Raw genomic sequence first — 144,179 nt, 5'->3', positions numbered from 1 at the left:
CTCTGGCCACAGCAGGATACTGACGGCTCTGTCCAGTTTTCAGGTGCTGTCGCTTTCTCCTCAGTCATATTAATTATGGGATAAAAAGCTCTAATCCCCGAGCCTTTGAAGCGCCAGGCCATTTTTCAAGGCTACACTTCGGAGCAGACCTACAGTATCTCTCCTACACACACCAGCACATAGGACACAATGTATACTACTTCAAAATTTAAAAAGATAGCAAATGCTTCTTTCATTCTGCTTTAGAAGCTCGTAGGGCTATGATTTAGTCATTTTTCCCCCTTCCCTCTTTTTTTGCTGATGACGATCTTCATGTGACATTTTATAGCTACTAAAACTCCAAGGATTATAGCTCATTCTTTATCAACGTGATTAAACCTATGCACCATCTAATTTTCTGCCGGGATTACTTTGCTTTGCTGTTAGTCATAAAGCATTTGGTTTCTGTAACATTTTCGAGCTACGACAACAGATAATATCAACATTTAAGTAGGTTTTTTTTAACAGTATCGACTATTTATGCCTCATCTCCCTCATCGCAGGTGGGTGCATGACAGAGTGCAAAACTCACGCTCAAAAAAGCTATGCTATGAACATTTCTCGAAATTTACATTTTTCCACTCATTACCCGTAATCTTCTTCTTACTAATCTTCTCAAAGAATAATCTCTGCATAGCGGAGGAGATATGAGGCTATCTTATTCCTTTTTCCTCTTCTATTAATTTGCTAATACTGTTTGTTATTATGTCTGAAAACACATTCATGCAGATGGAAAGTCCTCTCTTCAGAGATCAAAGTGGAGTCCCTGCTGAACGGTTATACAAGACTGTCACCCCTTTTTTCTTGCAGCAGACTGTGGTCCGGCTCTTTCTCTGTAATCAGATCTCAGGCCTGTGCTTTATAGGAGAAAACAGCCATTGGAGATTGGCAGCCTACAACAGGTTTTATGGCTGTTGTTTCAGGTGGGAGGCAAGTTAGTTGGATGGATGACTGTCAGAGAGATTTTACACTGCCCTCTTGTGCTCTGACACATGCTGTACTCCCTCTCCCCTGTTCACGCTGACTAATTTTTATTGCTGTATGTCCCCGCTGCTGAGACGGCACAGCAGCAAACAACAAAAGAGGCAATGCTGCAGTTAAATATTATGTAAATATCCTTCAAAAATCCCAAGGGAACATGACTTGTTATGAGTGCCTATTTGTTTTTTTGATGTGTGCAGTCATATGGTTCGTCTTTTTTTTTTTTTTTTTTTGGAAGCTGTAGGTTATAAAACATGAGGCATAACCTCTGTGTAAGTGGCATGCATTCCTGGTTTTAATACTCTGCCTGTGTGTGCCGTGAATTCACCTACTTAGCCCTCATACAAAGGGATTAGGGCATATTGCGTTTGCACAACAATTTTAAAGCTCTGCTTACATTTAACAATGCCGCTTGTGTAAGCAATTGATTTTTTTTCCCCTCTGTTGTTATTTGGTCACATGTAAAAAACAAAAAAACAACCCCAAAAGGCTGACCTTTTTCTTCAAAAGGTGTGGATAATTAAAAAAAAAGATGTAAAAAGAAAAATGGGTTTTCATTGTATCCAAAGAAAATAATATTTGGTATAAAAATATAAGCTAGAGAAAGACACTTCTATTAGAACTGATTAAACATGCTAGATATTCCGTGCTGCACTCTTCCAGCTCTGCCACATGTCAAAAGGATAGAGAAGAGGGTGAGGAGGAATAATTGTTTGATCTGTCCTTTTGCCTGTCGCTGCCCTAATCACTCAAGACTGATTCAGAAAATGCAGGCTTGAATGTCAGAGGGCCTCCTGTGGAGAGGTGGAGCATTTCACTGGCTTTGGACAGCCGTTCCCCAGTAATCACCACTCTCAACCTGGCCGGGCACTCCAGCACTCCCCTGATTGAGCACCTCAATCTAACAAGGTGCTATTGCTGCAGCCAGAGATTCAGCCAGGTTTTGACAAACCAGTGGATTGTCCCCCGATCATCATGGGACATTGCTTTTTCGCAGCTCAGCCGTGCATGCTGCAGGCAGCCTCAGTCAGGCGCACCTGCCTGTGAACAGAACACGAGTGCTGTGCGGGAAATTAAAAGGGAGCTTGGAGGTTACTGTGCTTTAAAAAATCTGATAATTCCACACCATTTGAAGGACACATCAGCAGACATCAGCTTGTTTCATGTCATGTTGTGTTCTGGTGTCATTTTGGGGACTATAGCTTACATTTCCCCTGAGATTTGTCACTGCTATCATGCTTCCTTTGACCTTGTTTGAGTCTATGACATTAGGGCCTGCCCTGAGGGAATAAGCATCCCGATCCTAACTAGATAGCAACATGTTTACAATTACCTTTAACCTTTTGTTTTTTACCTCTAGAGACATAACTGATTAGGGTAACAAGCTGTAGTCCTTTTGTCTGCGATCTGTGATATTTTCCTGATTAAAGCTAACTAATGTTAATTAGTTAATTTTCCATGTTCTTAATCTATTATATGTGAATTTGAGAAATGTCTATATTTTTCATTACAATTAACCAGAGCTGAAGATGATCTTTGATATGATATCTTGATAATTTCATTATGTCTGACCACGAGTCCAAAAGTATTCGCTTATCAAAATGAAAAAGGAGCAGGAGCTTTACTCAGCAAACAGCTGGGAAACACACTGTCTCCCTTTTTTGTTTAAAGAGAGAGAGAGTGAGAGAAACTTTCAATTTGATATCAAAATGAATCACAAGGTGATTAATCATTGACTTGTTTCAGCCCTAATGACAACACCGAGTCTTGGACAGTGTTTTCAGTGACATATTCCTGCTTCTCTCAAAATGAATGCAAATAATATTCTATAGACCAGAATAACTACAGGCAGAGTGATATAAAAACGAGCCCTGCCATATAGCAACACCCAGCAGACTGCTACTAAGCACATATACATAACAAAATGTTCCCTACAAAGTGCAAAAATCAGTCAGTTGCTCTCCACACTGAGTGTGTAGCACACCTCATCACTACAACGTGACTAATATTAGCTTCTTGGTTCATAGTAGAAATGGTAATTCATAAAGAATTCATGTATTTTACTTCAACAGTCTTGGGCAGTCCAATGAATATTTATGCAAGTGAACAAGTCTCAAAGCAACATTAGATGTAAAACTTTAAATGACTGGTAACTGACTTCACACTCCCGTGACTTTTGAGTTTCAGCAGTCAAATGAGGTTTTGCCTAAAAAGAAAATCTACCCGGGTCCTGAGAGAGGTCACTGTATTACTCTAGATGAGCACAGAGTAAGAGATCAGCAGGTTCAATTTACATTTAGAGTTTTAGAGTTTTGGTATTTTATTTAAAATGTAAAGGAAGTGGTGGTGGTGGTGGTGGTGGGGGGGGGGGGGGGGGGTTGTTAACACAGGATAAGTGAAATCCATATTTTATAAAAGAAACTCTACAGATTTAAAGCCTGTGCAGTTACAACAGTTTAAGTTGTTCTTCCTGGAAAGAAATCTGTGTCCTTAAACGTTTATTATACAGTCCTGCACATAGTATTTTAATACATCATAACACATCTGTAAAAAAAAAAAAAAGAGTTCATGCTTTTGAACGTTTCAAATGCATTTGGAGTAAGTACTAGCTTTAGGACTTTAGGTAGTGCATTCAGAAATTATGATCAATTGTAGTTTTTATAAAGCTGAATTTAAAGTGTCATAAAAGTCCCCATTCACTGGGAAATAATAGCCCTGTACAGCCTTGTGAGAGGTGAAATTCATTGTTGCCTTGCCTCCAGTTCTTTAACCTCTCATCTGTTTTCAGCTTAATATAATATTGTTGATTTATCTGTGATGTATTCAGAGCTGCGGGCATTTTTTCGGCTCCTATTCTGAAACGAATAGATGGTCTTCAAGGATGTGGACGGGTGTTTCATTATTCTGGTTGCACTTGACTGTGAATTGTGGCAAGAACATGACGGTCACTCTATCAACAGGAATTATGTTCAGTTTCTCTCAGAGACATTTGTCATACAGGACAGGCGGCATTAGAGCAATGAAAGACTCTTAACTCCTGTTAAATCAGCACCTTGGACTTCTTGCTACAGGAGCCGAGGGAACACAGTCACTTGGTCTCCTGCGTTCCTAGTGGCATTTTCAACACAGATCCTCATAACTTGATGTTGAAAAGTTGATTAATAGTACATTTAGCACAACTTACAGCCTTCTTCTCGGTAATAAATTAGGGTCATTAATCAATAAAGAGCACGGCAATTCTAGGAGACAGGGGACATGCTGCTTTCTAATAGAAAGGGAGAAGAGTGACGCTCAGGCCTTTCCCACCATTGACCACCCTGGCTGAGGTGTTCATTGTGCACCTGCCTAAATCCAATTAAATGACATAATTAATGAACATCTTTTTCCAGCAATAAAGGCCTTGTCACTACAAAAATCAATCGGCTTGCAGACTGCGAAACTCAGCTGGTCGCTATCACTTTCTAGATTACATAGATTAAAAGTAAAGTAATATTTTGGATATTTCTCTTCAAGTAGCAGAAGTATTTCTCGCCATAAAAGAATCAGATCGTCCTTATCTTTAGATGTTAAGCTGGAAAGTAAATGTTTTAAAAGGCGTGCTGCTTAGTTGATAGCAGCAGGGATTTGATGGCCGATGCAGATGGTATTGATTAGTAAAGATTGGTCCAACAGTGGACCTGAAAAGAACTTTATTAGAAGACAGGTGAAGTGCTTGAATAGCAGATGAATGGCTCTCAGGTTTGCCTCGCTACCTACCTGCCTTGAGAAAGCACCTTCCCCATCTAATGCTGTCCAGAGCTGTCACATTGCCTCGGCTTCATTCAGCTTGATTAATGATAAGCTGTGGGGCACAGCTAGAAGGTCTAGTCTCAATTATGAAAAAGGCAGTAACTAGTCCATTGTGCTGATGTCTTTATTCCACTGACAGTGCTGAAAAATAGCAATATTTCTAATCAGAGTTTAATCATTTATCACTCATTTATTGGCTTTCTTTGATTTTCAGCCTCATCCATCCAAACTTGATCTATCCTTTAAGCCATGGAGCTATGTGATATACGCCCTTCTCATCCTTTATCAGTCACTCCTGTGCAAGAAGTATTTGTGTAAGTGTAAATTTTTGCTCGCTAATAAGAAATAAAATACTAGAGAGATGGTTTTTGCATTTTGGAAGCATTTGCCAGTTACGATTTCGTATTTAAAATATATTTACCAGAAAAGGAAAGAATCAACTTTCCCTATTTTATCATCAAATTCACAATGCCTAGAGTTTATAGGGGAAGATAAGTGAGTTTAATATGCACTGGAGGGTAAAGAAAATATTCTATTACTGCATGTAGCGCTGAAATTACCCCATAAAGAAACTAATATGGCAATTTGGGGAGCAATTTTTAATATGATTTTTATGATGCACGGTTCTACTTATGGTAATGAAGTTGTCATTGTACTTGTTCACTGCTGCTAATGCAGAGACCATCTTTCAATTTGTACGAATTAGACTAAACTGTTACGAATGAACTTCATTAATGCCGGAATGAGAAAAAACATGTTATTGCATTTCTGGACCAGTGGCTCTGGGATTGTGTGTTTTATATTGTTTTGATCTAATTTTGGAGTTTGAGAGAAAACACTCTCTTAGGTATATAGGACTGCTCTAAAATACAAACAAACAGCAGGGGATCGTTATCCCATTTTCAAATGGATACTAGACCAAAGTCTCATTGAGAAGAGGAATGATGTGGTTTACGATTGCTACAGAACTAACAGTTTATCTGTTCTAATTGTCGTACATTTTGTGTCACATCGACATCAATATGATATAACAAGGTGTCGTTCTCATTATTTCTTAGAAAACTAATTTAATGCGGTAGATTCGTGTCATTTAAAAAAAAAGACCAACATCAAACAAATCCACACCCATTCAGGATCAGCATTCACTTTAGTTATCCATGTGTTATTCTTTTATTGACCAAATAATATCTGGTATGCCAAGAAATTGGTCTATCCGTTTTCAGAAACTTAGTCAGTCAATATGAATCTTAAATGCTTCCTATAAAATATTGCTAGCTGCAGGAAGCAACCAGTGCTTTTGAATTGTTCTCCTCAACACATAAAACATGTAGTCGGTTGATGCTTATCGGACCTTGGCTTAAAAGCTTGAACTAAATAATGGCACTTGTAAAATTATTGCAAGTTTACAAAACCACATTACGCTTCTTCTACTCAGCTAGTGGTAGTATTTTGTAAGTCACTGCAAACTAAAGTCACTGGAAGTAAAAGCGTAAGTAGAATAATTACACCACATTTTGATTAGCATGTCAAAGTCATTATGCAATCACTCTACCCCCCTGTTGCTACCTCTGGACCTGCTGTAGAAATCAAATCCATACATGAAGTAAAAACGCATGACTTTTCAGGAGTCTGTTTTCATATTCATTTTCATTATAAATTATAAAACAGGACTGTCACCTTGTTTTGGACACAGAAATGTTCAATGTTACCAAAAAACAAAACTAAACTAAGTAATCTTACTTTTGTCTGGTGAGTGGAAAAATCAATGTCCAGTGTCAATACCAGGTGGAGTAATTACCTGTTTGTCTTCATTCATTTCAAAGTGAACACTGAGCTTGGCTCAATGAGTACAATCCCTTAATCTTATTCTGTTCGCTGATTGAGAAACCCGGAAACATTCTAATGTGAGTGGACAGATGTTGGGAATCAGGTTTGATTCTTTTAATTACTTTGTTCTTTACAGACACGGTTCTCCGCTGCTTTCATTCACTTTAGCAAATAGATAACAGCAAATATTCTGGCAGACAGCGGTGCAGTTCATTATTTTGTTAGAAAATCAACAATGGATGAAAACTGTTGAGCAGTCATATTTAGCTCTCTGAGTGTTCATCTTTTTACGTCAGTGTAGTCAGCTGGTAAGTTTTTACAGTTTGGCTACAGAAAAAACGAGTTTTGCTTATACTTTCTTCACTCAAATGTTCAGTCTTAAAACGGTGTTGTTTTCTAATTCATCTTTGTTTATCTTTGAGCACTCTGTATCTGATTTGGAGGTGTACTAGGCAATGAAAGTGTCCATTTTTGCATTTTTTGTAAAACACATAGAGTTTTATTGTTGATTTTGTTGTTTTTAAAGTTAAAAAAAAAATATGTAATTCAAGTTTTCTTTTTTGTAAGTTTTCTGTTTGGGCATGTGTTTATCGTGTTTGTATTGGATGTGTTCCTGTGACATCACAGCATCTGCCAGTGCTCTCCAAATAAATCCCTGAGTCTCACAGTTCTACAAGTCTAAGAGAATGTTCTGGATAGATGCTTTAAGGAAAAACAGGCTTCCCAAAACCAAAACCTCAAAATGAACCATGGCGGCAGGAGCATCATGGTTTGGGTCTACATTGGTGCCACCGTGCCTCAGGCTGTATACCTGTGCCATCTGGAAATCAGAATTTTCTTCTTTATCAATGTTGTAGAAATGCTTATCCTGTTCTGTTTATCCTGTTCTGTTTGTTTACTTATTAACATTTTGTTCTACATTGCACACACAATTTAATTGAAAGTAACAAGCTCCACTAAACTGGCCTTGCTTGGTCACTAATAAGTTTTCAACTATTGTCTTCTGTCTGCAGCTTTTTTTTCTACATTTCATCTGTTTTTACATCAACTGACTGCGTTTATCATCTTAAAAGCTAACACTATCAAGGCCAAAGTCAAAATGCTCACTGTTTGAAGACTAAAAGTAAAAAGCTGACTACAGCGGTCATTTTATATTGAAAACTGCCCATTTTTACAGTGTAATTGTTTTTATTTTTTACCAGCTCTTCTAGATAATGTCCAAAGACTAAAAGAAAGATTTTGTTTCTGTCATTTTTATTAGGATGGAGAATTTGTTGTGATATTTGGGTACAACAGTCATACAAATAATGTGTTATTAATATAGTAAAGAGCCACAGTAAAGTAAAGTCTAGAATTCCACCAAAACTCTATAACAAACTTTAAAAACTCCTCTTGATCTAAATCATATTATTCAAAAATACTGACAAATGAAACTAGATGGGAAGTGATTATCGACATCAACGAACAATGTTAAATGTTAAATATTATGAAACATGTTGGCAGGGGTGCTGTGCAAGTGGTTTCATCTCTGGAAGGCACTGGGTTACAGTCAGTTTTCTTCTTACGCTCTTTTCTGACTTCTCTCAGTCTTTATCTGACACTTGTGAAATAAGGGTATTCCAAATTGTCTGTGAATCCTGTGACATCTGCTATTACACATTTCAGAGGGTTGTCTTCGGCGATTTATTTGCAGGTTTGGAAAATGAATTTAACTTCACAGGATTAGAAAGCATAGGATTTATTATATCCATCACCCTAGCAGTGACTGACACTAAGCTGTCTTTCAAGCATCCAAATGATACCCTCAAATTTAATGAAATCTTAAGCCCTGCCAACATATAATTAAAAACGTTGACAGAGAGAAATAAGAATGCAAAGATGTCTCCCAGGACTGTGCAGTGATCTTCAAGCCAATACGCTCACCAAGTACTATTTAATAAACACATAAAATGTTGAATTACAATATGAACGTCTTCATTATTTACTGCCACTTCAATATGTTTGGGGAAGTCTTTATTTCTGCTCTGCTATCGTGAGTTTATATGCTTTTTATCTCTTTTTCCGTCCCTGGGCTGTTTTATATATTAATTGACTATCAGTGTATGAACTCAGCAACTCAAGTGATTTTTGGTCTTTAGCCTAGATTAGAATGTAGATGATATACATGAACTTTGTGAACTCTTAAAGATAAATAAAGTTAACACAATGTGCATCTTTTTGTTTAAAATCTTCTTTTCGTGCTTCTGTCAAAAAATCTAAAGCAGTGGCATTTTCCTGAAAGCCTTCTGCTCCCAGCAGGTGAGGGTGATGACAGGGTCTGGTGGCAGGCCAAGGCCTGGCTGGCATGTGTTATGCCTTCACCCAGTTGCTTCCTGCGCCATCACGAGCATATGGGCGGAGACATTGCTTATCCACTGGCTTTTTACCAACAATCGACCTTTGCCCAAAGACCATACTGGACTGGAAAGTAAATCCATCTTTAAGTGTTTTTGTTTTTTTTGTCATTTAGATATAGTTTAGACCTATCCTTACAACCCCTCTTGCATAACCAAACTGTCAATATGACTTGTGTGTTTTATATATATATGCATAGTTCATATTTTTTAAAGGTTTTTGCCTTTTTTGGCACTCGCTTACGTTAAGCTGTGTGTTTGTGTTGTTCTGAAACTTCAGCAGGTTGTCCAACTTGTGAAATTGCTTTCAGGAAATGATTAATTAGAGTCCTTGAACTTGGACGATGATCATGCAAACAGATCTTTCCGGTCTCTCAATGCCATGTTTTCTCACTTACACTTGCAGTGAGGAAGCAACGATACACCAAAGTTGGCTTGGAGTCTTTGCATGTGTCGCCCAGGATATTTGTTAGGGTTCAAACTGCAAAAACAGCATATGGTGTAGGCATTTATACAGTCTTTACCATACAAGGTGAGACTGTATAAATGCCTACACCATATGCTGTTTTTGCAAAGCCTTTCACCTCTGTGCTATAGCTGATTAAACCCAGATAATAATAGAAGCAAGAAGTGGAAAAACCAACCCCCCAACCCAGAAGCCCTTGCTGGACATGCAGTCTCTCTTACACTTTCAGAAGCTGTCGCTTTGAATCGGCAGAAGGCAGCCAGGCTGAAGATTTCCCACTGACTGGAGAGGAGTCGTTGGCCAGGCTTTCCTTGTCACTGGGAGTTAAGGCAGTCACTGATCCTAATGCTTACACTGTTGTTGCAGCATTCCAATTTTTAATCACTGCATGACTTGTCAGACTTAATGAGGGCAGTCGGGTAAGAATGATCAACATACCAATAATGAGAACATCATAGGTTGACAATAATGCCCCTTTTAAATATATATCCTGGGTGATGAGAAGCCAAAAACAGAAAAGTGAGCTGTAAGCGAAGGTGCAGCACGTTTCCTTCAGGATGATTTGTTGCTAAGGTTACTGCGAACACTGTGGCCATCTTATGCAATCATAGCTCTTTATATCAACGTTGCCAATAAAAACTCTTGGCTCAAGTTTTTTTCCGCAAATTATACAGACGAGAAGAAGAAAACAGCACTGGCATGTCAAATCGGAGCCAAATTCTGACTAGATTTAAAATCTGAGCGTTCAGAAGAAGTGTAGGTTTTGTCTGTCTTGTGGACATCTGTAGAAGTCTTGATACAAACTTTATATCCTGTGTGTGCGCGTGTTCATACACGTCAGCGCATGTATATGTAAAAAAATAATAAAATCCTTGCTAAGGCTGAGTGTGGCTGGCGTGTGTTCTGTCAGAAGTCTCTCCCCTCTTTAATCCTTTGTGTGCAGGAGGGTCAAGAGGCGAGCAGACTCCTACTGTAGTAGCCAGGCGAAACACTGAAGACGAGAGACAGCTCAGCACCTTTATTTGCCTTTAGTCTGTCTTCTCTAACACAGCACTTGGCTTTGAGAAACCTCAAGCTGGCGTTAGAGAGGAAGGTCGAGCTTGGGCAATATTTTAAGGTATCCACGTCAGAGTTAAGGGCACCTTATTAAAGCAGATATGGACAGTTTGTGAGATAATATGCAAATATTCTTTGTCGTTTATTTTAATTTGCAGTTGTAAGAAACCAACGTGAGTCCAGTTTAGAACCTTTAACTTAATGTTCATCAGATCAAAGTTTGTGTGGATATCAAAAATATGTTAGATTTACACTAATAAGAGAAGGAAAAACTGCACTTCTGAAATGATTAATCATTTATGAGAAGAACTGATTTATTTGATATCAATCAAAGTAACTGCAGCATTGTTTTTTTTTAATTAAAGCAGATTACCTACATAGAGTATAATCTGTACAGTATATATATTCATTTACAACGTGTATTTGCTTTTCAAGCATTGGCTGCATGAGGCAAAGGTTAAGCTCTCAGAGAAAGGAATGGCAAACACTAGCAATAACAATAGCAATTTTAGGGGACCCAGTAGGGGTTAAAGGTCAGCCAGGGGCGGCAGTGTGTTGCTGTCTCTTTTATTAATAAACAACATTCATTAAAGCAGGACTGGGGAGCACCCTAACTGAATATTACCACATCTTTCCTTTCCTTTGTGTGATAAGAAGAACCCTGGTGATTCCTCACACAGCTCCAAAGGCTACAGGGGAAATTCTCTCAGAAGCTGCCCCTTCAGCTCGATTCCTCCCCACATTTCCGAAAGCTTTTCATTCGTATCCCCTGGAAACCGCTCCACATTCTTTAAACTCTCCTTCAAGAAAAAAAGAAAAAAAGAAGGAAAAAAATAGGCCCTTACACGTTTTGCTATGCCCTTTGATCACACGTTTATCTTTAAAACAGATGGCTGACCACCGTCCTGTTTATATCAACACACGCTCGTTTGAAAGAGGGGTCCAGAAATTGGGCTTAGCATCTCTTGAAATCCATGAATCTCAAATTATAGAAATAAAGGCTCATCTATTCTCACCAAAGCTGTTATGCTTTAAAGAAAGCTTAACTAGCTCCCATCCCCCATAATATCCATGTCTGCTGCGAAGGGCTTTACTTGCTATTTCCAAGTCAGTTTTCAGTCCTTACAAAAGCAAATCTACTAATGTGATTGCTTTGCAATTACAGTTTCTATAAATCAGAGAATTATATGTACACACAGTGGCAGGACTCAACTACAGTAAACTGCACTGGGTTGCAGTTACTGAAAGGTACAGAGAGTTTTATTAAGCAGTGAACATAAGATGTGAGATGTAATTGTGTCTTAATAATGCAGCAAAGCAAAGAGGAGTGTGAACGTTTCAGATGAGGACCGTATTTAATCTTTCATTCCATATCTATCTGAAGAGTCAAGAATGCTTTGCTAGGAGGATACTGTACATCAAAAGGCTATCAGATGTCCTCCGAGGCTTTCAAGTGAACTGACATGCTCTTTTATGTTCTGTGGTCGTTTATGTTTTCAAAATTGCCTTAGCTCTTGTCAGCACTTGTGTAATTTTTAAATGCTGTTAAAGTTCACGAAGGCTTAACCACATTCAATTAGCAATAGTGGGAGTTTTGACTCCTTGCGTGTTGTTTTGTTGCATTTTAACAACTTTCTGTTTACTTCCATTTTTAGACATCAGCGTCATCAATTAGAAATCTTTTCATTTGAATAATCACAGGTCACTTTGTGAGCTGTTTTTTTTTTCTTTTCCCTCTCTTTTAACTCCTGGAGACTGACACTGCAGTCAGTAACAACAGGTTAGCAACCCCTCATTAGTCGATGAGCCTGATGCATTTATGAGGTCATTTCTGTGGGACAGGAGGTTATGATGATGAATGGTAGCAGACCTCTGCCTAGACACTCTTTTCCCATGTCGCCGTGTGGTTGCTATGGTGGACGTGAGGGCAATTTAAGCGTCAGCGTATCCACCAGGGGGGCGCCCTCTTGGGTAAGTGGCTTTGCGATAGAAAGCTGACGCCTGCCACTGCCATCAAGGTTGTTGTCACTGGCAGCTCTTTAAGCACCGAGTCGCCATGTTAAGAGATGAACGTTGCCGTGAAAGAGTGACGGCAAGGACAAGAATTACAGGGGGATAGGCGACGGGAAATGAGTTCTCAGAATGTTGCTTACATGAGAACATGTAGGAATATTACCTAATCAGTCAAATCCTCCCAAGCTGACACCTCTTGTGAGACACTCGATGATACCCCACTGAACTCCTGTGCCCCCCACCCGTGGCTCAGCCCTGAGGGAGCCCCCAAGAGAGAATCTGTGGTTTGGAGGTTCGGCTTGACAGACATTCTCAAAATTACTCTAATGGTTTTGCATACAGTGCAGTATCTATCTACCGGGGGCACTTTACCCTCAATTAAAAGTGTACCGATGAAGCTGCATATTTTGCATTTTGTAACAATGTACGTGTTAAACTGAAGGTGATCTTAATAGGATTTTCTGCGGTTGGGAACCAGAGATTAGGAGCTTTATATTGCAGAGCTTGGGTATCTGAACAGGAGAGTGTTTTAATCTGAAATGGATTAAAAACGCCAGACTGAAAAGTTAAAGGACAACACATCAAAAAGAAATGCCCATTACCTCTCCGTTTTTAAAAGGTGTGAGTTAGCACATTACATGTTAATATCTGCTCCAGCTCGCAGTGTACATGTGCTGGATTGGCCACTAAGCTTTTCCTTTTTTTCACCTCATTTCTCTCTACTGAAGCTCGGGATTCAGAACCACAATCACTACTCATTCTTATTTTTTATCATTTTATTGGCGATAGAAGCTCTTTCTGAAAGTTTATCTCGTTATGTTTTAATCATTTTGAACGATTTTCTTACTATTATGATAAAGAAACTTTAACTTTCCCATAGAGATACATGCACACAGCATACATGCTCGGGTTTTGTGCTAACGACTGACCAGAAAACACAATTGGAAGGCGCAGGGATGTGGTCTACCTACAGCTGTTAAATATATAATCCATCTGTAATCAAATTTGACAGTTAATCAAGTGAGGCATTTGTAATGCAGACGTTTGGACAGACATAACTAACTCCATCAGCGTTTGCATAATAAATGTATGATTTTAATGATGTTTCTATTAAGCATCCCCGCTCACTTTACAAATGATTTGAGGTGTCTGCTGTTTATTTGTTTTTCAGGGAGCTATAGATTGTTGCTAGGAGCAATAATTATGATGGGGTGAGAAGTGGAGGGGGTCAGCGGAGAAGGAATTTAAAGGAGAAAAAAAATGTAATTACTTATAGCTTGGATGATTTTATTTCTAATGATATTCACTGGTTTTGCATGACAACTGCCAAAACCCATTGGAGAGTAACATAGAGCAAAAGAGTCTTTTTTGATAGCAGACAAAGGGGACTATCATTTACAGAAAGAGGGTTTCACCAAACCAAGAGGGGAGAGGGTGCAAGTGACACATCAACAAAACGTAGTGGGCTTCCTGTATGGGGTCCTGACAAGAACAAAGCCTGGGACATGTGTTCCATCTCTTCAAGCTGAAAGAGAGAAGATCCAGCCTGTAAAGTGCCAATTGTTCCTCCTACGTCTGCATCTGAGTGTGTATGACTGAAAACAAATTCGGCCCCTGTGTGTGTTTTAATGTGAATATGCATTTTGTGTGAATGTGCACACGCTTATGGGCGAGTGTGTGTTTTTGTGTATATTATACGTATATTACAGCATGTGCAGTTTTTATCCATTTGTCCCTGTATGTGTTTGTAATTGTACTTACATATATTACAATAGGCCGTCATGATTCTTCAACAAATTTTTATTTACCAAGTTACAACAACAGAGCGCAATCGCCTAATAAGAAGTTTGGTCAAGACAACCTTGAGGTCACATTAACCTAGTGGGTGTGTTTACTTTAAGCAAAACTGTGATCTTTTTCTAGATCTAACCATGTCATGTTGGTGCCTAAACATAATAACGCATCAAGCGCAAACAAAATGAAGTAGAGTGCAATTTGAAACAACAGCCAGAAGAAAAACTATTTAAAAAAACAAATAAAACAAAGAAATTTTGTCTCGTTTTTGTTCTTTGGTTGTGGCTGGGGTTTCATTGGCAGTGATGCCAAAGGACACCTTGTACATACGTCTAATATATCAGCAGCTTCAACAAAGTAGCAGTAAATCACTGACGTTACAATATTATACAGCGAGACTTATACGCAGTATAAGAAAAATTATAAATGTTACATAAGAGACAAGATTTCGCCGTAATGCCACTTAAATGCACATAACAAATTCTGTAATTTAACATAGTTCTAGGAGGCAAAGCATGAGTTACAGTAATGGAATGGCTATTTGTTACTGAAAGTCACTGCAACATTAAACAAATGCCTCCTTTTACATGTCTATGATGTAGCAGAGGAAGTTGTTAACAAGAGTGTAAGTTTAAGAGAATGACAGTGATTGATATGTTGATCTTGGTAATAAAAAAACATTTATATATCATTTATTCTCTACGGGCTTAAAAGACATTTTTCATATCGCATACATACTACATTTTGATTTAGATATTAAGGCAGATTTTCCTTTCTTTTCCATATTGTGGCCTTTAAACCTATTTTTGCAGCAAAATTGAGATACAATAAGTTATCTTTGAAACAGTCCTCGGAAACCATAAACTTTCACATCAAAAAATTATTATTATTATATTTTAACGGGAAACTTCACAGATTAATAAGACAGAAAGGCAAGCGCACACATTTTTTTCTCCAGTTTAGTCTCTCTACTGTGGCATTCTCAAACCATTAGATTCCAAGTATCTCTCTAGAGTTGACGTTACATCTTCTTGTGTTTATCTAAAGGATTAAATTCTTAGTGTATCTACACAGCCCTTCCAGACATGGATCACAGACTATTACACACTCATTCTTCCAGATGGATGTTCCTGTATGTGCCTGAATAGGAGCAGTGCCACAAAAGGTTGGCCAATTTAATTACGTGTGCGCACAATTGTCCCCTCCTTTCAAGGCCCAACACCTAATCATGATACTGGATGTGCGTCTTCATTTCCACTGTGTCTCCCTTGCTTTCCAGGAGGGTCAAGGGCTTCACCGGTTAACCGCTTTGACGAGGTACCCTATATTGTCTCTTGCCTGGGAGAAAGAACCCTTCGTCTCGTTTCAGTGTCAAACTTTAACCTTTCTCAACTTTAATTACACTAAGTAAGTTTGGAGTGTGCCACGGTGCTGTCTGGCCAACTCAGCTCCATCCCACCGTTGATGGGAAGCCTGCATGTGTGCCGCGGCCCCCGCTGCCACTGACACACTGATGCTACACAGCACTGACGCTGATGCTGATGCTTGCTTTGGCCTGCTTCCTGACCATGCAAACACAGCCACCCCTGAAAATCTGCTAGTGTCCATCGGAGCTGTGTTCAAATAGCATTTAGTAGATTTCCGCAATGTTTATTTTCAGCTCAACAAAACCGTATAATATGTTTGTCCACATCGTGGGACGCCACTTTGTTTAATGTGCGGATGCTTAATATTCATAGATGTATATTTAATGCTAGAGACCTTGCGAAAGCACTTAGATACAACACAAGTGCTTAATTAAAGTCACACTTTAGCCATCCTGAAATATGGGAAGACTTAATTCCTTCACCTTTTATAATGCGTATCTGCACTGTGCCAAAAACACCATTTGGTATTTCTGTTTGTGTGTGTTTTTGTGTGTGTGTTAGAGGGGGAGAGAAGGGGAGAGAAGGGGAGCTGGTGAGATGAAGAGAGGCAGAGCTTGGGCATGTTTGCTCATTACTCATTCCTCTGCAGGGGTGAAATGGCTGTTTTTTTCCTGTTATGTTGTCAAAACTTCCCACTTTGGTAATAAAGCAGATTTTCTCAGGGAAGTTCGATTGCACATTAAGAAAAATACATGTATGTATTTAGCTGTGTTCCTTTTAGTTCGAGTAACATGATCTGCATCTGCGTGTGAAACTGCCCATTCATCACTGGACTACCATTGAGAAACTATTCTAAGCAAGTAATCTATAACCTTGTGAAATGACTGAATTGACCCAGAAGAAAGAGCAAGTGTTCAAGAAGCAGTTTAATAAGAAGCTCAGTGAAATACAGGGCAACGTATGAAAAACCAGTATAATCGCCTTGCTTGCACTTTGCCCTTATTTTTAACACACATGTTGAGTGCTTGACTCAGACGGTTCGATCGATTCGCAGGTTGTCGATTGTGCCACTCACATGTGCACCCTTATGATAATAGGCCCTTTTAGAGTCATCTGATTCTGATGATGAATTGGACTTCCATAGTAAGCCAAAAAGGAGTTACTGTGGTAACCGCATGGCTTGTCAATCACTTGCAATCAGCCTTTTCTCTCTGTTCATTGCTTGATGCGTCAAGATTAGGACCTTCTCTGTGGGGGGTTTCAAAACACTCAGAGGAAATGAAGAACCATGTGGAAGTTCTGCGGCTGATGTTTGGAAACTTTTGCAGAATGTGACCCTTCGGCTTTGGCTTGCCTGCAGTCGAGAAGAACTGAAAACTTGACTTTGTGGTGACGTGGCAGTACCTTGCGCCAATTAGTACCGCAAGCACAGACAGAGAAATCTTTTTTCCTTGTAGCTAAAACAAAATCTGTTTTCAAAAATACAACTGTGCTCTAATGTTTTGTTTTAAACCTCTACAGTGTGTTCATCAGCCAAAGAGACAGCATGTGTTTCTGACCATGGGCTTATAATGAAATGCCCACCTTAAGAATAGAAGGCCATTTAAATGCTAATGCTTTGCGTGTATAAAGGTGAGGTAAGGGTATGAAAATGTCCCACTGTAAGCTTGTCTTTGAAGATAATCACACAATATTTAACGCAAACTATTAGAAGCTGTTTTCAATAAGACAAAAACAACACTACGTCTTAGGTAAGTTTGTTTTCCTGTATTGTGGTTTTTGTAGAATAACTGCGGGCTTAAGCAACTGCATGCTTTTTAAATTAGGTAACATTTTACCATAGCACACTGGCAGCAGTTAAACATTTAGGGGAAGTGCAACTAATTCGCTGGGCAGGACTATGAACTGTGGCATTACATTGTGGAAGAAAAGGGGAAAAGCCATATAACAGAAGCACAGAGGCTCTAAAGATCTTAATTCCCCATTAGTTCCTTATTCTCTTCAGTGACAAAGACAGGGTCCTTTCAGTCTTGTGTTCCCTTGCATACCAAAGTCATTCAACAGAGGAGACCTTTAGCAAGAGCAATGCTCTATTCAAGCCATGTTAATTACAATTTTAAACCATTATTTGTTTCAACACCTGGTTAACCTATTCAGACCTGTTTAAATCCTCTTTATTATCCCAGGTGTGATGGGAAGGCACTAAGGAGTGAAAGGTTCCTGTGTGTATGAGGAACATAATCAAGCCAGCACTACATAGTCTTGAATAGCTTTTAGGATAAGATCAGATGTTACACACTCCAGTCCTCAAGTAAAATGGTGCTAGGTGGATTATGTCTGAAAAGAGGATTTTGTCAAGCATGTGTCCTCAACTTTTCTTTTTTGGCAGTAAAGCATCATGAATAGCGTACTGCTTCTTCAGCAGCTGTATTAGAGCTAGAAAACTCAATGGAAGGCTTAAAAGCAATTGGCTTTGTTGTACATTTCTGTGCATATATTTGTGTTGCAGTTAGAGGCTTTCGGACTGAGAGGCCATGCTGCGTCATGAGGATGGATGGCGTTTCTACTAGAGGACGTGGTCACAGAAAGGTCTCATCTTCTAAGCTCCTTTTCTTTCTCCAGCTCTCACCTACTTTGAAGTTGTAGTTAGTAGTTACACCATAGTCCTCTGTCCATTATGATGTCATTAACAAGGCTTTACACAGGAACTTGACCCCTGTGGTGTCTTTGTTGCCATGGCCACTCGTGGCTTACCTGTCTTAGGTACTTGTTTGAGGATGATCCTATTTCAATAGGAAATATCAACAGAGTGGCATAATGGGACAACATGATGAAAATGGGTAAAAGGAGAATATTACACCGTCATGAGAGCTTTTTATTCTGACTTCACTCAATGCCTTTTTCTAATTTCCTGGTCCACCACCTACATCCACAATGGCTAGAGGCTGTTTGTATACACCACCTACTGTGTGGTTCAAATATAGTGCAGACTTCAATATAGTAAAGGATAGCCACACCAAGTTCTGATTAACGAATTAACACCCTCTAATAACCCTTCACCATCCTCCCTTAAACGGATTAAGTCTCCTCTCTAACACTTTCTTTTGCTCAAAATTTAATTAAGATTTAGATTTGGTTAGAACATGCCAGGACAGATTCACACTGCATTCATGATGTACTTAAATTAAGGAGCAAAGCATCTTAAGCTGCTTCACCAATAATTAGACTATCTCCTTTTGTAAATGGTATCTAATTATGCATTATCCCTTTGTAATTCAATTTCTTTGTAATTTACAGCATGGATACTGAGACCATCTATTTGTGTTTTAAAGGTCATCTTCCCTCAGTTTATTTGGACTCATATTGAGTGCGAACCTTTTAAATGCACACTTTATTTTATAGATCTCTAATAGAGCTGCAGTTCATCTACAGCACAGGTCCAATTAGGTGCCATTTTAACCCTCAGCCATCGTTGAGAAAACACTCTCAGTTAGAAAAGAGTCAACGGCTACTTCAGAACAGATAGAGCAAATAAAGCTTCATGGCAAGTGTTTACCTACATGACGGGTTACCAAACAGTATATTTCTTTCTTTTATGTCTATGTTGACATTTGGCCTCCTGAGGTTGTTGCCCATTTATTTGTATAGTGATGTAAAACAACAGAATGTCCTGCCCAGTGTTAATTTACTCAAAGCAGGAGGGGATTCTGGCCTGGCCACTGACCATTACACAGTAGGACAGGGGTGTCCAGCTGACTGTCCTTTTAATCGACAACAGCAGGCCTAAGGAATTTAACAGCATGGGATTCTCCTTTTTTTTTCCTCCAGCAAATAACGTTTATGGAAGATTTACGAGTTACCGGAATTGTCTGGGCATTCCTTCCTTTCAGAAGATTCAATTAGCAGCTGTGAACATCTCGCTTAAAGTGGGTGATAAGACAATTGAAACAGTCACCTAATTATTTTATCCCTGTGCAGTGGAAAGCCTCCCCCGTGCTGGAATCCCTGGCCTTGGCTTGATGACATGAAGTAAATGGGTTAAAGCAGCAGGGGTGGCAAAATAGGTGGCTCTCCCGTAGATGTGTTCCCAACATCTAGCACCTTTAAAGTGAATCAAGGATCTGCAGGATTGCCAATCTATTTGATAAGAAAATATAGGCAGCAAGGTGAATCAAATTACCTGCTTTATATGCACATTTATGAGTAGGTTGCACCTTGTAAGGTCAGACACTATACAGGATTTACTTGCGTATTCCCCATAGTAATGGCTGTTGAGAGCAGGCCAAAGGATGCAAACTGTGATAAAGAATTGATTGATTCCTATTTCAACTATCAGCCCATATGGAAGTTTCAAAAGCTTTACTTTACCCCAAGCTGGCTAAGAAATACTTCGACTGAGAAGTCATGTGAACAATGCAGAATAGTAGCAGGAGGCCACAAGCATGAAGTCTGTCCTGCAGCCAGGTTTTCCCCCCTTGTTTGTAAATTAGCTGTGAGTAATGGATTCTGGGAAACTGCCCTGCTGCACGGTTGCTCCCTCACTGCCCGTCCCACCCTTGCTTCCCTGTCGGGATTGCCTTCCCAAATCTGTCCTGATGTTCCTAGTCTGTCAGGAGCCGCCCCAGGGGGCTGTGCGATAGCCCGCATGGCCTACCCCCTTCCCGTCTCTGGGTCCAAGCCAACTGAACCGTGTAAGTCCCTGCCATTGCAAACACGGTGACCCCAAATGGGATTGACATATCGCAGACCGTGGACGCTAGGCCACCAGTCCGGTGACATCAGTTTCTACTGGTGGTAAGAAAACGAGCAGCATGATGTGATCACGTATCCAGTTTGAGGGTGTTTACTTTGATAATTACATAGAGAATGTCACTTCTGCAAGTATACAAGAAAAATCTAGGCTAGGGTCTTTGGATGATGTGTAAACAACAGTTTAGCTAAAAGAAATGCCTTTAAATTCACTGTGAGTGAAATCTGCACTGTATGGAAATCAAAGAACATGCTCAATTTCCTCATTTCCTCTGTACTGCTACACTTATCCTTAAAGCCTTGGCTATGACTATCACATGGGTCCCCAAGCGCACATTAGAGAGCCTAGGGGGTCCCTAAGTGTCACCCATGAAATCAGGATGTTAGGGTATGAAAAACAGGGGAGGGACCGCTAGTAATTCTCATTATTGTTAAATGTTCATCGTCCCTGGTGTTGACTTTGCCTTAGTCTGGCTCCACTGCCAAGAAACAACATGAGTACTACACCCGCAGTCTGTTGTAACTGATACAGATATGGGGAAAATCTTCTTAAGTTTAAGTGTGACCCTAAATTAATTACAGCTATATCTGGCAATTAGTTGTGCAAATTTTCCTCACCACATCCTGCTGTAAAATTGTCAAAAAAAGAGAGAGAAATAAAATCAACTCTTGTGAAAGATTAATAATGTTATGGTGATAAATCCTATGTTTTCTAATTCTAATTCCAAAGGTCAGTATCAACTTGTCAGCAATTAATGTAAAGAAGGAACTGCAGCGCAGCCACATCATTAACACTGTGACCCTGTAAAATCCATTCTGCAGCTTTGATTGGCAGAGAGAAAAGAACTTCTCAATGGCAGATTTTTGACTTCCATAATGGCTTAATGTCTGCGTTTGACAGAGATATTGGGGAAAGAAGAGTGACTCTTTGCGCTTTGGCGTGGCCCAGAGGCTTTTTCTGTCACAGCTGATGACAGTAACTTTCTCCATGCAGATTAAATTGGTGTTTACAGATTTGCCCTGGGTGTACATTTTTCCCCCTGCTGGGCTCCACTGGCTGATGATGAGTCGCAGATGAGACCAACCGTTTTCGACACTGATGCTTATGCTTCCATCACACAGAGCTTGTAGTGGCTTACCAAGCGTACAGCACTGTACTGCCACACAGTGCTTTCCGCTCTGGCACAAATGGTACAGTATTACCAGCTATTTACATTTGCAGAAAATGTGAGTGCTGCTGCTGTTGCGTCTGTCATGCTGTACTTGCTGCATGCCAGAACTGCCTGGCCAAGGAAGATGAAACGCTGCTGAGAAAATTAAACATCATCAGTCATGATGTTGACTGTAGACTCGAACCAAAGGTCCCATAGAGTTACAATAGATATCAGTGACTTCCCAGTGCTGTTTTACTTCTGGAGTTTTCACAGCTGGTCAGTAAGAATGTGCTCAAAGTTTAAAGACACAGTGGGTTGTTTTCACAGATGCCTTTTTTTTTCTTGGGACCCCACTTCAAAAAGGAAAGCAACTCGCTTTATGGGGGGTAAAGTTCGGGCTTCATACTCATGGAAAACTAAACAGATATACATACAGATTTCCACTATAATGTTGATTACTGGTGCATGGATGTATACATATGTTGTTTGCAGGAGCAGCGTGAAATGCATAGAGCGGCATGGCACGTGATCATATAGAATAATAAGTATTTGATTACTGAGGCATATTCAAAAGCATGGAATAAACAGCTGTGTAGTCACATGGCCTTCCACTGTATGAAACACTAAAAGTGATAAGCTATTGTTCCAATAGCAACATGCAAAATATTAAGTAGTTTGCTACATGCAATTTGCATTGATTAAACTTTAAAGGTACAATTGTGGGGGAGGGTATGGTGATTGCTTCAAGTGTTTGATACAGAGTATTTACTCTGAGGGGCACTTTGTTAGTACTAATTAACTGCAGTAAAGGAAAAAAGAATCAATGAAGAGAATAGTTTTGACTACCCTGGTCATAACAGAAAGGCTTAATCACCATAAAGTACCCACTCCTGTTACAAATCGCCATATTTCATTTTATATTTTGGTTGTCATGCGCCACTCGTGTGTTTTCTTTGAAAAACAAAACAAAAGCATATGAGTGACACTGGTGAATATTGGCATTTGTGTGCACTTATTAAACCGGTTATTTTTTTATAGATATGATTAACACTTCTTAAAACTTTTAAACCATCGCCAAAAAGTGTCAACGGCCGAGCAGAGAATATACAGAGCAGCACCTATGTGTGTATTCATTTCAGGTTGTAAACAGTAGCCTCTGAGCACTGGGTTGTTATCGAGTTGTGGCCCCCGGCGTAGGATTGATCCACTTCAGTCCAGCAGCAGGGGGGCGGGAGCTCTGGAGGGGCTCAGCAGGGCTCCAAATCAATAAGGTTAATAGATGTGGGGGCCACGCAGTCAGAGGTGTGCAGCCTGGCATTTTCGGTGCCAATGAGGAAAATTCCTGATGACGAGGTGTCTCTTTTGGAGCCTGCATTAATGTCAGTCTGATTACCTGGAGCAAGGATGTCAGATACGGTGGAGGCTTGTTCCTCGGCCATTAACCGGAATTAGCTTTACAAGGAGACCCTTCAGATTGGAGACTTTAACTTGCCACCTCTTCATCCGCTGTCCATTGAGAACAAATTGCCAACCCCTCCCTCTTTTCCTGCTGACTCTATTCTTTCACGCTGATTTCTATAATGCCAACAGTTTCATAATCACTTGATGAGTAATTTCCTCTCATTTGGGATTGGGAGAGAGAGAGAGAGGTTTCATTTAGAAGTTTCTTCCCCCCCTCCTGGTCTCATTTTTATGGTATTTCTCACATCACGTTTTTCTTAAGAGCATAATTGAACAAGAGGAGAGGGTTGAAGGGGGAAGAAGAAAAAAATGATTGCGCAGTGCAAAAATTAAACGTTAAAAAGAGTCACGACAAAAATTGAAGGTGGTTGAAATCTTGTTTAACTGACAAAATGGAAATTAAAGCTTTCTGTTAAAAGATTCACTCTTCCACATTTGCTGCCGGACCTGGCTATCGCTCTCAGAGTCTAAATTGAATTTCCTCATATTATTTATTTTCGAGGACAATAATCTAACAGTTCACAGTGAGTCTTTTGTACATTTTCCTCACACAGAAAGTTTGTGCTTAGCTTTCCCACACTGTGATATCCACTAGACTATTAAGATTTCTGAATAGGGCCCTTCAGTTTCTCTCAGACGTACAGCAGAGTTTGAATGGCAAAATGCAAATGAAGTACTTGCTGATCCATTCTCTCAGTACCTGGTTGATGTCTATATAGAAAGCCAAGCATCTGAGTGCATGTCTCTCTGTGTGTGGATGAGGATATACAGACAGAGGTGAGGCTGGCCAGCAGCACACCTGCAATTAGCCATGCACCTGCATCATCTGAATTAAAGTGCATGAGCAGAAGTCATGCTGGCTTCACTACCCTCAGCCCCCCTAAACAAAACACTGAAGTCATTTGCAATAAAAGAATCAGTTGTCTCTCTCTCGCCCCCTCCCTCTTTCAAAAGGACCCTTTGCATAGGAAATCAGTTGTCTGTCCCTTCATGGACATCATGCCGTGTGGGCTCCCATGGAAATGAGTTTTGGCATTGTTGTGCCGAGGCACCCCCCCCTCTAATAAATTGAGGAGGATTAAGGGAGAAGAATGTAATAAAGGATAGTCATTTCATCATGACAGCCATTTTTAGAGGGGGTTGGGGCAGCCAGAGATTTAAAGGATAATCAGCCTCGGGTTTATTTCCATAACATGCATTACAATCTGCTTCTTTGAACTTTGCTGCCACTTAGGTTACTAGATTTGTAAGAGGAAAAAGAGAAAAAAAAAAGCACTATTATCAAATGTTTAGTGTTGGAGGGTTGAGTGACATATTAGAGACATCTGAGTGAGTTATTAAACCGTTATGGCTCTTGGAGATTATTATGCATTAATCTAAGTACTTTGAAGTGTGTGCGTGTGTGTGTGCGCGCGTGCTTCAAGAGTGGAATTATAAGCATACATCTCCTAAACTAAGGCTGTAAATGATATTTAAGAGTCTTGCATCTTCTCACTTTCAAATTTATTTCCCTGACTTCTTATTTATATGCAAAGAAATGTCTTGTTCAAATAAAATAAACCTCAAGTGGTTAAAATATTTACTTTAGTCTGATCACACTGCCAAGTTCTACTTCTACACGAGTATTAGTTTTCATTGATCATGAAGTCAGTGTCCACCCAGCCCCTGCTAACTGTTTGTTTAGTCTCTGTATTTGATTGGAAACACTTCAGAAATGGTGACCAGCAGCAGGTGAAGGGTGCCTGAGCTTTGATGTCTGTGCTCCTTATTGATCCCATGCATATTCTAAAAATCAAAGAAGGCATCAAAGGCATAGCTAAACTCTTTAAGACTCTGCACACACCAAAAGGGGCACCAATGACAGCGTGAACAAGCAAAGCAGGTGGTGGCTGCTGGTTGGAGCACTCACACCTCCAACTCCCGTCACAGCCCAGACAGACCGCTCAGGGCTTCTATTTTAATGCTGGACAGCAGTGTGGCTCCCACTTTGACTGGCACGTATGTCTCATTAGAGGACAGAGAGGCAGCTTGAATAAATCTAAAGCTCAAAAGAATAACCAAAACCACTGCAGAGGACAAATTACTCGAATATAACATTTGCTGCTATAAGTGAATAGAGATACTTGACAGTTAAGTATTACAAAAACGTAAAACAAATCTGAATTTATAAAATATGGTGTGTTTTTATCAGCAGCAAATTCTCTAGATTTTTCTCTAAACAGTAGCAGTGAAACTCTGGAAATCTTAGTAGTCCATCATTCTTAAGCAAAAACGATGCAACATGTGCTGCCAAATTTCATAAACGTAATAAGGCTAGTGGGCTGTAATTACCAGGAATGTCACTAAAACAAGCAATAGCTACGACAGGTAGCATGTGTACAGTGAAGAAAAAAGATACTTAGATAGTAATTTGTATTAAAGATTATTATCAGATTAGAGACTCATTTGCAACAGTATTGATGGCAACAGTGCCGTCTTCACCTTATCTAGTTTACCCAAAACTTCCTACAGCCATCCCCTCGATAGCAGCTAAACACATGAACAGCAGCACAACAAACTTGACAAAGCATCTTAAAAAGTGACACTCTGTTCTGTACAAAGATTTTCCTGTATACCTTCTGTTTCAGCAATATCTAAGTATTAAACAGTTGTTGTAAATATTAAGCTGGCCGGTACACATGTTAACGTTAGCCCCATGTATCTATTTTGCAATTACCCACATTAGCTGTCTTTTAAGTTATCATTAAGATAGTGGCTAGCAGCTATGGCTAATAAGTAAACAATAACATTAATGTTTGAGCTAGAAAAGATTAGTCTTGCCTGTCAGTAACGTTAATAGATAGTTCTATTTCAACAGGATATCAAAACTGTTTTTGTTGAAAAAGTATTAGGTTCATTATAAAGTGGTAGATTGAAGGTGAGAAAAGTTACGGCGACGAGCTGGAGTCAGGTCAAGACCCCGATGAGGACGACGGGCATGCAGTTGAGCGTCCCTGAGACGGTTTCTGACAGTTTGTGCAGAAATTGTTTGGTTGTGCAAACCAATTGTTCCAGCAGCTGTCTGGGTGGCTGGTCTCAGACGATCTTGGAGGTGAACCTGCTGGATGTGGAGGTCCTTTTGTTGTGGGCAGTCTGAGGTACACCTGTGCACTACTCATGATGTCAGATCAGCATCCTGATGTGGCACACCTGTGAGGTGGGATGGATTATCTCAATATGGCAGATGTGCCCACTACCACACATTTGGACTGATTTGGGACCACTGTTTGGGAGGGATGGTTATATTGTGTATCTGGAATGAATTTTAGGTCTCTACGTCCATCCCATGGGGAATGGGAGCAAAAACAAAAGTGTTGCGTTTATATTTTTGTTCAGTGTATATAAGAAGAGTTGGCCAGATCTAATTTTGTGGCTACCAATCTCTCTGACAGCAGACGATACACAGAGCAATCACCTCAACAGTCAATGGCTCCACTATTGGCAGAATTGATGACAGTAACGCAACAAGGTGGAGGCTGCAATCGGAGAATCTCTGTGACACTCCAAGATAAATCCACAGTCCTTCAACCTCCAGCTCCCCCTCTGATGTATGCCTGTCCTCTGCTCTCCTTGGGTGCACATGGGAGTTATTTGAGCCTTTCTGGGACCAGCGGGAAACAACGCTGCCACACCAGCTCACTGTTGGATTACCCTCATTGCGTGAGTCTTTGGCCTCTTTCCTCTTGTGACGACACAGGGTCGAGTTTACGAGAGACTGATTTAACTCATTCACCGCAGTCCACTGCCACTAGCCACATGCCTGCCAGCCCAGTGATTCTAATACAACACTAAGTGGTCCTGAAATGAGGAGACAAAATGCCTCTTTGACTCAGTTCACAAAAGATTTTTTTTTAGGGGTGATGATGGTTTGATTTTATGCCCACCACTCTCTGGGGAGTTAATCCTAAAGAAATATAGCTCAGAGCACTATATGTAGCTCCTGTAGTTCCATGTTTTAGAATTTGTGATAATTTGCTTACCTCCATAGTAGACCTGACTGTGCTCTGGTGCCTCGTGGTGCCTTTTAAAGCTAAATCTCAAGTGACAAATATTAAAGGTCAGAAAATGGGTTAATGGTTATTTTCAAAGCAACCCCCCCCAAATATTTCCATGTCTAGCCTTGTTGCAGGTAATGATTTATTTAATGATTTTCTACAATTTATAAAAATGTTGGTTATACTTGGTCAAATAAGTAAGACATGACCAGTGTTGAACAGCTTTTTTCCCCATTTACATGAGATTACTTAAACATGAAACCCAACAACAGGATCGGTACTGCAATGGGCAAGCAATCAAGCAACAAAGAGCACCTTGAGCACCCCAAGAAAACCACTAAAATATTGTTTTTTTTAATAGTTAAATCAAGACACAAACATGTTTTCTTTCTCCCACAGCTATCAAAAGGGGGTGTTTTATATCCGTCTCTCAGTTTGGGTTGTTTATTTGCTACCCGAGCCTTGATGGAGAGCACTCTACATGATTATCAGTTCAAACTTTACTTGTGAAAACGTTGTGTAGTGCCATTTTTTTTCCAACTGAGAAAAATATGCAAGTGCATGACACACCATCGACTTTGTCATCCTAATGAATGAATATTAAGGCTGCTTCATTTGACCTTAAGAGTTTCAAGTTTCTACTGGAAGTCAGTCGAGTTAGAAAATATATTCTGATTATAATTTGATTGTCTAGAAATAAGTTCCAAATACAGAAACGTGCATCTGAAAATCATAACACTAAACTTTTTTTTAAACAAAACCTCTTCTTGCTGATTGTACATAGGTTGAGATGACTGATCTTTCTCGTTTTAAGGGGTGGAAGCTCAAGAAAGAAAAAAAAAGGAAAAAGCTTATCCTGCCTTTTCTCAAGAGACTTAACACTAATACATACAATGAACCTACTGACCCTTGAAAGCCCTCTTTTTAGTCATTGTAAGGATGTCATGTTTTTATTGGCTTTGTTTTTTAAGTGCTGTAAGTAGTCCGTACAGCAAAACGTCTAACAGAGGCATCCCACTGACGTCCCAAGGGACACAACATGAGTAATGCTCTCACATTTACAGGGCAAACAAGGGATACACTTTGCAATGGGGGTTCTAATTGTGCCATTTTGAACAGAAAGTTGCAGACGTCTTCATTCCAATACTTTTTCTTTCCCTTTTGTCAGTATGAATTTCTGGTGGAGATTTGGTGGAGATTTACAGCAAAAATTATCACTGACTCATTGGGAACAAGTGAACATCATCTGTAGCTGCAGTCGGATGTTTCCTCTGCTTTGGTGTTTCTGATCCGTGTCATGTAATTAAAACCCAAATAATGCCAAGTTAACTCCTTTACAAGGAGGATGAGCATTAACTTGAAGTTTTCGGGCAAAAAACCTAAATAAATCATAGAAAAAAACTTTCTAATGAGCTATGAATTGCAATTGTGTTTGACATAAAACGTGCAGTTTTCAACATATTTGTATTTCTTGACATATTTCCTCCACAGTGTTCCAGCTCAGGGCAATGAGAATGTTTAGAAATGGTGTGAAAAAGTCCACTGCTTGTGGCCAAAAGAATGAACTATGGCAGACTGGAGATTGTGAATAGCCCTTTTACAGGTCACAGAATCCTTTCAGCCCACTGACATTGTTATTATCTGACCGTCATAGATGGGCCTAATTAATATTCTAATCATATGCCTCCGGAACATTGTAAGCAAAATTATCCGCTGAGTACCATTTGCTTATTCAGTTAGTTGTTGACTCTGTTGGTGAGAAACCACCACTTTGGGAAAAGTGAACATTGTGTAAAGGCTGACTTAAACTCAAAATCTATATTATTTCACTGGTGTGTTTATGGAATGACACAAAGTCAATCAAAAGTAAGAATATCTAAATTTAGGAGGAAACTTTGGGCTTGTTAGTTTAGCAAGCATAAAGATTCTTTGAGTCTTGATTTGGGGATCTTGTTAACAACCACTGGCTTTTTATTGGGGCGGCATGCAGCAGCAATATGTCTTACTTCTTCAAATTTAATTGACAGAAATCCTTCGAACTCTTATTATCATAATTCACTCATGATAACTGTCTTGCAAGTCTTCAAACTCTTGCAAGTACCCAGATAATACAACAGCCCCTTTGGAGCATTCCACCTTTGTATTGATGCCCAATATTGGAACTGTATTTTAATAGTTTCTGAAGTGCCTACAAAACGCCATGCTGCAAATCTCCATCATTATTGCTCCCCGTCTTCTCTGTGGGGAGTTAGCAGAGTTATGGAGTGTTGTGACGAAAGAGACCTGAAGTCGACAGACATCTTTCCAGGACGCACAGTCTCGCTATGGAGTGCCATCAGATGGGAAAGTGAACAGACTGAAATGCTAATTTCCACACAATGATAAATCTGCGGTATGAAATTGTCGGTACAGAGCTCTCGCCCCGAGGCTGTGCGTTATTGCTTTATTCTATTAGTCAGTTATTACCAGCAATCACAGTCAACCCCCACTGCCCCACACACAAAGGCGCTTTTACATTACATTTATCAGGCGTTGTACAAACGTTGAAAACATATGACGGCAGCCCTGAGAGCTGTGTTTCCTCTGGGGCTGGGGGCCTCTGTAGAGGGAATGGAGCTCCAGCTGGCCCATAGTGCATCTGTTCACTGGGCTGGCCGGCAGTGACACCATGAGGGCCACTTGCAATCTTCTCCATCAAGCTCTCGCACATCCTCCTAAAAACGGCACTTGTTAGTTTTTATTTGTGTACATTTAAGGATCTCTTGAAAGCGACGACGTTTAAGGCTCAGAGTCAAGTTTTCAAAGTGAAGTGTGAATGCTTCTGACAAATATAAGTTTCTGCTAATGCATCTGTGACAGCCACCTGACTCTGCACTTCTAATTCTGGTACTTCTTCACCCAGATGTTCAGCCACATGCCCTCTCTTGAAGTCCTCATATGGGAGCAGCAGCCTGAGGCTGTTTGCATCACTATCTGTAGAGTAATTACCATACTGTTTTATATAATGCCAAGGCAATAATAGGGTGATAACATGCAATTAAGTAGTGTTCTCTGATTTGGACATAGACAATCTTTCCTCTCTGCAGCCCTGAAGATAAAGTGCCCATCTCAAAATGTCAGATTGCAGCGGCTTAATCTGATTATTTTCAATTAATATTCATGTCTCTATCCTGGGATTGTTGCCGCTATCGACAGTGATAAATTGAGATAAATTCGAAGCCAAGAAACTCAATTTGGCTGAATTTAACCGGCTATACTTTTTTGCCACTCACTCCCTTCCTGGTTTTGCTCCATCTGTCATGCAAGATGAAGGAAATATTCCAGACCTGATTTTTTTTTAGCATTAGGAAAGTCTTGAAAGGAGCAAGATACCCATTAAAGGGTGATATGATTGTGTCATGTCATTTCCCCACTTTGCAAATTTCCTCTGAGTGCTGTTGGAAGGTAGCAGGCATCTGCGGATGGCAGCTACCAGGGGGATTGGTGTTTATAGCATTGCCCAGGAGAGTATTGCCTGGGACCTGAGAGATGGTGGCTTACAATTTTAGCCACTCTATACAGATGATTTTGTAAGTGCCACTGAGTAAAACCAATACAACAGCACTGTCAAAAATGTTAGGTTTCTATGTTTTCAGTAAAAATTTACATTTGTTACAAAGACAGCTAATTTTTATAGAAAGAGAGACCTGAGCTGCTGTGGTGAGCAGGCTGCTCAAATGGGCAGGCAGATCCGTCACATTTGAGCAGATTCTTCCATCTAGCCTGAGGGAGCGTGGTGCTCACCGTTTGAAGATTAAAACATCCACTGTCATTTCCTGCTCCAGTGGTTGCTTTACCAAGAAGACTAGAGATATGAATTGTATTTTCCACCCCCTTCAGAGCTGATTATCGAGAGCCAGGCCTTTCAGTGGCCTCCATGTTTCATGGTGGTCTCAGGAACAAGCCACCAAAGAGGCGGAATTGGAGGGGTGCAGATCAGCTGTGTGTTGTATTTGTGTAAGCCATTGTTCCAACCAAATACAAAAAGGTGAAGCATGGCTAAATCCTTTCTACTTGCTTGTGCGGTTCTTGTGTGTTTGTGCGCACAGCCGCGTCCATGTGCCTCCCTTCACATGCATATGTCTGTGTCTGTTTTTATGTGTGTTGGTCTATTGGTGAGTCTCTGAATGTGGTTGTTGGTGTGTTTAGACCCTCCATTTAATCTTCCCCTTAGCCCATCAGTACGTTGTCAGCAGCACATCCAGTAGAGAGAAAGGCCGGGGATAGGACTAGGTACCATAGTGGGGGGCTCTAATAGAGCCATCAGTCAAGTGCCTGTCCAGCCGACCATACTACGGGGCGTTAGCGTTAATGCTGAGGCGCACGGCGTAAGCGCTGAGGAGCAGGGCTGTTTGTCAAAGGGCATCCAATGTGAAGGAAGTTGTTAGTTAAGTGTGTTTGCCCTGTCACATAGCTGTACGACTATCCCACTGGAACACCTTTCTGTGGCAGCTTTGGTTTGCTGTCAGAAAGGCCAGAAGGTGGAGGGTATGCTAGCTACACTTTAATGTGTACATTTTCTGGTTTATTATTTATTTTTGGCCAGAGTTCACATCTAGTGTGTTTATGGAAGTATGTATGAGTGGATGGATGACTGTTCAACCATGTGTTTGTATATAACATACGCACACTTCTCTAATGTACATTTTATCCAGACTGTGAGTGCGTTTTAAAAAGTTATTATTGCTATTGTTGTTTAAAAAGAAGTTAATTACTCCCTTACTTAAGTAGCCATTTAACTAATAGGAAGCATTTTAATAATAATAGCTTTTTGTCAAAGAAAAAAAAGATTTGAGGATGTGTCTTTAGCTCTGTGAACTATGATGGGCTTTTTTTAAAAATTGTTTTATGGTAATTTATAGCAGGGGCGGAGCGGGGGGGTGGCTTACGGGGCTTAAGCCCGGGTTGTTTTGTCAGAAGCCCGGGGTATTTTGGAGTGTAATTTTTTCATAGTTAGATGCCTGGCTGACAACTGTATAAAACAAAAAGTACACACAATATTCGAAGCACATAGTGCACACTGTGGGAATTTACGACTGTGCATGAATCCCCCCCTGATATTGGTATGATCCAAGCTCAGGCACTAAGCGACTGAGCGAGGGGGCGGGGGGAGCTGCTGCCCGTGAGTGCGCTGTTGGAGAGACGGAGCCAGCCATACTAAGGAGAGCTTAAGTTTGAGCAGGTACCAAAGCAAATCATTCGTACCGTACAAATAATGTAAATATGACGGTGCATCACGAAAGATTGATATCAAACTGATCACTTGACCAATATTATTTTACTTGCTCTTCAAGTGAATCAACAAATGGCGAAATGAAAAGCCGAACAAATGCTATTTTTTAGAGAGTCTTAGCTTACGTGTGTTTATTTCATATTTTCAGTTCTTACCCTCCCCGACTAATTCGGTTTCAGTTATGTACTGAAATATAAGAATGGACATTAGAGGCTTCTTTCAAAGAAAAAAACTCTGGTAAATGTTATTTTATATATTATGCTTTGTATGTTGTTCAGTATATTTCTATGCAAAACAAGAGGGATTTCACTACACAGCAGTATATTCACATTTGTAACCAGATATTTACATACACTTTAGGGAGAAAACATAAAACATTTTTACTGTACAACATCAATTTAGAGTAAACTTTTGTTTTAGATAAATATTGAAATATATTTTGAATTAGTTAAATGTCAGAATAAAGAGAGACAGAGCTGTCTATTTTTTATCACTTTCATTAAATTTAGGAGTACATGTACACTAAGTTTATTGTTAATTAATAAGAAAACTCCAGACGATTCCATTCTGAGCTGAAGAAGCTTCTGATAGGTTAGTAGAGTCCATGTGAGTAAATTGGTGGCACAGCTGTGGATGCATATAAGGCAAAACACAGAGCCTGTTTCTTTGACATGGGAAAATCAAGAGATGTCAACCAAAACACCAGGAAAAGAATCGTGGAGCTCCATAAGTGTGGCTCAATTTTGAATACAATTTGGTGCCATTTGCAATTAAAAAACACAGACAGTTTCTCTCTTTACTCTTAAAGTTAACAAATATGTTTTTATATTTATCAATCTAAAAAAATAAACATTTAGTCTGATTTGATGTTACAATTAAAAAAGTGTTTGTGTTTTGATCTGAAGAGTTTGTAAATATCTGGTTTCAACTGTATATTTGATGATTGTCAGCACAAAGAGGGAGAGAGAGGAACAGAGAGGGAGAGAGGAGAATGAGGACAGAACAGAGATGAACAAGAGCAGGTGAGACACACATGTTAGTCAAATGGTTGCTTACTAAAAGTATCACTGTATCATAGGTACTCATGTATCTCGTACCTAGTGTTTCTTTTTAGGTTTGCTATTTTTCAAATTCTATATTTATTAAGTTCTGCAGGCTTGTTTGCACAACAAGGCTAAATAATTATATAAACTTTTCTCAATCTAAATATTGTACTTTGGTAGAATTAAATAAATAAGTGTAGTGCAGGTCTATGATGATTTTTAGTGCTACTATCATCTAGTTCTGATTGTGGTTATGTCTTGGTTAAGTCCTCAGTAATCCTGCTTTTGAACTGTTGTAGTCCTGTTTTAATTCTGGATCAGTTCTGGGTCTGGTTGAATTGGGGTTTAGTCCCTGTGTCTTGATACAGCCCCGACTTCGTTCTGTCTTGCTGCTCAATTAAAAAACTAGTTTGTGTCCTGCATGTGTGATATATATATTTCCCTATATGAAGTCATTCTTTTTTGAACAAAACTCAAAACAGAGCCTATTAATCTTTCAGTCATTTCTACACCCCCCCCTCAAAAAAAAAAAAAAAATCCCACATGCATACTACCCTTTAGGGCTAAGCCCCGGGTGTTTCAAATGTCTGGCTCCTCCTCTGATTTATAGACCAACCATTTAATCTTATTCAATAAGGACTGACCAGCAGTCTATAAGTTAGCACAATTTCATGCTCTTCCATTTATTTTTTCCAGGTTTTTCAAAGACTCCAAACACTGCAGTCTCATTTATGCTGATGTTTGATACTTTGGGGAAATGTGCATTGAGAATATTAACATTTGAAGGAACTATGAAAACATTGCTCAGCACTTTTTTGATGAGCTTTAATATCATGTTACAAGACTTAATTAATAATCTCAAATGGTCATTACCAGAAGCTCTAATCATAATCAAGGCTGTAGCAGATATTCTTCTGCTGTTGTCTGTCTATAGTAGCATGAGAGCTATTTTAAGGTTGGCTGGAAATGCGTGTGTGTTTTTGTGTACGTGTGCAAGCCACTCCCTGTGTGACCTTCTGGAGTGTGAGAGGAGCCACAGTAAGTCACACCCTGACTCTGCATGGAGCAACAGCCAGCACTGCCCACTCTCCATCACAAGATCAGCATATCGCTCCACTTCTGCTGCATCACAGATCATCTTTCAACACATTTTTTTTTTTTTATTCCTGTGTGCCATTTTAACCCTGAACTGTCCTACAAATACTTCTTTTCCTGTTTATATGATTAGCACACAGTCTTGTCAAATAAGGTGATGAGAGAACAGAAGTGAGATTGTTTTGGAGCTACTGCTTCTCTGCAATATAGGTTTTCGTTATGTGAAACCATACTGAAGCATTATGTTTCACATTGAAATGTGTTTAATGTATTTCTATAACATACAGATACATATATGCCAGCTAATTAGCATTGTTTCTGAAAAAAAAGTCTCACCTGAGCAAGCCATATGTTTTTTCCGACAGACTTTGCAGAAAATACTTGTAAAATATGGTTCATCTTGACGCTTCTTTGAGAGGAGAATGTTGCCTCGGGTCGAGATTGAAATAGCTCAGCTGTTTCCAATACAACAGCTCTGTTTTAGCAAAAACAGAAGTCGAGATTTAAAGATAGCACATGTTGGAGCATATAGATCTTATGTTCACATGGGACTTGCTGCTTGTTTAGAGACTCTCTGATCAAAGCCACCCCTCCTGAGAATGGCTTTATTAGATTTCACACCTTCCCCCTAGGAGTCGGGGGAAAACACAAAGCATACTTTTCTACATCAATAAATATTCATTTTCCTCTGAGATTGATCCCTTTTCGAGTTTTTTTTCCTCTTTTTTTATTAAATTGCAGCACATTAGGGTTTATCAAGGCAGCGTAATGGCTATTTTGACACAAATAATCAAATCCTACAATCTTTTCAAGCCTTGTAAAAATCATCCCGCATGTTCTGACCCATCAAAACGAAAAGAAAGAAAAACAAACCGCTACCTTCGTCTTGATGAACTGCATTCTCATCAGCATAATGACAGAGGAGGAAAAGCAATGCCATCTTTTAATTGGCTGGGATTAAGTTTGGATTGAGAAGACTTTTTGGTTGAATGAGATCTGGGCATGCTGCCAAATGAATAGAAAATGGTGTTCTCTTCCTCTCGACTGGTCATGGCACTCCCTCGTCATTAGGAGGAAGTGCATGTGAGCCTTTCCAGATTTGATTTTAATAATGCCAACGTCTTCATTTTGCCTCCCAGCCTCCTTAAATGGTAAGTTTGGGGGTAAATGCAATTCTGGCTCGCCTTTCTCCGTTTAGGATCTGCGATAAAAACACGTCGCGGTTCGTTTGATTGCCTGCTCGAGAAGTATCAAGCATATAGCAGGACTGTTTGAAAGCAATACTCTAGAATTGAGGAATTGTATTGGCTTTCGTGAAAGAGTTTAGCTTCACTGAAGGGTGTTAGAATGGGGTGAACCTATTGCTTTTGGGTTTTATGCTTAGTTTTTAACAAGTGATAATGTCCAGATCTGAAAAATTAAGCTCACGCTGAAGTGGCAAAAACTGCAGTTCCTCAAATTGCCACTTGAGGTTTGTTCCAAAACCAAATAAATGCCTGCACATGCCTACTGTGTAACGTGCAAATGTATAGTCATAAATAAAGATGTTTAAAGACTGGTTTGGCTAACTTAATTCTTGTGTAAAAACTGTACTAGTTGGTGACTTTGTTTTAGGTCATCTGTTTAATAAATTTAAAACATTTAAATTGCATTATTAAAGGCATGTTTGCTCTGAGTAAAAAAGCAGCTGCCTGCTACGTGTCAATGCAGCTAATAAGAGACACAAAACAAGACCTCCCATTGTGTTTGTGTTGTTGGTGCTGTTTGGAGAATTTTTTTAATGCAATTACCTCACAAAATGGCTTAGACTGAATTCACTCGGCCTTTAATGTGTTCATTTCTCAGTCATTTTGAATGTACTAATGTCACACATTGTAGAACTGAATTATGAATCTGCTGCTTTGCGTAGAAAAAAAAAAGAAACTTCTTAAGTGCCACTGCAGGTTTCGGTCAAACAGATCACATCTATTCAGCACGGCTCTTAGCCAATGAAATCACATTATGCAAATATCCTGAGAAAGCAACATGGTCTGCTGTGCTTTCCAGCAACAAATTAAAAAGTTGATCATTGCTGTGAATAATCAGCTTTTGTATATGAACAGCTACTAACAATTGGCTTGCTTGGCTCATGCTAATGGCTAATCGAAGCTCAACAAACTTACCTCGTAACGATTGGTTACTGTTGCTATAACGATTCCACGAGCAAAAATACTGCTCCAAAAGCCAAGAACAAGCACTTAACCAATGCATTCATGTGAATACGAAGCTGCTCATCTAGAATTCTTTGATCCAGTTTTAGTGAGTAAAATTCCATTTTATTCTTTTATTAGCGCATGTGTTTCTGATGCACATATAAAGTCCTTCCATGAAACTTATTTACCCAGTTGGATAGAACCCCAGTGTCATACGTGGTTGTGGTACAATACTGATGTCCTTTCCACATAGAATATCGGTCGTTCAAACAATCTCTCACAAAATGAGAAGTATATCAAATTATTGCAAAGAAGAAAATAAATGCATTTGTCTGCAACTAACATGGTTGGTGCATGATTGTGAACAGACATCGAAACAATGTCTTCTCCGTGTACACCAATTAGTTTCAGAAAAAGAAGATCAACAATTTCAAGCTAATTATAGTTTTTGACATCTGCATATGGTTTTACTTGTGGGATGATACACCTAAATCTTTGGACACTTCAGACTGCAATAATCCATTCTGTCTGCGAGATTCATGTCATAAACTGCAGAATACTACCGTGCACAAAGGAAGACGATTAACTCAGTAGGCTATGTGATACTTTCTAAAGGTGTGAGGTTCCGACTTTTTCGTTTTATTTTAATCTACTGTATAAAGAGACAGTAGAAAACACTCACTGAACACAAGCTTTCTCTTGCTAGAAAGTCTGACGAGGACGTCTAGTCTGTGTTTCAACCTTGACTAGACATTGGGAAAAGGCCGCCAGCTGATGGTTACTCAATGTCTAAACATTCACTTTAGAATGTAAAAAATGTTCAGGGGTCAGGTTGAAATCAAGGCTGTTTACATAGTCTACTGTTTACCTATACACATATTCTGTTACATTACATCAGCTGTAATTATGCAATGGTCCCTGTGGCCAATTACGCTACAGTATTATATATATCTTATTTATGGCCACATGATTACCAGAGTGTTTGACAGATAGTGCCACTATGTCCCCGTTTCACCATTTCAAGTGCTGGCATTGTCAGCATACAAACAAACAGGCAGAGTGCTGTTTCCTGCTCTTCCCAAATGAACCATCTGGCCTGGGAGCCAGCTAAAGCCAGAGGTTAGAGCTCCATTTCCCTCCCTTCTCGCCACATCACCATGACAACGGATATAGAAATCACACTGTCTCCTGGGAAGAAAGCCTGGGTGACACCACACAGTGGCACTTTTGTGGTACATGAAGAGAGCAGGGTTCATTTAGGTGAGCCGGTCAAGGATGAGTATTCAGTCCTCTGAAGAGGAAAGATCAGGGTGGACAGAGAGGGAGGGGGGGGGGAAAAGAGGCCTTGGTCAAAAAGCTGTGATGCAGCTCCAACCACTGAATACTCCAGCCAGAAAGAGAAAGGTGACCAATCCATTTATTCTGAAAATAGCCAGCAAGTTTATCAAGAGCCAGGGCCTGTCCGCAGGTCTTTAAAAAACACAAAGTCTTCTCTTTTTTAAAAAATATTTACCGGCAATTTGAAAAGTAACTCACATTAGACCGTGCCAAAATATCTATTTGGCTTTTGGTCACAGAATTCTCTAACTTGTATAAAAGGGTTATACAAGACATGAGAGGCCTCTGCTGGCTGCTGAGGTCCTAACATCTGTCGCATTAGTGGGAAACAAACCACATCCTACACAAGGGACTGTGACATAAGAGGCATTTGGAGGAAGCAGCTACTGTAAAATAAGCAGAACAGCAGCATCTGAAATCCGAGCAGCTGTGTATAGTGTGACTTCAGAAGGCTTATTAAAATTCAATGCACACTCCGTTTGATGGATTAAATCTAAGAACTGAAAAGTCTTCTTCCTTTCTGTGTTTAAGAGCATGTGTCTAAATCCGTTCAATAAAACAGTCAAAGGCTTCACATTGTTCGCTGAACAATAAAAATCGATACCATTAAACACTTCTTTAAGAAACCCTTAAGTGTTTCCCGAGAGGCCTTGTCAGTTTCAATGTATCGTATCTTTTTACAGTCTTGTCAATAAAACATTTGGAGGATCTTAAATTCTTCATTACATCTCAGAGGCAGAGGTCTCCACACGTCTTTTTTCCCTATAGTTTTGAAGATTCGGGTAACTGATAGATCAATAGACAATACTCTTAAGAGGAGTGAGCATACCTTTCATGCAGCAGTAACTTGTTTCTTCCTGCGCCCCAGCTGTCTGGGGCATCTGTCCAATCAGAAGATCCCATAAGAAAAGCCTGACGGAATACAAGCCTCATCATTCGCTTCCTGAATGCATTCCAATTCCTTCACAGGCATATAAGCAATTTTTACAGTAGTTAAGCAGAGGTGGAACTGCTTCACATAATCTTGCTTAGACGGTCTCCACTGTCAGCCCAGTGACAAATCATGTTAAATCCCAGGCTGAGCTCAAGCACACAGTGGAATAAGCTTTTCTGTAGCAATAAACACCCGGGTACGGACAGCGCAAACACTTCTGTGATCAGTGTTATCCATCCTCTGAGTACAGCAAAGCATCCTCTACCCTGCAAGTCACAGCTTGTGGTAATGGATGTTTAATTTGTGTCTGTTTTCCATGGGCTCCTGTTTTTTTCTTCCTTTTAATGTGAATAAACTATAATTCAGAGGTAAAACAGCATGCTGTGACAGAGCTGTGTTGACCGTGAATTGGTGACGTATTCGTTTATGATTATCAGGGTTTTGTTTGGTGCCCGAGGGTGTCAAAAAGTCAGTTAACTAGGTCAGTTAACTATTAACCAAGTTGGGTTATTTAACCTTTTTTTCTCCCCCTCTTTCTTTTACCATCTGAACCATTGGTGTCCATGCCTAACTTGACACTAACTTGACTCTGTGGAGCAGCTTTAATTGCTTAACCTTAAGCTGACCATGACAAAGTAGCCTTTTCAAAGTAGCCAACAGGCTTACTTCCACTACAAATAGCAATGCTGTGGTGAAAATAGCATTTAAATCCAGAAAACACACACAAATACGCGAAACACAAAAACAGTATTAGGGCGACCAGACACACAAAAGAGCACATGAATTTTACAACCAATGGAGAGTCAAATTTTTTAAACTAAATGCCTGACTAGTCATCTTTTTTTTTTATTTGCATTGTTTAGCTCAAAGTTATGGCACTTTAAACTGTATTTAAATGCAGTCCCCTTTTCTTTAAGCAATTGCCCATCTACTGATAAAGAATATCTATAAAATGTCAGGAAACAAAATCTCCAAATTCCAAAGAAAATCAATTTATAATGATATAACAAAGTAAAAGGCATGAAATTTTGCCCTTTGAGACACTAGAAGGAGAAAATGAACTTTTTACCCTCACTGTTTGTGGTATTAATGCTGTGTGTACCCACAAACCTGTTTTCCCCCACTTCTGATACTGACTCTTGACTCTCTTGGACTTGAGGCCCTCTGAAGACTGTGGCATGTGGCATGCATCCCAGCCCCTGCCTCATCACCCTTACTCCTCTCCCACCCGCCCCCTTTACCCCATCCTGTTTTGAGCTTCATCAAAGCAGAAGTAGCTCAAGGATTGCTAATGCTTTAGATGGTAGCACTAGTCCTAACAACCCTGAGGTTGAGGAATTCTTTGCAGCAGACTAAGGTCATTTTTTTCTCCATTCTCTCCCCCCTTCTCTCCCTCACTTTCTCTCTCCATCTAACCCCCTCTCTCCCCCAAAATGCTTTTCTCTATTAATCAGAGCTCACAGCTCAAACTGGTCTTCAACTTCCTCCCCAATCCTTGCTAAGCCTGTCATTTCTGGCTATTATTTACTTTAATGGGCTTTGGCTGATCCCTGGCGAAGCCTTGGATCTGAGAATAATGCGGCTGAGGGTAGCAGACCCAGACGCAAGTGCGGGGCTGCCTGTAGATTAGCTATGGCAGATGGGCTTTACAGGGGCTTCCTGTGAGCAGGAGTGTTGATTGAGAGGGCATAATGAGAGAGGTGGTGTCCTCACAATGGACCCAGCCACCTCGCTGCACCTCTTGGGTCCAAACAACCCCACCGCCCACCCTCCCATTCTCCAAGCCCCTCAGCACTCTCCCGCTCCTCACCCTCCCATCTCTCTCTCTCTCTCTCTCTCTCTCTCTTCTGTGCGGAAGTCGGAGTGCAGAAACAAGCACAAAAGCAACTGTAAATAACCATGAATGTTAATCCAGCATTAATTGGTTCCCTCTTAAACTGGGTGTGCACTTTCACAGGCTGGGGCTCCTCCGCAGGTCATTAAAGGCATAGACCCCTTCTCATTGTTTACTTAACAAGCTTTTTTAAAATATATTTCAACAGACAGACTAATAAAATTGACCATGGCGACAGTATCAAGATGAACTCACTTGATCGTGTTTTGTCTGAAAGAGAAACAGTAAAATCCAAACTATGAAGCGGGTAAAAATGATCCTGTACCCCTCACACCCACACACAAGCAAACAATTGTCTACTTTTAACACTTTCTCCTCACTCTAAAGTAAATTTCCTTTTTAAAAAAAAAAAACAAACTGCAATGTTGTTGCTGTTGTCCCTTACTTGGTCTGTCACATGTTTCTCTACACACTCTGCAGTGTTGACACTGGGCCCTGGGCCACACTAGGGCAAACACTCTGCAAATGAAGTGTGGAAAACCCCACAGTAGTCTCGGGGTCAAGTTTGTGTACAAGAGTTAAAATTTTGTTCCGCGCAACTCTCTCTGTCTACAAGCTCTGGAAGTTTCCACACAAGGGCCACTACACAATCCACAGACTCCAATTATCCCCTTCCTCTGAGCGCTTTAAGCAAGTTTTTCTAAACTCCTTTCACTTTGCTCTTGTCAAGCAATGAAAGAAAAACTAACCACCATGTCAAGAGAACTCAGCTGCCTAGCAACAGGGCCACAGTTTAATTCTGATTTGCTTCAGGTTTTGAGTAATGGGAATTGACAATGTTAAGCCAGTCACAAGTGTTGTTTGTCACCTCTGAAATGCAAACAAAAATGCATTGTTTTTCCAAAGTATTGAGCATGATTGATGTTTAGAGACCACAATGGTGTCGTTCATTTCTCCCTTGTGTTTTTGCCAGGATTGATGTCATATCTTTTCATGGCAAGTTAAAGGTTTTGAAGGGCCATGAAAACGCACAGCTTTTCATCTCGCAGCAGACGGCAGCACGGCGCATGCATTCCTATAACTGGTGAACTTTAATGATTCTATTCAGCCTCTGTTCATCTCACCCAGAAATAATTTAATAAGAAACTTTGGCCTTTAGAAGTCTCTGTGTCCTGTCACAATAGTCAGTGGACAGACAAAAGACAGCCTGAATACAACAAAGAAAAAGTCCTGAATATGAAAGCCTTTGATACTCTTCATCTGTTTGTTCTTTGACTTTTTATGGGTTTTTAAAAAAATAATTGTTATTATGCTAGACCTTGATACTGATATATTTTGATGCGTGGCTTTACACTTTTTAGAGGTCACTTTCAGACTTCAAGACTGAGCATATGCTAATATAGAAATTCATGAATAGGGTAACTAAAATCTACATTCAAGTAAAAAAAAAAACTGCCATTTAAATGATAAAATATACTCACCTATAGCCACTCTAAAGTTAGATTTTTAACGCCTTTATTTTTATTGGTCAGTTTATAAAAATAAAGGCGTTTTAAACTCTGCATTTCTCGTGTAATTTACTCTATTTATGATAATCTTCTTTGTCCTACACACAAGCTTTTTTTTTTCCTCTCTTCAGATCACTGTGCGTGTTTGTATGATTTGGAAGATGGTAATTTCTTCTGCTCCAAGGAGCATTTTTCAAAGGCACAAATGACACAATAAGAAAGCCATCCATCACAAAGGAAAATTAGTGTAGAAATAAATGGCAGCCCTTGCCTCTCCCTCTTCTGTGTCCCGTGTGAAGCTCGGATGAATATTGAGGCAGACAGCAGAGAATAGTCAACAATAACCTCAGTGACATCAAAGGCCCAGACAGTGGTACTGAGGAAGCCCACAGAGGGCCAAAGACAAAATAAACAGTGGCTATGTCAAAGCCCACATTTCTCCAGCTAGAACTCCCCCTTCAGACGCGTTACTGTTGCAGGTCTTCAGAGTGAATCCAGCATCCATGCTGTTGTGTTTATAGTGCCATCTGCAATAGATTCTAAAGCTTTATCTTCGCTGCAAATAAATTTCTCCCACCCAGGGTTAACACTGGCCTCAGTGATAACAACGCATCTTATTCTCACCAGCCAAAAGAGACTTCATTTTCTTAATTGTGGAAAACCCCACTGTTCACTTTGTGCGTCTTGCATTCATTGCCATTTCAAAGCACCATTCAATATATGGAAAGCAATCTCTCACCAGCATTTAGAGTCTCCATTATATGGAGTTTAATTCATATCGTATGAAGTGACAGTGAAATCTATGTCAGCGCAGAAGTCATGCATATGGCACATGTAATATCAGAAGCCCGCAACATGACTGCTTTTTTACATTCCTATTCCTCCTGGCATCATCACGAGGCAAGGTTGCATACTTAACATATAGCTGATTTGATCAACATTGGCAATTTGGTTAAAGATTTTGGAGGGTATAATTTAACAAGGCAATTAAAAATAATCTGTCAAAATGATGAAATATTACAAGGTTTTTATCACTTAAACAAAAAAGGGAATGTATATGCCAGCGCCAGTCATAACACATGGAGAGGAGTCTCGGGCTCATCTCGTTTTGAAAGTCGCTCATTTATAATCATCAACATGCTGAAATAATCAAGAACTACACCACCACAACAAATAGTGCTTGGTGTGAAAAACATATCTGATGTCTCTCAGGTTCTGACATTGTCTGAAATGTCTTCCTGCATCCATAACGAATGGCTTTTAGCACTCATGCCATCTGTCCTTAATGAGTCCATTTTCTCTCCGAGCCATTTCCATACTGTATTGTGCATTGCCTTACATGCATTTGCATAATTGTTCAAAGATTTTGTGCCAAAATAGATATCCATGCTGGGAGTGAATGTGAGAGGATGAAGCCGGAGAAGAAAAGACGGGGAGAGAAAGAAGGCAGAGTGAAGATGTTTGTGAAATAATGTGCAAGGAAAATCCATTTTTCCTTCTAAGCCCCACAGTAACCTAATCAGGAGTTGCTTTATCTGCTAATCCACATTTAAACTTTAACCTGTAGGGGGGCTCTTTGTGTTAGTTAATGTAAGCATAAAAGCAGAGGCCGGCCTGAATGACTAATCAGATCTATCATACATTGTAAGACTAAATAGCTTTTCCAAAAGGAAATCAGAATTAGCGTGACTTCCATCTAAAGAGAATCAGGGTAAACTTTAAATGAAACAATGGCCATATAACAAAATGGTGGAGTGGAATAAATTACTGTTCAAAAGGCAACTTCTTAATCAGCTCAGCTGTCTAAGCCAGACAGAAACGGCAAAGTTGGGTCATTTGGTAAATAAAGGCGTGGAAGGGCAAAACCTCAAGACGCAGATAGGCAGCTACTAATGAAGCCGAAGTTCGAATGGAGTGGAAGGACAGGCATATAAACAGGAACAAATGCTGGCAATTTAATAAAAAGTAATTTGAGGGAAATCTTTAAAGGCCCACAGGACACGCTGCAGCTAAGATGATAAATGACAGTCGTGACAGATGACATATTAGCCTTTTAATATTTCAGTATATAAAGAGAATTAAGAGTTTGAGCTCAAAGCAGGACGCAAATGAGATCATCCAACAACAATGGTTAATTCATTGCAGTATTTTACAAGCATCAGCTGCTGACGTGAGCTTGCCATTACCCAGACACGCCAGCTAAGCAGAAGAGGTGTTTTGGTGCTTTAAACACATTTTCTACATAAAATCATTGCTGAAAAAGAAATAAAAGTACATAAAGTTGTTGAAATTCTCCCAATCTACATAAACTATGAATATTGATAAAGGCGCTGAAACAATGCATTATTTACCATGACATAAAGACTCCTCACTGGATTCTGAAGTCAATTACCTGTCACAACTGCTACACGTTAAATGGTGCAACTCACATGAGAGATCGAGAGAAATGGTGATATTTTTCCCCTTCTTTTCACAGCATTAAACATCTGTTGACAGAGTTCATGTTTACTCCTGTGGGACTAGCACTTAAATTTGTTTTCACTCACTCTTACGTTACCCTGTGTCAAGGCACCGAATCCATGTATGTGGCATCGCAGTCACATACGGAGTCCCACGAATAATGTGCGTAACATTCAAATGAATATAATGATGCAGAGTATCTGACTCAGTACAGATTATAAAAGGCTATTTTTCTACTTTATTATTCTTTTGGAACAGGCTGTGCTGTGCTGTTTGTATATGTGTAAGAGTCGGACTAGCAATGCTCCCCAATTACAATAATTTTTCTGCTTTTATCGACCATTAACATTAAAATACTGTTCTTGGACTCAAAGCAGAGAGGGAGGATTGAAAGAAAAAATAGCGTGTCATTCCCACTTATCAATGTATCTAACTATATAATTTTCCCTCCATTAGAGACCAGGAAGTGCATCTGTATCAGCATTATCATATCCAACTGTAAAGCAGTTCCTGATGTATTTGAATCCTCTCTTGAAAAAATAAAAAAAAATCACAGTAATTATGAGCAGTGAGATTCATCTTACAGAAAACCCTTTAAACTTGTGTGGATTTTATTTATTTATTTTATAAATCATAAGCCTTTAAGTCTTTTAGTAAAGAATGAGGTTCTTTTTGAGGGATTTACACATAAAAGCACTGTTTTCGTTTTATAAAGCACATAAGCACAAAATGCTCTTATGCAAAGCTTGTTAACATATAGGTGCATGGACAATCCAAACAGTAGCATAGGTAATTAGCTCACTGTATGAGAGACGCTGAAAGCTGGGGGATGCACTCAAGGTGATTATCATTTTAATTTTAATAAAGGTAGCTGCTCCCATGGTAGGTGTGTGTACAGTCTATTTATGAACCCTAAATGCTCCTAGGATACTACATACGAGCGGGCCACTGGAAGATTGTGCTGTGGTCTCTGTGCAGGAAACTATGCATTTTAGCTTCCAAGGGTCTAAGCACACAGAGGGGCTACGTGTCCTCTTTTCCACTTGTGCTGTTATTGTCTTGTTTCAGCCAACATCCCAAAGCTCTTTTGTAGGATCTAACTCCATCTAGTGGTCCTGTGTGCCATCTTCAGCACATGCACAACTTTAAACCGGATTCAACTCACAGCTACAGCATAGGCACATTACTCCAACTCCTAATTTAGATCCTTAATCAGAAGGAATTTCAAATATAGTCATTCGACCTCGGGGGACATTCAGGGACTTTTCCAGTTTCCTGTTCTTAGTATCTTCATTTCGTTTGTGTTATAATACAAACCCAATTCCAAAAAAGTTAGGATACTGTAATAATACTGTTGGATGTGCATATGTTTCAAACCATATATTTAAGTGAAAAAAACTTGCCAAGGCAAGATATCAACCAAGTGTATGGCTGATTTAAATGTGATGGCAGCAACAAGTTTTAAAATAAAAAGCTCCATGTTTATCTCCGTCTTGAATCATGTCTTCATTCCAACACTTAGGCGACTAATTGTCATACTTTGGAGTAAATCTTTTTCCATCCTTATTTAGTGTAGCAGGCGCTTTTATGGCATTGTTATTTCATTATGTACTAAATGATTCCAGTGGGTGACGGGTCTGGACTGCAGGCAGGCCAGTTTAATACACCAGCTGTCCTCCTTCAGGAGTATGTTGCTTGGAATACGATTTGGTATCGTGTTAAAATAAGCAAAGCATTCTCTGGAAATAATATTATCTGGTTGCCAGGATGTTGCTCTAAAAACTGCATGTAGATAGTTTAGCATTAGTGGTGCCCTCACATTAATGGCAAACTGGTAAAACATACCATGTGCACCATATGATCACAAATGCTGGCTTTTGAACTGTGCACTGATGACAAGGTAGATTGCACTTTCCCCTAGGTGTCTGTAGGCAGGATACCAATATCAAGAATAAACAATATAAGACTATCAAACTTAATTCAAAAGACCCAAAAAAATCTTTGAACTTTGCTTCAGTTCATCTTGAATAAGCCAGGGCCCCTAAAAACACTGGATCTTATTTATGCATGTTTTCTTTCTATGGTAAAGCTTTCATTTGAATTCATATGTGAATGCACTGACAAAGCATGTTTCCTGACCCGGTGCACCGATGTCCAACATTTTGCAGTCTGTTTTTCACATATTATGCCCATTCAGTATTGGTCTTGTCTCCTGAGCACAGAGACTGATAATATCCACAGTGGATGATGAACGCTCCAAATTCTTTGCACTTTTATACTAAAAAAAACATGTCATTCATAAATTGTCTGGCTGTGTGCTGTAGACTTTCAAGCTTTACTTTTGAAGGTCTCAGCTCAACTGAGATGCTCTTTTTGTTCCAAATTACATAACTAATTATATAACCTAATTAGATGTGTTGTGTCCTCCAGATGTGTTTGTTAGTGTTACATAACTTTTCTAGTGTTTTGATGCCCCTGCTGCAACTTTTGGAAACATGTTGCTTGCAAATTTAAACGATACAGTATAATTATATGTCCTTGTAAAATAAAGAATAAAACATCTTTGTACTTAAATATGGGGTTTAAATCACTTGTACGTCATCACATTCAATTTTTTTCCCCCTTCTTTAAATTTTGCACAGCATCCAAACTTTTCTTGGAAACCAGGTTGTAAGATGGGGTACTGTGGCAATGTCTCTAAAGGACCGGTCTGCCAGAGGCTGGGGGTAATAAAACACTCAGAGCCTAATAATAAAAGAAGCCATCTCAAGGGACATGTAATCTTTGCACATCCTCTAAAGCTCATTATAACCATAATACCACAATAAAGTTGTCTCTGTCATATTAATGTTACCACTTTTTTTTTTTTTTTTAGAATTCTAATGAAGTTGTCCGGTCCATTTTCATTTAGCAGATTACGATATATAAAGAAACAATAAGGGAGGCCGAGGCTTTGCGACTGTAATCACGCAATTTACAACCACTCTCAGGACTTATATGACAGGCCAATTTCCACACTTATTAAGCCTCTGACACACTCGAAATAATCGTATTAGCGTTTTTTTTTTCTGAAATTAGCCCAATTTCTGGCAGACATTCTTGAATTGACGTAATAGACTCTTATACATAACTTGTGATGTCTCTATTGCTGCTCAGCACCAGGCAGGGGGTGGAAAGGATGGTCCTTACTCAGAGCTATCAGTCAAATCCTGCTCTCTGCCTGGCCCTCTATAAACCAAACTTTAGATTCCTTTATAAAATTTTCTAATCAAGGATGGGGGGCTAAATGATTTCATTTGCTTTGCAAAGAAAGATATGGCATGCTTTACCGTCCCTAGCAGTTCCCTGTAGTTAGGGTCAGAAGCGAGTTACGATCTCTACTGCAGCCAACTTCCCCATTTGTTTTTCGCCTACTATGTTTAACATGGCTGACATTTTGCCTCTGTGCCACTGGTAAACACTGCCAAAGTAGCAAGCACGAAACTTGCGGTGTCATAATTCACGACCACAAAATGAGGCCTCTCACCGCGAGTGGTGGAAAGAAGAAACACAAGGCACAGTGCTCATCGCCCCCCTCCAGTGAGGAATGCACACACTGCAAACCGGTTTCTTGTTGGGGTATGCCACATCCTGGTACTTTTATCTTTAACCCCTGACCCACAGCACATCTGGAAACATAGTTGGAGTCGAACATAAGGAAGTTTTCTTTTCTCTTTGCTTGGAGTACTCAGAGCTTTTTTTTAAAGTATTTCTGCAAAACAGTAGACACAGCTTTCTCCGAGCAGAGATGTTTAATGGCTGCACTAGCTATGAACTCTGGGATATCGACTATTTGGGCAGTCAAGTAAGTGAGTATGGGACACTGAAATGGTTTGAAAACGCTATTCTTCTTCTTGGCTGGGTGGTTTCAAGACTTGGAAGTAGATAAACATCTCAGCTGGAGGTAGACTGCTTTGATCTTCGAGGATGATGATCTGGACATCGAAGTCGAGCCAATGCAAACATTTTCGTGTGGGATATTTTGAAGTAACACACAGAGGCACATTTTTTTCTCTTTGGATCAACTGTTTCCAATCAGCTCGTTATTGGTTCTTCTAATCCTTTTTAGGCAATATAGGGTGGAGCATTTTCATCTTTCTTGCCGAGTGTTTAGTGGTTTGTTGGAGGTGGACTTTGTGCATGTGCTAAAATGAGTAACAGGGATATTGTCAGTCTTGTGATAAATCGTCACATCGTGGTACTGATTGGGCCACTTTTGACAGCATGAGTCAGTCAGAGGGCGTCTCGGCGACACAAGTGACCTTCTTTGAATGAAGATGGCAATCAATGGAAAACAATTAGTCGTGCAAGTGCAGGTATTTAGGTGCTGTTTGTTACCTGAACCGAGAAGTTATGTTAGTCAGTGCAAGGGGGTGAAATTATTTGTTCATCACTTTCACTATTGAGACCCGTCATGAGGTTATGGATATGAAAATCACAGTGATTTAGTGGTCATTAAAATGTGTTCAGAATTTGCAAATTAATCATGATTCATCTCATAAACAATGACACACTGCTCTCTTCTGGAAAAGCTGCTTTTATAAGGTAATAGTATCAATATTGGCTCAGTCGGATCAATACCAAAATTTGCAGTATCACACAGAATTGGTCCTGACCATTTAGTATCGCTGACATTTACTGGAGTACCTCCACCACCTTCCTCTCTTGTTCCAGCTGTTTTTCACCCACAGCTGTTTCATGATTCTTTATAGGGGCTATTTTAGAGATAACACTAGATGTCTCAGTAACACTAGGAAAGAAATTAAAAGTGTTGACCGAAGCGATAAATAGGGATTCTTAGCTAGTCTATGTCTAACTCAGAGGACGTGATCCAAAGCTGAAATCTCAAAAAGACTGACTTTACACTGATCTTTCTTTTAGTCGTTGTTAGAGGATTATCTCTGAGGTAATCTTCATCTTCATCCCTCACAAGCTTAAACAATTATTTCATTTCTTCTCTATTTTTCTACCAGTTAATGTTGCACAACTTTGAATGGCACTGGCCTGAAAAAAAGGAAAGAAAGAAAGAAAAAAGAAGAAAAAAACAAGCTTTTGTTGTAAAATAAATAAATGTATTTAATGAGATATGAAATGCTTATAAATGTCTTCTGACTCCACGCTTAATTGCAGCTTGTCACCCTAAAGCACTCACTGATATATTGCGCACGCACACAGAGAGCAAAGCATTTTGTTTTCAGTCTATGACTTTTATATTACATCTGTGTTTTGTGCCAGAGTTTTCAAATGCCACTAAAGCCTGCTCAGTAATTTTAATGTATAATGATGTCTATCACTGGAAGTTTATAGGTAGGCTTTGTGACACCAAATCACGCCCAAATCATGCCCAGGGATGTATTTTTGCACAAAAAAGAAAGAAGAAAAAAATCAAGTAAAGCACCAACATAACAGCTTCTCTTCTTTGACAAAAGTTATATGAGCAAGGCAATCGCTGCCAACATTTACATCAAAATTCACCAATAAAGTCAGTGTGCTGTAAAAACGGGCTATATTTTTACATCTGTGGCCCTTGCTGAGCGAGGCTGCACAGGGAAGACCATTTCACACATCTTACTACCCTGTGGTTTTCCTGGCTTACAGTCTCAAGAGTCCATGTTCTCCACATTTTCCTGTATGCTCTGCCTCGTTAACTCTTACTCAGACCTACTAGTGTGAAAAGACATTTTTGCTCCGTTGTTCTTGATTGTTATCGGCCCAACTTTGTTTCCCAATTTTCTTTTTTCAGAAAAAAGAAGTTAAAGAAGCCTGCACCGTCTTCGCCAGCTTATACACATGAACTTGTATGATTTATGAGAAGGAAGAAAAGACAGTGGTATCTCGGGGTTAAGCTGGAAAGCTTCTGGAAGGCGTTTGAATGCAACACTGCATGTTTTAGCTGTCGAGTATTTAGAATAAAAACAAAAAAGACAGCTGCTGTAGTCTGACCTCAATCTTTGTGCAGATAAGACAAAGTGCAAAAAACAAACAGAAGCGAGTAATTGAGAGAAAATGAGATTGAATGTGGCAGAAATAAAACGACGACAGAAGTTCTGACTTCATAGAAACACTTTCTTTCACACTTCTATCAGCGCCAACACATCAGCAGCAATCAGAGGCTGGTTCAGCAGGCCAGATGAGAAATCCAGTAAAGAGTCTGGGAGGCAACAGATTAGAGGAGGTCACATCATGCTAATGAGAGTCATTACTATCACATGATAGCCAAATAAACTAATTGCCAGCTTATTTACGAAAGAGAATGTCCTAAATCAAAAGGTTAATTACATCTGAGACAGAGTCCTTCACTGGAAATTGACCTTTAGATGTTGTTTTTTTGTTTTTTTTACCCTTTTTCTCATTGCATTCCTATTTTCTCTTTTCTGTGCAAGAGACAAAAGGCCACATCCAGATTGAGTTGCCTGCTTGTTTTTTGATAAGCTTCAGGCACAGACCCTTGCCTGCTACTTTTTGTGTTTTCCCAGGAAGTGCCTGGCTGCATAATTAGCAAACATCATCAGACAAGACGTGGTGCCACCAAGGACTTTATTTTTCCTGAAGTTTCTGCGCCCCGAAGCTTTCCCCCAGCCACCAAAGAATGTTTGTTCTTCTTGAAATTAGATGGGTTTAATTGCTGTGGAACAACAGCAAAAACACCCAGCCCCCTCCAAACACAAACACACGCACACACGCACACACTCACATAAAAAGTCTAAGATCAGGCGGGCTAATTATGCTAATAGCCAATTGTTCAGCCATGGTGATATGTTTACTGAGGGAGTTGATGTGTTTCCTTTTGCTTTGTCATAAGCAGCCTGTCTACGAGTCCTCTGTGAGATCGCTGCACCTGAAGGCAAGAGGATTGTGCCCTCATCCATCCTGCCTAACCCATTACCCTTGGACAGGGAAGAAGATAAATATTGTTGCAGATGCGTAACTTTCTGCAAATGAGATTTTTCAAGCCAGATTTATCAAGCCTTGGCGGGGTGTTTAAGGCTCCAAAACTTGGCCCTCGGCATGATAAAATGGCAGCACATGTTTCTGAATCACCCACCACAGTGTTATTGCCAAAGGGTTATGATGATATAGTCAACTGTTTTTTTTCCCTGTTGTGCATCATAGCCTTTGAGGTTCTCATATTGTGTTTTCTCAAAGCCTAAGACCTTAAAAATTCTGGATGAAGAATATTATTTATCTTTATTTTTTTTGCAAAAGTGTTGCTTCTTCCTGCTTTTATGATGCCATATTTCTAGTTTATAGCGTGCAATGATTGAAGGTCTTAACGTAATGAATTTTCTACCTTCTTATCTCCTGTAAGATATTCATTCCTGGTTACATAGTTCATTAAAAGAAAACATGAGCAGGATTTGAAATTTCATTTAGCTTCTGCAGGTTGTCAAAAGAAAGCATGCTGCTCCTCCATTTTTTAAAGAAAGAAGGGGTACATATTCTTGCATGAGCAGGTATTTTCCTCTGCTCTAAATCATCTCCCTTCATTACCAGATATCCACATTTTAAAAAGGATTCATAGTATGTGGGCTCACATACATACATACATCCCAAAAAAATACAAAAAAATAAAATAGAAATCATAGATTCTGCAGTAAAAGTTGTGTATCTGAACCTGTTGCTGCTGAGTCTTGTTTTTAATGACCCTCGGCGGAGCATCCCACAGCGAGGTGCCATATTTATGTTGGCAATATAGGCGAAAGAATTAGGAACATAAAACTCAGCGGCCACACAAAAACTCTCAAGGACTGCCGTTTTGTGTGGCTGGCTTTATTTATGCAACTTTTTCTTACGTTCAAAACAATATTTCCTTTCTCGCAACGCTTTGTGGCTGTGACGTCTCAGTGAAATTTACGACCTGAAAGTATTTATTTACGATCGCCTTCGCTGAATAATGCTCGCGTTTTGTTTTACCCATTTTTCTCCCGACAGTCTCTCGTTTGTTTTTTCAGTCCACTGGTAGGAACTCAGTCCCACAAAACTACACGGACAGTGTGCTCAACATGGCATGGCTCCTGCAGGCCAGCATTGCCCAGAAGACACAATAAGTTGAAAAACATACAGTACTTACAGAGTTCTACTATGAGACTCATGCAAGACTCTCTTTTTATATATTTGAGTAGAAATGAGGGCAGTTTTTGTTTTTTTTTATAAAAGGCTTCTTGGTCTTTGTAGAAGTAAAGGTCAACAAGCTACAGACTTACAATGTTATGGGTGAGTGGTGGTTGTTACAGCAGGTGTTGAAACCTCCCAACAAAAACCATATGTCATATTTATTTTTTAATGGGTAGAGGTGCTTGTAAATTCCACCAACCTGCAGCACATGTCTATATTGCCTGTGCAGAATTAGAGAAAGAAGAAACACAATATAAGGAAGGTTAAAATGTATTGAACTTCATAGGTGGGCTCGGGGGGTGGGGGGGGGGGGGGGGGGGGGGTCTAAAAGCTTACCTCATGTCCTCTCCCTCATCTACACCCCCTCCTCCAGGGGGAGCTCTAATCTATCAAAGCAGGAGGTTGCTTGTAAAATAAACACAAGCTGAAACCTCAGGCTGAAGACTTTACCTGCCCTTTGAGCCAGGAAACGAACCGACAGTGAGGCTGGTTTTGTTTCTTTTCCCATCTTCACTGTTGGTGGGTCTGGACCAATAACATAAAACATCATCAATATCTGAAATTAAATAACTTTTTTTATGCTTACTGCAGACAGCAAGGACAGATGCTCAATTAAAGGGCGATGCGGTGTCTCCATAAAGGTGACCTTTGACACTGCATTTCCACTCCAAATCAACACTCTCCTCACACATTCCTCTCAAGCCAACAGGGAGCCTGGAGTTTCTGCAAATGAACGATCTGTCAGGAGGCTGTTTATATCCCATCTCCCACTCCTTTATTTAACACTCTCGCATTAAAAGGGAAGAGCTTTTTAATTAGCTATGGACTCTCCTATTTTAATCAACTCACAAGCGGAGTCCAGCTGCGACAGCCTTGACAGGCGAAGACTGGTGACGTTCCAACTGCTGACTGCCCCCCACACCCACGACAAAAAAAAAAAAAAAAGCGAGAGAGACGAGACCAGTAAATTTGTAATCTCGAGTGGAAAACTGTTTAGAGAGATAGATGAGTAGTAACAGCCTGTCCCTTCAAGGCTAGATGAGTTACTGCAGAAACTTCTGAGCTTTGTAAAGTATTTGAATATATACATGTTGTCCTTCTGCTGTCTGCATAGGAATGCGAAGGTCACCTGAACTAGAAACAAGGAAAGACTGTGATAACTTCTATATAATGAATTCAACTCTCGCTTACTCTCAGTCTCATCACATATTGCACATTACAGTGCATTAAAGCCATTACAAAGATTTGATTATACCGGACTTCATGCCAGAATGTGCATAATGAAGTGCACTTGGCACATTAATCGTCTTGCTTCATCAACATCATTTGCGTTATCATCCTTCAGTTCAGCCACTGACTTCTACCGAGCTGTCTTTTATCCCTGGAGTGGCTTTAAGCTCTTAACTGAAATCACAACAACACTGAAAGTGTAACTGAGGGTCTTGTTTCCACCATTTGATGTGGCTGCCAGGCAGCCAGTGGGATACTTTGAATTTAATTTCCTCCATTCAAGATGCAGCTTTTATTTACATGACAAGACTGAACAGATTGCACCGACCTTGGAAGAGATAAATGAAAGAAGGCAAAAAAATAAATAAAAAAAAATAATTAGAGCTGATATCTGCCAAACAATGTAATGCAATTAAAACGGAGAGAGCTGTTGCGTACATAATGTTAGTCCACTCACTTTAACCATCAGTGACTTTCTGATCTTTTATTACACATAGGAGAGTAGCCCACTGTTAGACTATGATGTGCAATCTGCTCGCCTCTCATATTGTCATGGAAATGCATTAGCTTAGGAGATGGGTCCCTCCGCAGTGCTCTCAGTGGACGGCACTCATTAAACTAATTACACATTGAACCTAAACTGGGTGGAGTGTAATGAGGTATGTGATATTCACAAGGAACTTATGCCACTGGGAACATGTCAATAGAAATTTATGATGCCACCATTCCACACCTGCCTGATACTCACAATCAGTGAAAACATAATAGCTTCTGGAATCTATTGGAGTAATTGGAAATTTGGAGTATCTGGAGTGCTAGAGGGGAGAATGGACTGAGTCATTTAGAATCCATAAGCTTATAGATTCTCTCTGTAAAAGCTGCAAACACAATGAGGATCATACTTTCAAAATATTACAACCAGCTGCCTAATTTTGTCCATGTTCCCCTGGTGCTGCACAAACAGCTCTAATCTATCAAAGTGCACAAAGTGTATGAACATAGGACCTCAAGGGGTGTTCTGTGATGTCTGGATGTTGGTAGTGGATACTTTGGATCTTGTAGGTTGCTAGGTGGGACTTCTGTTTCTGCATGTTTGGTTGCACTGTGCTGTTGATCAGATTGTGATCTGGGGAGGTTGGAGGGCAGTTCAGTGGGTTCCCTATGTGTAGGGAAACTTTTTTACACTGTGCAAAAATGAGTTTGCACGCAAAGTCGTTGTCAAATTCATGTCACATTTGTGTGCACCTGCCAATATTTGTATGTTAGTGAATCAGATTCATTCCAAATCCATGGCTTGTGTTTGCTGCCTGCATATCATCTGCCATGTATTATTGGCCAGCATCACTAACATGTGAATTATACTTCTGCATCAGATCTGTCTTTGAACTTACGCCATAACCAGAATCTCAATTTAACCCCACGCTAACCTGACATGCACCTCCCAATAAATGTAACTACACTACCACAACAGCTTTAATGGTGTGCAAGGTTGTGGTGTAAGGATAAAAGGAGTTTCTATGTAAGTTAAGACAGAGATTTCCCACAGAAGTTTAAATCGAGTTTTAGACAAAAAAGCAGGAGAAAGTTTGACGGAAGAAAATTCATTAATAATGTCTAAATACGAAGTCATTTCACTTATGGTGTTTGAGAAAACTGTAAATAATTATAAAAAGGCAATAACATAATAATATATATCATTATTATTAGTAGTATTAGTAGCAGTAGCGGTATTAGAAGTATTAGTAGTAATTACAGTACAGCACGTATTCTAACACAGCCAGATATTCATAATTTGCTCGTACGAATGGTCTGACGCACGTCTAAGTTTGTTCTGAAAGAATGAAATACAAAAATATTGGTGAAACAATCATTAGTTTCTGAAACATTTGTACGCATGGTTTATGTGCTGATTTGTAGATATGTGTTGTTTGTAAATAAATCCAATGGCTTGGCCTTGTTGCTGGCTTCTTCACATCATTGCTGAGCTCTGATCAGGGACTATGCTGATGACGTGTGCTTGGCGTGTAACATTGCTTGGATGGTTGGTACATGTCAAAGTAAGGTACACTTGGCAGATGTAATGCTAGGACCTAGGTTTTCCAGAAGAACTTTGCATTGTAAGCAGATAAATGTTCTTCACCTCAACAGTCAGTATATGAATATTGTCATATGACACTATTTGTATTGCAAGTTTTTACACTTAACTAAGATTTTTAATTAACAGACCAGAGGATTGATTAGTTGTGTTCAACAGAACAAACCGTACCATCTACACCCAAGTATCGTTAGTAACCTAATCAAAAGTCAAGTGAAAACATCAGTAGGATATAAAATTTGACCCTACTTTCTATCATGTGGATGTTTTTTCTTTACTCTTAAGAGAAATGTATTTCCTTCAGTGGGATGTGATGCTTCAAAAGGATTTCAAACAGTTCTGCAGCAGGACAACTTATATGTATTCTCTTTGGTTGATCTGAACTAAAAACACTGGGCCTGGAAACTAACCACCCGCACATTTCCCTGTAGGATGTTAGTATAAAGTCATTTCCCTGATGTTCTCACAGAGACTAAGGGCAGGAGCTCCTTGTTTCTGGTATCCAGAAAAATTGTGCAGTAGCTTCTATCACTATGCCAGTATCAAGTTACTTCAAAAACTATTAAATGTATGTATTATATTATGTATTATATAACCCTTGTAACCATTAAACACTATCATCACTGCTCTAGGCATTTTTCCATGTGTTGGACTTGCACATGTGTTTCCCACACTCACCGAAATGGCAGCTAAGCTTCCTTTATAATCTTATGACCCCTCAACTCCTCCTATGAGCTCTATTTTAATCTCACTTTGTTTAATATCGGTTTGCTCAATTTCTATTAATATAAAGTTCTATAAAGTTGGAAATAAATTCTAACTTGTTTATTTTTTCACACCGTAAGGCCGCAGCTGGGATTTAAACAAGCTAAATGCAGTCAAATTGATTGGGCGGCGTTTCATAACACAGATGCACAATGGCCAAGTCAGTCACCTGATATTAACCCAATTGAGCATGCATTTCACTTGACTAAACTTCGGACAGAAAGGCCCACAAAGAAACAGCAATTTTCAGTTTTTAAATCTGTCCAATTACTTTTGAGCACGTGAGATGAAGGGATCGTGTTAAAAAGGCTCTCGTTTCTCACATTTCTATACAATTTTTTTGTTCAACCCACTGAATTAATGCTGAAAGTCTGCACTTTAACTGCATTTGAGACGTTTTATCCAAAACTCATTGTGGTAATGTACACAACCAAAATTAGAAAAAAAAGTTTTCTCCTTCCAAATATTTATGGACCTAACTGTAAATCTTTAATCTAATGACATGTAATACTCTGTCATGTAATACTTTGTCCTGTCAACAAAATATAACGTTAACATTATAAATAAAAGATATGTCAGTGATATGACATTTTATAAGATTTTATAAGGTAGTTTAAGTACATGGGATAATCATTTTATTTTTATTTTTTACAGTGGTCTCAAATTGGGCATTAAGAATAATGTAATTTTACCATTAGTGGAACTGACCACTATATTTCCAGTACCATAGCATCCCTATTATCTGTCAACTCACAAAGTGAACGACTACTCTGTTATGTAGTTGGACACACTGATGCCAAAAGACCAAACTGTCCAGCTGCACTAAATTCTTTATCCAAGGACCACAGTGTGTCTCAATGTCTTTCGTGGTTCAGTAAATTTAAACTGCTTCATGAAAGGTTTAAAAACTAAACATTATTCTCTTTGCTAGAGTCTTTACCATTCCTCTCTGTGTGTTAGTTCATGTGTGTGAGGATGGCTGAAAAACTGAGGAAAGCATTTAATTCTCTGCTCACTCCATGCAACCTTCTAAGAAGCACAAAGAATTAATTCATTGATACGTTTATACGCTGCTAATATATCTGCACTGTTATTTTTATTACATCTCACACTGAGGAAACGGTATCGCATTTCGTTTGGCAGGACTGTTTGTTAAAATGTTTTATTTCATTACAAACTATCTAATTCTCTGGCTTAAGTTCTAAGCCACCCCGCTTGCTTTTGTTCCTCTTATTTTTCCCCCCTTCTTTTCTTTCCTCCTCACTTCACTAAACGTACCCAGACTGGCTGTGATGGTGTGTGCTGGAAGTTTTCCATGCATCATAATTGTTTCGCTAATTTGCTATGCTAATTGAGTAATTAATTCAGGAACAGGAGATTAGAAGGGGGCAAAAATACAGAAAATAAATAAACAAGTAAAGCGTTGAGTGTTACCGCCGGGGCTACTGTTTTGTTCTGACATTAGGGATGCAAACTGACTCAAATACTCCAGCATGTTTGCTTCCTTTGCCCAAGGCTAGCTGGTTGATGTGCTTGGTGTGCAGGCACAGAGTTAGCATCTCCAACTTCTCACCATGGAACTCACACATATTCATCCGCTAACTGCATGCTTCGACACGTCAATTGAACTCCAATGGTGTGGTCAAACTTAATAGTCGTCATTGTGTACACATCTAAGATTTAATTGCCGTTTCATTGCTGACACCTTAAACTGAACACATAAAGGAGGTCATTTGAGTGTCACAGTAATTTCAAGATTTCACATTTGCGTAGAAATTTCATGAAGCGGAAAGATGGAAGGTAGCTTACTGGGTGTGACGAACAGACGGGAGGAAACTCTTTTTCTCATTCTATGGGAAAAAAACACGCAGACCCTGCATGCTGGTATCTAACAACAGTGGAAGAGAGATAGGGCTAAAAACAACAACAGCAATAAAGTCAAAGAGTGTTAAAATATCAGTGAGAAGAGTCTCGTTGCAGCGTATCTCTTGTGGAAACATGTGAAGGTGTCCTTGGTTCAGACAAGCAGCATACCTGCTACTCTAGGTAAACATTCTGGCCCACAGGCTCTTGTGTGTTCTGTCTTTGCTAATTTATTGTGCTACTGATCCAATAAGAAAAAAAGTTAATATTATTTAAGGTAAACTGCAAAATAAACTGCATCTGGAACCCTTTTAAACCAGCGCAAAGGCTCAAAAATATCTTTAATGTTGAATTCTGGTTCTCCATCAATAAAATGACCTTTCACTTCAAGGCTTTTGTGCAATTGATACAGCAAACCACAAGATGGCACCCATACAGTTCCCAATTTAACCCATCGGGCTCATACTGAATAAAATATTTGTGATTTCCACACTTTGGATAAAGGTTATCATTCCCTCCAAAACATAAAATGCCCCTTACCTTTCATTTTATGCTTTCAGAGTAGTAAATAAAAATTGTAAAAAAAAAAAAAAAAGATTTACTTGAGTTAAATGTTTATGTCTCAACGTTTCTTTCACTAAATTTAAATATTCTTTAATAACCATAACACACAGCCATACTGTATTGAGTAAAAATGACTGGGTATACCGAAGTAACCCCAGAAAGCCTGTTTCTAGACAGGAGACCTAATTACAGTATATTAATGAGAAGGAGGAAAGAAAAAACATCTCAGACCAGTATAGGCATTAAAATAAGCTTTCATTCAGCAGTTCATTTATGTCTCCACTATGTGGCAGAGTGGAGACGTGAAAAAGACTTTTATATGGTAAATAAATAAAAAGGCATAGAAGTGCTTCATTTCCCGTTCATCAAATCCAAAAGGGCTGAGCAATTAAAACCAAAGATGTCCAGACAGAAATCACACAAGTTATATTTCTGTTACAGTAGCAAAAATGCTATAAGATTGTGGAAAATTACAAATCCTATCAGTGGAAAAGAGTACAACAAAGTGCCAGATGTGCCTGGAAGTGATCTGGTGCCCTACTAACCACACGTCAAACAGTAGAGCTGCTCGTACTATTTGCGTCGGTCAGCTGCAGTGTACAAGCTCTGTGCGGTTATCGTGCCTTGGTTACAGACAGCCTGCTTGGTGATGGCTCTGTCTGTTGTCTTAATGGATGCACAGCTTCAGAGGCAGAGTATTGTATGTGCCTGATTTTGAAAGCCTTCAGATGACGTTAGCAAAGTTTTATTCATTACTCAGTCAGAACAGCTGGCTTCCCTGGTGCTATATTTATGGTACAGAAGTCATTGCAAACATGCTGAACTGCAAAAGTGCCTGATAGGGTGTTTTTTTGTTTCATTAAATTTACCAGACATATGATAAAATAACTGCGAAAATAGCTGAATGATGTAAGCTGAGACATTAACTCTCATTGATTTAGTCAGCATATTAAAACAGAACTTATTCACTAGATAGGACGGCCTTGTGGAAAACATGTGTTTATAAAAAAAGAGGTTTGTAAACCGAGTCATGGCGTTGCAGAGGAATCCAAGAAATTTAAATTCCTTCCATTCCAATACCTTATTTCTTCAGTTTCACTCTCCCTCGCTTCCTTCTTGTTTGACCTCTTTATTGTTTTTGGACTCACTGCTTCAGTGCCTTATTTGTTTTATTCTCTCCTTCCTATAGGCTCCATTTCTTAATCCCTTCCTTCCTCAATTTCTATCTTAAGCCCTAAATTCCTTTTTTCATGAATACTTTTATTCCTAACTTCCTTTAGCCCTCAGTCCTTAATTTTCCAAGAGTTCGTTTAAGTCTGGAACATATGAAACTCTACCCTGTCTATATAAAGGCCTCATGATCATTTTATTAATCTCACCAATAGACTTCTTTTATTTACAGAGTCAGATTCTTGTTATTTAACTCCTGTTTGCCATTATCGTGACTGGTCCAAGGCACACTACAAGATAATGTGTGTGGCTGTCTGTGGTGACCCTCCTCATTTTTTCCACAGGCCAGTGCCTGTGATCCCTAAAATGAATCACTAACATGTCTGGCGTATTAGTGTTTCTATTTTGTAATATCTTGTATCTTTAGGCAATTATGGGAGAGTATTTTCACAAGATTACTGTGTGTGACTCAAAAGATATGGATAAAAATAATGAATTCGGCTGTAGCTTAATACTAAAAAAAATGATAACAACAACTCTAAAACAGCGCCATTAAAAACAAAACTTACAAAGTGCTTTGACAGACAAACTGGTACTTGCTGTTGACAGTACTCAGAAAGCAAATAACACACAAAATTTAAACAACTAGTAGAGTAGATGGAAAAATGGTAAATGCAAAATCCATCCATTTCCTTTGGCATATGCGGTTCAGGGTGGTGTTGGCCTGGGGGCTATCCTAGCCATCATAAGTTGTGAAGCTGGTGCATTCTGGACAAGTCGCCAGTCTATCGCAGTGCTAATACCAAGAAAAACAATCATTAAGACTCACATTCTTACTTACAGCCAATTACAGTCATCAGTTTATTTAATGTGAAGGCCTTTGAGCTGAGGGAGGAATCCCACATACAAAGAGAGAATTCATGCAGACACAGGCAACAGTGCTAACAGTGGTTAACATTGTTACCTTACAGCAAGAAGGTCCTGAGTTCTGCGCCACCATCTGGTTGCAGCATTTCTGTGTGGTGTTCACTTGTGTTTACGTGGGTTCTCTTTGGGTACTCCAGCTCCTCAACAGTCCAAAGACATGCAGTTAGTTATGCTAGGTTAACTGGTGTCTGTCTATTTTGTGCTAGCCCTGCGTCAGACTGGTTACCTGTCCTCTCACCTTGTGATAGCTTGGATAGGTTCCAGTAGCCCCGTAATCATGATAAGGGTAAGCGGAAGATGATAGATGGATGGATAAAAAAATACACCATAAAAATGTCTACAAAGTGTGAAATAGCAGGAAGGGTTATCTGATGATCTAATGGTGCACATCGGTTTGCGTGGAGTCAACAATACTGCTATGTAGCATGGACAAAGACCTCTAACTGATCAGTAAAATATGTAAATGCAGTAAAAATTATACGATATTTCTATTAAAACCAGTACGATGCTAAACTGCAGCTTCTGAACTAGCCAGAGGTGAGAACGTGACCTAAAGTTAAAATAGTAAATCCTAGAGAAAGTGAGCGTGTGACTGACTTTTTGCAGGTCAGAGTTTAAGAGCTCTGGTTGAATTCTGGACATTTCCTTTGTTTGAGCTGTATTGCACAATCACCATGAGAAACAAGCCTGGGAAACTTCTTCCAACTAAGCCAACTTTACCATGGGGGAAACGGTTCCTCCTGAATGGATAACATATGTTCTTTACTTAATGCAGACATCATTACAAGAAAATGTATATGATGGTTGTTAGCGGGAATATGTGAAGATGTCCCTCAAAAGTCACTTGAAGTGAGCGTTTCCTTAAAGTAAATTGCCCTAGGGAGCGTAGCTGGTGCTATATGCAACATGAAACAGACACACACTAAAGGAAATGACAAATTAGAAGAAGAATAACACGTTATTTTAAGTGTCTACATCTGGAGATTGTTTTTCCTGCTCTGGAATAAGTGAATATGGTCATAAGGGCCGATACAATCCTGTTTGCAAATCCTTTTCACCCAAATTGACTTGACGACCCATGTTTCAATCCAACAGATATCCTCACAGCAAAAACAGGTCATGAATAAAAACTTGGCATTAGACGGGTGTGACACGTAAAAATAACAGAGGGATGAATCATTTCAACAAAACTCGACTCCTTGTGTGAACATGTTGCTCTAAATCCATCCCTCTGAGAAATTAAAAACTAAGAAATCACAATGCATGTCAAACAAAAAAGAAAATGGCTTTCTACCTTAAGGAAACCACCTGCATGAGTGAATCATCTCATAGTTCATTTAAATTCTGTTCCAGGCTTGTCACACACGTACAATAAGTAGAATCAGTCAGTGGTTAATTCACATACCTAATTCGGTCACACTCCAGACAGAAAACAATGCCAGAAAAAAAAATCATTTACAGAGTAATCACCAGCCTTACTTTCCATGTTCTGCCTTGTTATGGCTTTAAACGGGTCTGAGTCATTGCAAGCAATCATGGTTTGCGCTGTTGTCCTTTTTCTAATGTAATTAAACGGGCGATAAGACAAAAGGCTAATGAGCAGCGGCTGTTGTGAGGGAGGTCAGCTGCAAATTAAACCCTGATATTTGGAAAAAGTTCTTTTTTTTAAAGTATGCATGTCTGAAAGAGAGATGTCGGGTAGAGGTGTGTGCATGATCTGAGCAGCAGGGCAGACACACTTAGGATTGATGTACCAGGGTATCATGTTCATGTCTATATGGCCCTTTTAATCTAATGAAAAATGAGAAGTGTGCTGTAACTTTGTTAAGAAGTGGGTAACACAGCCAGGGGAAATGGAAATAGGGCCAGGTTTGCAGGCCTCCTGCACATTCAGTGTAAGAGCTAACCTGATTTTCAGTGCCGTCGCTCAGAGACCAATATCTGCCTGTATCAACCAAAGCCCATCAGGAGGGATTGAATAAACATGATGGACAGTTTTCTGAGGACCTATTAACTGTCCTGTCTGTTTAACAATAGGATGCACGTCCATCCTATTGACTTTTCCATCAAATTGAGGGATTCAGTCTCCAAAGGTGTGACCCTCACTCACTCCTTTCCACTTACCCTTACGATATGAAATAGATGCTGTTCAATTTATTACAGAAAATATTAGGAAGATGGGAAGTTTGAAAATGAGATGAATGTTTTCCTCCACGTGTGACAAAGATCCACATGATATCCATCTGCGGTTGGGCCCAAACCAAGTAAAAGGCAAGAGGCTCGTGTGGAAACTCAACTTTAATCAATCAGTATTACTGCCATTGGTAAGTAATGCTTTTCAAATAACCAGCACGACTGAAGGAGTTTAGCCTCTGGAATAAAGACAGATTCAACTATTTTCTCAGCATGAGTGGTACATTTCACCTGTCAGTGAAGGATTAGATGTGCGAGGGTGTATATTTATTTGCTGTGCAGAAGATGAGTCCAAGTATATATCCTGAGCAAACTCAGCACATCATTTCAAAAAATGAATGCAATAATTAATCTTTTTTTTGCAGAAAAAAAATGAATTGAAGTAGTGCATTTCACTTCCAATACTTCAGTCCTGCCATATCCCCTTATTAATCTTTATTAAAGAAAACAGACTCTCTTAGAACACAGAGTACAGTTTCCTGTGTGTGATGCAGTGATGCAGTTAAATGCTAAATGACTGAGAAAGGAAATGTTTACATTAAACATTATTATGCATACAATTAAATCATCTGATTGCATGTGAAACAAATCAGGTTTACCGTAAGCCTTCATACACCATGAAAGAAGCTCATATATATGGTAATAATTCCACTTAAGGATCAGGACTGCAGAAGTCTGGTAGCAGATATTGACATTCCAGGTATTAAATTCATTAACTAAACTGAAAACAATTGAACCATCTATTTTAATATATCAAAATCCACTTATGCAACTAAGATAGCTGATATATATGTGTGGGCATCTGTGTTAATATTAACAGTTTCTAAGTTGACTTTCCCAGACATTTATAGACATTTAACACGTGTTGCTGAGATCATAAAGTTTAGTATCTCAAAAACCAACAGGGTCTATCCTCATCCCAAGTAATACACAGGTGTAAAAGGAGTACATTTAAGATCAAGCGATATTGTCTTTATGTGTTTGCAATAAATCCTCTGAAAATATCATATATAAACTGATCCACACATTATGTTCAGTTTTTTCCTGATGCTCTGAAAAAACATTGAGTTACAACTGAAAAATATTTTCTCTAATCCAGTAATTTACCAGCTATTGATTAATAATCATCAACAACTGCATGAAATTATGGGAAAGGGATGTTGAAGCTAGGTTCAACAAAAGAGTTGATGATCAGTGAGTAGCGGGGTGACTTCTTGTCGAGAAAGAGCACTGATGTTTACTTTGAGAGTATAGAGAAGGTCAGAAGGAATATTGCACTGTGGCTTTCTCAAGGTAGAGAAAGCATGTGATAGGGTGCCAAGAGAGAAACTGGAGTACAGAATGGAAAAATCAAGAGTGGCAGAGAAGTATGTGAGGTTGGTGCAGGGCATGAATGAGGACAGCGAAACAGTGGTGAGGTGTGCGGTACGAATACTTCTTGTTTGCAATTCCAACTGACAGGCAGCAGTCTCCGTGGACTGTTTCGAAGGCAAAGTTAGAGGGTGAAATGGTTGGAAAAAGGAAAACCACAGGGAAAATTCATGAGTCTAGTGAAGGAAGACGTGCAGAGGGTTGGTGTGACCAAAGAGGCTAAGACAGGGTGAGATGGAGGAAGATGGTCCATTGTTGACTCATAAAAAAAACCTAATCGAGGATTTAAATACTCACTTGTCTCACCAAAAGATCAAAACGCTGCAATTTACTACGAGCTGATACAGAGAAAATGTTAAATCTTTGCTTCTAAGTATCTTAACTAATTTCATATGAGTCTATTTTCACTTGCCTGTGCACATTCACTCACATGTGTATCTGAGGAGAGGACAGGATAGGCTGCATACATGGTGTTGATGTGGACAGCTTCCAACAACAGCCGTGTGTCCACTTATCCAATTCCTCCCATCCACTCCTCAGTGATTAATTAGGAAAGTGAGGGGAATTAGTCTATCAGCAGGCTGAGGGAGAGGATGAAAATATTTACAGAGCTCCCAGGAAGGGGATTTCATTAGGACGTGCCTCGTGGTGAGTCGCCTCCTCTCTGTTCATGCCGACACAGAGAGGGAGTACATTGAAACTTGACCCTGTGTGTCCAAGTGCTCGGTAACTGTGTTAAATGCCACAATGACAAATACAATTACTCAGTTACTTACAAGTTTATGTCGACAGACATAACAATATCAAACAGAGTGCACACAGTAAAAATGCTAACTGAACTCCTTCAGAACATAAATGACTAAACCACTCTACAAAAAGCTTAAAATATTAAAAACACTAAAGCATGAAACCACTGAGACAGAACGACTAAAGCTTCAGGAGGCACATTAACCAGTCCCTCCTCTCAAGGGAAAAAAAACCCATCCACCCACACAGTCTGGGGAAATTGGTAAGCCTCATCCATTTGGCTGATGTTTCTTACTTTACTGTATGTTGATTGGAGTCAGATATCCCACTGATGTCTTATTTCCTCAAGCTCTTCTGCTTATATCCACTCCACTGACCTCAGAAACACACAGCACAATCACCACTGTGGCAGCTAAATGCCTCCGATTATCATGGAGGAGGAAAACGTGCATTTAGAAGTCTTAGACTTTGGTCCAAGAAAACAATGGCCTAAAATACTACTGCAAACATATTTTTTAAAATGCTTTAGCATCTATGGTTATTAGTTACCCTTGGTTTAAAATATTTATTTAGATAACATTCTAGTTTGATTGTCTGGTATTCAATAAAGCCAGTCAGTGAGGCATTGGGGCTTAATGAGATATTCAATGTGAAACACTAAAACTGCAGGAAAGTTACAATTTATCTATTAAACACTTGCACTGTACCGTAAAATAAAAAGTTATTACAACAGTTGTCTTCATTTTCCTGCATTTATATTCGTTTGGTAAAGTCGGTTGCCTTGAATTACTTCTTATTTTGGGTGGGGTGCTTTTTGCCTATTATTAAAAAAATAATAATAATAAAATAAAATAAATAAAATACTGGATCATTTTTGGCTCCAGTTGGGGGATTCCCTGGCTTACCCTTTAAGGCCTACCATAGAACCAAGTCCGCCAGGGCTTATGTTATATTTTTACATGCTGTGGAGCCATTTTTGGGAGCATTTCAAGTTGATATACATCAATACAACCATTATAGCCCAAACTTTAATAATATGTCTGCATTAAGTGCATAGTAATTACATAAATTGCAAAAATGTGCAATAAACTACAAAAAAATTGAAAATAGTTTTTGTTTTTTTAACATATATTTCTAGTTAGAGAAATTTAAGAGGCTTATCCCTCAAAACTGTAAATACAAAAAAGTTGCACAAACTAGTTTCCCACCACAGGAAATTTATTTTAAGTGTCTTCATAGTTTTATTTTTGAAATACACCAATTTCTATATACTGCAGGAAAAACGAAAATAAATATTGTAATGCAAATTTGCAAAAACAAATCAGCATATGCATCAAAATAAACTATTTCCAGCAGTGCAATCTTAGTTCTAAGCATCCCAGAAACGACACAGAAAGTCATAAAGTCAAACATAATTTTTAAAAACACCAGTATAGGCTCATAAGGCCCTGATGGTAAAAAACTGCATTTCTGCAAAATGACGTCACTTCCGGTTTCGGGCAGGTCATGGCGGACATGCGATGGCTCACGCTGATGTCTATTCCAACGTAGGAAGTGTTACAAACAGCTGATCGGATCGGCAAAGCGTGTTTCTGGAATATTATGTTTTTGTTGCTGCAAGCGCTTTTTATGCAGTTTTTGCAAAGCTATATGTGGAAGGAAACTGTGACCTAGGACAAGCTGATGGCATAAGATGTAAGTACAACTCCTCCGGTTTCATATGCAAAAAAAATTATTGCGCTAGCTTACGTGGTTGCAGTGCTACCAGGATTTAAAAATAGTTACGCAAAACGGAGCGTGCCCGCGCCCACCGGCTTTAAAGGGTTAAATCCCAAAATTCTGAGCTAGTTATTCACAGAGGGAAGGTAATTTACTCTGTTATGCTCAGCAGTATGTTCTTTAAACTTAAACAACAGATGATTTCACACATGCACTGCAGCCCTGAATCTTTGGAGACTTTACTCCAGCTCCCCCAGGGCTCATGCATGAATTGTGCAGGTAAGTCACAAGCAAGTGAATGGGCATGGCGTAGTCTGCCTCAGTATGCTCCACAAAGGGAGCGACTCCCACGACTAAACCAAACAGAATAATTCCAGTGCGACATGTGAGAAAAATGCAAATTCACAAAACATCCTTGTCTCACTAGTAAGTAATCTGGAACAGTGTTTGGGGGTGAGACATATAAAAACACAGCAAGATTGTTATCTGGCATGCCACTAGATTAATTATTCAATAGCAATTAGAAAATGCCTCTTTTTTTCATGAAGATATTTCATTAAACACTAAAGTTTATGCAGTTAAGTGCTTCTAATCAATGTATATCTTGTGGATTGCAGTAGCAATTTGGTTTGTTAGTCATGCATCATAGTAGAGTTTTTGTTGGCCAAAAAGTAGAGCTGTCAACAGAAATGCCAAAAATATGATGGAGGTCACTTAGAAACAGAGTCTCCAGGGAATAGTGCATGCACACAAAGAGAGCAAGCACTCACAAGTTTATGTCGGGCACAAATGTTGATCACATTTAATTAACCAAATGTTAGTATTGCTCTTTAGAAAATAGCTGTGCACCATCATCAGCTTTATAAAGCATTAGCAACACTGGCCTTTAAAAACTTGTGTCCTCTGTGTCCAACTTCTGGTAAACTCAACATAATTCTCCAGGACATTATACTCACATTCCACGTTCTTCTATACTAGGAAATGAGTCACAATATGGCAGCTAACAATGTTCCCATTTCCAGATATTTATGTCTCTACATCCGGACGCCATAGAACCAACAGGAAAGAAGACTAAATTAAAAAACCTGTATGAGCTCCTCCTTTCCTTGGACTATGTGTTGATTGCAAGACCTCGGTGCCATCCGATGACTGGCACTCCTTTAAAACACAGTCAAGACAAACTCCCTAAGTGATTCCACCTCAGCAGAAAAAAGCAGCCAGACAAGCCGTTTAAAACTTGCAAAACAAAAAGGTCAGCAGACACACCAGGGACTAGCTAGACTTTAGACATTTTCTCACAAAATATATATATATGATATTTTCTAGTGTGCCTGTTATCTGCGCACTGGAGGGATGGAGAGATGAATGGAACAAAGTTCTTGACCTGTTGTTTACTTTAGGTCAAATGAACCCAGCGTCCCAGAGTGCGCAGCAGACTTGCAGGAATAGGATGACGAACAGAGATGACGAAAAATGCGAGTGAAGGCTATTTAGAGTCGGGTTTTCAGATTTTAAGCTGTTGTCGGTATAAAGTGTTACTGGTACAGCTGAGCTAAGAGCAATATTACAGCTAAACAGTATGTTCTCATAAAAGGTTATTGCTTCCATTAACTGAGTCATGGCTCTTATGGCGCACGAGGGATAACGATGTGAAGAGAAAATATACCAGTAACAATTGTATAGAGTTTGTCAAAGTACGAAAAGCAAAGAATAAAGTGGGCTCGTAATGTCATGTTATTGCTTTCTGGATGTATGTTTGTGATTTTTTAATACTTCCCATCACCTCTCTTCCCACCTTCTAGCTACTGTTTGCCCAAAGGACAGTCCATCATTGGATGATCTTAACAGACTTCCACGCTCATGAGCACTTTATCTAGAACACCATATGGATACTGGGGAGACTGTTGCCTTGATTTCAAAACAACTTTAGACCTCAGCATCGACTCACACAATGCTGGAAACCTTCTCTTTATTTCTGACATGTTTGCATCTTGTTTGTCGACTGTACATTCATGCCACAAATTCATTGTACCCAAAGGTCTTTTAATGAATTCAGATCTTCTGGTTTACTCGTGGTTCACACAGGCATCATTCAAACCATGAGACCCAAAGCATGTCAAGACAATATTACGCAAACCGTACCTTGGACTGGTGGTCCTTCATCTCATGCTATGAATGCCAAATTCTGACCCTACCATCTGATACCTCAGCCCAAACTGAGATTCAGACCACGATTTTCCAGTTTTCAACTGTCCAACTCTGATTGGCCTGTGCACCCTCAGGTTCTGGTTCTTGGCTGACCTCGAGAGGAATACAGTCAATTTAATTAAATCAACATTTAGACCTTATCTCATAGCAATATGTTTGTTTGTTTTTTTAAGCAGCTGAGGTCTGTGCAATCTCCTTAGTAATCTTATCATCTTATAGTCCTGCAGTGGCATCAACAATAATAGATATCAGCACTGCTGGGTTGACGAGTGGCGTTAACATCTACTCCTTAAAATAGTGATTTTCGCCCTTTGTAATGCATACTGTGTTGCTCAAACACACAAAGAAAAAAAGCAATAAATATATATTATATATGTAAAGATTATGTGATGACTCTGTATTTCATGTTTGTAAATCCAGCTATCACAACCACCTAAATGATTTCAGACTGGTTGCCTGTGTTGAAACTGCTTGAAAACTGGTGAAGTCAGAAATGTTGAGAAAAACCAAGCATGGTTTCGACCTCCTGCAGTTTACTAACAGGCCACATAGGAGCAGAAAATGCCAAAGAAACCTTGTTTAACCTAATTGTTAAACAATTGGAAGGAAACGCTTCTTATGCTTGATTCCTGTATTCCAGCACTTACACAATGCTGGAATTCAACACAATTCAGCCTTGTATTTTTGTCAGCAGACGTTTAGAACAATTGGACCTGAATACAAATCTTGTGTCCTGTAAGAGGACTCAAAGAGTCGAGATAAACTGAGTTCTGTCGGCTCAAGTCGCTTCTCAACTGGCTCCCCCACAAGGATGTATGCTCTCGCCCTTGTTATTTATCCTGTACACCAATACATGTCAGAGCAGGTATGAAAACAGAGCCATTTTAAAGTAAGCAGATGACTCTATTATTGTTAGGTGGCTTCAGGACAATGAGACCATCCTCGCACTGTGAAGCTGTGTGGCATTAAAGGGCACCAGCATCATTCATGCTAGAGGCAACCTTCTGAGTTCATTGATTTTTTTTATTTTAATCACACTTTAATGAAGTCCCTTTTTTCACTGTTTTCACTTTCGTTTATGTCATTACTTGGTTATGGTTTGGTCACAAACTCACATCTACCTGCAGGTGCACATAAAGCAACCTGAACCTGAACCACAGTGAGTTACCGCTTATGGTCACTCACTCACTAGAAATACTGGTTTCTTGCTGTGCGATGATGGAACGAACATACACACGAACACACACACCTGTGGCACAAATGTCAGTTATATGCAGAAATAATGAGATTAAACGGTCCTAAGTGTCACATTTGCACTGTCCTACTGATGGGGCTTTTTTATATCATGTGGTAAGCATTGTGAAAGCGTAAATGTTTTACCCAAACCATTTCATTTTCATAAATATGTCCAAGTAGTTTTAATGCACAACTCTGACAGTGAGTGAAAATGAAACTGAAGTTTACAAAATAAAATATAAAACAATCTAAAATATGGTTCCACGTAGAAATCAAACATCACGTCTCACGTTTGGGTGCATTTCTGTTTGTTTGTTTTTCCTTTTTTTGTTGTTGTTGTTAGTGGTCACTTGACATTTCAAAGCAGTAGCGTCTCGAACGTATTTAATAAATTACCAATGGGGGAGAAAAAAAGCAGCTCTCAGCAGCGGGATACTCTTTAGCCTCGCAACTGAGGACCCTTGCAAGTGTGACACGGTGATTGCAACACAAAATACTTTGTTTGAAATATAACCATTTGGAAGGAGAATATTCAAATGTCATTATATAATCGAATACTTTAGAAAATTGGATGTTTGATTATGGAAAAACAGAATCAACACTATCAGCGGTTGCTTGTCTCCCATGTGGTTGGGAATGGAAAGCTGAGCTCCACCAGAACAGTTGTTTGACAGCACTGCTGGGGAGATATAAGAGTATCCACCTAAAATCCCACACTGTGTGCTGAAAACTAAGAACAGGTGTTTGGCGTAGCGCTCTGTTGCAGTTTGAACTCCTTCATATTTCAGATACACTTTACAGAATCTGCTTTATGTACACGTGTAGTTTGTTCCCTTGCCATGTGATGTTTGGGTTGACTCATCCACAAAAATCCAAAATTCACAGTTCTTTGCTTTTAAATACCTTAAACACTGCTCAAAATGTCTGCTCACATATTTATTCGACACAGTCGTTGAAGCCTGAGCTCTTTCGTCAAAACATCACATACGAGTCTGTTTGTTACTACAGCGATGAGGACTTGACAAAAACATTACAAGCATGGTTTGAGTCACCCTCTTCCTGGAGGACGGGGGTGTTTATACGGTCGGAAGAGCCCCAAGGCTGTTGACTCAGTTGAGCCCAAAACTCCCAACAGCTACAGAGAGTACAGTATGGCCCAGCGGGTGGGGGGGTCAGGGGAAAAGTGGACACAAGATAAGATACTTCACCTTCCTATTCACACACGATAGGCTCTTACAAAAGCTGGATGACTAATATATATTTTTTAATTATCATATTTTTATACATTTTATACATATTCTGTTTTTATATTATTATATTGTTTTGCATGTAATTTGGATTTTACTCTCTTTTGGTTAATGACTCTTTTACAAGAATGAGAAAGACAATTCAAAGCTGTTAACATGCTGTTTACATAAGGAAAGCCTGCTAGGGATAAGAACAGGTTCCAGACCCCTAGTGCGCCAATGCGCTTGTGAAACTTCTCTGACCCGTGCACACACAATCACATGCATAAACACAAAAGACGCACAGAAACCCTGTGTTTTCAACACACACACACACGCTCAATGAACTTAACACGAGCAGCCTAAAAGTAAGCAACATAGCCTCAGAGGGACACACGCCGCAGAACTTTATTCAGTTTAGATTTAGGTGACATAAGAATACCCAAAGTGAGTTTATGCACAGACACACTGACAGCACACGCAGCCAAGTAAAAAGCATAAAGGAACATGGAGACAAATGTATATGTTTACGCTCTTACAATTTGTGTCTGAGATGCCTAAATGGAATAAAAAAATCACTTTAATAAACACAAACAAACCTTTAGAGCAAGATACTCACTTCCTCGCTCGAAGGCAACGGTGCATTATCCTCGATTGAGCTATAAAGCTCCTTTGGCTGAACAGATACTACTTTAAGAAAGTAGAACATGTCTGCATTACAGCTCACTGTTTTATTGAATTCAAATGTCATCCAACTGATAAATCTCAACAGACCAGAGGGAACTATTAATGCATTTTTAACCTCCATAGATCTAATAAAGAGCCCAAAATATTCATGGGAGAGGTTACACTCAAGGAGTACCAGCAAGCCTCCCTCGGTGCGCACCCCTTCAGTATTTTCCCATCCATCCCTGCATAGATGCAAAACGGCAACCTTGGGGAGACCCGACCTAAACAATGTGACTCTCAGAGGCCTTTTTAAAAGCCTTCCCACCACTTTCCCTCCAATCTCTCAGATGCTTCCTGTTTGTGTAAAAGATTTGTTGCTTTTTACATATCTGTTCTTTTGCTCCAATTTAGAGGAGTGTGCGGGCCATACAATTTTACAGATCCAAGGTCAACCACTGAGTCACTGATTTCCATGATGTTTTAAAGGAATTAAAACTTAGGGTTAGTGGTAAAACCGTGGCAGATACAGGTTGTATATGTATTCCTGACTCTTCATACCACCTTAAAAGTATATTGTAATGTGACAAAACACACTTTGTGCACTGTTACTCGTAATCCCTGTACACGCCCCTCCCTTCATCCTCCTACACAGCTTCTAAGTCAGACTCATGCGGGCAACAGCACTAACAAGGCAGGTCCATCGAGTGTGAGAGATGCAGTAAATATTTTCTGAGCCTTGACTGCCCCAGAGGGATGGTGCTGGCGCTGTCCTTGACACTTACGCAGCACACTGACAAAATAAAAAGCTTGTTAAAGTCACACTGGACAGGCCCCTCTTGGCCCATCAGGGGTGATGTATGTAGTGCTGGATGTTTAGGACTGTCAGGAGCTCAGACGTTAGTTATGAACAGATGGATGTTTCTTATATCTATACAAAGCATAAGAGTGCCAAGCCTCCATTAGATAAAATATATGCCATGCATGTGTTTTGATGGAGTCCACCACCATTCCTGTGATATCGTACTAAGTTAAGCTCACTAAGCTCCCACTCATGAACATTATTCTTTTTAATACTATAACCAAGGCAATATTCTAAATGTAACCACCTACATTAACTAGATGCGTAATTAAACTGCCCTCTATATCTTCTTTAATAAATACCACCAAAAGTTAAATGGAAAGGTACTCCAAAAAAATATTGCTGTCCAAGAATGTATCCACTCAGAGAGATAAATATCCCAACGATTACATAATGTTCTGCATACCACAGTTTGGGGACATTAAGATGGTACAAGTGGGAGGGTTCTGTAGCCAACTGATACAAAAGAGATTTATGATGTGAATTCAGAGTTCATTTTTGGCATCTAAGCTCTGACCTCGGCTCTGCCAGCATCCACCAAGTTCAGCAAAACATGGATCGGAAAGAACAAAAAATAAACTTTCTTCACCTCTGAAGGGAAAATTGGTCTGCATGTTAATGAGAGTGTGGGGAGTGAGTTGGAGGGCGGGGCGGGGTGGGCTGCTTTTAACCATGTAAAGCACTTTGTGCTACATTTCTGTATGAAAAGTGCTTTATAAATAAAGATTGATTGAGTGATTGATGTCGTGTTTAAACTGCTTTAAAAGCAGTTTAAAAGTAGATTTTGCAAAGTAAAAGCAGATACAACTATCAGAGCAGACAGTACATAGATACAAGATGAAGTCAGCGGCTGAATAATAAAACCAGAAATTAATGCAGACATCCTGACCGAAGTGTAGCTGAAATGTGTGTAACTGGTGGGCTTGTTTTGTGGCCAATTCATCCAACCAAACATTAGACTTTTAACTGTTCAGTGCACACTTACTTAGGCTTACAGAGAAGCATGCACTGCAGCATGAAATCATCCAGGAATAACATCAAAAAAAGGAAAATATGGTGCAATACCACTTCAGCCGCACTCACATTCCAATATAAGCATCCACAATGCAACATGTATCCTCATGCCAAACAATAATAACCAGGCAAAAAAGAAGAATTGAAGCCAAGGACACTCGATATATAGTGAATGAAAGACAGCAGTAACAAAAGCCAAGATATAAGCCACAAGCATACCTGTCAAAGACCAACTCAACACCAAGCAGATATCAAGCAGCAAGCTCTTACTTTGACAGAGGAAGCAGTGATCTTAGCAGGCTTTTTGAAGAGTCACAGCAGCTTCCACGCCAAGATTTGAAGATCATGTGGAATATGGCTTAGCTTAGAAATGCCTTAATAGCTAAAAAGAAAAGTAGCAGCATGCATTTTGGTGGATTTGGGGGCAGAATGAGCATCACTGCTTGACACTATTGGTGGTTGAAATGGTCTTATTATTTGAAGACAATGCTTTCAATGTAAGTCATAGAAGTGGTTTTTAGTGCAGCGGTTCTCTACATTATTTTGTAACCTGATATCAACTTATAATTATTGCCCAGCTAGAATTTGTTGCTGTTTTACATGTCTTTACATTTGAGTCAGAGAACAGCTGTTTTTCTATTACATGATAATAATAATTCCCAGTGGATAAACCAAAGTTGCCTTAAAAAGTAAAGTACAACTTCTCACGTGTCAGAGGGGTGTCTAACATTATTTGCTGTTTAGCATTGAAGCGTTTGCTGGGGGAGGGGGGAAAGCTGCCATTAGTGATATTAGTTCCACCTGTGATTCTCATACTGTGAGGGGTCTAAATGTCCAGAGAAACGCTGAGAAACACGTCTCTGGGCATTTTTTGATTACGAGTCTTAAGGGAATGGTGGGGAAGTGAGTTTCACAACAATATCTAAAGCAATGGTACAGTATGGAACTGTTTAAAACAAAGGGGAAAATGTGGTTGGGCTTATTAAGACAACATGTCCATCAAATCCCAAACATAAAGAGAACTGCTTCACTCTGCACATATTGTTTTAATAGAGAATATTTTTTTTGTGTTATTTAAAAAAAGATATTTTGGGGTAAAGTTTGGATACAAACTTATGAGGAACATGTGTGAAAAGAAACATGTAGTTCTTGTTCTGCATATATTTCTTTTGATCACATTAACCTGGCTCCGTGTCGGCAGAGAGTCTGCAGATGGAAACTAGCCCAAGGCTATAATCTGGCATATTTACATTTGTTAAAATGTTCATTAATATGTATTGCCCCTCTTTCTAAAAATAAATAAATAAATAAATAAGTTAAACATGCAATAGGTTCTCTCAGAGATTGGCTTTGATAGAAACACGCAGCACGAACCTGTCAAAAGCTGATACTTTGTTTTGGAAATTTTAGATATTTATACACATCTAGAAGCTACAAATAGGCAAATTAAAAGGAAATCTTGAACTCTTGAGTCAGGTTATAGCGGTGGCGGTTTAGTTCCATTAGTGAGGGACCAGTGCAAATTAATCCAAACTTAAGATGCTTCCTGGACTTCCATAATGGCAACCCATCTACACTACAAGCCTTTGGAATTGACCACATTCATATTTTAACACAAACAGGTGACAGAGGAACCTTTTACAAAGGAAAGTTTTCTGGATAATCTACAGGCCACTAAATACTCTGTTCTAACTGGCAACTTTTCTTTTTTATAGACCTTCATGTTGTCTGTAATTGATGCTGCTGTGTGTGTCTTGCCTGATTTGGACTAAATTTGGTGAATCCTTTTGGGCTTGGTGTTTATATCCTTTTTTTTTAGGTTTTATTGGTGGAATATTCGAACCCTCACCCTTGTGGGAAGCTTTCTATTGGTGAAACACAGCAAGAACAGATCTGGTTTGCTCATGGCACCTCAAGTAGAAGTGATTTTGAATCCAGGAACTGCTGCAACTCAGCAGTTGAAGTCAATAAAAACTTTGTTCTGAGTAATAATTTTTATCCTGTGCTCACACATTTTCTATCCTTGTGGGAGAAGCCTTTTCCAGGTTCCCCAGAGTAACTTGGAATTACTGAATGGTTTAATAATCATGTGGCTTTCAGGTTTTCAGCCCATGTTAACACTTACTTGGCCCAATGTGTTGGACGTGGATCTCCATTAACATCTTTAAAACACCAAATGAGGGAACAGATTTTAAAATAATGTTTTTCCATCCCTCCAGTACATTTCCAGAGAACATTTAGAATCAATCCCAAGATGCATTTAAGCTGTTCTGCCGGTATGTGGTGGTTCATTTTCTTGCTAAGACACTTTATGCTGTTAATTTTTTTTCTCTCCAGTTTGTCACCCGTGTTCATTTTACAGCTCGAGCTCAACTTCAGAACTCACACAGTATTGTCTTTCTTCAGCAGGTGGCTGTGTGCTGGTTTGGCATTTTACCGCCTGTGTTGCTGTGGTGTAAAAAGTCTATTTCCCCGCAGTGGTCTGCTACCAGTAATTACCTCAGACATCAATTTATTCTACTACAGCTTAAGTGCTAACACGGCTAATCTTGTTAGAGTGATGTGATTAGCAGGAACATCGCCCAAGATCACACCTCCAGGGTATGAGCAGTTGAGATGAAGCCTTGGCCTCTTTCTGGCCTCATCCAGCCACAACTGATGAATTATTCTGTATAAAAAAAAAAGAAAAAATGGATTTACTTGGATTTTATGATAGTTGCATGGGTTCATAAAAGTTGCACAACTATAACTTGGATTAAACATTGATGCATTTATTGAGTGCATTAAAGAGGACACTGTCAGAATATGTAATTTTACCTTTTTAATGCACCAACTTCAATTAAATAAACTCTATTCTTTCTATAAAAAGAAAACAAAAAAAGCTTTAGGAACATTAACTATGTCATTTCCCTTCTAATCTTTTGCATATCTCTGTTTTAAGATCACCAACATCTGGTTCTGCTTGTACCCAAGGAGTGTAAATCATTGTTGTAGTATGGGGTGTTGCAACAACATCCTGTCCCCACTGAGAATTATTTGCTTTGTGGAAAATACATGTAGTGATTCTGCACTCTCTGCTCACTTCCTGAGAGGGCTCAAGGGTCAGATATAGACAAGATAATTCTTGTAGCAGCGAGGACCGTAAGGACGAAGGGATACCATACAGATGCTCAGTGCTGTGACAGGATACGCAATAAGATAACATTCGCCTAATGGATGGTTCTTATCATTTGCAGTAATTGAAGACATAATGGAGCTTGATCATAATCCCCTGGAGGTGTAAATGGCTCTGTTGCTGAGCAAAGTGAGTTACTCTCCTCCACAACCTGCCCTTCCTGAAAAATGACAGGTATAAAAAGCGAAGAGCTATTTGCTGCACGTCACGTATTTTCAAAACGTTTTCCAGACCTTTGTACCTGCTGCCTTTTGACCCCCGGTGACCTTTGAAGAACCGCCTGCCATAAAAACCTCAGCAAATGTGATCATTCTCAAATGACCAGGTCACACCTGAGTGAGCAAAAGTCACCAAACAGGACTTCCACTTAGCCCAAAGTGTTTGCTTTTCCTTTCTTTCCTTGTTTGTCTTTAGCCCAGGCGACGGCTTTCTTCAACAGCCGCCACTGAAACTGAGGGGATTTGCAGGATGGCTGCCACGCCACCTCATCTATGACTTATCCATGTCAGCGACATTTGCAATAGGTTGCAGCAGAGAGGCGAGGATGTGACCTGCTTCTCAACACCTGTCAGACCTTGAGAAAGAATAGGGGGAGACGAATAACAACCAAGCTGTGTCTGACGGTTCTGTGCAATCCCTAAAAATAGAAATTCCTTCTTAATGCAGCTGGATTACACAAGCGCGCAGACGAGTTCTTTCCTTTTCGTGCCTGAGTTGGGTTTTTCCTTCTTTTCTTTTTGATCACACATGAACTGTTTTAGTGGTTTAATAAGTCACTTTCATCAAACTTACAGCTTCAATAGAGACAGTTTGGCCAAGGGGGAGTTGTAAGCTCTGAGGTATGCATGCACATAGATTTACACAATGCCGAGAAAAGGTCCATATGTTTTAAAAAAAAGCGTGGCAAATGAGTGACAGATGAATCGCATACTGAAATGCAGGAAACGCTTTGAGGAACCCTAGCAAGAAGTGGGGAAAAAATAACAGTGTCCCAACTCTCAGGCTCCACCCAACTGATCTCCCCCGACATACACACACTTTTTTGAGCCCGTGTTGCATAGTGATTCAAGGGGATTCTTGTGGCAGCTATTAATAAAGTGTGTTGACAGGCTCAGTCATAATCAGACCCTGGCCGTTCCTTTCATGCTGTGCAGAGGACGAGGGACGGTGGGACTGTCATTGGATGAGAGCTGACATAAGTGGAAGGAGAGAGGTGGCCAAAATATTGAAGTAAGACTTAAACAAAGTGCTGTCTGTGATTATGAGCATGATTTTGCATAGTCAATTAAAATGCAGAGCCAAATTGAACACCCTTAAAGGATTATGCAACAGGGCTAGATTTGGAATGTTAATCATCTCAAACTGTCAGAAGTAGTCAATTTCATAAGACAGAAAAAAGTTGATGATTAAAAGCAGACATTAAGGGAGAGGAGGGGAGATAGTGCTTGAGGTGCAAGGGGGAAAGTAGAGAGGAGGAGGAGAGAGAGGAGGAGAGGAGAGGTGCTATTGTGTAAGAGCTCATGTGTGGTTGTTTGTGTATCTGCAGAGTCTGTTGGCCAGAGTGAAAGATGGGTCAAGACAATCTGTAGCTGACTGGCTCCAGTGTAACTCATTCATCACTGTAGAGTGTGTGTTTGTGTGTGTCAGAGAGAGAGAGAGAGAGAGTAGTGGTGGGGTGAGGAGGGGGTTGTGTGTCAGACGGTGTTCCTCCTCGTCCTGCTCCAGCGGTTAAGTTAAATCAGAAGCAGTCAGTGACACGCTGCGGTGGTCTCTCTATCTCTCAGCCCGTCCTGCTCTGAAAGCATCAACAGCCTCCTGGTTCAGCACTGCAGGTAAGCACTGACACTGCCTCGCTTTCAGGAAGGATTCTCACCAACTTTCATCTTTGCTTTCATTGATGAACGTTAGCATTTTAGGGATAAGTTAGAGAAACTGTTTTCTGCTGATTCTTGGTGCAGTTTGAAAAACTTTTTTTCATTTACTAAAATGACTAATATTACTTTTTGTTTGTTTACTCTGTCTATGAAATTCTTCTGTGTTTAAAACCCTTAAACTAACTACAGTAAATCTGCGGTAGGAATGAGAAGAATTCAGAACCTAGTCATGCCATCTATACAAACCCAGGTCTTATATCTCCATAGAAAATTGGATCCACTTCCTGATAAACAGTATCTCCGTGCTCTTTGAAAATCCTCGCTTATGAAGAATTTAATCACAAAAAAAACACGTGAAAAGGTGAAGGAAAAGCAAACCAGGGGTAAAAAGAACTGATGGAATTTAATTTATAGTTGTGTGAGTGAAGGCGACAAAATTCATACTATTGAAGTAATAATGAGGAAAGAAGAAGTTAAGGGACAAAATAAAGTGCTGCAGACTTCTCAGAGTAAAAGTTGCTGTCAAAGTTTTTAGGAGTTTCATTCCCCCCTCTCGTGTTTCCATATTCAAGAGACTTGTTGTTCTCAGGTTATACGAGGTTTTCTTTTTTTAACAGAATTACCAAAACAATTGGAAAAAAATAAAAGATAGCAGGATTTACAGTCTCCTAGGTTATTGTAATTCAAAGTCGTAGTACAAGAAATGATTGGAAGCCTCTCAGGCACAGGTTTGTGTTGTTTGATTGTGTACGTCACATGAAAGCGCAGTTCTATAAACAGAAAGATGCAGACATAACTTCTGGAGCCAATATTTCCATTAGCTGCTATGGAAGCCCGTTTCCGCCACTAAAAAAAAAAAAAAAAGGATCCATAACTCAAAATTTCGAGTTATTTTCTCGAAATTTCGAGTTATTATCTCGAAATTTCGACATATTAACTCAAAATTTTGAGAAAAGCAACTCGAAATTTCGAGTTAGCGCTGCCAATCAGTAATCTACGTGAATGACGTCATTTCCATGTTACCCGGAAGCTGAAGCCCTCAGCTACAAATGCTACAGCTAAGCTACCGGTATTACATCCAGTCGTGAATGCACAGATTGCTGAGTGTTTTCAGCCTGGCTTCACAAATGATGAAATCCCTGTGTTATTAGCTGAATCACATGGTGTTACTATCAGCAAACATACTTTAATTTGTTGGGATCCGTTTTTGAGTGCGCGGTCCTGCGCCATATGCTTCCGGGTAACAAGAAAGCGACCTCATTCACGTATATTTTTGATTGGCAGAGCTAACTCGAAATTTTGAGAAAATAACTCGAAATTTCGAGTTATGGATACTAGCTTTTTTTTTTTTTTTTAGTGGCGGAAACGGGCTTCCATAAGCTGCCCAGCTGCAAGCCATAAGTCAAGTCTTTGATTAGTTCATGGACACTGTCACAATGTCATACACACATGTATTATTAATTTAAACCCTTTGATGTTTTTCTATTTCTGGATTCATGTTAAAATGAGAGCTTTACTGTATCACTTTTTTAATGCAGTGGCAGATTCTTCAGCAGTTTAGGGAGGTTGCCTCACTTCAAGAAGCTCATGATTTAAAGCAACACCATGCAAGCTGAGACGGAGGAGGAAGTGAGTTGTAGGAGGCTACGGCTGAGATGCACTATGCAATTAGACACCATTGTTGTTCACCTTCAGGGAAAGGAGGAAATTTAAGGTTCAGGTCTTGTTGTTGGTTAATTAACTCATGCTGAATTTGTATTTCTTTAACACCTTTAGAGATGCAGGATGCACAAAAGTCAGAGGCACCCATTGTTGCAGAGCATCCTGTTGACCAAACAGGGCTGAAACAGGAAGGTGGGGTGAAGTGGCCTGTTTCCAGTAAGATGAACCTCACTTTGTAATAGGCTGATATAAATCATTAACTCGATCAGCCACTGATTTTAGTGGTTTTCTCTTTGAACAGCCAGATGGTGGTGCTCATGTCCGAGCAGCTGGGTTCTCAAGCTAAGGGTAGCCTCAGATAGCTCAGTTGATGGGAACTTTCTCGCTGTCCCAACTTAGACAATCCTATTATTCTAAACTAAAAGTGATTTAATTTGTCCTTGTTTTAGTTTTTGTAAATAAATCCCCTGTTCCCAGAACGATTCCACTTTTAAATGCCCCAAAATAGGACTCAAATGTTGCTACTATAATGTCACTCAGGATTCAGCCACAGAGATCTGGAGGGCAGAAATGTCCCCAAACTTCCTCCTAACCCTGATTTTATCATTCAGTGTAAGCAGCTTTGTTTGCAAACAACTCTGGGCCTTTGCAGCCTTTTTGTCTTGTCTCAGAGGATGCAGCTTGCGCACGGACTTTGTGAAGGGGCTGTTTGCCTTCCTGTCTGTGGTCACCCAGGGTTTATAGCTGCCATTCAGTAATGTGCCATCTCACTCAAGCTATAGCTCACTGGACAAAGCCACCCTAAATAGCCTTCTTCTAAGTCACTTTCTTTCTGTGCCACCTTATCTTTATTATAGATATTCAGCACATGGAGCCTTGTTTGTATTAACTCAACACACGTTCCCTTACTATCTTCATCTCCCTCATGGAAAAACACTGGCGTTGCACTGCACTAATAATAGTAAAAGAGTGTCCATTTTCTCTCCTATTTCCATTTCTGGCAATCAAAAATCTTCTGAGCATCAAGAGATTTCCTTTAATCGTTTAAAAATCCCCAAACTGTGAAACCGATATTCATTTTAATGCTCTTGTTTGCATGGTTTGATATTACAGTCACCCACCGTTATAAACATTAAGAAGCAAAACACCCGCACTTTGAATCCGAGCTTCGACATCTGTGTCGGTGCTTTATCCTACCTGTTACACTGGGGCCTGTGCAGGAAACTCGCAGAGATATTCCATTATTCTGCTGCCCTTGGCATCCACACATCTTCCACACTCGATAAATCCCACATCTGCAGCAGATAGGGTCGTTGCTTTAGTGCACGCAGGGTTTTTTTTTTCTTATTTCGTTTTTTTCAAAGAATTCACCTACTGAAATCTGCTGAAAAATTAGGATCTTTTTATTATTCTCAGATAAAACAGTTGTGCTGCTGGAGCTCAGACTCTGAGCTCAGTAGATGTGAAGGTAAAGTGTCTGCAATAGGTTGATTCGAGTAGCTTAAACTCCAATGAGATCGTGACAGGAGCACATGGCTACTTTTTAAAAAAAAATAAATCTAAATGTATAGAAACACCCTGGCTGAAATATCAGTAGTGTTTCTGTCAAAATGCGCTGTGTCCCTGCTGAGTCAGCAGTGAGACGTAAAGAGTAAAATCCTAATGCTAGCATGCCATCTTGTGGCAAAATCCTGCTCCGTTTACTCAGACTGGTAATCCAGGGAATTCCATTTCTGTCGTGACAGCTGTATAATAATAAAAGGTTAACTTCTCATTCCCAAAAGAAATCATAAATCAGTTAAACAGTTGTTCATTATCTTCAAATTGTATTTGCCTACTTATGATCTCTAAAGACAGAGTTATGTTTTCTTTGGCATCAGATTGGATTTACTGTAACCACAAATATTTCTTGTTTTTTGTGCAAGTTTGGGTAATCTCTTCAGCTATATTGTCATATAAATGAGGCTTATGCTAATATTATTACATCAGCTCCACTAATGACACCCACAAAGCTATTCTATTAAACATAAAGATGCTCAGCAAAGGAGAGAATTTGTTTTTTATATTCCCATTTCACTCTAAGCTTGTGCAAATCAAGCATGAAAAAAAAGAGAAAAAGAAAAAAATAGCCCCGAGGCCAATTTTCCGCAGCACGCAGGTTTGATTTTCTCACAGAGCAAAGTTTCCACAGAGCTGAATCCCTGCTGTCCTGTTTGTTTAGGTGTGTGCTGATTAGAAGTTCTCATGCTGTGTACAATGTATCTCGGCGCGCCGAGGGTTTAAAACGTGACATGTCTTTTACGGTGACTGGAGCCTCGAACCTCTCCTCTCCTCCCCTGCTCCCTCAGCGCTTTAGTGTTTAATGGCGTTGTTATCCAAGCTCGCGCTTTGCCATGCGGCCTTCATTAACTCAGGTCATAACACGAGGCATAAATGTTCTCCTTCCGGGTGCTGACAGTCCAACCCAGATGGACCGAGCATTTGATAAACACTGTACAGTTTTACTGTTGCCCTTCATTAGCCGAGGGACGATTATAAGGCGAAGGCAGAATGCAGGCTGTCTGAATAATGACGTTTTTAAAGGGCATTTTTGGAATATTGAATAACATGCAACATCTGTTTTTCATGGCTTCTTACTTTACAGAAATAACATAAAGCGTCAGGATGGCTTTAATGTGCAGGTCTTTAATGAGCTGGTGTAGAGTGAGCATTTTCATGGGTGCTCGTGTGGATTAGCGTTTATGGGCCGTGCCAGCAGTAATGATGGCTCCTCTACTGGGCTGCCTGTGACATTTTCTTTTTTTGTGTGTGTGTTTCTTTTATAGGACTCGCTGAAGCCCTCTCCCAAGGCCTGTATCAGTCACCACAGACCAACCCTGCCTACAGGGACCCTCCATTTGGGATTTGGTGCTCAAAATGCAAAATCTAACGACAGAAACAACAGACGGTTTAGAACTGGCATGTGGTATGTCTGGACACCATGAAATAATTTTCACCCTGGTACCCATCGTCTATGGCTGTATTTTTGTCATCGGCATTGTCGGAAACAGCATGGTGGTGGCTGTCATCTACTGCTATATGAAGCTTAAGACGGTGGCTAACATTTTCGTCCTGAATCTTGCCGTGTCTGACCTCACGTTTCTCATCACTCTACCAATGTGGGCCACCTACACCGCCACAGGCTATAGTTGGCCCTTTGGAGGATTCCTGTGCAAGGCCAGTGCAGGGCTGGTGATTTTTAACATCTACACCAGCATCTTCTTCCTCACAGCGCTCAGCCTAGACCGTTACCTGGCTATTGTGCATCCAATGCGATCGAGGCGCTTCCGCACCGTGGTGTATGCGCGTCTCACCTGTGTGGTGATCTGGCTTTTTGCCTTCGTGCTCAGTGTGCCCACAGCGGTGATCAGGGATCTCCACGACATCTCACACTCTAACACTACAGTGTGCGGCATTCTGCACCCGACTGAAGAAAATGAAATGTGGTTGAAAGAGCTCCGCCTCGCCATCAGCCTCATGAAGATCCTGCTGGGCTTCCTGGTGCCCTTTGTCATCATCCTCACTTGTTATTGCCTTATTGGGCAGGCGCTGCTGGGGGCCACGCACATACAGAAGAGCTCTCGTTCGCGGGACGACGAGGTACTGCGCATGCTCGCAGCAGCTGTCTTGGCCTTTTTCTTGTGCTGGGCGCCACACCAGGTATTCCACTTCATGGAGGTGCTCACCCAACTGAAACTTGTGAACAACTGCTCCATCGTGGAACTCATTGACACCGCCATACCCTTCACCATATGCATTGCCTACTTCAATAGCTGCGTGAACCCTATCGTGTACAGCTTCGTGGGGCACAACTTTCGCAAAAACTTACTCCATCTGCTGCGTTGCTCCCGAGGTGCAGTTCCCGGGCCTCACCCGAGCATTAGCTCCAAGATGAGTGCACTCTCTTTTCGCGCCACAGAGGCACTGAGCCTTGCAGTCAAAAGTAATGCCTCCTCTGACGTGAAGTAAAGGGGGGGGGGGGGGGGGGAAGGGGGGGGGGGGGAGAGAGAAACAGGGTACAGTTGACCTCTCCTCACTCTTTCAGTTTGAGGTCAAAGACCTGGGGATGGAGACATTCCATTCTTTTTTTTTCTCCATGCCCAACTGTATTACCCAGCACTGAAACATCCACAATGATTGTAATGTTGTGCACATGTTCCTCTGTAGTTGCAGAATATTTATTCATATACCATTCCATGTCACGTAGCATGCTGGCAAATTTTCCCATCTAACCCTGTGAAATGAATGAGAGTGTCACAAAAAAGCCATATTAATATAGTATGGCTCTGCAAGAAAATATTATACAGAATTACTGAACACTTATCCCATTATTTATAAAAAGATATGCATGTTCTGCAAAATTATGTCAGCATTGTGCCTCGATGATACAGTGCAGTACTATAGTGTCTAGTGAAAACTATCCTTTGCTCTCAGCAGGTCGTTCACTAGTTGGAACAATGCTAAAAAAAAGTGCTAAGCCACTCATGAATGCTCTGCCAGTGGCAACATACATGAAATAATTGGAAATGTATTGCAAAATGTCATGTAAATGTATATTTGCAGCATATCTGACTTCAGTAACTATTTTCCGTATGTTATATAGTATAGTCAGACTATGTCCTCTTTGTGAAAATGTATATTTGTTTGCATATCAACACTGAAATGCTACCAAGTCTGGGAGTGACATGCTATCAAAAATGGAGTGCCATGTAAATAATCCAGGCTGGGAGATCATTGTCAGTGTCTTTGGTGGTTGTCTTTGTGGTATTTAAACTTGACAGGTGTGTTTTTTTTATACCGTGTAGGTGTACATTTTGTGAATACGAAAATATAATTAAAAAGAAATAAAATACAGTCCAAGGTGGATCTTATTTTTTAATAGCTGAGTGTAAAAAGAGACAAATCATCCTGATTAGTCGTGAAAGCAAGTCACACATTACAAAAAACACTTCTGATAACTGTGACTTATCCAAATCAAATGACCTTGGTTTAAAAATGCCTCAAACACGTCTTGAATCTATTAATCATTGACAGTACATCATGTAGGCTCTCGTTTTTCCACGTAACACCTAAAAAAAACCAGCGACACAGCAAAGGACGTATGACACATCTTTGCGTAAAAGACTCAGATTGGTGGATGTATGGCAAGCTGCGAGGTATAAGTGTCGTACACAAGGAAAGCCAGCTTCATTGCCAACATGAAGGTCCTCCTGTTTTTTGGATTGGTGGCTTTTGCCCTCGCTGACGTTACTCGCTTTGAGGGGTAAATTTACACTTTTGTTTTAAAAAAAGGACTGCATTCCTGTAAACTACAGCATGTGATGACACTAAAAATATAATGACGCAGTTCTAATAATAGAAGTACTATATAAGCCTGCGTTCCCTAAGTTTGTGGCTTATGCAAAGGGTATTACTGTGTTCCAAAGAAACTGCTGAGGAGTGAAGGCAAAGTGTTTGTGGATGCTATTTTATAATGTTGATTTCTCTCACCCCCCTTTTTTAAACAGTGATAAAGTTCTGCGTCTGAAGCCTGTCCTTAATGAACATGTGAAAGTCATTAGGGAACTGGCTAACAGTGTTCAGGTACCCATCTGCTTTCACACATACAGGCACACACATATGTTTCATTGCTCAAGTGTTTGACTTTGCTGCCATCTGCAGCTCGACTTTTGGACCCCAGAAAATGCTGAGCAGGTGACTGTGGGCATGAGCGTGGACATCCGTGTGCCTGCCCAGTACCTGGACATGGTGTTCACCGTCCTGCAGCAGAGCGGCATGCAGCTAGAGTAGGTCGCTAGACAAACAATTAAACTAAAGGATATTTATCTGGATATTTTGTGCCCCAGATTTACATTCTTCACGCAATGCTGTGACACTTTTTAATTAAATCCTATTCAGGGTCTTTATTGATGATGTTCAGGAGGCTGTTGATCGCCAGATTGAAAACAAGGGTTCTCCCAGAGCCCACAGCTACACCAAGTACAACACCTGGAGCGATGTAAGAGTCGAAACCCTTAAGAGCGCCGATCTCAATTCTGATTTTCTTTTCTGGTTTTCATTAATTTCTTACCATATTTGTCCTGTTTATTTTAGATTGAGTCATGGATGAACTCAATGGCTACTGCCAATTCTGATATGATCAGCAAGGAGGTGATTGGAAACACCTATGAGGGACGTCCCATGGTAGTTCTCAAGGTAGGCTTACCCAAATAAATATTAAAGAATTTAGTCAAAGGAGCTTGCAAAGAAAAGCATCTGGACTTCTTTAAGTTGCTTGAAGACGTTTCACCTCTCATCCGAGAAGCTTCTTCAGTTCTAAGGTCAAATGGTGGAGAGTCCCAGATTTAAACCTAGTGGGAGTATCCCCCCAAAGAGGGACAAAAGGACCCCCTGATGATCCTCTACCTAATCGCATGAGCCAAGGTGTGAAAACAGGTGTGGGTCACAATCAGCCAGGGTTTCGGGTGAGCTCATTGTGAAACCTGGACCCATCCTATCATGTGATTTCCTGAGGTCAGATGGCCCAGGATGTGAGTGGGCGTTAAGGCGTCTGGGAAGGGATCTCAAAACTGGATTAGAAATGGCAGACAGTTGGTGTCGTAAACCACCGCCTCTTTTCAAAGATGGTCGCTCACAGTGGACGTAAATGGCTTCTTTCACTTCTCTTTCAAACCATCTGTCCTCACTGCCAAAATGTGAACACTGGCATCCTCTTTCCAAGCTCCTTAGACTATGATGACCTGGATGACTGAGAACCTTCACAGACATTAAAGAATTTATTTTTTAATTTATATTATAACTACATGCAACAATTGTTTTGTGATTACATTTAACAACCACAGATTGGTAAGAAGTCTGGTTCCACCAAGCCTGCCATCTTCATGGACTGTGGATTCCACGCCAGAGAGTGGATCTCTCATGCTTTCTGTCAGTGGTTTGTCAATGAGGTAAGGAAGATGCCAGGATGACCGAGGCAAGCACCTACAAATAAGGAATATAACTGATTACAGCACAAATTTTTTTGCAATCTTCCTCAGGCTGTGACCGCCTATGGTAGTGATTCTCAGATGACTAGCCTGCTCGACCAGATGGATGTCTTTATTCTGCCCGTCTTCAACGTCGATGGTTACGTGTTCACCCACACAAACGTACGTTACAATCCATTTAAAGTTAAGTTGTTTGCCTTAGTTAAAAGAAGACATCCTTGTGCTATATCTCGAAGAATGCATTTAATGCACATCTGTATGCATTTTGGGAACTTTAGAACAGGATGTGGAGAAAAACTCGCTCCAGGAACGCTGGATCCAGCTGCCTTGGGACTGATCCAAACAGAAACTTCAATGCTGGCTGGTGCAGTAAGTATGACATATGAACAGTTAAATCTTAGACTGATAAAAGAAAAATTGGGGTAATTTGCAATTGCATTGGTTATTTTTAAATGTCAGTTAATAGGCATTCCATAAAAAGCTAAATTTATTTAAAAAAAAAATACAAAAAACTTCAGCAAAAATATCAGGTTTAAGGACAGGACATAGAACTGTACCGGTATTTTTTTTTTATATAGATTTTCCATGTATTTTAATCTGGCAAGTCAATAATATGTTTAGTTACAGTTTGGCTGCTTGGTAACATTTTTAGTTTGTAATTTATTATGTCATTTTATTTAACAATTTTAAAAAGAAAAAGAAAACTTTTATACATGGTTTTCTATGTGATTGCAGCCACTGGAGCTTCCACCAACCCCTGCAGCGAAACTTACTGTGGCACCGCTCCTGAATCTGAAATTGAATCCAAGAATCTTGCTGACTTCATCCGCAAAAATAAATCCATCATCAAGGCCTACATCACTATCCACTCCTATTCTCAGATGCTGCTCTTCCCCTACTCCTACACCTATGAGTTAGCTGCAGACCATGACGAGCTGGTAAGTCACTGTTATCTGCCTTAGCATTGCAGTGAGTGTACAAAACCTACCTCTGAGTCAGGCTATGTATAATTATGAATTCGGTTCATTCAAATAATGATCTGTATGTGTGATATACATGAATACGAGCAAATAAAAAGTTTTACAATAGATCATATAATATAAACATATATAACTCTACCCACCCCATTACCGTGTTACTCTTATCTAAGGGCCACACTTAGCTGCAGCAAATCATTTACTCCCTGCTTACATGGCTCATTCTCATGGCTCTTTTACCTCTCACTGGGGTGTCCGTGGTGCTGCACAGTTAACACTCACACCCCTGCTCCAGCTCTCACACTAACTGAGGCAGATCACACGTCTCTGCCTCTCTATTACTCACTTGTAATTTAGACTGTCTTCTGACACTTTACAGAACAAAAGAACTCCAGGGATCTGTCATAACTCATCAGTCTGGCCAGAAATATCATTTCCTGCTTGTGCGTTTCTCTGGGGGTTTCATTTCCTCTTGCAACTCGCTGATGCTTTTACTGCTTTCTATAATATCACTAAAAATGTTACTGGAAACCCGCAGGGTGAAAAGCATGTATTTATAACGTGTAACAGCTGTATTTTAAAGGTGGTGTCATTTGTGTGCGTGCTTTGTTTGGTTTAAAGTGACAAATTTTACATTAAAAAGTTCTCCAAATTCAAGCATTTCCAGGCAATGACACACCTTTGCTCAGTCTGATATACTCAGATACTGTGTTGATATATATATATATGTATATAGTTTAAACCTTATAATTAATTCACTCTATAACACATTTGACTTTTGTTTGTATTTTGTATTGTAGATGGCAGTTGCTAAGGGAGCTTCTTCTGCTCTGCGTAGCCTGTATGGCACAGTCTACACCAGCGGCCCCGGTGCTCCAACTATCTGTAAGTACAGCAAATAGTCACACTTTATTGTGGGAAGATTGCATATTCAGTGATAGCTTGATAACCTATTTCCACCTCTGTCATTATGCATTATGGTGTGTTCTCAGCGCACCCATCTCCATTGAGAAATGTGGCCTCTTGAAACCACAAAAGGCAATCATGAGCCACAGCTATTTCAAGCAAGGGATTCTTTTTTTTGCCCCCCCTCAAGTAAAATGTGTATGAAAACACATGTAGACTGTCCCAGGTTGTCAGAATGTCACCATCTCAGTGATTTCCCTCACTCTCTCCTCATCTGCCCTTAGACCCCGCTGCTGGAGGCTCTGATGACTGGGCCTATGACCTGGGAGTGAAATATTCCTACACCTTCGAGTTGCGTGACGAGGGTCAATATGGCTTCCTGCTGCCCGAGTCTCAGATCAAGCCCACATGCGAGGAGACCATGCTGGCCGTCAAGTACATTGCGGCCCACGTGCAGAAGAACCTCTATTAAAATGCGGAACTGCCAGGACCCCTGCCAACTCGGCTCCTCTGTACCAGCCCCCAGCCCCTCCAACCTCTCAGCCATCTCCTGCCCGTATCCATGGATACAGGGCACCACCCGCCATGTTTCCTCACTGTGCTTGACAGAATGTCAAGATGAGTGCAAACAATAAAATCAATGATCCATCCCCACACGCTGAATCAATTTTTTTATGTGTATACGATAATATTGTGTCTGGTACACAGAGGCTTTACTGCGTACGAACAACAGCAATAATAACACTTTCACTTTAGGGCTCATCATCTGCTGCAATGAATGCAAATTAAGAGGGAAACATTTTAGAAACATATACCACAACCTTTAAGAAAAAATATTGTGTAATGTAACCATAATGAAACCATAATGTAACTGCGCCAAACACCAAATGTTCTTATAGTTTCTATAAAGTGTCTATAAAGGAGACATTTAAGAAAACAAAAGAAAGAGCCACAAATTTATTGCACCCCTTTGGATCACAGTGATCCCTCTTGTTCAGATGGCACTGCTCCAGTAGCAGCGCTTAGGTGGGCGTGGGTATCTGTTGTTAGGGATTTTCTAAACAAGGGCACAGTATGTGACAAGCAAAGAGCACTTCTTGGCAGCATCTCCATTCTGCCAAGCATCTGCCTCGGTGGAGAAAATAAGGGAGCCAAAGACCAGCGGGAAATTTTACTTCACATTCACATTTCTGGGGTAAAATTGGAAAAGTAAATTTCACTGACTGGTTTTCACGCGTCACAATGCAGGGGAAAAAGTTTTATATTCAAATAAAAGCAGTGTATTGACCCTCATCCCACTGATATATATAATAAGTGGGATGTACTATATTTTTTTTCATTGTTCCAATTTTTTATGACTTTGTGAGTCAGCTTGTTTGTAATATTGTCATTTCAGTGATTTCTATTTCTCCTTTGATTAGTGCTTTTTAAAAATGCAAATGTCCATGCAGTTTGGTATGGGCCTAAATTAAAAAGGCACTCTTTCAGTGATTTAAAAGAAGAAATTTCAACATCGTATGAAGGCTCAAGGCCAGACCAAGGACACACTGGGGAGATTATGCCTCTGTGCTGGATAGTTACACGTTTATTTCAATGATAACACAAATGATTTTTACTTTAAATTACTGAAAATTAACAGACAAAAGATGATAAACAGGCTTTTACATAATAATGTTTAGATTTCTGTTTTACAAATATGCAAATTAACTGTAACATTTTCAAAAATAATAATAGTCATCTTTTTTCTTTAGATTAATTAATAAAATAACACTTTAAGAAGATTATATTTGCTTTTTGCACTAAATTATTCTTGAGCTACTTAGGCAACAGTCCATTGCATGCATGTTAAACAGGTTGGTAAGATTGTGGTCAATATTGCCATTTGTATGCTTTTAATTCTGCCACTTGATGTCATTATTTTGATTTAAATGTAAGACAGTAAAATGACATTGCTTAATTATGACACTCCTCTTAAAGTACACTACTTGAGCTAAAAATAATTCACTGTTGTGTAATACAATAAGAGCACTGAATGACCTCCTAAACTACGGTTTGATAAATGCCTTGCTATACGCTCTTCAATCCACAAGGTGGCGACAAAGTGCCAAATGTTTACTACAGGACATCTTGTTCCTGGACGCATTACATCTTCGCCGTCTTTCATTTGTCACTATAACTAAAGATGACAGGACTCAGGGGAGATACCCGGCAGCTGTTTGAAAGGTCAGAGCTGTAGAATTATGTCCTGAGAGTGCAACGTTATCTCTGACTCAAAGAATTTTTCCCCCTTTACTTTTTCAGAGTTGTGAAATTTCCGTAACGTTAGGAGGAGGAAGCAATGCACAATATTTTCAATAATTGCAATTTTTCTTCATCTGTAGGCTGTAAACCTGTTCAAAGCGGTGTTGCTTGAGGTGCTGCTGTGTAGCGGTGGAGCATGTCAACAGCAGGTGGGTGTGTTGGGGGCTGTCACGTGACGCCGGTCTGGCTGCTGTCATCTTGGTATTTAAACCACCTCTGTATATTTAGTCGGTCCTTTTCGCCACGCAAGGCTTCTGCAAAGTCCAGGCTACAGAGTAGCTGCGACTTATTCGTCAGTCATGGCTGGTAGGTAACATTTTAACACTCTCAGCGTCGATAGTAAAAAATTCTTGTTAATTTTTTGTTTTTTTTTCTCTAAAGTTTTAAAAGTAGCAAATGGCGCGAACTTTGGTGACATTAAATGACATTATGTAGCTAATATAGTCTTTTGTCACTGTTCTCTTTGTTTTTGGGTAGTTGTGTTCCCTTGTTGAATAAGAAGTTTAGTATTCTTAAAGTGGTTACAGTCTTACTTTACATAATTAACTTGTATTTGTCACAGTGACCAGCTACCGGTGTGACATAATTACAGTGTTACTACTTTTTATAACTGTGTTCCATTTTGTCATGTATATATTAGGAAACTGCCAAAAGTAGGTGCAGTGGACACAGTGCGATAAAATCATTTCACAGGGTACCTTTTTAGACTACTTTACTATCATTGGACCTTAGTTTGAGACCTACTACACTACTCTGTGTCCTAAGTCGCCATAATTTATTTTTAATTTGTGGTATAAGCTTACTGGGAACCGTCCCCCTGACTCAAAATGAAATGACCCTGCTGCCTGGACGGTGACTTCACTGTACCTTGGGTTGTTGCAGAGCTAATTCTCATCTTTTATGTGTTTTTTAGTGTTACATTCATATTGCAGAAGGGTTTTTACCAATTGAAAAGGGGGCGTAAGAGAAAGGAGGTGTGGCACTGTGAAAAGGCAGTGAGACAGAACAAATTTTCCTGGCAAGCTGTGGTATTTGGAACCATTGTTCTCCAACTGGCCCAAACTTATAGAAACTCTGGGCTGCTAGCATGTCAGACATACTCTATCTATTGTGATCTCCTTGCCCATTATTGGTATCTTACTGCCAGAGGGTTAGCGCATAGGCCAAATGGGATTGGTGTTGGCCTAACTGCTAGTCACAGAACTATCCCAGCTGCCATGCTGATTTCGTCATCTCAGTTTATATGTCCTCTCACAGGCAAGCCGTTGTTCCCAAGACTTGACTTGGCAGATTTTCCTCCCAGGAGCCTGAGGTGGTGGTACAGAGTAGATGCCACACTGCAAATAAAAATCACCTTAATGAGACATTTAAACCTTTATGGGGTACTTTGTGAGAAAACTTTTAGTGAGGTTAGATTGTGTTGCTCATTCAAAAACACTTGAAATAATCAACATATGAATTATTTGGATCATTCATGCTTTAGAGAATCCACACAGAAACGCATCACCTAAAAGGCAAGAGGCTACAACTGCAGTGTAATGTTGTTGGTGTGTGTTTCATATTCCTGCAGTAAACTTTAAAAATACATGCAATGCAGTTACACTGGAGGAAAATATCTACCTATCCATCTTTCCACTTCTTCAATTCATAGTCACAGGAAGCTGGAGCCCATCCCACCTGTCTTAGGTGGCGAGGTCACCAATCTGTCGAAGGGCTTGGGGGGAAAATAGACTAGCATCTTTCCATCATTTGGTCATTCACAGAAGAGTTATGGAAATTTTTTAAATGGGATGAATTCATTGACTAACACATCCATCCATCAATTTTCTTCCCTTATCTATGGAAGATGTCCAAGCAGAGAAGCCCAGACCTCCCTCTACCTATCGAAGGGAACACCACGGTGTTCCCATGACACACCCCAATCTCTTGGGCGTGCCATGGGTCTACCTCCTAGTAGGACATTCCTGGAACACCTTACCCAGGAGGCATCCTTGTCAAATGTGCGAATTACCTCAGCTGGCACCTTTGGATGTGCAGGAGTAGTGGCTCTACTCTGAGCCGCTCACAAATGAGTGCACTCTTCAGCGTGTGGACTGTGTGGGGCAGCCCCACACTGCGAAAACGGAGGCTTTCGAAAAATATGACACATTTAAGTCATATGATGCAGTTATGTGACCAATTCAACTAAGACAACTAACCAATTCAACCACTTCATAACATTTAGAACAGAATCTGACTAACACACGAGTTTGAGAGCATTCTTAAATTGTATGTACTATATTAAGAAGCAACTTTAAGTTAAGCAACTCAGGGTGCGCCCAATCTCTTCTCATATTGGAAGCGAAGCAGGGTTGGGCGTGGTTAGTACTTGGGTGGGAGCAACCTTTAACCAATTTAATTCAGTTTTCTTTCTTTACAGATCAGGCATTTGTGACATTGGCTACCAATGACAACTATGCTCGGGGAGCAATGGTTTTGGGCAAATCCCTCCGTAAGCACAATACAACCAAGAAGCTGGTGGCACTCATTGGTCCACAAGTATCAGAGCCTAGCCAGTAAGAAACTTTACCTACATTCACTTTTTCTCACTCATACACATTACTGTTCCTGTGAACTCTTGTTTTCCACATGGGTGGTTGACAGTGATTCATTTCATAGTATTGTAAATCATTAGGTCTGTGCTGAAGAGGATCTACGATGAGGTGAGGGTGGTGGATGTGCTAGACAGTGGCGACACTGCACACCTGGCCATGATGAAGAGACCCGAACTGGGCGTCACCTTCACCAAACTCCACTGTTGGACCCTCACACATTACTCCAAATGTGTTTTCATGGATGCAGACACTATGGTGAGGCTAACAGGTCATTTTGCTTCAGCACAAAGAAAATGAAGATGCTGCACATCACTGGTGTGTATAAACATGTGCTTTGTTTGTGCATCTCAGGTTCTTTCAAATATAGATGAGTTGTTTGATAGAGAGGAACTGTCAGCTGCTCCTGACCCTGGCTGGCCCGATTGCTTTAACTCTGGCGTTTTTGTTTTTCGTCCTTCTGTGGAGACTCATGGCAAACTGCTTCAGTATTGTACAGAACATGGCAGCTTTGACGGTAAGCTGCTGTAAAATGCCGGGATGCATTTTATAAAATGTCTATTAAAGGGCTATTATAGCATTTTCAGGAATGCACTTGGTTCTATGCAATGACTAATGACATGTAACAGGTTTATTATTGAGATTCAGGGTTGCAATGAGTGAAAATTTATGTTTTACTCTACTTTTCATGTTATTGGCAATGATATAGCAAGGGAGGAACTTCTGCCCTTTTAAATTCCTTTTTTTTTTGAGTCAAACATGGTTTTGGAAACGCTCTTGGTAACATGATGTTTAACTGGACTTGTTTATCTTTTGCTCTAAGTAAGGTCTTTATCAAGCTCGGTGCCTGGAAACAAGGCTCGCCTGTAAGAGACTTTCGAGCTCTGCTGAGTTATTCTCAGGGGCTCACCGGGGTGGGGTGAAGGTTAAATTTGAGAGGCCCTGTTTTGCACAGAGCACCAGTTGACATTAAGCAACACTTTTCCATGGAGCGTACTGTTGCTGAATTGTGGTCAAAGCTATGCCGGCCATATCAGGTTCAGTGAAGGGCTAGAATCATCATCAATCCGTAGTTTCATGGTGCTCCTCAAGAATTTTTTTTTAATATTACATAATCTAAATGGGAAAAAATGAACACTTGCATTTTAGAAAGTAGCTGAGTAACTGAGTCTGACATATTGTAGCTATCCAAAGAGAGTCTGGTGGACATCAGACCAAGTTGCCTATTTGCTTTTGAATTTATTTTTAATTAAATTTGTGCCATGTAACTTAAAAATAATTTCAAGTTGTTGTCCACTTATTAGATTTTCTTCCAGAAGACCACGTGATAGTCTAAAGTGGCAAAAAGAGTTTCTCAGTTCATCTAAGACCATGCAGCTAAGGCGACAGCTACGTCACATGACCAAAATAATGTCATGTGCATGCTGGAAACCCATCGTATATTTCTGATTGCCAAGTCTTTGTTTTGGGGAGACTAGTGTAGCTCATAGAAATCTAGGCCAAGACTTTCTTATCTGTGGCGTTTACATTGTTCAAAAATAACGATGGATTTTTAAAAGCAAATAAATAACTTAATCATTGTCAGATGACGGGAGATACTTTTGAGTTGTACAGGAAATTTAATCCTTCATTTCCTCTTCACTGGGGCTGTTTACCTAAATGTAGCCAAAGCCTGCCAACTGGGCAGTACTGGTTAGACCAGGGGTGTCAAACATATGACTGGGCAAAGACTCCAATCCGGCCCACTGCATGTCTTTGGAAAATGTGAAAGTGGGCATAAACTTCAGATGTTAACTATATTGTCTCAAGTTTTATAGCTTTTCTTATCTTCACACTATATTATAAAAAAATGAAATTGCAAAAATGTTTCTATTTTTTTCACGATCTACCTTATTATCTGTTTTATTTAAGTAAGAATGAGTTAACAAAAACCTTTTTGTTTAATAATTACAACAGAGTCCAGGCAATGATCTACCAGAACTTGTATTTATTTCTCATAATTTAAACCCAAAGTGTTGTGCTGAGAAATTTCTTTAATGTCTTTATTATATAGAAAAACTGACATGTATCGTTAAAACTGCACTTCTTATGTTAAGATATTTCAGGGATTAAATATGAAGTTACACTTCTTTACACTGACAGAGAGAGACGCTTCACTGGTCATGCGTTGAGGTGACAGTTGTTGTGATTTGGCACTTTATAGATAAAATTGAATGTAACTGAATTGGTTTGGCCAATTAAAGTGGGTCACAATTTAAAAGGAGTTTGAACTCCCTGGTTTGGACTATAAATATCTTCTGACACCAAAAAATCGAATGTATTGTGATGAAATCTCAATTAAGTGCTTAAGTGAAGAACAGTATTTATTATGTATCTGATATGCCGAGAAAAAGCTTTTGATTTCATTTAGCTGTCAGTCCTGCTGATAGAAGGGCCGGACTCTAGACAAAATCATTACTCGGGCTGCTCTGACCTCAAAAATTCCAACAAAGAAAACAGTTGTGGAGTAAACAAAAGACGAAAGGGGTTTATAGTTAGGCTCAGAAGTGCCAAACTATGTACTTGTTAGTGTCACTGAATCTGTTTCCCTTGTGATGCTGTGAGACAGATTCCATCAGGGATGGGGGGTGCCACTGGAAAAACCAATTAGTTTGCTTAATATGGGCCACTGCTTTCAAGTGCCGACTCATTCTGTCACAACAATCTTTCACATCATGATTTCAACCACAAACAAAAGACATTTTCTTATTTCTTTATGAGAAAGAGTCCCTTTGGAAGCTGAAACTCATTTATCCCTTAGTGTCTTTTTGTGGATAATTTTAGAGTCCCTGTTTCAGTGTGATGCCACTATCTAAATGCTTGATGGCATGCTAATAAGTAAAGCTGTCTTATTTATAGACATGGATGGTCTTTTCATGTGCACTGGGGCATGAGGTGAAGCCGCTTTGACCTTCAGCATTTCAGTTCTGCTGTCCTGCAAGGAATGCATGATATACACATGTACGCCTCTCTACCCCGCAGAACATGAAAGATGTATTGGAAAAGAAAAATTGCAGAGGAGGAAAGAAAGTAAGTGACTGAACCCAGAGGCTCTATCTCTGCATCTGTGGCTCCAGTGTTATCTGCTGCCAAAACAAACTGGCACCGGTTAGATGCACATTCTTCCTGTGTTCTGCTCATCCCCTCAAAATGAAGATACTCAGCTCCATATTAAGTTTTGAACTCTCCAGTGGAGGCTGTGGGTTCAGACAAACGCCAGCTATGTGTGTTATTTTAAACCGAAGCCACAGACTTTACAGTCCTATGCTTTTTTAGGAGAGACATGTGAAAGTTTTGTTAACAGCCAACATCTCGTCCTGTGTCAGTGTCATTTCAGTGACTCATTCACAGATTCACTGAACTTTTATCACATTTTGGGGGGGCTGTCATTTATTTAAGGCTCGGGTCTGGTCTAGTTGTCTACCTGTCACCCACCTCACATAACATCAAATAGATCCCTGCCTCCCAAACTTTTATAAGTTGTGTATTTATGTAAGTTGCTGCTGTGAGAAGGGGCTGCCCCAGTTCTAAAGCAGCCAAACTTGAGGGAGGGCAAATGGCTGTAACAGCCCTCCAATTGAACTCCAGGACCTGAGGCAACTCAGACGCAAACTTGCAGTCCATTTACTTAAAACCCAGAGGCCAGTGTTAATTCACGTACCAGCACAGTGAGAGACAAAAGTCTTTAAACCTCTTTGTCTGTTTGTATTATTTAAAGTTGGCTGGTCATGAATGGAGTAGGGTAAAGTTTGGAAATATTCAATGTAATTGCAGAGGCAGCACCTCAATTTTTTCTACTGACACCAACATTATCCTTTGATTAGGATTTTTTTGTTTTGCCTTTTAATCTGAAAAAAATAAAAAGGATTATTTACAAATAAAATGTTTTATGCAATAAAAATAAACGTAATGACAATAATATCCCTCCCCCTCATGCCACAAAAAAAGAAAAGAAAAAACAGCTTTGACCCATCTGGGAATGAACATGAGAGTTCAGGGGGGTGTCCTGTGGTATCTGGCACCAGACTTTGGCAGCAGATCCTTTGGGTCCTGTGGATTTCAGGGTGTAGCCTCCTTTGAATGGGCTTGTTCAGGCTCATCCCATAGATGGTGATTGGATTGGGATCTGCAAAGTTTGGAGGCCTGGTTAATGCTGTGGGCTCTTTGTTTTTTGAACTGTTTCCCGAAGCATTTTTGCAATGTCGTGCCTCTAATGAGACAATCAACACTGTTCACATTAACTTTGGTGGGTTTAATGTTGTGGCTGCTAAACACATGCCCCAACCTGTGTGCACCCACTGAGGTAAAGCACTACCTGCAGTTTCTAGAAAATCAGATCTACTTTTTTCAGGTAGCAGTGGGAACATGAGATCCAGTTGTGTGTCCTAAACATGTGAGAACATTTCTTTAAATGCTTGTCTGGGCTTATATCTCAGCAGATGAGCTGAGGTGAAAACTAATGTGGTTTGTCACAGGTGTGCCTTTCATTCGTCTCACTCTTTCAGTGAAGACATTCAGCCAACAAACAAAACCTGACCAGAAACATTTTTAAAGCCAAGTTTGCTGTTATGTGACCATATCAGAGATTTTCACAGCATGCAAATGCCACCAAGGCAAATTACTTCAAGACAAACATTTTTACAAGAAATTACAAAACTGTTAATAAATTTTAAAACCTGAGGCTTGTTTTGTTTTCATGACTGATGTTATTAAAAAGTCAGCGCTGGAAAAGACACTGTACACTATTTGCAAATCCACTTGTCTTGAAAAGATGTTACAATGTTTGAACTACACAGCAGCTGGTCCTCAGAGCCTAATTAAATCAGATTCAGTTATTTCATTATTGTAATTTTGTTATTCTAGCAAATTGTTAATCACTGAAAAATATGCTTAAACTATAGTTTATTTAGGTTTTTTATTTATGTGACTATTAGTTTTATCTATACAAGACACATCTCCTGGATGCACTGGTACTCATCTTCAGTGATGTATCCTGGGGTCATCAGGTGTTTCTGGTCTCACAACATCATACACCCTCGCCCAGGCGACCCAGCCGGGGGTGATCAGGCCCCGACTTGCGTACCAGTAGCTACCCACGGATCAGCACTCTTAATCCACAGCCACCTTGTGGCTTTCTTTGCCGCTTTGCTCACAGCCTGGGTGGCCGTCTTCTTGGCTGTCCCAGCCACACCCAGCTGGCCTAGGACTTCGCAGAGTGATCGTCCTCCAAAGCCTCTAGAACCCACTTCTATGGGCTCATAGAAAGTCTTCTAGCCCCTTCCCCTGCACTCCTGCACTAGTTCCTGGTACTTTGCACGTTTCCTTTCATTGGCCTCCTCGATCCGCTCTTCCCAGGGCACTGTGAGTTCCGGCATGATCAGCTGTTTTGAGACCTCAGAAATAATGATCATGTCTGGCCGGAGGGATGTTTTTGCAATGTGCTGTGGGAACCTTAGCTGTTTACCCAGGTCCCAGCTCCTCATTTGCCTTCTGAATGGCAGCAGAGTATTTCAGGCTGGAGTCAAAGAGTTTCCCCAAGCTCTTAACTGGTTGTTCCGTTAATGGTCCCTGAGATTGAGAACCGGAAACTTGTCCATCACCTTCCCCTTCTTCAGTACCATAGATCTTGACTTGGAAGGTTTAAAACTCATCCTTGCCCATGAGATGAGTATCTCAAGTCCTTGCAAGATCCACCTGGAACTGATGATGTTGTGATGGTGAGGTCATCCATATAGGCTCTAATAGGGGGCTGACGAACACCTGACCTTGTTAGCGGCCCTCTGCACTCCACCTCAGCAGCCTTTACCACCATGTTCATTGGAAGGGCAAAGAGCGTAACTGAGATGGTATAGCCTGTTATTATACCTTTCCTGAAGCAGTGCCAGCCTGAAGTAACTGACCCAGAAGTGACCCTAAGCCTGAAGTTGGCGTATAGTCCAGGATCAGGTCCTTAATCTTGCTGGGGACATGGTAGAGGTGTAAAGCATGCTCAACCATTTTGTGTGGGATAGACCCATAGGCATTAGTCAGGTCCAGCCACAATACGGCTAGGTCACCTCTGTTCTCGTGGGCTTCTCTTATAAGGTGCGTAACTACGCCAGTGTGCTCTAGGCAACCAGGAACTCCTGGGATCCCCCCCTTCTGAACTGATGGATCAATATAATTGTTTCTAAGGAGAAACTCGGTCAATCTCCGGGAGACAATGCTAAAAAACACCTTCCCCTCCACGCTCAATAGTGAGATGCTCCGAAACTGGTTTATGTTTTTAGAGTCCTCCTCTTTGGGAACCCAGACTCCCTCTGCGCACCTCCATTGATCAGCAACTCTCCCTTTCCGCCATATCACCTTTAAGATCTTCCACAGGTGACGAAGCAGCTCTGGGCAGCGCTTATAGACAAGGTAGGGTACGCCACTGGGACCTGGAGAAGATGCTGAGTGGGCTGCTTTGATGACCTCACACACCTCCTTCAAACTTGGCTCCGTCAACTTAAACTCTACTGATGGTGGGGCAAGGTTGATGAGAGCTTCGTTGGGTCCCAAGTCTTGTTCCCTCAGTGGGTCACTCATGGTCTCATGAAGGAAGTTATTCACCTCCTCTGCTGAGCACTCCAACCGCCCGCTTCGCTTAACCCCAAGCAATTGTTTTGAAAAGCGAAAGGGATCAGCAATAAAAGCTGCATGTTTCCTGGCTCTCGCTCTTCCCCGCCTCCTGTGCCATTCTGCTCTACGGAGGGTAATCAGCTTCTTCCGCAAGATGTTTTGCAGTTCCTCTAAAGCTTGCTTATCCTCCGCATTGGTGTTCTTGAACTGCTTCTTAAGGCTCCTAAGCTCCTGGCGCAGTCAATGAATCTTCATGGCCCTGCGGTTCATGGTATAAGGGGTCTTGTTACACTTCTCGGTCAGGGCGAACCTTTCTGAGGCATAGCTGACTATGATGGTGGTCATTGTTTTAAGCCTGCTGTCAGCATCTCTTTTGGCTACAGCTTGTATGATGTTGGAGAGATCCTCATCAAACTTCTGCCACTTGCTCCAACTGCTGGCTTAATCCGCTGTTGTGGAACTACACTGCTTGGATTGGAAGACTCTGGTGTGTGGAGGGACTGGGCTCTGTGAGGTGCCTCCTGGCCAGACTCCTCCTGCATCTCACCAGGTTCAGGACCTGTGCGTTGCACCTCACTTTCCCACTCCAAACATTACATTCTGGCTTGATGGACCTTTAGGCCACGCTGGTTCTTACACGCCTTGCCGCAGATGCATGTCTTACTCATAGTCCTTTCCGTTGCGTTGGTCATTAACCTTGAGTTCGTCCAATTGGAGATCTCATTCTCCCCCCCTGTCAGGATCTCCCGGGGGTATCTCTCTTTAGGGCTTTATATGTATGTTTCTAGAGATTTGCCTTGTTATTCTACCTCATTTGGAAAGCATCAACTGCTGTTGTTTTTAAATGTGCCATATAAAGCGACTCGACTTATCATACTGTCACACTTACCTTCGTATTTCTCTGTTGCAGGAGGAGACCAAGGGATTTTGAATGGCTTCTTTAGCAACTGGGCAACAGCTGACATATCAAAACATCTCCCTTTCATTTACAATCTCAGCAGCATAGCCATCTACACTTACCTCCCAGCATTTAAACAGTAAGTGTCTGCTAAGCACACTTAAACTCATGGAGTAATTATGAAATGCTTAAAGTCACAGGTGCGGTTTAAAAAAATTATGTGACCAAACTCTATAAGATACTATATTTACCTGCTACCCTGGGAAATTCATATTACGCAACAGCAGTCTGTCCATGTGACTAAAATTTTGTGTCTTGGATACAAAGCCAAGATGTAAGTAGATACCTGGTCACATGAATGCGTATTCACATCGTGACATGACATCAGGTTACGGGTGAGATGAGCAGCGAGATTCCAGCAGCACAGTTAGAGTGTCGCCCCAGCAGGCCCTCAGCTCTGGGTTGGATGCCCACTCTGAGCTCAGAGCAGCTGATACCCACTCCTGAAATAGAGCACTTTATTTAAAGACCTTTTAATGTTTGCCTCCAGGACTGGTCATTGTGTGCTGTGTCTAAAGCTACCCTCTCATCCTCATTGCATCTCTGTGTCTTCACCTCTGGTCTCATCAGCAGGCTTTTTTTTGGTTTGGCATTTCCTGGCATCCATCAGGAGGACAGGGAAGATAAACATGTCTTTAGTTGTTTGTAGTTGTCAGCAATAACGCTTAGAGGTCTGACAAACACAGCAAAACATACCCGACAGTGTCGGGTTCAGGTTTATTTGTGTACTTGAGCAGATTGCCAGTGCTACAAAGACATCTAAGCTTGTCAGAACTGGGGTGGATCAATATATTTCTCATTCTTATTTCTCCAAAAGGATTTTGTTTCATTCATGCTAACCCAGCTTTTAAACACAGACACCCAAAAATGTTTCCTGGAGCATTAAAATTTATATTAGTGTCCAGTTCATAATTATGACCAATTAAAAACACAACAATTTAATAATATGTTTTTTGACACTAACATACAGGGTTTCTCCTAAAACATTTTGTTAAGGTTCAAAATTGAGGAGGGAGAGTACAAACCACCCTTGGTCCAGAAGCTCTTGGTCCAACAATGATTTTAATGAACACACGTGTGGGAAGACACTCTGTACGCAGACAGCCAGTAGTCCTCGACTTAATCAAAGCATGAACAGATATTTTATAGCATCAGGGTTTGATTTACTGACGCCCCTTCATGCGTCACAGGTACATTTTATACATAGATCAGATCAACACCACAATGACTTTTCACCTAGAAAATCATCTTCTATTTTCATGGGTGGTACTTTCCGTTCTTGTCTTAAAGTGAATTGTTCCTCTTTTACCGAGACATGACTAATCTCTCCTCTAAATAAATCTAACTCATGTGTGTGTATGTGTTGACCTCACATGCTCTTTCTCAATTCACCTGTTGCACTTCTGACCTTTCACTAGACCAGAAGCTTACTGAGACTATGTGTATGTCTTCTACTAAATAAATGTTTTAACCAAGAACCTCTACTAAAACCTTAATATAAAATGATCTGATATATAAGTGTTTTGTAAGCATGTATTGCAATTCCTTCTATGGCTCCAAGTCACTTGCACAATAGATTGTCCGAACATCGCGCCGAACAAAGCTTCCGACCCCCAATTAATTGACCGAGCTCCAACTCTTTAATAAGCACAGATATGCATTGTGTATAAAATAGTCATAACTGCTTAAGGCCTTCTTAAAGCTATCTGTTACATTGTTAAAGCCTCGTCTTAGCCTGCTGCTCAAAATAACTTCCTGCTTCTGCAAACTCTCTGCAAGCCTGTTTCCTGTCAGCCTGTGACTTTTAGCTTTTCTGAAAGACACACACTGTTCAACCCCTGAATGCAATATAAACTCCAGATTATATTATTAATGCAATGGTAATGATGACAATTATTTAACAATAGCAGTAAAATAATTTCCCTGCTCCACAATTTCTAAAACTTTTTTTATTTAAGCATATTCTATACTATTTATGTCTATGAATACAAATGTCTTTATTGCTACAATTTGATATTAAAAACTAGCTTCATTAAAAAAAGCTTCATTTAGTAAATCGAACCATAACCACACTACATCTACAGTACATCCTCTCATTTACTGTAATACTGGTTTCAGATATGGTGGAAATGCCAAGGTGGTCCATTTCCTGGGGAAGACCAAACCATGGGATTACACATTTGATCCCAAAACCAAACAGATTTCAGGGAGTGAGCAGGATGCTGCCACACACCCTACTTTCCTTCTCAACTGGTGGACCCTATACTCGGGTGATGTGGTCCCCATGCTGCATGAGGAGTATGGAGAACAGCCCTTCCACTCAGGATGTGTGGAGGTAAGTCGACATTTTAATTGAACCTGCACTATTTGCGACTTCTCATCAGGTATTATCTTTAAAACAGAGCTGTTTCCTTATTTTCTGTATAGTTACAAAGGCGGATAGTTCATAAGAAAAAGACATACTTTTGTTGCTATATATTTCTAAAGGGGTCACCATAGATTTTACACCACATAGTCTGACAACCATTTGATGAACCCCTGAGGCTGGGTGTGTATGTCCTCCCTGTCTTGAACCTAAGATCGTTTGCAACGAATGCACAAAACTACAACCATGGAGTCACTGGATAATTCATAACAAATGGCTAAAATAGCAAGGTCAGCATATGTGTAAGTAATCCCTGAGAGCCAAAAGTTGAGGCTTCAGACTACTCGAAATGCTCTCAGATGTGAGCAAGAGGATCTATCCCTAATATAGTCATCTCAGACATACAGTCCCTCCCACCTGCTGATCTTTTTCAGATCCTTTGCCTGCATGGGGAAGCCAATCTCAACAGATTTAACTTAAGGGAGCTAAAAGATCCTCTTTCAGACAGTTTATGAGCTGAAACGCTCCAGTATAAATTTATAGCCATTATTTTGAACTTTGAATGATGCAAAGCTATTTAAACCTCTTTTCTGTCTTCTTATTCATCTCACAAAGTTCCAGCACAGTGAAACTGTCACTTTTGAGAGTGAACAGGTATGGAGACAAAGATTTGTTTTGTTTTTTATAGCTCAGCAGTGATTAAGCATCCGTTGGCGCCTGGTTTATTGCTGTTGCTGCCCTTCCTCTAAAATCAGAGCTTTCGCGTGTTTGCCTGCTGCCATTAATTTGGAAAGGCTAAGTGTGGCAGTTTGCCGCTTCCAAAAAGCAAAAAAAGGAAAAACAGCATGTTGTGTGCAGTCTGCGTGTCTTGTCATTTATTCATTTCCCTGCTGTTATGTTCCATATTCCTTCAGGGCGAGAGCAGGTCTTCGCACGCGCACGCACAGGCATCCCAATCCCAGCAGATGTCCTCAGAAGAACGGAAGCAGAAATGGGAGCAAGGTCAGGCAGACTACTTGGGAATGGACTCATTTGACAATATCCAGAGAAAGCTTGATACTTTTCTCAAATAAAGAAGGATTGGCACGGGATATTTTTAAAAGAGCACTTGCGTTCTACTTGTTGCCAAGAAAATACTGCCGAAAAAATCAGATTGCAGTTTTTCTTCCTACCTTTATTTCAACTATAAATGAGCCAAGTCCCTCTTTCCACCAGCACTACCAACTCCATACTCCAAAGACAGCCCAATTTAAGTGGGGGGAAGTAATGTGAAATTTTATGAGCGGTTTTAATTCTCTCTGCAAGATTATTATCATTCAGTTTACCCTGACACTCATATATGTTCTTCTACAGTGTGAAAAAAGGTTTATAACCGAAGTGTGCTTGTTTAAAGGTGAATATTAAAATCTTTTTTTTTCTCATGTTTATGCTTCTTTTGTAAAAAAAAACAAACAAAAAAAAGGAGATGGCAACAAGAGATCAACTGGGCCATTTGTATCGGTGTGGTTAAGATGTGTAGTCACTGACATTGTCATTTTTCAGTTTATTCTTTCCTTTTTTACTCTGCAGTAACCTGACAGTCTTCTTAATATTTTCTTTTCTCAAAAGAATTAATTCTATTGTTTTTGAATTAGAAGTCTCTGTTTTACACGGATATGAAGATATGTTTACAGCACTTCTCAAGGCCGTAGTATGGTCAGTGAGCCATGCACACTAGATCTTTAGTGCCTTAATGCCTTGCTCTCTCTACTGCTGTCATCCTATGTTATCTCACTCTTGACCAGCAGCTTTTTTAGTAGATGAAACAGGTTTGTAATTTTACCACATTATACTTGACCTGGATGTTGGCTGAAAATCTTTTATCTGGAAACAATAAAACATCCTTACAAGCTGTGGAGTTGCTCAGGTGCTTTTTTTTCTTGTTGGAATTTATATTATCTTTATATTATCCTAGGAAATGGGAGCTATTTATTAAAATGTGCAAACGTAAATGCAGATACAGTAAATTTTTTCTTCTTCTGTTATCCTCCACCAGTTTCCTCAGATTTTTTTAAGGACACACTGCACAGCATGCTCAGATTTGCCTTTTTTGCCAAAGGCTACTTGGGAATGATCTTGTTTATGCAAAAATGCTATTTCATATCTGTTAAACTCTTATCTTTGACATTCTTCATAGATCCAACTACAGAAATGTTAATAAAGGATTTGTTTTTATGGGGTGGCTGTAGCGCAGGTCACCTACTAATCTGAAGGTTGGTGGTTTAATCTCCGTCTGCTCCAGGCTGCATGCTAAATATCCTTGGGCAACATACTAACCCCAAGTTGCTGAAAGTGTGTGGATGAGAGATAAAAAGCACTTAAACCGAAACTTAGAAAAGAGTGCTTGTGCAAGTGGGTGAATGGGGCAAGTTGTGTAAAGTGCTTTGAGTACTTATACATGCATACTTCTATGATAAGTTGTCTCTTAGTTGTAGAGACATCACTGCCTCATCCTTTGAGTTAGGTGCCGTTTCCATTCTTGAATGAAAAAAATTCCCCCGAAAATAGTCCAGTGCAAGGCTGCCCCCCCTTTTTGTGCATATTGTGCCATGCTAAATGAGAATATACCTAGGCTTCAAAGTGTGCTTGCTCATTAATGTGTAATGATAAACGAGTCTTTTTATATACCTTTTATATAAGCGAGGGAGAAATCTCTTCAAAGCAAATCTGCTTTATGTCAAGAAACTTCCCTCCGTGTTACTTCCGGTTCCGTCTCAATCCCGATGATAGCCAGTGTCCTGTTTTTAGAAACGGAACATTGACATGTAAAATATTAACGTAAAGCATAAAAAAACACACCTCATGGTGACTTTGCAGTGAGAGCTTACTCCTGATACATAATGGCTGGACAGTGCTTAAGTCGGGGGCTTGTTCGTGGATCTCGGCCCGAAGTTGGTTCGAGCGACACTTAACAGCTTGCCACACGACACCACACGGTATAATGGTTACTTAGCGACGTCGGTTAGCCGAAAACACGATTTTAACCTGCAACCGGATGCTTTGCGGCTACTTTTGCGGTTACACATTACAATAGGGGACTTCCCTATCCCGTGGCTTGTCGCTGCAGTGATACAGGGGGCGTGCCGCCCGCCCGTGGTGACGGCTGTAAAGCGGACCGCTACGCCAGGAAAGCAAACACACCATTCCGACAAGATGGCCTCGCTGCCCGCGCTCCGAGCGGTACTCCTGGTGGCTCTTTCGGTTTTCCTCACGGTGGTGCTGGGTTTTGGACTCCCTGCTCTGCTGAACGCGTTCATGAGGATGCTGGGGTTGCCAGAGACGAGCGTCACCGAGTGCATAGTTGCATTGTACGCAGTTTTTGTGCTGTACGTGGCGACGCCTCGAATTCCAAGAGGACTGGTGGAGGTAATGTCACAACAAACACGGGGATTAATCGCTGGTTTGCATTTTATCAGGCAAAACATTGAAATGGAACACAGATGTCAGTGAAACGTTGTAAAATGCAAAATTAAGGCTTGTAACTCGCAGAAAATCCTTTACAAGATACGCTACAGTAATGTGGGGTGGGCAATATAAGTTTGTTTATACTGTAACAAACTGTACAGAGAGTTTGCGTTCACTTGGAAATATGCCTGTTTTTGTAAGCATTTTTTCTCTAATTTGCATATAATGTTAATTGTGTGTTTTGGGGGAAACTGTACTGTACCCATCTCTGTAGGTGAAAGGGAAAGCCGTGCTTATTACAGGCTGTGACACTGGATTTGGTTACGCTCTCGCCAAACATCTGCACAAACTTGGCTTTACAGTCTTTGCCGGATGTCTTCTCAAGGTAAGGATGTTGCTCATCGAGTCTGCATTTTTCCCTGATTTGCAAACAGGAAGTGAGCAAAACGTTTTCCAAAAAATCTCCCATTCCAAGGAAGATGTGCTATCGATTGCACAGCTTAGCTGGAAATCAAGAACAACATGGCCACAAATCCCACCCACATGAAAATCAGAATGATCATTCCCTACCTATGTCCTTCGGGAGACCTGTTTTCACACTGTAAATACACCTTGAAACGTGCTTTTAAGATAAGATATCCTAAGCTTATCTCAAAAGCTGTAAAAGCGGCTGTTTCACAGCAACAGATGTCGGCAAATTCAGCCTTTGAAAAAAAATGGGCGCTTCTTTAGTTGTGACCTCTGAACTTTTGTGGGAGGAGTAAAATAATAATAATAATAATAAACCATCCACAGAGCATTGTTTTACATGTGTGGCACAAAGTGATTTACTTAAGGAACAAACGAGCAGATGATAACATCAAGCACAAGAATGATAAGCATAACAGTACAGTGTAAAATGTCAGCAACAGCATGTTAGCGTTCTAGTAGAAAATTAAAAACAGATCAGTAATGGGCTCTTCAATAAATGTCTGAACAGGGGATTTAAGACTCTGCTGACCTTTATTTTTGCTTAAGGATCTCATTTCATACCTTCAGGGCTCTTTGCCACGTTTAGTTTTCACTTGTGCCTAACAAACAGATAATAATTCTTTGAGCTGGCAGTAACCCAGGCAACAGTAACCCAGATATTCACTTGTCACAACCAAGGTATGCAGAAGAGCATCTCTGCTTGTATAGTTTGTCATACCTTGAAACAGATGGGCTGCAGCAGCAGAAAGCCAAACCAGGTACCACTCCTGCCCGCCAAGAACTGGAAAAAACATTTATACTGAAGGCACAAAAAGGTTTTGATGCTCTTGCTCTTGTTAAAAGCACTGAAGCTGATTGAACTGAGACCTCTTATGCCGAGGCCGTGAGTTTAACTAATGTCCCCGCTTACAGGATAAAGGTGGAGACGGTGCAAAGGAGCTTGAGGAACTTCATTCAGATCGAATGAAGGTCGTGCAGCTGGACGTGTGCAATGAAGAGCAGGTCAACAAGGCAGTGGACCACTTCAGGGAGATCCTGGGTGAATCTGAAGCGGGTAGGTCGCTCGGTAATCAAATAGATCCCACATAAAAGAAGTCGACTTTACTCATACATTTCATTCTCTCTGACTTTCTCCTGCCCAGTTCTCTGGGCTGTAGTGAATAATGCTGGTGTGTCAACGTTTGGAGAGGTCGAATTTACCTCCATGGACACCTACAAGCACGTGTCAGAGGTCAACTTGTGGGGCACCATCAGGGTTACTAAAGCTGTTTTGCCGTTAATCCGCAGGGCGAAGGGTAAGCTGCATTTTGTTCCCTCCACTCTGTGACATATAAACAGGAATCAGTTACACAGTGTCCAAAATAACGGCGCCGAAGTGCAAAAATTTGAAAGATACATCCGCCTTTGAGTGAGCTGTGAAGAGTTATAACAATTCAAACAAGGCTGGAAGTGAAAGAACATATTAACACATTATATAACCTTTGTTATATAAACCCTTCAATGCTGATAAGCATATTTGCACTGAACATTCCTGAAAGTGGTTTCAAGTATTAAGATCCACAATTATAAATGAATATATAAAAACATTACTATAAAATAGGAATAAATTATGTTTTGAAGTAAAGCAAAAAAAACAGTGTTATCAAAGTTGTGCTGAAGAAAAAAGAAAAGTTTGCAGACGCTAACAGAACAGCAGCTCTGTTAACAAGTGTGTTATGAGTGACTGTTCAACAGTGAGAGGCCGTTATTTGCTGAGCTAAGCAAATAGCCAAGAAATGTTCCTAAAGACATCTGAACTCTGGACCTGCAAGCCTAGCAGCTTTAAAAGTGCACTAAAGGCTCTTAATTCACTTTTGAATTATGATGCATTTATTTGGAGAATCTAAAATCTGTCCCCTTGTATCTCTTGACCACAGGCCGTGTCGTGAACGTGGCCAGCATGTATGGAAGGATGGGCAACATCATGAGGTCACCGTACTGCATTTCCAAATACGCCGTGGAAGCCTTTTCTGACTGCCTCCGCTACGAGATGAAAGCGTGGGGCGTAAAAGTGTCCGTAATCGAACCGGGCAACTTTATTGTGGCCACTGGCATCTTGACCCGCGACATCGTGGCTACCACGGCCAATAAGCTGTGGAGCGAGGCGCCCTCGGAGGTGAAGGAGGATTATGGGAAGACCCACTTCGAGCAGAACATGGCTCTGATGCGCTCTTACTGCAGCAGCGGGCAGAAGGATACGGTCTCCGTGCTGGATGACATTACCGATGCCATCATGTCCAAGCGTCCTCACACGCGCTACAGCCCCATGGAGCCGCACTGGTGGATCAGAATGCAGGTGATGACCCACCTGCCGGGTGCCATATCTGACCTCCTTTACTTCTAGAAGAGAAGCTGTTCCTGTGTTTAGCTCACCCTGAGAATCAGATAGCTGAAGAATATCACACTAAGTAGCAGTTACACAGATCTACAGACTAAGTGGGGTTCCTGCCATTTGGCCCTCAGCACTTGAAATCATCTAATGATCAATCAAGCCTTAACAATATATATATATATATATATAAAAAAGGTTTTGTAAATTGTAAGTAAATTATTGCACTTTGCTTTTCATGTGTCTGGCAAGAAGCATAACTTTATCTATACAGATATTCTCTGTTGAGTAGTAACTACTTTGTGTTTGGTATCAGCAGAGCCAAAATCTACTCATAGCTATAAGCGCTGCATCCTTATCCCGTGCTGTGGTAAAAATCTTTTAAAAAAAAAAAGTTTCTCCTTCTAGCTCTAAATATTTTTTCCCAAAGCCTTGTAACGTTTTTCCTTATGGGAATCTTGTGGGGCCACCCCATTGGCACGAGGACCAACGCTGGCTCAGGAGAAAGCTCCTGCTGCTCTTCTATAGCAGACAGTGGAAAAAACCAGGGTCAGCTACTGTAGGACCATGGTGAGATTTTGGCCCGGCTTGGTCCGACGTTGCGTAACAACAGCACAATCACACTTTGTCTCTCGTGCTCCAAAACCCCTTGGAGCACGTCAGCACCGAGGTCTTTTGATGTGATAAATGGGTACGCTGGACTGAAAAAACCCCCCCCTTGTAACCTCCCCTCCCCCTTGTAACCTCCCCTCCCTTCTCTGATGACAAAGTATTTTGTATATGGAATGATCCAAATAAAAAGAGTATTATATTTTAAAATATTACAAGCATGGTGTCCTTTTATTCCCACCCAAATAAGTACGAAAGACTTTCTTTTAATATTGGTTTGGGTTGTTAGGACTAGTAAATGTAATATTACTAAAGGCCACCAGGTGGCAGGAATGAATCATTTAAAAATCCCACAGCTTTCCTCATGCAATAGTGTACTGCCGTTTAAGCTGTAACCACACTGCGCTGGGTTAGGGTCATACAGTTTGTGGCTTCATACATCACCTGTTTTGTCCCAGACTGAGCAAACGACAAGATTAAAAACAGACGGGACCATTTTTATGCTGTTTATTACGTCTTTTGAACACTCTAATAGACTCTTCTAAATTATTACACCTGAAGACAATCTCCCCTCCATAAAAACAGTATTAAGAGCATGACATTAAATTTTCACAGCACTGCCTTTATCATCAGTTTTCTTCACTCTCGTACAGGGAGGGGGAGGGAAAGAAAAAGAGGGGGAAAAAAAAAAAAAAAAAGCATTGTGAGTTAAAGACCACCATAGAAATGTAAGCAGCACAAAGCACCAAAGATTTAATACCAGAGCCACTTGTTCTGAATATTATCAAGAAATCCATGAAAATAATAATAATTTAAAAAAAAAAAAAAAGATCTCAGGCTAGTTGAGCAGTCAGGAAGAAGCTTCTGCTGCGCTGTAGTTTTCCATCTTTAATAGTTTGATAGACAATCTCTTGATAATATCAGTCACAACTGACTTCAGCGGGTTTTGTTTTTTTTCTGCAGATTTCAAACCATTTTCTGTACAGCTACAAGGCTCTGCTCATGCGGCCTCCATTCTTGTAAAGTGAGAAAGATCCCATTAACGATATCTAAGCATGGAGATACTGTAGTTCTGCGTTGGAATATCAAGTAAAACGTTTAGGTACTCGGGATTTTTTTTGCTTTTTTTTCCATATTTAAGTGGCTAAACTGGAAAAGTGGATGTCTTAACACTAGTTTTACATACAGACATTAAAAAAAACAAACTATATCCTTAGAAACCGTGACAGTTTCTCACAACCAACAATAATGTGATACCGTTACTTGAGGTGCTTCATACATGGAGATTCAGGTCATGATTACATCACACCTGGTGTTACGTTTCTGAATGAACATCAGCACATAGTTTCATACTGTACAATGTAGGCATTCACTTATGTTATACTTGATTAAAATCAGCTACGGTAAGGTCACTTGAAACTACACACAATATCAACTAATGGGCATTTTATGCAGGAGATTTAAAAAGAAAAAAAAAAAAAAGTCAGACAATGACATTTTCAGCCTGCATCACCAGGAAATGCTATTCCCTATAAGGAAGGACATCCCAAAACATCGCTCACTAATCACTTAACTAACGCGCATGCAAAGCTTTAACCAAATACGTCGCAGCGGAGAAGTGGGAAGCACAGGATAAAGACATAAGAATAAAAGAAGGTTTGGGGGGAGCGGTTACTAAACCTTTGGTAGACAAAAAAAAAAAAAAGCCAAAAAAAAAAAAAATTGTGAAGGCACATTTTTAAATCCCTTCCTCAATTCTTCAAACTGGGGCACGTTGCGTTGGCGTTGCGTAATATTGCAGGATGCTTACAGAACTGAAAGTTAGGGAGGGCATTTTTGCCAAGAGTGATTCAAAGTGTAGGGAAATGCTGTTTCACGTAGAGCAAAACGGCAGCTGTACGACAAACAGCCACTGATCTGGGTATAATAAAGGAAATGTGACAGAATCCATATGACCCACATACTGATCTAGTGACTGAAAATGAAGCACAAACAGGCACTAATTGTCCCTTTAACATCGTGACATAAAAATAGTTTGGGACCCAAAAAAACAAAATCACTCAAGCCATGCTGACACTTTAAACCACACATTCAGAGATCCCTCCAGAAGCCGTGCACTCCTGGAATGTTTTCCTTTCCTGCCTTAAACGTTTAAATAAGACATAATCCGACTTCAATTCAGATTTCAAGTGGTGCAGTGCAGGTTTAAAATTGGCGCTTGCACTTTTCACCCATCATAAACCGAACTGAAAGCCGATTGTTTCACTGTTTAGAATTCATCTTATACAAGTCCAGGACAGAGGAAAGTCTGCTCACAGCTCTCTGTATGAATAGCTCAGTCAATCACCTGGGGAATGGAGGGAGGGGAAAAAAGGTTCACACCCATGTTTTGTGTTCTTTGTGGCATGACTGAATTTTTTTTTTCATGCTTGGATTAACTAGACCTCCAGAACCCTCCCATCTCAACTCCTTTAGTCTCTGCTATGATATAGCAACAATTTCCCTGCCTGGGTATGCGATTCCAGATACTCTTATCCAATGGAAAAAAAGTCTCAGTCTCCTCCTTTGCTCCTGATTCACCTCTTTTTTTCTTTTAAATGTCCGTTTTCTCCCTTTCCTCCTCCTTCCTCTCTCTCCCTGTACTCAGGTCCAACTGGCCACAGCTGGAGAACTCATCATCGCAGGCATCGTGATCATCATCATCGTGATCGGCGTCTCCCGGAGCACACTGCTGAAGCGGCCCCCCGCCAACACTGCTGCAGCTTTGATTGCAGGCAGCACGCAGCGGCACTAGCTGCCGCACAACATTCAACAACTACTTGGTCCACTTTCACTCAAAAACAGCCATTCACTAGAAGTCCTTCACTGTAAATATAAACCATGTGTGCTGCTGAAAGCATTCAGACATACGGACATTGAACATACATTTGGTAAAACCAGCTTAATGTCCCAAAGTTTGACTGCACGTACATTTAAAGCAGCTCTTAGGATACATTAATCAAAAGAAAACAAGCACTTTCTTTATCATTTCTTCAGCATAAGGAATTGTTCTCCGACAACCCCAGTGCTGGCTTAAGCTCGACGTGTACGCTTTGCAACCACACAAACGCGACCCCTGGGTAACCCTCAACTCCTCCATTCCCTCCAGTGATCACCAATTCAGGGAGCAGTGACATCATCCCTCCCAGCCCTCCATTTTTCCTCAGAGCTCCGGCAAACCAGCACTGTATATATTTTTGGAAGCCGCGCAGTTCACCCTGGCTCACCTCACTGCCGTCCATCTCCATCCCCTTTGGCAACACTGAAGACACATCTGCTGTCACCCACACACTGGGCTGGGGGTGGAGGAGAGACCCAGGAGGGAAAAATACTTTGAGTCTTCACATGACCTTTATATGCAAAGATAAACTCCCCGTCACCCCTGTGGACTGTCTCTCCCTCTCCTGTCGGAGCTAGGCGGAAGGTGTTAGGACACTATTCGGTTTGTGTGCGTCCATGCAAAGTTAGAGGATTTAAAACCCCTACCTACGCTGCCTCGGTTTTGTAACATTCACGTGATACAGATACAGCAATATGTGAGACAAGCAATACTGTTGTACAAAGGAAGACCACTATATAGAGAGTTTGACCTTTTACAATAAGAGGAAACCTTGAAATCCTTAAAAAAAAAAAAAAGAAAATGCACAGTGTGATATTCCAATCTCTACAACATTGATCATTACAGAATTGTATCAATAAATATATTTTGGTCACTTCATTTTTATTCGGGATTAGCAGAAGTTGTGTATTAGTTTGTCCACAGCCACAAACAGCGCCTTAAGACAGACAAAAAGAAATAAGCTATAGGCTCGGCTCTCGAGTTTGCTAACATCTGAAAGAAAATGCCTCAGTCAGGTGTTGGTTGTATAATGTGTAAAGTTAAAAAAAAAAAAAAATCACATTTTTAAAAGAAACCGTTAAAAAGATTATATATTATCAACAACATCAACAACAACAAAAAAGGAAAAGAAAACTAAATGCAATAGATATCAAGGTGGAAATAACCATGGCATTGCCTATGACCTAGCACATCTGGATAATTTAAAATAGGCAACCAAGAGGTCTGTAGTTACTCTCAGGAGTCCACCTTCTTGCCGTCTCCCTCCTCAATGTCTCTCCCATGCTTTTTTACCCCACACCTCCTCTTGGAATGCTCACAAATCTGTGACAAATCACATATCATTTAAGTCCTGATGATGTGTTAAGTCTTCAGGCTTGGAGCTGAAATGTTAGTGTGTGTTCTCGTGTAAGTATCTGTATTATATGTTGATGAAAATAATGTGTAGAGGTGTGTGTGTGTGTGTGTGTGCGTGCATCACTGTGTGAGACAGATGGATCAGGAAGCAGCCAGGGCTTTAATCAGGTACAGTTTGTCTCCCTGCTCACTGGTGAAGATGGGAGCCTTTTTGTAGTGTTCAACAAGCTCTTCCATAGAGTTGAACTTGCGCTGTCCGATGCAGTAAAGGTTGTCCTTCAGCTGCACTTTGAAATGCTTGTTCTTGCTCTGCGCCTTCAGGGAGATGGAAAAGTCGTTTGGCTAAAAATGAAAAGAGAACCGGGGTTACTAACAGTGTTTCAAAGCACCGACACATAACAAGATAAACCAAGGAGAAGGTGGAGGCTACTGACCGATGACTCGCTGTCTCGGATGAGGAAGTCTCCCTCTGTGCCTCTTTGATTGAGCGCCACCTCTGCCTGATGGCGCGTCACCTTTCCGTAGTACCACTCCTTCCCCGCAAAGCGCCCGCTGCCTGATGGCAAGATGTAGTCGCACTCGGGTGTGGGCGGCCCAGCGAGCCCCGCTTGCGGTTTATGGGAGGTGGAGTCCAGCACAGTGACGTAGTTCTTGGGCACCAAGCCCAGCTGTCCATCCGCTTTGCGGCACTTCCACCACTCCGGGTCATTCTCGGGCTTCTCCACCACCTCCATTACCTCGCCCTTCTCAAAGTTCAGTTCCTCGTCGTTGCCTGAGCTGAACGGGTAGAGCGCCTGAACTGTGTGCAGCACTCGGTTTCCGTTCGCTGTGATGTTCACCACCGCAGCCAGTTTCTCTGTCAGCGATCCGGCAGGGTCGAGTCCGCCCATACCCCCTCCCCCCGCCGTCCCATCCACGTCCTCCGTCACATAGTTGGACGGAAACCAACCTGACCGTCCGCTGTAGCTACCGCGCCACCAGCCGTCGCTGCACTTCTCCATCACCACCACACGTGTTCCCTTCACCAGAGACAGCTCATCCTCACGCTCTGCTGTGTAGCTGAACTTGACCAGGGCGGGAAGGTTGAGGTCATACAGCCTCTCTCCGTTATCTGCATTCATATCTGGGTCAGCATTAGGGGCTGGATCTCTCATACCCCCCTTTCTGCTCTTCACTTTCCCAATTCCTAAAAAAAAAAAAATATATGACGAATATAGTAAAGATGTTGGCGTTTACAGGGGAATCATTATCATCATTCATATTAAAATTGAACCCAGTGAATTCGATCAGAATCTGAAAAGCAGCCGAGACATGCTTATTTGTCTACATTCAAATTTAAAAGTCATCATTTCAATTAAAACAAAAAAAGGCCAGTTCTTTGGAATTTTATTTTCCCCATAATGGTGAGGAACAAGTCTGGAATTTAAAAAAAACAAACACAAAAAACCAAAACTGCACACACTTCCCATTATAAACATGAAAATTTAAGGCAGGAAGAAAAAATCCCAGACAAATACCAGGGAGCAATAATAAGCATTATGGGCTGGGTGGGTGGGTAAGCAGGGCTAAACATCATTCCTTTTCAACATTACATTCCCCTAACCCCCCGCTCCACAGTCCAAATCCAAATCCATTCTTGGGGATTAGGCCTAGGTGCTGAGGAAACAAGGGAAAAAAATGCAATGCTGGTGTGCTGGGGGGAAGAAAGTGAGTGGGATGGAAACTTGTTTTGGCATGGACCTATAATCTGTGGAAACTAGAAAGAAAGTAAACTGCTGCTACCCAACAGTGGTTAAAAAACAAAACAACAACTAATACCATTTCATTGCTGCTAATCACATTGAACTAATCACCTGCAGCTTACAAAAATAAATAAATAAATAAAAACTCAGCAGGAGCATCAGAAATATGACGCACAGGGCAGGTAACAATTCTGCAAACTGTGAGCACTGCAAAGAATTCATGAGGAAGGTAAAAATAAAAAAAAATTGAATGCAATGCTGTATGTCATGTGAGGACAGATAAACAATAGAACAGAAAGTTAAAGATCTTTCTACACTGCAACTGCACTGGATCCACTTTGAATACATTTGCACTAAAAACATGTTAGAAATTGTACTTATTTTTCCAAAGTAATCTCTGTAGGCCACTTGTGATCTTGTGTAACTGAAAGTCACCGTCTTCAGAATGTACTGGTACTTGTTTACATGTATATAAAAGCAACCTGTCATATATATTTTAATGGGTCATTTTGCAATGTATATTACTAGTCTGCCCAGCTGAGATTAAACTGGGCTGTATTTCACCTATACAATCAAAGGCTTTTGACTTCCTTGTTCTAGAGTGCTCTTCCCAGTCTCTACCCAGCACCATCACTCTCCAAACACCCCCTCAACCTGACCGGTGTGCGATGATAAGGAGCACATTCATCAACGTGTTATCAACTGTGGGCTATCAGCAAACTAGCTATTCCTTTCTGTATTTGATGCCAACCTAGCCCACACACATTTCCATAGTTGACCACTGGCAAAAGGGCAACAAACGGAGGCTAACGGTAGAACAGTCACCATGCCCGTGAACCTTTTTCCCAGCAATTGTTTCAATCAGCAAGAATTTCCACCTGACAGCCATTTTGCTACTTAAACAAAGCCCACGTGACGTTACTGTAATCATGACACATCTATGCTCTTACCGATGATGTGACAGTAAACCAGACTGAAGCTCAAACTAACCAGACACTGATATCAGATAGAGCAAGCAGACGAGAGACCCTATTCCTGATTACGTCTGCAAAGCTATTGCTTGCACAATCAAAAGACAGCTGGGTGAAATTATATACTAAGGCAGGGTGTAGTCTCCAGGACGGAGTGGGGAACGTGACTAATGTGTCACAACGCCATACTGAATATCCTTTACCACACATAAATTGCTACTGAAAGGTGTCTCTGACTCAAGGAGAGCAGACAAATTTCACGGTAGTGCTCAGAGTCCAACGTCAAATTGCTTCCAGGTAGACCCTGTTATTAGTCACACCACTGTACATAACTACAGACTCCAGACAGGGTGTTAAGAGCTGATGTCTGTAGGTGGAGGTTAAGTGCTGCGCAGATGCTAGTTATGCATCTGTGCAGTCTTTAGGACTTGAAGGCAAAATGTCAAACAACAACAAAAAAATTGTTTTTTCTTACAAAAAACAAATGTTTCCACAGCATAAATCCACTAGTCTAAGTTTTTAAATATGCATAAACATCACAGACCAAAATCTAGATTTCCAACAGCCAAAGCATCTGCAATTCTTGGAAACAAACAAACAAACAAAGAGTGATTATGCAGGTGCAGGCTCCGGGGTGTGCCTTTGCACAGTTGGAAATGGCCTAGTTAGCGCCATACAAAGGTTAAAGGTGAACTCTGTATAAATAATGCGTCTTTTACCTCCGACTGACACCGGAGACAACTTATTTTTGAGTTTTTATCTCTTTGGCCAGCCAACAGTCCTTATCAGTGTCCCTGTCACAGTTTTTATTTGGCACTTCCTGCTCCGCTCACATGAACACTTTGCATTTAAAAAAAAAACAAAAAAAAAAACGGAGCCACTAAATTTGACTAGATGCTCAATCTGTAGTAGTAGGATGTTCAGATTTGCCTGTATGGCTACAGGTAGACAATACCAGAAGACAAAAGAAAAGAAAATTGAAGGCACCTGCTTCTCTAAGGGCCCATCTGTAATGCTGCTGTAGGTCGATTACAAAAATGTACGTGGCTGTGCAGAATAGGGCTCTGAGCACAATCTCTGGACCTTTTATTATGTCGAACTCAACAAGGTATGTGCAGAGTAGTAAAGGCACAGTAACAAGCACGTACAGGTGGTAACAGCAAACAAACAAACAAAGTGTGTAGAGGCATTTTGAAACCTGCAGAAATTCCAGATTATCATGGCACAGATAAGAGGTAGCTGGGCTTAGTGTCTTTTTTATGAAGTAATGGTAACACATTACATAAGTGACGTACGTTAGGGCAGTAACAGGACAGTCTGAGGTTAAGCACTGCTGGATTATATGAGGGCTGAAGCTGGAAATCTTTCATCTGACCAACAGCCCACTGCAACAACTAGTAATGAAACCTTTGCCACAAAATGCCCCACACGACGAGAAGCAGAATCCTTCAACTGCAGACATGAGACAGAGTAAAGCAGCGATGAATCTTAAAACCCCAAAACAAGTCAGTGCTTTCACCTCTGGTTCCCTGTGAAAAATCAATGACTGCTGAAATACGGCTTGTGTTTACCGCAAGCTTCAGACAAACGTTTTACTATAGGAAATATTTTAGAACTCACGAGTCGCTAATTGAGGTTACAGAAAGTCTCAAAGCCATTTAACACAATCACAATCGAACACAAGACCTCACCGATTGTGCCGTCATTCAGCTGCAGTGGAGTTTATGACCTCAAATTTGGATTTTCTTTCTAGTGACAGCATTTACACAAATGCCATTTTGCCAAAGAAAACAAACGAATTCTCCATATTTTATGCAATAATCCAACAAACCTATTGAAACACCTACTGGTTTTATTTCTCGTGGGACAACGTCCAAGCTGGCCTACAAAAAGAAAACGGTGTTTTTGGCTACAGATACATGTACTCTGAAAAAAGCAGATTTAAATGTAGAAAGCTAAAAATAAACACCATCTCACCACCTACAGAGTAGTTTCCGCTCATTGCTGACACCTGAACTTAACCTAAAATTCTGCCCTCACGGTGCATGTGTACATGCAGTGTGGGATTTTCAGCTTCCCCAAAAACCCACAAACCCCCCCCCCCCCCCCGTTACTCTATTGCTACCAGAAAAAGGATAACAAGAGAAATGAAAAAGAACTTTGCTTTGGAAATTTTTCTCTCATTTGACGTCACATGCTTTTTCCTGTGTATTTCCTTAGAGGAGGACACAGAGGAAGGAACTCATATTGCAACAGATGGCAGTAAATAACAATGATTAAGACCATGACTTAGTTGGTAACCACCTCTGAAACAGTTGCTTTTTTGGGGGTTTATAGATGAGGTACACTCAGCAGGAGGAGAAGAAAGTGCTGGGGAGTTTGCTCAGCTACCAGTGGTAGACAGGAACTAGTTTTGTTTTTCAACTGTGGCCTCCCTACACTGGCTGGCTGTCCCATTGTCTGCTAGGACCCTTTCGACCTCCTGGCTTCCCTCCATTTCACGACTCTTCCTCTGCGGACGACAACACCCCGCGTCAGGCTGTCTGACAGTGCCTGAACACACTCCTGCTTTGGCATTTTGAGTCCTCCTGCTCTAATCACAGTCATATTCTCAACTGCACTTCTTCTCATGTTCCCTAAATTATCACGCAAACTACACTTATGTCATGTGGTGACAACACAGAGTCTCAGAAAGTGCTCTATAGATTCACAGCAATGCAAACTCAGACAATATATGTACCGCAAAAAAGCCACACTCAGTCGTATGGTTTATGTGCCAAATATAATGACAGCCATGTGTAGTTCAAAAATCAAACAAGCTAAAGGAAAGACACACAAGAGTGAGTTGGCTGTTCTTCAGTGGAGACGACCGGGGCTACCTTTTAAGACTACAGCTTCAATAAAGCTGCCAACGCGGTTGAAACGCAGGAAACGTGCAAACTTCTTTCAACTTCAGCTGTTCGAGACATCAAAAGCAAGCAGGCAGCCATCGATCTCTGTGACGGAGCAGCGCTCGGAGAGAAATACTCCTCTGTTCTTTACGCATCTGGACAGCACACCGCTACAGTCAGGCGCTACAGGAAAATTATTTGGTTAACATATGTAATCACAAAAAACCCCAAAACAAAACAGAAAACTGCACAGTAACTTTAAAACTCGTTTTCACTTTCTCTTCACCTTTACTCAGGTGACCTAAATTTAAATTGCATTTTGCTGATGCTGTAAATCATGTGTGCTCCCCCCCAAATACAAACACGTCAGTTCAATTAAAAAGATTTCCATAACCACTGTCTTTTACATGATTGCTATTTGGACACGCCAATAAAGCAACGAGTGTCATGATACTGGCATGCTGCACAAACAAACAATAGATATTCAATTGTGGGCAGCAAGCAGGGGGGCAAAGAGACGCTCTACTGAGAGCTAATATTTATATTCCTTCAGCCACCAGTTTGTCAAAATGATGCTGAATAACAACAAAGTCTAAAACAAAACTTTTTCTATGTGCCAGCCCCCCCCCCCTCCCCCTTGCATTTTAACTAAACCAAATAAGTAACTCACAATAGATATACAGTCTGGTTTACTTGTTCCTTTTGGATTTCTGAGTTTTGGATTATCATAAACAAACACTTTAAGTGATCTTTTGACTGTACTCTACAGACCAAATTGTGGTTATTCACTGGGAAAATAATCGGTATATTATTCTATAATAAAAGCAATCATCTATAGTAGACAATATAATTCAATTGACAAGGCGGGGGAGGGCGTTGTTAATGTCGGCAATGGTTCAACAGGTCCAGACCCTTGCTCACTTCCTCTTAAGCAATTCTTAATGGAAGAATATACAGGAAAACAAAGACGAGTAAATGTCTTTTCACAGGAGAACAACATCTGAAGGCCTGAGTAAACTTGACAACTCCCCTGCCAAACTTCTAATTATGATTACGTCTTTTGCCTTTTTGGTCAGGGAAGAGCGATCAGTGGTTTTGGAGAAAAGCCGGACTTTGAAATGAGGGAGCGTGCGACAGATAGATCCCCCCCCCCCATATGATTCAACTTCCTTCTAACTTCTTGCTTCCTCTCTGGCTTCACTTCTCCAAATGCTCAGAGAGAAATGTGCCTCAAATTAGAGTTTCCGCTCGCTGGGGAGGCTGAGAAACAGGAAAACGGAGGGAGGGGAGAGAGACAGAGAGAAAGACTAACAGCTCTCAGTTTACACAAGCAAAACATTTGTTAGCTCATCTCTGTGTTGGTTTCATCACCATACTCTGGATCCTTCAGACAGCAAGCAGACTAGTCAGTGGACACGGACACACACACACACACACACAAAGATAGACAGAGACAGGCGATATCACTCAGCAGTTACAAGGTGAGATTACAGCAAGCGTGTGTGCCGAAGCCTTTTGAAAACGAGTGTCAGCGTGGCTGTAAAATATCCTCATCCCACAGAGCTGTCCATGTAGCGACATTCCTCTGATAACCGAGTGAGGTGCGGGAGATGGGAACCCGGGTCCCATCAATCAGCAAAGACCCCTTCCTCCTCTTGACTACAATGACTACAGTGTTCTACATAAGCACCCTGCGTCCCTTCAACTGTAGCCCATGACAGGAGGTGGGGTGGACGGTGGGGGAAGAGACCCTCCTAGAATGAGTGGGGGCACCCTTAGGTTAGCATAAGAGAAAACACACACTGGCTATATATTAAGATATTCCTAAACAGGGTAGGGGTCTTCAAGCATGATAAAGTAATACACCTAGCTCACTGGGACTAATAGTAGAAAGAACTGGAGTGGGATTACTGTGTGTATGCATGTGTGTTCAACAGAAAGAGGCAGAGAACGATTGCTGAGGCAATTACAGGCTTCGGCTCAGCAGAAGGCTTTTCAAAAGCATATCCACCCAGTCTTTGCAGCTGCTCACACTCACACACACACACACACACACACACACACACACACACACAAAAGCTGTTAAGACACCCTTTCACCCTCTCTTTACCAGCACAACATGTTAGCACAGAAATCAGTTTCCGCCAGCTCCAATTATGACACATTTACTTGGTTAACTAAGATAAAACTAACCAGTGTGAGAAATCACGAAGGGAAGATGAAAAAGAAAGAAGATTTGACAATTGCCGCTGCACAGCTAGAGAGAGAAAGAGAGCGCGAGAGTGAGAGGAGGAAAAAAAAAAAAGCCACTCAAACTTCAGACAAAACATTTCCGGACAACTTGTAAAACAACAAATGAGTCATACTTGCTTTAAAAGCAGCTTAAGAAGACTAGAAATGTAGAAAACTCACGAAAGAAATGTTTGAATAGGTTAGCCATGTCCATTTTGGGCTTGCCTTCTCTCCCTCTCTCTGTCTCCTTCCCGGCCCCCGCTCTCTTCCCACTGCAGCTGTAGAGTTATTCCATGTGAACACCCAGAGAGCTGGGAGGATTTCAGAGCAGGGCAGCCTACTTGTGACCATGTGGTCAGGCTTAGCCAATGAGAGTGTGGGATATAGAGGCCTTCAGTCCAGCTATGGAAGGCAGAGCACAGAGGCCTCATGGAGAGGAGAAGAAGAAGGGGGGGGGGGTTGACACTTATACGCGCAGAGAAAGAAAAGGGAAAGACAAGGTATAAAGAAAGTGAAGGAGTAATTTCCTCAACATATAGAAGCAGGAGGGTAGTGTCCTTAAAAAAAATTATATAAGGATCTGTGAGGACATGGCAGCAGCTGAGTGAGTCAGTGAACACTCAGTGTCACATGACTGCAGTTGTTGGGAGAAACACTCATAACTTTACAACAAACACAGGAAACATGAGTACTAAAACACACACACACACACACGGATCATACCATCACACATTCTTTCGAACGATGACACTGCTCCACACCCAGCAACGGACCTGGCTAAGAAAAGAAGAAGGGAAAAGGAAAAAAAACCCAAGGTTTTCCCTCCCACATATTATTGAAGAGTCAGCCCTAAAGTTCACAGCTAAAATGCTTTAAATCTACTTAATAAATAATTAAAAACAAGAAAAAGTGAAAGTTATACATTTACAACCTTTCTATTGCTATATTTGTGTTTCATAAAGTTTGGTTTATGGTTAGACCACATTTGCTCATGTTTTACTGAGTTGTATGTGTAAGTGAGAAATAGCTGGAGTTGCCATTGCTGCAGCTGTTCATGTGAACCATTTGATCAACGGATGCACCGACAGGTGGGATGTTACGGGGAAGCTCGTCGCTGTGGTGCACGACAACCAAACACATACGCACACACTACAGACAACAGAGAACAGACAGGCAAATAAACCTATAAAAGCCTAGGACATGAAGACTGAGGAGACCTAAACTGCAGCAGTAAAAATAAATAAATAAATAAATAAAAATTTACATGCCATAAACAGAAAAACAACAAGAGAAAAAAGGGAAATCCCTGCTTATTTAAGTGAGCAAAAACAGAAAAGAAATGAGCCGCACATTAAAAACTAGAGAGGCTGCTTCCTGCCCTTACATGATTTTTCATTACGAGAGCATTTGAGCTGACAGGCTCATCTAACCACAGCACTCACGCACACACTAACAGGAAGACACATTTCACGTGTCCAACAGATAAGGGTTTTGCAAACATTTGTAATGTATACACTTATGACACACTTCTGGTTAGAAGGACGGAGAATAGCCCCATTTTTTTCTAAACTTTCGGGAGGAAAAACACCTTTCGGACAAAGGGTTTCCTCGCAGAGATCCTCCTACTCAACAGCACGCAGACACTGCCACATCACCAATAAACAAAACTGCTTAAAAAGTACCCTTTTTCCCCCTGCAATTTGATGTTATGCAGATAAATAGCAGACGATGACTAGTGTACACCTAATGGATTAGCGTAAACTGACAACAGCTATGCCATTACGCTTTAATTAGGATAATGATGGCATGTGGTTCAAACAGTTTGGAGTTCAATGTTTAAAAAAAAGCTTCTGACACTAAAGACAAGGCATAACAAACTAGGTAATTTATGAAAAGAGAAATCACAAACAAACTGTGTTACTATGGTGCAGATAGAGGAGAAAACACCTGTGCTGTATCAATTCAAGACAAGATAAAAGAATTAGGTGCTGCTCATACAGAAACAGAAACTAGAAATTGTCCAATTTACCTCCACCTAACACACATCAACAGGAGAAAACATCAATTGTATTGGCATTTAAAAATAGAGATCACCGCCTTACCAGAATAAATGCTTCAAAATACACAATCGTGCATCAGACAACGCTCCAAGAAACTAAAGTTTCAAACTAAAGTGCACAGTGAGATGAAAATCGCTCTCTGCATTTCAACCAATCACATATCAGCCTGCGACCATTCTCCTGTGGTGACTTTCACAAGATTCATCACACGCCACAACAATGTATTGTAGCTGGCCTAGATAAACGTGCTCTGTAATGCCACTCTTCTTTTTCTTTTTTAAAGCATGCAAAACACAAAGCACATCAACCAACAGTCAAAGATGCTGCAAGGCATCAAACATGCGCAAATATTTCATAAAACATCCTCAAAGCTTTACCGGGAAATGGTGAGATCCTCCATAACACTAAACAAATTTGTGGAGAAGAGTGTTAACTTTGATAAAGCTTCAAGTCAAAGTCAGGAAATCATAACTACTTTTTACCTAGTGTGTCTTTGAGATTCTTGACTATAGATGCTTTCCTGGCACTGTTTTTCCTTTCCACATAGTTGGACGGCACAAAGCCTGTTTTGTTGGTGGCATTTCGAACCCTCCACCAGGACTTTGAGTCATCGAGAAGCCAGAGACGCTCGTTTTTCTTGATGTCCAGCTCCTGGTCCTGCTGGGCCATGTAGTCAAATTTGGCGATGACAATCACCTCTTCCGTCATCTTGCACTAGGAACACTGAGAGAGAGCAAGGAGAGACATGAGAGTGACCAAAGGGTATATTCTACCTCACAAACTCTTTGAATCCTTTTAAACATTAAAACATTTTCAAAATAGTGTCATCGAGAATAGTGTTATCTCATGAGCAGCAGTAGCAGTTACTTATTTACACTTATACCGAGCCTTCATATCTTTCCCAAGTATGGATTATGAGCATCTGTTTCCTGTGTCTGCTAACACTTGAGACGCATGTCCAGACTGTGGTGTTTGCTCATGTAGAATGATTATTTAGAAGACACAGCAGACGTAAATTTAGAAGCCGTTTAGAAACAGGCAGCCGTACCTGTACTGCATCAAAGCTGAGAACTTCAAGGGCTCTGACAATTCTGCTGACCTAGAAAAAGAACAAGAACGATGCGAGATAATTACTACTTGCTTCTTCTTAAAACTCTTCTCTGCAGATTTGTCGATATTACCAGGAAACTTCCTCTTTTATACAGTGTTGGCTCTTGATTTTTAAATAAAACGAACCCAGTGTGTTTACAACATTGTCTTTGTAGTGCACCAATGCCAAGATACAGATGATGTCATTAAACTATATTAGCAGAAGGCCAGCCAACATTTCCACAGTTTAGTCTCTTCAGATATAATTTCCCTCCACTAATTGTATTCTTTTAATAACAGTCATAACTGACTATCCACAATGACAGTGTACAAACGAAGCCTTCATACATTTACACAGGTGGTTAGGAGCAATGCTAAACTACCAAACTCTCTTTTCTTTTAGGCATCAAATGTGAAGCGAGAAATCAGAACGATGGTAAAGATTACTGCAACGGGGAAGCAAAAAAAGAGAGAGGCACTGTGCGTCAGAAATGTGGGTACGTCAGTGAGCGAGGCTCTCAGCGACCAGTGATGAAGGATATTATTTTAAATTTAGCACTGGCCTATAAATATTCAAAACTGTGCGCAGCGCCAATGCAAATGTTCAGCTTATATGAACAGCGATGTTTGCGATCATTCATAGGTTCCCTGAGCTATCTAAAATTATGATTTTGGAAGACTGTGATCCACTGTGAAGACTTCATGTTCAACAATGAGCACATTCACAACAGCTGGTCTCATGACCCCTGCAGCCATCAGCACAATCAGAATATGCTAGATTAATACAGCAGATACTTGGGTCAACAGTGAGGGAGTGGGGCACCACTGAAGCATCTGCTTAGCTGCTCTGATGTCACGAGAGTGGATGGAGTTTCACCTTCACCCCCCCCCGCCCCAAAAACTCCCGACTGACTCCAGGGACCAGACACTGACCTCGTTGATAGAGAGCTCTTGGTTTTTATTTGAAGCAGCAGCAGTGTCTAAGTTTCCTTCTATAGCTGGCCTTGAGATACGCCTAAACCTGATCTTAGGCAAACACAAGCAGAAGCTGCAGAGCTAAGTTTCAGCATGGTTAAGCAAGAGGAGGCGGGGAAAAAAAACGAAACAAAACACAAAAAGAACAAATTTATAAAAAAATTAATTAATTAATAAAAAAAAAAAAAAAGGAGGTCTGGGGAGATCTTAGCGGACTAAAAAAAAAGAAAGAACAGAAGACAGTTAAAGCAACATGAGATGATGCTGCCACATTAAGACTACAACAAGTTTAGAGTCAGAAACTAAGAGGTGTGATTAAAAAAAATTATTTGTGTAACATAGCTTCCATAAAATGCTGGGTGGGTGGGGGGCACCTGTGGTTTAAGCTTTCCACATATGGGGTGTTGTCTTAATTTGCAAAAAAACTAATAAATAAATGAAAAAAATCATTTGGGTGTATAATGTGGTTTTATCTCATGGCTTGTTATTGCATGCTCCTTTTCCATCCTTAATTAAATTAATGAACACTGCGAGACATGTTAGGGAGTGGCACAAAAAAAACAAAGAGCTGATTTACTCTTCTCGAGAGCCTCCTTCACCCAAGACAAAAGCAACAATCTCTCCACTCCCTGGGCTGGGCTGGATAACTGTCTGCCAAAACAGGAATACAAGTGTGTATATGCGCTCCTCCTGCATTTACAACATCCCACCCTTACTATAGTTTTTCCATTTTACACTCTCCCTAGTATTTCATGACCAAATCGCAAGTGCACAGCTATTCCTCCCATTTTCAGAAAACACGCTGCAACCCATCACCCCCCACATCTAAGATGGCTAAGCACTAAGTGCACATTAACACCACAGTGACTTGCGATGCGAATGTGAGGGAGGATCAAAAAGTTAAGCGACAGATGCCCTGAGCTAATCATGCAGCTGCATACTGAGCCGAGACCAGTCGCCTTGCCCCAAAGCGCTACGCGAGAGGTCAGACGGGTCAAACTGCTCAAACGGTCTCGCATTAACATCAACTGTGGATCTCCACTTACCCTGCTGCCAGGCAGAATTAACAGGTAAGCCCAATCCGCCAGCAGCACATAGCACACATCGATCTTATTGACTTTGTGACTAAATGTTTTCACATTTATCTTTCTAACTCACAGCTTTAAAAACAAAACAACAAAAAAGGACTCCTCTTAAATTATAAAATACAGTAGAATAGCCCTTTATTGTCATCATACATGTACAACAAAATTGTAGTTCGGGAGCACTGTGCTGCTGTATACGTTCATATTTGCCGCCATCTTGCATTTGTGAGACAAAAATTAGGTTAACTAACCAAAAACGTGAAAAAAAAACTGTCTTTCCATTTAGAGTTGAGATGAATTAACATATGCAGAATCACCTGTAGTTGGAGAATTTTGCAAGACAAGTAAAAATAAAAAACAAAACAAAAAAACATATTCACTGATGATTCGCAGTGATGTGGAGAAGAAAAGAGGCCAACCAATAACAACAGCAACAACAAAAACCACTACGAGGGCAAGGGCTGCTGATGTGGAAATGTTCAGTGGACAAGATTATCAAATGCGATGATGTCATGACTCAATGCTCCCAGACAAATAGCCTGTGACCTTTATAATGAGTAAGTAGCAGAAGTATAGATGTTTTGAAGAAACCAAGCACTGGGAAAAATAACGTGGGTGCCAAACATAAAGCAAAAACACGATCTTTACAGACAAGCTTTGTGGTCATCAATGAGGGCACCGAGACTGCATGAAATGGTTGGAGAAGTAGCCAGATCTGGTGGTCTGTGGTAAGTGCAGGGTTTTCCCTGCTCGTGGCAGCTCTACTATTCCTCCCTCGTAACATTCAAAACCAGTCTGCTGTCAATAAAGCAAAAAAAAAACAACAAAAAAAACAAAAAAAAAAAAACATCTCTAATATTCTGCCTTGAAACAGAATAAAAACCTGTGTTCTAGTAGCTTCTTTACTGAGAGCTTTTCCAACACGTTATTATCAGTATCATCTGCTTTAAAGGCTGAATTATAATTTAGATTAATCAAGTAATATCTGACAAAGTATCGGAAAATATTAGAAACATACCGGGGCAGTTTTTACACAAAACAGCCAGCTGAGTGTACGCTGAAACGCTGTCACTTCACAGCTAACAGCTCAAGATTGAACTCGGTGTGGGGGTATTACCACAAGTGGAATGTGTGTTTATAAAAAAAGTGGGCCTATTTGTGTCATGCTAATGTGCAGAATTATAAACCAAGCGGTTAGTCTGGCTCAACGTTATCTAATGTCACGCCAGGCTAGTGACAGGTCAAGCAGTGTTAATACAAGTCAACCACTCATGTTCTCAAGAGTACCAACTCTAGTCACAACTGTTTCCCATCAGCAATGTAAAACTAACCCAAATGGCATCACTGGGGTATTGAACACAGGTCAGCGATCCTTTATTTAGAGTCATCAGAAAATACCTTTCTGTTACACAAAATTTGACGAGGCTCAAGTGACGGCGTAAACCACAAACCGCAATAACTGCAAATTAGCAGTGTAATGAAGATGCACAGTGCAACTTTGTCAGTTCTTGTATTACAATAAAACAACACTGACATGAATTCACCACATCCTGCAATCTACAGCTACTGCCATAACCTCTCGAGTCTATGCATGAGAAAAAGGGGGAGAAAAAAAGCACACAAGTGAAGAGCCAGTCAAAGAGCACTCCTAGTGGACTCTTAGTGGAATGCATTTTATAGAGATGCTGTCCTGGAGACAAGCATGAGTAGAAAATAGCCAGAGCTGCACTGACGTCAATTTTTGTCCTTTTACAAGTCATATGAGAAGTTATTTGTTAAACAAAATGAACAAACAAACAAGAAAACCTCACAACAGTTGGATATTGTATCAGCTAAACAAACCAAAAAGAACAACTATGGATCCTTGTCTATCTTCACTGTGTGGGCATACAGTGTATCACTGCTCGGCAAGACTGCTGAGGCACTGAGACAGCAGCAGCATGAGCTCACAGAGGCAGACAGAGTAACCTAATCCCTGTGACAGCCTGCTAAAATCACAGGGCTCTGCTGCCTTCTGGAATGTGCTCTTTCTGCTCGCTGCTCACTCAGCCCCTCTGGCACTGCTACACTTCCTCCTTCCACCAAAATGTGCATTTTAGATACAGGGAAGGTCTGATTCACAAACTGACAGCACAGGATGGCGATGGGCCGATTAAGACATGTTTGCGCTTCTCTTCACACTGAACCACAGCAGTTGAAATCCCATGAGACTGCAGCTCATCCCAGATGTCCCAGTTTCTCTCTAAACAAAACAGAAGCACAGCAGCAAAGGGTCATGGGAGACTTGGCAGGCCAGCTGTGAGACAGGAAGTGTGGACACAAGGGTGACCGGATGATGGGAAAGTGATGCAAGCTGACAGAGAGCAGGCTTGACCCTCTTCGAGTTTAGATGAGTTCAGATAACTTATCTTTGCACTGATGCTTGTAATGTACCTTGTTAAAGAGATCAAAGATGAACTGCTGGACTACTTTAAACTTTAGCACCAAGACAGATCACATGATTTCCCACTTTAGAAAACTGTATTGTTCCAGCATCACATTAAAATTGAATTAGTGGGCCTCTAGTGTTTTGGGTTAAGCATATAGGCTAAGCTACATTCATGACTGTGTGAAAGCAGTTGGTTATCCACCCCTCGGGATCACCCTCAGCAGTTGGGAATGGCCTAAAATAGACCGTGGCTCATGTCCTTTGAGAACTGTCAGAGATTTACTCTCATAGCAACGACCAACAGCAAAAGTTTCAAGCTTTCTTTTAGACTAACTTCACATCAAAAGCCCCACTCTACACTCTAAACAAATATGTGAAAGGCCCACATAAACGCCACTGTTTGAAATATGTTGCTTAGCAATTTAGCCTGAAAATCCCATGCAAAAAAAAAAAAAAAAAAGAGTAGTGCCATTTTCATAAAAGGCAGTATTTATGTAATTTTGGCAAACTTAATGTCTCAAACACCACAATAAAGAAATTAAATCATAGCCCATGACCTTTTCAAATCTATAGCAGACAAACAAACAAACATATTCTCATATAGGCATCCATCCATATTAGAGGATATCCATTGTTGTGTCTGAGTATCTGTTCATAAAATTCAAATTAACAAACATTACGCTAAAAATGTTTTCACTTCCTTATTTCACTTCACAGTTTATTATTACAACTGCATATTCACCCTCAGTCTGGTTGTGAACTGTCTAGCCCACAGAAAGACGGTACTGGTGAAGTGACTCCTTTTCTGTGGCTGGAAGAGGGGGACGAGATGTTAAACAGAATGCCAATCTCTGTGTCTAAGCTGCACAGAGATTCACCTGTAATAAAGTCAGTTTTGATTGCTGAATTTTGATTTTTCACAAAGTCTAAATCACTCCCCCAGAAGAGAGCAATCTACCAAGCATTGCTTCAGAGGCTCACACTAACGTTGCTCAAATGAAAAGAGAAGACAAGAAATGTGAAACCAAGACGGTTTTCATGGGTCCTTACAAGTAGGCGTTTGCTAATAAAACTTAAGAAAAAAAAATGCTGAAACCGAGATTGTCAAAATGAAATAAGTTGATCTGTATCAGCCCTGAAAACCTGATCAAAGCTTCCTTATCAGAAATCACAGCAAGTTACATAACCAAAGAGTTTGTAGAAAGCCTATGATGTTGCAAAAAAGGCAAAACATAGAAAAAAATGTTACTGTAAAGCCACTTGCAAGACTGCACACAAGTCATGCTTTATCTAATTATAATTAATTATTTATAGTGAATGCACACTCTGCAGCTGGCAGCACGAGGTGATTCACCAGAAGCATGCTTTTATTCCATCCATAAGCAGATATCTGTCAGAGCTTAATACCTCTGTGGAAGAAAGGATCCATTTCCTTAGACTCAACCTAATTTAGCAGCCTACACCTCTTCATGTACACCCTGAAATTGGCAGCTCTTGTTCTAGCTGGCCTACCCACCAGGTAAAATGATGGCCACATCCAAGAAATCTTGGGTTTAAAGCAACAGTGCATCTGTGATTCTGGAGCTCCAGGGGATTTCCCAATGACTAATCTAAGTTTACAAAGCAGAAGGAACTCCAACACACAGCAGTGCAGTTTAATAAAGCTGCTCTTGGTTTGGTTTTGTGTACTGTCATGGTTCCTAAACCTGCTAGGAGTCAGTATGAACAAAATCTAAATATGGGGAAGTACTGCCATGAAGCAGAAGACCTTGTTATTGTTTCAGTAAAAACCACAGATTATTTGTAAACTGGACAGTAGTAGATATAAAATAGATAAAGGCTTCATTTGAACTCTTCCTACATCCTCAAAAATGCCATCACAATAGAACTAAACAAGCTACTTGTGGCAGACATTTGAGAAGGACACAAGTTGGAAAAATCAAAAATCTAGGATCTGCAAAAATTCCCATCCTTACATTCTCTGATAGGAGAGAGGGGGGGAAAGAACATTTTCCACAGAAACGCTCATCTCTGTACTCCCCAAATCAGTCAGCCTACACACATTTCAGTTCATTTTATTTCTTTAGGGTATTATCTGAGAGTAAAATCAATGTTCTCATGCATTTTTAATGAAAGCTGGAGATTGTTTGGCAACTTTTCCATACCCAGGGAAATGGTGTGAAACAGCACTTGTTATACATGTTGCTAACTAGGGCTGCCACGAACGATTATTTTGACAGTCGACTAGTCACCGATTATTTCTGCGATTAGTCAACTAATCAGATCATGCATCCACTGGACGTAAAACATACAGCTTATTGCACCAGCATGCATCTGCTCTTATATAACTATCATTAGCTTACAGCTTGAAGTGTTTAAGGTATGTGCTAACTAAAAAAAAAAGACAAGATGATAGTTTATTAAATTTGAATGACATCTGCAGATTGTTTCGGTGGAGTTTAATAAACTCAGCCGTCTGCGCCTTGCTATCTAAAATATAACAGGACACCGGAGTATATTCTCGAGCATCTCACACTTCTGATAATCAGTCGTCTGCTTGACATTTATTCAGCTGTGTAAAAACTATAACTTTAATCTCAGCCAAACAGATTTACTCAGGAACAAATAAAATACTAAAAAAAAATTTTTTTTTTAAAAAGCCAAACAATAACATTTTGAAGTTATCTAAGTGACTTATATTAAATGTTTAACCTGAGTAGCGACAGACGGCGGTGGGTTTGAAAACGATTTGCTGGGAGTCCGGTGTTCTCACAGGCTCGAGTGAGCCTTGAACCCGGCTAGCTATCGAGCTAGTGGGTAACAGACGTCTCAGAAAACGTTGGAGCGCTTTTGAAAATATGCGGTGTCTTGATAAACTGAGCAGATATTTGAGGTTTACACAGTTACATTCTCGCCTGAAAATATGTTAAACTTTATTTTGTGACCCAAAAAGAATAATAAGAGTAATATTAAAATTAAGTAGCTGCCGCCATTGTTGACAAATGCGCTGGGCCGCGCTATGAATTCTGGGACACAGCTTCTTCTTCTTCTTCTTCGGGGTTTAACGGCAGCTGGCATCCTTGTACATGCAGTGCTGCCATCTTCTGTTTCAGTCCGTTATTACACTCTTAAATACTACTACCGGTACTTATTCCTGCGTCTTTTGCGATCTTACAAAGCTTCAAACGACGCGTCGACTATTAAATTAGTCGTTGACGATTTTAATAGTCAACGTAATCGTGACTAGTCGACTAATCGTGGCAGCCCTATTGCTAACCCCTTCAAAAGATCCAGCACATTCATTTCAGAGGCAACAACAGATTTTTATAGGGATGGTCAGCTTTTTTTCTACACACAAAAACTAAAGAAATCAAAATAATCTGATTAAGATGCTTAAGTCTGCAACAAAGCCAATATCTCAGCAGTTGCTTGAAGGTCAGTTTCAAGGCGATCAGAAATGCGATAAGAAAAACAAACTGATTCTCAAATGACTGATGAGATTCCTAGGTTGCCGGACTGTTTAATTATTTCATTCTTGCTGTTTGATTTCCCGTGTGATTGCATTCAAGATCTAGCTTGCTTTAATTCAAATATTTTCCATGTTGTCGTTACAGCCAAGAGCGTTATGCCATAAAATTGAACTTTGCTCCTAGGTTTGGGTGTTATAAAATAGTCACAGGAAAATTTCCATCTAGTCACTGATCTCTATTTGCTACCAGTGGACCACAGACAACACTGAGAGGTGAGATTATAGATCCAAAAATCTGGTACACAAGAGGTTTTAATTAGAACAGTCTCATATACTGGAGCTATATGAAGGTCTAACTGTTTTTTTGTTTTGTTTTTTGCATAACATGTTCATAAAGAACATGACAAGAAAAACGGGTGGTGTGGAAGCCACCCATGAACCATCATTTTCTTGCTCCTACTGAAAGTACTGTAGCAGACTGAGGAAGGTTTGTGGACAGGACTTACTATTGGTTTAACAAATTCACAGAAATGACCTAAGCTTGTGCCTAAAAAGCCTGCTTTCATCATTAAAGACACGCACAGTTCTTTCATTATGACAGTATTGCTTTTTTTGTAATTCAGTGCTACACAACTGCTGTCACAACAATGACAGTCGTAGTTGCACGAGTACGCACATCCTCATTATCACTTTGCCAAACCCACTGAAAGAAAACCCCGAACCATAATGGACTAAGAGAAGAAACACTGAAACTGCACACTTCTCCTACTCGACACGAGGAAGTCAAATCACTTCAAAAGAAAACAAAAAGATGGCAAATACAGCCGGGACAGTACACTTTTACAAAAGTTGGAAAACTTAGTCCAAACAAGAAACAATAACTGTGCACTTCCTTACAACTTTGCTTTAGTAGTTAAGCTGAAACTTATCTTTTTCTCCCCTTTTTTTGGTTTCAGTGTTTTGCTCATTAGTCGCCTTTTTGCCCTTTGCCAGGGCACAGAAAGCAGGAGCTGTTGCTCCGTCATATTCTGTCACAGTTAATGTATACAGAGAACGTCTGTTATTTACTCTTCAAACATCTACATGCATGAGCAGTCGGGCACAAAAAAAGAAAAAAAATGAAAGAGGAAATGGAAGAGAATGTATGCAATAACAGAGATTAAGGCGATAACATGCAAAGAGACAATTGCGGAAAAAAAAAAAAAAATCCCCATTTCTCAACTTCATAAAAAGTCCAAAAAAAAAGAAAAGAAAGAAAGGTGACTTTATGAACTAGCTTCTGAGCCCTAACGAGGGAAATTTTAGCCATCGTTTTGACTATCGAGAAAAGCAAAGTTGGTATTTTACCCTGGGCTGCGAGGACAGATTTGGCTGCTGGAAGCCACTGGTAGCCAGACACTCGGAAAAGAGGAAAGGGCACAGCCAAACAAAAAAAGGATAACGCCTTCATACGCATACGATTATTCTGTCATAAAATCCAAACAAGAGCACCATTATAGTGTGGGATGTATGACTATTACAGGAGTACACAAGGAGTATATCAGAGTGAAGGAACAGTCCTCACTTCTGCACAGAAGCTCATGACATGGCAGCTGACAGGTGCAATTTTTTTTTAAAATAGGTTGCCTAATTGCAGTTTCCATGCATACATTTGATTTTCAAATGTAAGCGAGTACGAAATGCTGATAAGAATGGCATCACCATTTCCTCCTGCAAGCTGTGGATACCCTCTCTGTGACTCCAACTGAGAAGAGAGCAACAGCAGAGCAAATGCCTCTCTCTTCCTCCTCCTCCTCCTCCTCTCACCTCCTTGAAAACTAACTTGTGACAATAATTACAGAGTAATTCTTAACCAGTCGCTAGTATTTGGTTGCAGAGATGTGCAGGCTACTCGCATAAATCGCTCTGATATAATTAACCACAAATCATCAAATAAATACCTGCAATACAAAAACCTCAAGCTGGAATAATCTGTTGAGTGTTGCACCAAATTTTGTAGAAGGCCACACAAACAAAAGCCGCAAGGGCTCGCCAGGAGTTATACAGACGAACTGCCCCATTGTGCTTCTAAGAATGACATTTAGTCTGGGTTGGGTTGTGTAAGGTAGAAACAATGTTACGGGATAAACTAAGTGTGCAATTACCCAAAATCTTGCCCAAAACAAGATCTAAGCGATCCAACTAGGAATATGTAGGCTCAAATGCATTTTGCACGTAGTATACAGGTAGGTATTTATCCACAAATTGAGTTTAGATAAATAAATAAAAAACTATTTAACAAACAAAAAAAACAATTCATTGTTGTATGTTCTCTAAGGTGAAGATTTTTCCTGCATTTGAAATCTCTGGGACAGAATGTCTTTAGGTTGAGCACTACTGATCCAAATAAACAGATACCAAGCCAACTGGGTATCACTGGGTGAAGATAGAGGTGATGGACCAGCTATGACTAATTATGGCTACTTGAAGCAAACCCCAATACCAGTGATGCACATCGAGACCACGACCAAGCGAGTTCAACTCAGTACGCAATTAAAAAACGTAATCCTGAGATATAATAAGAAAAAAATAAAGCTGCATTTAAGTATAAACTGTAAATTGGATCAAACGGTTTAACATCACTGTGGCTTCATTTAAATTGTCAGTCTTACAAATAGAAGTGTTTACGTGGTGCCCGCTTGAACGAAAAGAAGAATAAAGATGATAAAGCTGTGTAGCAGTTTTGGTGGAGTTTTTACCTTATAACCTGAGCTTGACAGCGTGTCACGCTAAAACGGCTAACATTAACCTGGCTAAGAAAATTTCCCCCATCTGCTTTTAGTGGTTACAGCCAGACTAACCGTCTGCCAGCTGGATAACAGTGTGCTGGCCATGCTGGCATGGACACTAGGTGTTTTTCTCTCTCTCTCTCCTTTTCTTTTTCAGTCTAGGTTAACGTTTAGCTGTTAGCTTGCGTGAGCTTTAACGCTGGAGAACCGTTAGTGCTGCAGTCTGTATCACAGAGCTTCACCATCAGCGGCAGCTCAGATTCATACCTTGCTCTAGTCATACCAGGTCTTACCTGATTCCTGACGGCCACCTCTTCTTATGTCCTTTTGGAAATATGTTAAAGGGTTACACACAGCAGCCAAAGATGCACAGAAGCGGCATCCAGAATCCTAGCTAAGCAGCCAGGTTTTTTTTTCTTTTTTCCCCACTCCAAGACGCTAGCCTAGCTGACGAGACGCCGTGCCCCGTTGGAATAGCATTTCTGCATCAATGCATGTCATCGCTCAGCAGCATGGCTAAGCTAACTAGCAGCTACACAAGCAGTTCAGACGCTCTCTGGGTCCCGCCTGCTGCCACACGATTGGCTGAGAGAGAATCAGGAGTTTGTGATTGGACAAAGACACTGTCCGTTAATCTCACTGCAGCTGCTGGTGCTTTGCTTTCCCCTAAGCATTCGTCATGTTTTCGTCTCTGTGAGGGTAAAGAATCGATCGAATCTCTACCATTGATAGACGTGTGTATGAAAAGAGAGATGAAAGTGAGTCTGGTTATCGCATCACGTACTGTTTAATGTTTTGGTATCTAAAAGAAAGATACGTAGGGAGTGGGACTTTAGCACAAGACCCAAACTATAATTTAGGCTAGTAAGAAATTGATGTTCTGTACTATACTTGCTAAAATAAAATACATAAAAAGTGCAAGCTTGCCCTTCAGCAAGCATCGCGTTAAATGCTGCCTACGTGTTTTTAGTATATGACAACTGTAGTTTTCTCAGCATTAATAAGCATTTCAAAGAAATGCCCAGTCATCACCAACCGTGCGATACACAAAACGAATCTACATAAAATAACTCGTCATCCAATCCCATTCGGGCTCCACATGTGAAATGATGATACATCTATTAAACGTCTCTGTGGTGAAGATACTTGCAGAGTAATTTGGAAGGCTGTGCAACTCGCTGCAGGATGCAATCTGTTTCCTGCTCAAACAGATGGGCCTGCCCTACATGTATTCTGTGATCTGCACCCAAAACTAGACTATAATACTGCATGTATAGTGGATTATAAACTCCATCTAATACTTCTATTCACTTTTTAATATAAATTGGACTGTTTAAAATAAAATATGGCATGGTGGAATGTGTTTTGAGTCACTTTCTTATTAGCTTGAGAAAGATTTTGTCCACATTTTCTCTGCAAATGGATCTAGCTTGTTGTTTTAGTCATTTTGTATTATTCAATAGTAGTAGACTGTTATTACACAGGCGGATTTGATTTACTGCTTATATTGTTGCTGTAATAAGGGTATATTACTGGTCCCATGACATTTATTACCTATTTGTGTGCAAATAAGGTTATTATTCAATAGATTGTCATCAGCTGTGCACAGTCTCAGATCAATTTGCTCCATCAATATGCTTCCATTTCTACTGCATACACAAAACATTCGCTTCCTGGCTTTCTGAAGTAAAATAATTTCCTAGCTCTAGCAGTCTAAATGAAGTGGATCCTGAATGCCACCTGCTGGGCTATCAGTGAATCATGCGTTTGTGTCAGCTGTGAGCAAGCATCATCCCCTCTTTTCATCCACTCTGCATCCTCATTTTGTTCTTATTTCATTCCATTGCTTTTGCTTTGCCTTGGGGAAACGTAGAGCTCAAGTGGTCTTGGTTTTTCCCAACAGAGAAAAGGAGACGTCACTGGTGAGACACTGAATCACCCACTACAGAAAAAGCAAATGGTCTCACGCTGTCAAAAGGCAACTCTAATTCAATACAGTGCACCTGCCTCTGGGCATTAGTTTGATATGCATCTGACAGTAAACAGAAGCAAAATCCAGGGTTATAATCGCCAGTGTTAAGTATCAACTAGGCGACGGGGCCAGAGCATACGTGATAGGGAGCAGCAACAACAAAACAACAGTTTGTGCACAAAATATAAGGAATTATAGACAAGACCTTTTATTTTTCAAAGTCACATTTGGCCTCCAGTAAATTTGGAGTCTGTTTGTGGTGTTCAATTTAGATTTAATAAGAACAATATCACATAATGCCACAGCCTGCAGCCTATCACATAAAGGACATTATATTCTACTTTGTAGCTTCGCTGGCTCATCTGTAATTGTTTCTTTGAAGAAATTATACTGTCTTGGAAAGCAACAGCTTAGGAGCCACACAAATAAATACCAGTTGTTTTTTTGTTTTTGTTTTGTTTTTTATAAAAGGTTGGGCTGTTTCTAAAGTTCTTATTTTATTCCTTTTATGTAGCGTGACCCATCTCTGGGCTGACATTTACAGAGATACATCTTTGCTGATTTTACATTGACATTCACAAGACCAGATCCCACGGGGTCAATTTGATTTCAAATCTTGGAGCGTGGTAAAGCACACAAACTAAACAGATCATTTTCATGCCCAACATTTTGGCCAGTCACACAACTGATTAGACATTAAAGCAATACTACTGGGGGCAAAGTCGTCACCATGTTATATCTGCCTTTTTTTTATTATTATTTCCCACACAAATATTAAGACACCATTTTTTTTATTAGTTACACAACTGGCACTCATTTGACAACACAACAATACAAAATCATCAGATGACGACCCAGACATTCTTTGAATTGTACAACCAAGCAACATTGTAAACAATTAGACTGACATCTAAATTCATTTGATGGGTGAGTCCAGGATCTCTTGGTAATCCTGCCGAATGGCTCTGCTCACCCTGTACAGCTTGACTCCAGTCAGAGTAAACACACTAATCATGATGACTAGGCCCCCGATGACGTCATAGACAGAGGGGATCATCCTCAGAACGATGAGCTGGAGAAACATGGCAACCACAATCTCCAGGTGCTGCACGGTGCTCACTAAGGCTGGATGAAACTTATTTAGAGCATAGTAGACTCCGAGAAATGCCACAGTGGAGCAGATACAAATCCCAATTAAATAGCCCCAGGTCTCCGCATCCAGAGGAATGATGGGCTCCTGCATGATAAACATGGTGGAGGCGCCCCAAACTGTGCCCGTCCAGCCGAAGGTAAAGAGTGCGGTCCACATGCTGACCCGCTCCTTAATGGCCCTGTAGACGATCATGGAGAGGGCAGCAGTCATGCCGGCCATCACTGTCATTGTGTAGCCAAAGGCCTCCTTCCAAAACCCCAGCCTGGACTTCTCCTCATCTGCTACATTTGGCACCATAACCAGGCACAAGCCAAACACGCTTCCTACCACTGTGACTACATCAGTATAGCCCAGCCTCTCATCCAGCAGCAGGAAGGCTAGAACTGCACTGAAGACTGTGGTGGAGGCACGCCACATGATAGTGCCATTGCTAGGTGGTACTATGGCAAAGGATGTGTAAGCGCAGGTGATTGAGATTACGTTGCAGACACCGTAAAAGAAGAGACGCAGTCGATAGCCCTTGGGGCCAAAGGGGGCTTCGTGGTAGTAGAAGACCACCAGGATGGACAGCACTTGGATCACCGAGCGGATGAATAGTAGCTCAAGAGAAGGAACTTTAGAACGGTCAGCTGCTAAACGAGTAATCAATGCCACACAGCCATGAGCTACTGCTGCCCCAAACAAGGCCATCCAGGTCACCCTGGAGGCCAACACATTCGCCTCGCCAAAGCTGGCCAGCTGCCCCTCAACGCCCTTGTCTCTTTGCACACTTGGCTGCTTAGGTTGGGTTTCCATGGTTCCAAAGAAAGTCCTGCCACCTTTGCTATCTGACACCAGTCTCTTCCCCACATTGGCTTCAGCAAAGGCGCCAAAGTCCTCAAAAGAGGGTGCATCGTCATAGCCCTCATCTCCAGGCTGAGGGAAGTGAGTGGCATATTTCACCGTCACTGTGTTGGGGTGAATCTTGACCCGCTTTTTTGATCCGTACTGAAGCGAAGATGAAGATATATCCATGTTGTATGGGCGTCAAATGGGGCAATCTGAAAAATGAAGTGAAATCCATTACAGTGTAACAGCAACCAAAGTGCTGTCAAATATTTGGACTTAGTTTAGAGGTTTGCATAATTTATCTCTCAGTATCCAAACCGCCACACTCACATGTATCCAAAATACACATGTGCTGACACACAACAAAAATCTCTCACGTTACCTCGTCGCTGTTACCTTTTACCCTTCCTAGATTTACACTTGTGTTACATTGCCTCTGTGTATATAGGCTGTGTATATCCCGTGTGAGCTCATAAAAGCCAAGCAGCAAACATTGTGAGGCTGATGCAGTCTGATGGGGATGAAATTACATAACAGGGATCCACCAGGGGATGATATATGAATGTGGGCCACTTATGAGCTGAATGGAACTGCACACCATAAATAAGCAAATCCTGTAGCTATGTCGGTGTGTGTGAAAGGGTTAAATGGAGGGGAAGAGTTTGAACCTTTTCTACTTTGTTTTATACAGCGCAAGGATTTAGCTTCAGTAGCCTTACTGATTATTAATATTCATTATAAAATATAATTTTCAAAGTGTAAAGCCTAAATATATTTATATATACTGTGAGTATGAAGTAGTGCCTCTGATGTTTGTTTGTTTTTTCTTAACTCTAAAATTTATGGCTACTGCAGCATTCATTTGGGCAATACACAGCACATCAAAACCACAAGGGGGCAGATAGGTACTCTTGTTTGTCGTCTCTCTTCCTCTTGCTCCTCCTTTTTGAAATATAGATGAATATAACTTCATTACTGATAATTAACACAAGTCACACGTATATAAGGTATTAAAAAGCCTAAAGCCTAAAACAATGCTTTCTAACACCTACAGGACATTCATTACTTAACATCGTATTTTTAGCTGGCCAAACCAATTAAAGCGATTTATTTTCCACCGATGTACGAAAAAATTTAATAAGAACGTGTTTTCAAACCGATAATTATTTAAGATAGTAGACTATCTTAAATGCCACATTTTTTTCATGTCATTCAATCTCGTTGAAATCTGGTTAAATGTATATTTAGATACCTGTATTTTGACAAGCTCCTATGTGAGCCATTATAGCGCCAACTTAGCGTAGAGAGAGGAAAACATGTTATCGGTGAACGTCTTACCTTTTTGTTCCTTAAATAGTTCCTACTGTTGCACGGATCCGGGTTTTTGTCATAAAAGAAGATTTTGTCGAATTTCTTGGTCCTTACATTCGCTCATCTGCAACTGCCATTTCTCCATCTTCCGTCTCAAGTGGAGCACCTTTTCTTTTTTCTTTTTTTTTCTTTTTAAAAAAAGATGCGTGCTGCTTAGGTTTTTCGTTCTCCACTCTCTCGACGGACACTCCTTCTGCCTCTGATGAAGCTGAAGCTGCTGTTGCCGAGGCGGGTGATGATGATGCTGGTGCTGATGATGAAGTTGAAGGAGGGGATGGAGGAGAGGAGCAACTGTCACTGTCACAGCCAGCGGTTACTCTTCCTCATTCTCCTCCTCGAGAGTCCTTCCCACCTAGGCTCGCTCATAGTCATCATCCCTCAGGGAAAAGAGAAGCGCGTCTGTCATTCATCATCATCATTTTCATTAGATTAAAACCCCCATCCACTTTAAGAGCAGCATTTGAATTTCCTATGCGACTTAGTTATGGAGAGATGCAAGAAATATTAAAGTGCAACCAGGTTATTCTTATTCTCTTCTTTACAGACATTTTGAACATGTATCACTTTTACTGCACAATATATAAAGCAATTTATGTAATTACAGTATATTTCACACACTGTGCTTTATCTCTTTATCTCTTTTCAGCTCCTGGTATATTCTAAATTGCCCACAGGTGTGAATGTGAGTGCAAATGGTTGTCTGTCTCTCTGTGTTAGCACTGCCACAGAATGACAAC

The 144,179-nt window shown here is 40.4% G+C and overlaps 6 protein-coding genes across 9 annotated transcripts; 4 read left to right on the top strand and 2 right to left on the bottom strand.

Moving 5' to 3' along the window:
- The first annotated feature begins 84,436 nt into the window (after positions 1–84,436).
- On the top strand, positions 84,437–86,413 carry agtr1b (angiotensin II receptor, type 1b). The gene has a single exon (XM_085418824.1). The coding sequence runs from the start codon at positions 84,437–84,439 to the stop codon at positions 85,526–85,528; it is 1,092 nt and encodes a 363-aa protein (XP_085274950.1). The 3' UTR covers positions 85,529–86,413.
- A 153-nt stretch (positions 86,414–86,566) lies between these two features.
- On the top strand, positions 86,567–91,077 carry cpb1 (carboxypeptidase B1 (tissue)). Its single transcript, XM_085418823.1, has 11 exons — positions 86,567–86,822; positions 87,067–87,142; positions 87,221–87,345; positions 87,458–87,557; positions 87,653–87,754; positions 88,402–88,506; positions 88,597–88,707; positions 88,824–88,914; positions 89,281–89,483; positions 90,323–90,407; positions 90,713–91,077. Exons 1-11 carry the CDS (start codon positions 86,758–86,760, stop codon positions 90,898–90,900), a joined length of 1,251 nt encoding a protein of 416 aa, XP_085274949.1. The 5' UTR covers positions 86,567–86,757; the 3' UTR covers positions 90,901–91,077.
- A 1,798-nt stretch (positions 91,078–92,875) lies between these two features.
- Positions 92,876–107,175, top strand: gyg1b (glycogenin 1b). Of its 2 annotated transcripts, XM_085418821.1 has the most exons (8): positions 92,876–93,035; positions 95,149–95,284; positions 95,404–95,578; positions 95,675–95,837; positions 102,870–102,996; positions 105,036–105,252; positions 105,898–105,936; positions 106,197–107,175. In XM_085418821.1, the coding sequence occupies exons 1-8, from the start codon at positions 93,029–93,031 to the stop codon at positions 106,353–106,355; spliced, it is 1,023 nt and encodes a 340-aa protein (XP_085274947.1). In that variant the 5' UTR covers positions 92,876–93,028; the 3' UTR covers positions 106,356–107,175. The 2 variants fall into 2 exon arrangements, with proteins under 2 accessions (XP_085274947.1, XP_085274948.1); XM_085418822.1 differs by lacking the exon at positions 105,898–105,936 and having other exon boundaries at positions 92,877–93,035.
- Positions 107,176–108,033: 858 nt separating this feature from the next.
- Positions 108,034–112,386, top strand: bdh1 (3-hydroxybutyrate dehydrogenase, type 1). The gene is made up of 5 exons (XM_085418819.1): positions 108,034–108,687; positions 109,001–109,111; positions 110,110–110,251; positions 110,340–110,492; positions 111,114–112,386. Exons 1-5 carry the CDS (start codon positions 108,475–108,477, stop codon positions 111,578–111,580), a joined length of 1,086 nt encoding a protein of 361 aa, XP_085274945.1. The 5' UTR covers positions 108,034–108,474; the 3' UTR covers positions 111,581–112,386.
- Positions 112,387–112,882: 496 nt separating this feature from the next.
- On the bottom strand, positions 112,883–138,642 carry LOC146662283 (SH2/SH3 adapter protein NCK1-like). Of its 3 annotated transcripts, XM_085418816.1 has the most exons (5): positions 138,412–138,642; positions 127,353–127,403; positions 126,787–127,027; positions 116,843–117,594; positions 112,883–116,750 (listed from the first exon to the last, which is right to left on the bottom strand). In XM_085418816.1, exons 3-5 carry the CDS (start codon positions 127,010–127,012, stop codon positions 116,550–116,552), a joined length of 1,179 nt encoding a protein of 392 aa, XP_085274942.1. In that variant the 5' UTR covers positions 127,013–127,027; positions 127,353–127,403; positions 138,412–138,642; the 3' UTR covers positions 112,883–116,549. The 3 variants fall into 3 exon arrangements, with proteins under 3 accessions (XP_085274942.1, XP_085274943.1, XP_085274944.1); XM_085418817.1 differs by lacking the exon at positions 127,353–127,403; XM_085418818.1 differs by lacking the exons at positions 126,787–127,027; positions 127,353–127,403; positions 138,412–138,642 and adding an exon at positions 124,425–124,640.
- Positions 138,643–140,357: 1,715 nt separating this feature from the next.
- slc35g2b (solute carrier family 35 member G2b) lies at positions 140,358–143,924 on the bottom strand. The gene is made up of 2 exons (XM_085417792.1): positions 143,410–143,924; positions 140,358–142,283 (listed from the first exon to the last, which is right to left on the bottom strand). Exon 2 carries the CDS (start codon positions 142,255–142,257, stop codon positions 141,007–141,009), a length of 1,251 nt encoding a protein of 416 aa, XP_085273918.1. The 5' UTR covers positions 142,258–142,283; positions 143,410–143,924; the 3' UTR covers positions 140,358–141,006.
- Between the last annotated feature and the right edge of the window lie 255 nt (positions 143,925–144,179).

This window comes from Rhamphochromis longiceps, linkage group LG9 (assembly GCF_057381845.1).
Source record: "Rhamphochromis longiceps isolate RC_006_pf linkage group LG9, R_longiceps_female_GT1.1, whole genome shotgun sequence".
In the NCBI taxonomy this organism is placed as follows: domain Eukaryota; kingdom Metazoa; phylum Chordata; class Actinopteri; order Cichliformes; family Cichlidae; genus Rhamphochromis; species Rhamphochromis longiceps.
This window is presented reverse-complemented; position numbering and strand designations above follow the sequence as displayed.

Excerpts from the sequence above, each read along its gene's own strand:
- agtr1b (XM_085418824.1), top strand. The coding sequence starts at position 84,437 with ATGCAAAATCTAACGACAGAAACAACAGACGGTTTAGAACTGGCATGT.
- cpb1 (XM_085418823.1), top strand. The coding sequence starts at position 86,758 with ATGAAGGTCCTCCTGTTTTTTGGATTGGTGGCTTTTGCCCTCGCTGAC. Across the intron at positions 87,755-88,401 it reads GTCCCATGGTAGTTCTCAAG|ATTGGTAAGAAGTCTGGTTC; the intron begins GTAGGCTTACCC and ends TAACAACCACAG. Across the intron at positions 88,915-89,280 it reads CTTCAATGCTGGCTGGTGCA|CCACTGGAGCTTCCACCAAC; the intron begins GTAAGTATGACA and ends ATGTGATTGCAG.
- gyg1b (XM_085418821.1), top strand. Across the intron at positions 95,838-102,869 it reads AGAACATGGCAGCTTTGACG|GAGGAGACCAAGGGATTTTG; the intron begins GTAAGCTGCTGT and ends TCTCTGTTGCAG. Across the intron at positions 102,997-105,035 it reads TACCTCCCAGCATTTAAACA|ATATGGTGGAAATGCCAAGG; the intron begins GTAAGTGTCTGC and ends TACTGGTTTCAG.
- bdh1 (XM_085418819.1), top strand. The coding sequence starts at position 108,475 with ATGGCCTCGCTGCCCGCGCTCCGAGCGGTACTCCTGGTGGCTCTTTCG. Across the intron at positions 108,688-109,000 it reads TTCCAAGAGGACTGGTGGAG|GTGAAAGGGAAAGCCGTGCT; the intron begins GTAATGTCACAA and ends CCATCTCTGTAG. Across the intron at positions 110,493-111,113 it reads GTTAATCCGCAGGGCGAAGG|GCCGTGTCGTGAACGTGGCC; the intron begins GTAAGCTGCATT and ends TCTTGACCACAG.
- LOC146662283 (XM_085418816.1), bottom strand. The coding sequence starts at position 127,012 with ATGACGGAAGAGGTGATTGTCATCGCCAAATTTGACTACATGGCCCAG. Across the intron at positions 117,595-126,786 it reads GAATCTCAAAGACACACTAG|GAATTGGGAAAGTGAAGAGC; the intron begins GTAAAAAGTAGT and ends TTTTTTTTTTAG. Across the intron at positions 116,751-116,842 it reads TCCGAGACAGCGAGTCATCG|CCAAACGACTTTTCCATCTC; the intron begins GTCAGTAGCCTC and ends TTTCATTTTTAG.
- slc35g2b (XM_085417792.1), bottom strand. The coding sequence starts at position 142,257 with ATGGATATATCTTCATCTTCGCTTCAGTACGGATCAAAAAAGCGGGTC.